Below are 144,179 nucleotides of genomic sequence, written 5' to 3'. Positions count from 1 at the left end.
AGCTTAAGTCTGAGCCTAAAGAAGCATCAGGACCTGCTGGCCTTATAATGAGCTTTGGTTATTGCCACATTCCTGAAAGTAACAGCTATTCTCCACAAAAGGACCCAATCATTTGATTTGCACCTTTATTTTGAATATGGCCACTGCTTTGTCTCTATTGTCTCTGGCTGGTGGCTTTGAGGAAACCCACATTAAAGAAAGAAGGATGCAGAGACCCTCTAGTGTTAAGTTGGGAGCATAGGCCCCTGCCCCTCACATCTATCCCAGCCCCCAGGCCTGGTCTGGACTTCAAATCCCAGCAGGCCAGGTCCTGACCCCTCCCCAGGGTATTTAAGTGATCCCCCCCCCCACAGAGAAACACGTGGTCTCCCTTTCTTCCTCCTGGGGGTGCATTTCTGGCTTCCCGGTTCCCCCTCGGGGCCACCCGAGAGCCCAGATCTCTCATTAAACCTGGTTATTTCTTAATTTGGCTTGTTTTGGTTTGGCTTGATTGGGAATTTTTGCGTCATCAGGGAGCTCGCCTTAGGAAATATTCCCAACATCTAGTTTCTGGGAAATGGCGTCAAAGTAGCGCCTAAAGCTCCTACCTACAATGGGCTTTCAGATCTGGGTTATTCAAGCAACCTCTCTCCTGTTCCCTGTGACGTTCTGGTTCTCACTACTGAAGTCAGGATCTTCAGGCTCACCCTCCACACCCCTGGAAGCTGGAATTCTTTACGTTTTCCTGAAACCTCGTGAATTTCAAGGTCTACCACACTATGGAGTATTATTCAGTCACAAGGAAGAATAAAAACACTTCATTTTCAAGAAAATGGATGTTAAGTGGAGATCAAAAAGTGGTACAAACTGAATTATGCTCAGAAAGACAAATATACAGGTTTTCTCATTTGTGGAGCCCAGATTTTTACACCAATAAACACAGTCGCGAGTGCACAGATTACCGGAAGTAGACGCAAAACTGCCTAGGGTCAGAAGGGGACCAATGGGAGGGAGGAGAGGCTGAGGAAGATGAAGTGGTCCATAGGGAGCACGGGTCAAAGCACAGTGCATCCTGTTATGGCGATGTCCCCGTGGAAGCCAGCACTGTGTACCACGAGCACACACTAGAACTCTTACACAGTGCCATTATCCTCAGCGTTAGATTGGATTTCTTTGCGCCTTCCATCTCTTCCCCACTGGTTGTCTAGGCACTCTGCAGGTGGCTCGGTTTCCCCAAATGCACAGGGCTTTCCCGCTACCACAGGGACTCTTTCCCCTGGCTTTTGAGGGGTTCCTGGGAACCCCCCCCCCAGCCTCGTTCTTCAAAGGGCACACATTCCACACCTACTTCCAAGTGCAAGCAGTGTTAGGGCCAGACCTGCATGTGTGATATGAAAGGAATCGGGTTTGCACCTGCACAACTGGGCCTTTTCGAACTTGGAAAGTTTTGGAGGTTCTGCCCAGATGGCACAGCTGGTCCGTTCCTGCTTCACCGAGCCTGTAAAGGCACTGGGAACAGGCCTGGGTGGAGGCAGACACACTCTGTCTTGGCTTTCAAAAGCAGTACAAGCTCCCATGAGACTTCAGGGTAAGAGTCAGGCCAGCCCATGGCAAGGCTTGCTAAATTTACCTAGTTCACTTGCAAATGCCACCCAGGACTGGTTCAAGGTCATTCCCCCAGGTAACAGGTGTGAAATTGGAGTCTAGCCCCAGTGGCTTTTCATTCTGAGGGCTTCCGTGAGTTCTCACCTTCCTCCTGACTGGGCAGGACCCCCTTCCTGCCTGCCAGTTGAAATACCTTTCATCCTTCCCTTAAATCTGAGGCTCCTGGCGCCGTGGAAGTCAACACTCCTTAGTGATGCTTATCCGTGTCAGCAGGTGACCTTTCATGGATCACAACAAAAGAAGAGGCTTGCTCAGGGGGAGCCTGGAATTGGCCACCCCCAGGAGCTGAATTTGAGAAGCTGCACTCCAGGGGTGCTCTAACACATTTTCATGCAGAGAGAAAGGGGGGTCTCAGAAATTCTTGGCTGAAGCAAAGAAGTGTTAGCAAGACTTGGCAAGTCTTAGTTAGCAAAGGTGTGTGGGATGGGGGGACCGATTCCGGAATGGGAGGGCAGCTGATTCAGGACTAGAGGAGAGAGGTTGCATCTTTGTACGTGTCATGTGCAGTGTATGCATGTGTGGGCGTGCCTGGGCATGTGTGTGCCTATGTGCTTGTGTGTGCACATGTGTGTGTGTGTGTGTGTGTGGTGTGTGCCTGGGCATGTATGTGAGTGTGTGTATGTGTGCCTCTTTGTGTGAGTCTGTGTATGTGTGCCTGTGTGTGAGTCTGTGTATGTGTGCACGTGTGTGTGTGTGTGTGTGTGTGTGTGGTGTGCCTGGGCATGTATGTGAGTGTGTGTATGTGTGCCTGTGTGTGAGTCTGTGTATGTGTGCACGTGTGTGTGTGTGTGTGTGTGTGGTGTGCCTGGGCATGTATGTGAGTGTGTGTATGTGTGCCTCTTTGTGTGAGTGTGTGTATGTGTGCCTGTGTGTGAGTGTGTGTATGTGTGCGTGTGTGTGTGTGTGTGTGTGTGTGTGTGTGTAGGTGCTAGTATTAGTGGCGATGGAATAGACTTTGGGCTTAAATGAGTGCCCAGTGAGTTTTCAAACCACCACTATAATTTGGACAATCTCTCAGTTTCTTTCAAGACCTATTAAGACATGAAATAAAACATTTTGTAAAATAATAAAAGCACCAAATGGAAGTGAGAGTTAGAAACTCTGGGAGGCCCAGTATTCTCCACCTTTTTTTTTTATAAAGAAATCCTAAAGTTGGGGGATGTAGCTTGCTGATAGTCCGCTTGCCCAGCCTGTGCAAAGCCTGGGCCCAATTCCTACTCTCTCTCTCTCTCTCTCTCTCTCTCTCTCTCTCTCTCTCACACACACACACACACACACACACACATTTTCTGAAAACTGCCTCACAGAATCAATAGAATGTATTTTTCAAGTACAAATCTCTATGGTATTTTTTTTTTTTTGAAAAAGCCATTTGGTAGCTACCCTGGCAGTAACTTAGGTGGAGATTATGAATGTGGGCATAAATCAGAGGGCACAGGTATGGTGAGGATCGAGACACTTACACAGTGTATAACATACTGGTTGAGGACCTTGCTGGGTGTCACCCTAACCAAGCGACCACAATGATCACTAGTCAAGAATAAGCCAACAACAAAAGCCTTAGGATGTGATATGCTGAAACCTCACCCCTGTCGGACTCTGGACAAAGTCGCCTGATTTAAATTTGATCAAGAGGAAACCTCAGATATACCCGAACTAAGACAGAGCATACAAAAAGACTGGTAGCAGTCTTAAGAAGTGTCAGGACCATGAGCAAAAAGGGCCAGCATCGTTCAGTTCAAGAGGATTTGAGAGATCAGACAATAGTCATTGTTTCACCCTGAGCTAGAAAAGGACACTTTGTAAACTGTGAATGAGGTCTGAAGGTTAGGTAACAGTCCCAAATTGATGCTATTTTCTAATTTTGCTCATTGCATCATGCTTTTGTTGTAACTCATGTTTAGAGAACCTGTAAAAGGTATATAGAGGGTCTTTGTATCATTACTGACAATTTTTTTCAAAGTCTGATTTTAAAAATTACAGTACAAGGATCTATCTTCTAACAGTCTGGCTCGAACATCATTTGGTGGCCAGTTTGCTCTGGCAGTTTGCCAGTCAGGACTGCCATCTCTAATTAATATGCAAAAGGAAATGAGGAAATGAACATTCCAGAGCTTTCACCGACTTTCCAAATCCCCAAGCCGAGGTCCTCTGGACTCCCACTGGTCCTTCCTGCAGTAGAGAGAGGAGACTGAGTGTAGTCCAGACTTTCCTCAGCGATCTTCATGATACACTATCAAAGGCTCCATAGGAACACCCAAATGCTGAGACTCAAGGATAAAACGTACTTGACTTTTCATGGTCATTTCTTAAGTTAATTTGATCATGTGACACCTCCCCCCTCCCCCAGCAAATGCTTAACCTTGAATAAGGTCTGGACACTTCACTGTGGTTTCTTGAAACCTTTCCTGTCTGACTTGCTCCGCAGCCGTTCTTCAGTTTGTGAGAGTCATTTAGACTCCATCTCTCAGCAAGGATGTGACGCTATCAGACTTGTGTTTGCGAGCGCAGGACAGCGGAGTACTGCTTCTGGCCAAGTATCTGGGTTGAACAGGTCTTGGGAAAGTCGCTCTCACAGAATCGGTTATTCACCGCAGCATCCTTCCCACCTGCTCTGCTTCCCGGAGCTGAGATCTGTGTAGTGGCTGGAGGGGTGCTGCCCCTAGACACACCTTCCCACCAGCCCAGAGGAAGCCCAGAGTCTTTTCTCACTTTGCTTCCTGGAACGGACAAGTAGCTGCTGGGAAAATACTTTACAATCAAGCCATAGCTGGGAGGGTTCGACAACTGAAAAGGCACAAACATCCTTGATCCGCAGGGTGAGGTTAGTTTCTGTTTGGGCTTGTGCTTTTGAAAGGAGGAAATAGTTTTCATAAGCATCAGATTAGATGCAGGAAATGTCCACAGGACAATGAGAAGCTGACGCGGCCGAGCAACCGGATTTTGTCGTTGGTTACTACCGCCATCTCCTGGCAGAGTTTGAGAACTACAGGGCGTTGCGGGTAAAACCAAGAAAGTTTGCTTCTCTCTCCCAGCTATCCACAAGTTCTTAAGGGCCCGAAAGGAAATGGTGAGAAATACTTTTCAGATAGAGTTTTTATCGGCATCTTTCACTTATCCTTGAGTAATAAACATAGGAATGAAGACTGAAACTACTGAAACTAGCCTGAAGTACCGAAGAATAAAAGCTCAGCAGGGCGGTTTATTCTACCTCTGCCTTAGTTGCTTTCATGACAAGATACTGACAGAAACCAAGTTACTGAAGAGGGCTTCATTTTCATTCATCTTGAGGGAATAGTACTACAAGGTAGGAAAGGCTTGATGATGAGATCGGCTTCAGCTGGAGGCAACAGGAGCTGGAGGCGATTGGTGGCCTCCTGTCTGCAGTCAGGAGGCCGACAGAGAAATGCTCAGCTGGCTCCTCCCAACTCAATTTTGTTTGTTTTTCCAGACAGGCTTTAACAGTCCTGGCTGTGCTTGAACTCACCTTGTAGACCAGGCTGGGCTGAACTCATAGAGATCGGCTTGCTTCTGCTGGAATTAAAGGCATGCACCACCATGCCCAGCCCTTTTTCCTTTTTATTCCTGCTCAGGAATTGGTGCTTCACACATTAAGGGAAGTTCTTCCCTCTTCGGTGAAACCTCTCTGGAAACCTCCACCATACTTTTGCAGTTCTATATGCTTTCAAATCCAGGAAGAGTGGTCACCACACCTGCTACTCTCCTATATTCAAGGTCAGTGATGGGACAGCCTGATGCTTTAAAAAAGTGTAGGGAAATTTAGAAGTCATGTTGGAAAAATTATTGCAAAAGTAAGGAATTGAATAAAGGCTAAAATATAAAATGGTGCATCTTTTTAGGCATACCTAAATCAAGCAATAGAAATAATGTAAGATTTGGGATTGTTAATGCTGCAGATGTGAGGAGGAAGACCACTGACCCAAATCATGGTCAAATTAATGAAATAAAACAAGTTTTATTTGTGTACACGGACTGTCTCCCCCAAAAGGTGGGATTCAAATGATCAGCACTGGACAACATTGTCATAACATGGTAGTCATAGCAACATTGTCTTAACAAGGTGGTCATAACAAGATGGTCATAACAACGTCATAACAAGGTGGTCATAACAACCTTTTGAAACAGGCGTGGTTGCCATTTCATGGGATAGGCAGTACCAAACTATTTGTAGCTAAGATTACAAATGGGGCAACAGTCCAGTCTTTGAGAAATAGATTTAAGCATAAGCAGGAATGACTTTCAAGCTCAAGGCAGAGGCAGGCTGGTTCATCAGGACCTGCTCTCTTTATCATTCGGTATTAGTTTTATACACTTGGCCATACTTACCCTCCAGGAAGGTAAATTCTGTTAGGTAAAGGTTTAGTACAGCAGACATCTCATGCACATCCTCTGGTAGACAGGAAGCAGCCTTTCCAGGTATTTAGGTCCCATTTTGGGAAAAAATTGTGTTTTCTACTTAATGATGGAAGTGTTGTAGTGCAGGGACAACTTTCTGAACCGTGTTAGGGATGTGGACACAGCTCCTTGCTCTGCCACTTTCTCACCCCCAACAAACCTCAAGTTCCCCTCACGGGCCCGCTATGGACTGGCTGACTAAGCTAGAGTTAACGTTTTTATTGCAATAGCAGCCTCTCCCAAATTGGGGGGGGAAAAAAATCAAGGTTTCATTTGGAGAGACTGAGGGTAAGTCACATCAGATGAGAAGCTGAGGGCCAGTGATGGGGCTTTACTGGTGGAGCAGCTTGCTTAGCCTGGCCTAGCACTGAAAGAGATAAGAAAAACATGCGAAAGAAAAGGGAGAGCTCAAGTGCCCAGAACAGCCACTGGGAGACAGTGTTTGCTATGCCTGTGCTACTCGGAAGGTGTGAGTCAATGCCCTCCTCTTGCTGACAGGACCCCTCCTAGCCAGACTTCAGAGGAGGCCTCGGAGGAAACAGCACCCCCCATCACACTGAGAACATTGGCCCTGAAGGTTTGAGAGAGAGGGATGAAGAGGAGAAGCAAAGAAGCTTGATGTAAGCTGTCCCTCAAAACTGGAGAAAACCAACTTTCTCTAAACTAATCCTTCATGAAGTTCTCAGAGCTTGGAAACACAATAAACACAGCCCTTGGTGCAGTTTGTCAGTAACCCAGGTTGGTGCCATTTTCTTGGCCTGTGGTCCAGGGCGGAGGATTTTCTGAAAGGATACGCTTATCCTGTGTGATGACTTTCAAAACATGAGTTTACCCATCAAAGCATTTGGCTTGAGCTGGGGGCACAAGTCAGGGGCACAGTGCTTGCCTAGAATACACCAAAGCCCTAGAAAAGCAAAATGAAATCAAGATGAAGCCCCATTTGGTTATGTTGTTCATGAAACGTTCAGCCAATGTATGTGTGTTCAGTGTGTCTCCCTGCAGGTGTCAAGCTCTTGAAGTCCGCTGATTTGTTAACTGCACTGAGAAGTGAGAAACAGCGTGAGCCAGTGGTGTGGATCTAGTCTTGTCTCTGTTGCTTCTTTTCTTCCTTCCTTCCTTCCTTCCTTCCTTCCTTCCTTCCTTCCTTCCTTCTTTCTTTCTTTCTTTCTTTCTTTCTTTCTTCCTTTTGGATGTCACCTTAGATGAGTTCTTAGTTCTGTGAGATTGTTTCCTCATCTAGAATATGGATTTTAGAATAGTCCCCAGGTTGGGCGATTACTATGAAGATTAAGTCTGAGGAGCACTCAAAGCCTTGAGTGGTCAGTAGAGTAGGCGGCAGGCTCTAAGTATGTAGCAACACTGTAAGTACGTAGTAATCATTAGCTGTGACTGGTGGTATTTATAGGAATGCTCAACCTCTAGCCATGGGCTATCCAAAGTAGTGTCAACTATTAGCTTCCTGTAGCTACTGAGGTTGAAATGAGGTTAGACCCAAGTGACACGTGCTATAAATCTAAAACACTGAATAGGTGGTCCACACCTAAGTTCTCGGCCTTTGGGAAGTGGGTCCGGGAGGGTCAGGAGTTCAAAGCCATCTTTGCCTACAAACTGAGTTGGAGGTCAGCCTGAACTACATGAGATTCTTCCACAAAACACAGCAAAAGTGTGAGAAAAAAAAATCTAAAGTATAAGCTGGCCATGAAGATGCGAGTCTTTAATCCCAGCACTTGTGAGTCAAAAGCAGGCCAAGTTCTGTGTTGGAGGCCAGCTTGCTCTACAGAGCAAGTTCCAGGTCGGCCAGAGTTACCCAGAGAGACCTGGGAATCTGTTTTTTAAACTTTTATAAAAATATTTGTTTATTTATGTTTTGTGTGCATGATTGTTTGCCTGATTGTATACATGTGCTCTCTCTCTCTCTCTCTCTCTCTCTCTCTCTCTCTCTCTCTCTCTCTCTGTGTGTGTGTGTGTGTGTGTGTGTGTTGCCAGTAGAGGCCAGAAGAGACCATCAAATTCCCTAGAAGTGAAATCACAAGCAGCTTTAGGTTGCCATGTGGGTACTGTGAACTGAATCTGGGTCCTCTGTGAGCAGCCAGTGCTCTTAAAGTGCCGAGACATCTCAGACTGTAGTTTGAAATCTTAGCACAAAAGGAAAAATGTGAAATAGCTTGCCAGTGCTTTACAAAAGTATTGATTGCATCCTGAAATGACTGTGTGCTGAGTAGCTGGGTTAAATAAAATGTACTTGACATTTGGCATGTATCTAACATTTTTGATTGACATACTAATTGTTCATGTTCATGGAGCATGTCAATACATGTGCTCAGAGTGTGATGCCCCGTCCATCACCTCAGATAGACACTATTTCTTTGGATGGAGAATGATGAGAATGTTCCAAACCCTCCAAACTACCTCCTTTGGAATATTCATTGTCTTCTCATCCATATTTAACCTACTATGCTACTCCTAATATTTATTAGTAACATTGATTCTGCCCACTTTTACTTGTAAAAGTAGCTACCAGAAAATTACGGCTTCCGTGCCTTGTGTTACCGAATTGTTGCTGGGAAAGCACTGGCCCAGGTTGATGGGTTAGAGGTAAGGGGAAGCATGGGAAGAGGGATTAGGTGAGCCAGGACAACACAGTCCTCTTTACCAGTATCTCATGGTTATCCTGGAATCAGACAAAGGAGGCAGCGGCTACTTCCGGAAAGGGTGTCATAGGCACTAAGAGAATGCAACCCCATAGGTATTGCCTGAGGTCACAGTGTGTTCACTATTTAGGGTGTGTGGCTTAATCCCAGGAGTTTAAAGACAGACTGAAGAGTTGATGGTTCAGACAGAGGTGCAGGATCCAAGGTGGGGGTCTTCTTGTTATTGTCTTATTGTAGTGGGCATATAACTAACCAAGAGCCATGGCAGACTGTTATCTGAGGAGGCCCATGTTTAGGGATAGGGCATTTGCTTCCCCCAAGCCCTGCTGGTACTCAGACTCAATTCTGTAGGTATCAATTGCCAACCTAGCATGTGCTATTAGATGCTGGAGAAAACATAGTGTCTGCTTTCACGGGGCTCACTGGCTAGTGCCAAAGGCAGGGGACTAAATAATTAGTTGCACACAGAGACCACAGGCTAGAATAGAATGTGACAGGAGCCCTGGGCAGGGAAAAGAAATCCACTGATGGGGGTGAAGAGCAGTTTCCTAGAGAAGGGCTGTCTCTCCTGAGACTTCTGGGACAGTAGCCAGGGGCAGAAGGGAAAAGCACATCCTTGGCAAGGAAGCCACTGGCGCTGGCGTTCCGAAAGTGTAGTGTTCTGGGAGGGGCTCGCGGCTCTGCGATATTGCTGGGGACAAGAGTAGCGGCCGGAAGGTGTAAAGGAAAGGAGATATGTCAAACATGGTGGTTTAGAGCCACGAGCGAGGGGGCCAGGGGTGTGACATGGCCACGTTTATGGTTCAGAAAGACCTCTCTGGTGTGATTGTCGTGTTCTGGTTGAGCTCAGTCCTGCGTCTGCTCCTGAAACGGTTAGAAAATCTGGGCAGAACTGATGTCAGTCGGCCACATGGGAATCCTGGAAAGTGAAGAGCAGCAGATGAACTGGGAAGAGATGATGTGAAATATTGGGGAGCCACCAGCATGTCTCCATTTCTTTCTCCTCGAGGACGACTTCTGGGTTTAATTAGAGCCTCAACCCAAGAGGAGCATCTGGGCAGAGACCCATCCAGCAGTGTGATGAGTGGGAAAGGTATTTCTGATATTAAAAAAAGGGTTGCAGCCTCGTCTGAAGAGGGCTGAGGGGGCAGTAGGAACAGCGTTGACAACTATGGCTTAGAGAAGCCCAAAGCCCTGAAAAACATGTGCCGGGGGAGGAGGAGCTGTGGTCCCCAGTGCAGGGGAGGAACCCTCATTGCTTTAAAAAATTCTGATATTATTTGGCCTTAGGTATGGGCTTGCAGGCAGCAAACTTGTGCTGAAATTGAGGTAATCATGGTCCCACATTTCCATCTGGAGACTGGAAACCCCAGGGGACCCCCACTGTGGCTGGGAAAGGGGGGTGGTTCTGGGAAGCAGACTCATAAGGCTGGATATCAACTCTTCATTTCCTCATGCATGGAGTTGATTCTCTCAGCCTACTGTAGACTCTGAGAAGCAAACTGTGGTGTAGACCATAGTCTGAGACCCACACTTGTTGACCGAGATTTCTGTCCTGCCCAGTCCCAAAGAATCACACAGAGGTCTACCTCAGTTATAAACTGATTGGCCCAGTGTCTCAGGCTCTTCTTATTCACTAATTCTTATAACTTATATTATCCCATAATTCTTGTCTGTGTTGGCCATGTGGCTTGGTACCTTTTTTGGTGAAGCAGTCACATCTTGCTTCCTTTGCAGCTGGGTCACAACTGGAGAATGAGCTTCCCTCTTCCCAGAATTCTCTTGTTTTCATTGCCCTGCCTCTACTTCCTGCCTGGCTACTGGCCAATCAACATTTTATTAAAAATAGTACAAGTGACAGGATAAATGACCATTGTTCCACCCAGAGCACACACTCAATGCTGGGTGCCTGGGATATGTGCAAACACCTTGACCATTGAAATCGCTTGTAAATGGTATTGACACTGAGATCACGTCTCTGGAAGGCTGGCCAGAACTTGCTGCCTAGATCCAACATGGTCAGCTGAACAGAACCGTTGGCCTGCTGTGGTGGTGTGAAAGAAAATGGCTCCCAAAGGGAATGGCACAGTTGGTAGGTGTGGCCTTGTTGAAGGAAGTGTGTCACTGTGGAGGTGGGCCTTGAGGTCTTATTATGCTCAAGCCACACTCAGTGTTTCACACCACTTCCTGCTGCCTGCAAGATGTGAGACTCTCAGTTGCTTCTCCAGCACCATGTCTGCCTGTGCCACCGTGATGATAATGGACTGAACCTCTGAAACTGTAAGCGAGCCACCCCAATGAAATACAATGAAAGAGTTGCTGTGGTCATGGCGTCTCTTCACAGCAGAAGAAACCCTAACTAAGACACCTGTCTAAGTGAAAGAATCAGTATGGTCCAAAGGGTTTAAATAGTATCTAGAGTCCTGTGCAGAGTATCCAAAATAGTGACCATCTAACATTTGTTAATGCACAGTGCATATCTTCCAATCTATGCCTTAATGCAAAGAAGATGTTCTTCTAGGCCACGTAACTTGCTGTTCTGGGTGGGAGAGGGGAAATGAGCCATTTACATTGGGAGACAAGGGACAATTCATTGGGAAGTAGGAGGCCGGACATCTTGTTGGGGGGAAGGAGGTTGCAGTTTTCCGTCTCTGCTTCAGAGGTGGAGAGCGGCACGGAGAAGAGGGTCACCACCAGCTTCCATCAGTTCCTGGCATCTGAGGGTTGAAACTTCGGAAACTTGGTGAGCTGATCATTAACATGTTGTTCTGGATTGAGCACTGTGGAATCTCTGGAGAGGCTACTCTTAGATTACCAACACAGCCATGGAGTCCGCTAAGGAGAAAACAAGACCATGTAGGGCATCAACTAAGCTGCCTATGTTTACTGCTTATAACACTGGACAAGGCGGTGTGCAAGGACTTATGCCAGGGTGGGGTGAACCAATGGGGGCGTGCCATGTGCATCAAGAATGAGCCTTCATTTTTATAAAGTGCATTATTCATTGTGTGTGTGTGTGTGTGTGTGTGTGTGTGTGTGTAGGTGCCACAGTGGGTGTGTGAAGGTCAGAGGATAACTGGTAGGAGTCATTTGTCTCCTTCAATAATGTGGGTCCCAGGAGTTGAACTCAGGATGTCAGGCTTGAAAACAAGTTTCTTAACCTTCTGAGCCATCTTGGCAGCCCGAGAATGAGTCTTTTCTTTAATTTTTAAATGTGACTTATTTTTAGGGTGTGAGAGTCTTCTTGACACTTCCAAGTTGCTCTTGTTTCTTGTGTGGCATCAATGTTGACTGGAAAAACAGAGAATCTGCCATAGAGCCAAATATGCAGTAAAATGAAGGGTCCTACTACAAAGCCTGGGCCAAGGAATAGGTAGGCACTCAAACTCTACAGACCAGCAAGAACTAAAAGAGCCTGTGGAAGCTTTTCTTTATAAAAATGTATAACACATGACCTCTCCACCCTGCCCCCAACCATTTTCAGCCCTCACTGTCCTTATTTACCAGATGAGGAAACAGAACTCTTGGATCCTTCTGGTGGCAGAGGTGGGACTTGAACTGAGGTCCATGTGTACCTTTTGCCACAGTCTCCTACCATAGTGGCCAATTTCTTAGTATTAAAGTCACACAATGAACACTAAGTTTGATTTCACAAGGGATGACTCTGTGACCTCTCACCAAGTCTCAGTCTCTGATCACCATAAAAATGGAAATCAAAATGATCGTCTCATGGATTGCTGTGGAGAGTAAGTCAAAGACATGCCTGAAACTGTTGCTGTTAGAGCCATGTTATGGATTACATTGTAAGCCACTACGTCTACAAAGAGGAAAAGAAGGCCAACAAATGATTACAGTAGGATACGGCTGCTCGGTACAGCAAAGCAAAGCAGAATGCTGTGGGAATCAAGAAGAATGGTCCAGCCTGGGCATCAGGGAAGGACAGTTTCCCGGAAGGATTGTCCACATGAGATTGAGCAGGTGCTTACAAAGAGGGGAAAAGAGAAAGACTGTTATGGGGTCAAGGGAAAGAAGATTTTTTTTTTGTTGTTATAACAGACCAACTTCAGGTCCACATAAACCTGAAGAACGATGGCAAAGAAGGTAAGGGGGGAGGTTAGAAGAGAGGCTCATGTGTTTGCCTTACTCAAGCGTTTCCTAGAGAGAAACTTTTAATTAGGATGTTTTCTTATGAAAACTTGGGTCATGATTTGGGCTTGGAGAGAGCAGTGGTAATGAGGAGCAGGAATCAAAGGCAGGACAGACTGACTTCTTGAAGGTAGACCATTTTCTTCACCTAGTCCCATCCATCAGCACATGCCATGAGATAAGAGATTTCCTGGGCAGGTGGGGAAGAGATACAGGCTGTGTAGGACTGCTTAGGACCTCTGGCCTACAGATGGCATAACGCCTGGAGTCTACCTTGGCAAGCTGTGTATCTTGGTAAACATCTTTTCTTTGACGGAAGGTACCATTTAGATGCTCAGTAATTTAGATGCCAGTGTCTCTTGGTCTGCATAGAAGGGGCACCTTTCTCTAATGTGCCACCTATGTTGGTGTATGTTACATCACAGACCTGCTAGCATTGTTTCCCCCAGAAATCAGCCCCCCACACTCTCCCTGGGACAGATTGTTGTTAAAGCGCACTATGGCCTTGCAGCCTCTCTGCCCCTTACAGCTGTGAGCAAGCACAAAGTAACCTTGAATTATGGCTTTATCTCATCAGTGCCCTGTGACTTGTAGCACATAGGATAGAGGACACAGAGTATGGAGCTGGCCCACTAGGTCTTCCCACTCCTACCCCACCTCCAGAAAACCTATAGGAGCCAGACCTCTCCATTGTCCATTCAGGACTCCGTTGTGCTGTCTAGAGTGCAATGCCCCAGCTCTCCTATTGCTTCTCTACCTCCAGGCCTCACATGACTGCCTATGACCATGAACCTGTAACTTTCCCAATGCTCTCCCAGCTCAAGGTCTTGACTGTCTATGGCCTGAGCCTTCATATAGCTTTTGACTCATGTATATAAGGCCAAGGCTATCTATCTCCTTTCTTTTTATTTTTCCCTTTTCCTTCCTTCCTTCCTCCTTCCCTCCTATCCTCCCTCCCTCTCTCCCTTCTTTTCTTCCTTCCTTCCTTCTTTCCTTCTTTTTTTAGCATAGGAAGTTTGGGGGCACAATGATTCTCTGAATAATTGGCTAACAGTGTTCATTATAAATATTGTGTACAATGTTCTCTATAAAATTTCATTCTTGGACTGGAAAGATAACTCAGTGGTTAAGAGCACTGGCTGCTCTTACAGAAGACCAGGATTTAATCCCCAGCATCCACATGGCAGCTCACAACTGTGTGTAACTCCAGTTCCAGGGCATCCAACACCATCACACCAATCAATGCATATAAAATAAAATAAATAAAAAGCTGCCAAATTCCATTCTTGTCCTATCCTTAAAAATCAAATACTTGGTAAATTACTCCAAATTTGAAATTTCTTCTTCCACCTCACAGGTTGGATTTGGAGTGAGGTAAGGGGACAGACTATAGCATCTGGGGTGCGCTCTGACTCAAAGCAGGACAAATCGTCAGGTCTGAGGCTTAATGTTAGCCGAGGGAGGAAGGGACTCTGACAGAAGTTTGTGTGCCTCAGAGCAGAGGGAAACACAGCAGTGTGGGCGTTTTAAGTGGACTTCCAGATGGCAGTAGGGGCGAGTAGGAGGAGCTGGTGGGGGCAGTGGAGCACACAGGGAGGAAATGGGATCCTCATTCTGTTGGAGATCCAAGTGGGGTGGGTGGGAATCCCGTTCATCGGGGACGCTGGGATTTCAGATGTGCTTGTAGTCTGCGGCTGCTGTCAAGATTCTTGAACAAGGGCGACCGCTGAGCTGTCGCTCATTCACCTGGATGTCATGGAACATCTTTAGGGGCTCTTCACTTCCTACCTTTGCTGTCCCTAGGAGCCTTATGTCATCGTAACAGTACTCTTCTTATTCTGCCCTTTAACATCCTCTTCCCTAGGCTGTTGTTCAAGGTCTTGAAGCTCCCTGAAGGTCAAGTCTCATTGCCGGTGTCTTTATTAGAAAGCAGCATGGCGCCCATGCTCAGGCCCAGCTTATCCCTTTTCTTCTTTGTGTGGCCCTCACCCCCAGATTCACATAACATGCGTTGCTCACCTATCAGTGGGTTCCCCACAGAATGCTGTATGTGTGTTAGCCCTTCTCCAAGTCAACTGGGAAGATCCAAGTTGATGTTCAGTCTCTTACAAGTTAGGAAAGATACAATAGCTGGGAGTGGCTCTGATGGCTGTTTGCTCACATCTGGGTAGATCAGGGAGCAAAAATAAGACAAGAAATAGGGGCAGACTATAACTTCAAGGCCCACCCACCAGTGACCTAATTCCCCCGGCTATGTTCCACTTCTTAAAAACGTCACAGACCTCCCAAAAACAGCGTTATTAGCAAGAGACCACATGTCCAAACACACAAAGCTGGGTTGATATATAAATCTTTTTCCTCAGGAGCAAAAAGACCAAGGTATTGAAATAAAGAACTTACCTACTCGTCACACAACCCATCCGATTATAAAGAGAAAAGGGTTATTTTGGACTCTGTTTTGGAGGTCTAGTCCATGATGAATGGATTGAACGGCTTTGGGCCTCTGGTGAACAGCACATAATGGTGGGAGTCCATGATAAAGTAAGCCCACTGGTTTCATCAGCTGCTAAGCAAAAGGGAGGAAGAGACGTAGAGCCCACAGACCTCCACGACATGCTCCCAGTGACCTAAAGGCCCCTTGCAAGGCTTTACCTCTTAAAGTCACCAGCAAACCTATCAAAAGCATAAAAAAGACCTGGGATCCAGACCTTTAACTCATGGACTTTTGGGGGACATGCATGTACCAAACCAAAGCAAATATTGAGAGAAAGCTACATTTGTGGGGAGGAAAAAAAATCACATAGATACGTTTGAAAGTGGTGGGAAGCTTCTTTCAGTTCCAAGCTGAACAACTGTGGCTACATGCAGACATGAGGGGAAAATAACTCCTTTTCAGCTCCCATAAGGCCCTGCCAGTGATGGAGGGGGCAGACAGAGGCACTGGCCTTGCTAATGGGAAACATCCAGTTAGTTTACATCTGAGCCACAGCTGCCCAGATGACAGGCGGTCGGTGTCATAATGAGGCTAAGAACCTTTCCCACCTCTCAGCAGCTATTTCTGGCTGTTAAGTAATTGTTAAACTGGCAGTTGCTACATTTGGTTCCTCACGTCTTCAAGGTGCATCTTTATTTGCAGGGAACAAGTTGAATTAAAATATACACACCCTTTCTTCCAAAGATCCTTTTGGCCTGGTTACGGTATTTCCATTTTTGGGGAGACTTCAGTTTATCTTTTGGGGAAAAGCATTTTCCTTAAATACTTTGGAGAGCTCATTGACCTAGCCTGTAACTCATGAAACATGTCACCACCCTTGGTCTAAGAAAGCTAGCCATAAATAAAATAGTGACACAGTTGTGTGTCAAGCTGACAAGGGGTCAGCTGTGCTGGTCAGTTTTATTTTTTATTTTTTTGTCAATTTGACATGAGCTAGAGTCATCTGGAAAGAGGGAACCTGAGTTGAGAAAATACTTCTTTCATAAAGGCTGGGCCTGAAAAGCAAGTCTGTGGGGACATTCTCTTGATTATTGATTGAAGAAGGAGGGCCCAGCACGCTGTGGGCCGTGCCAACCCCAGGCAGGTGGTCTGGATTGGGTGAAAAAGCAATTGAGTAAGCAGTGCTCCTCTGTGGTCTCTGCTGACTTCCCTCAATGATGGACTGTCATCTGGAAGTGTAAACCAATGAATCCTTCCTTTCCCAAGTTGCTTTGGGTCAGCATCGAGGACAGGCACATTTCCTGAAATATGGTTTGCATGATACAAGAAGGGCCACCTTTTATTGCTGTGGGATATTTTATCACACTGTGTGAAGATGTGTCTCTTTCCTCCCTTGCCTGCCTAAGACACCTTATATATTTTTATATAAATATGTTTATATATTATATATAATAATATATTATTATTAATTTCTTTACATCCCAGTCACAGTTCTCTCTCCCATCCCCTCCCATCTCCCCTCTCCCCTCCTCTAGCCCACTCCGCAGACATTCCTCCCAACAGATAAGGGCTTCTATGGGAAGTCAACAAAGTCTGGCACATTAAGGTGGGGCAGGACCAAGCCTCTCTCCCCTGCATTAGAGCTGAGTATGGTGCCCCCCCCCCCCGCCCCATAGGGAATGGGCTCTAATAAGCTAACTCATGCAGCAGGGATAGATCCTGGTCCTACTGCCAAGGACCCCTCAGATAGTCTAAGCTTCACCACTCTCTCCCACATATGGAGGGCATAGTTAGGTCCCATGGAGGCTCCACAGCTGTGGGTCTAGAGTTCACGAATTTTCATGAGCTTGGTTCCCCCATCTCTGTAGATTTCTCCATCACGATCTTGACCTCCCTTGCTCAGACATTCCCTCCTCCCTCTCTTTGATTGGATTCCTGGAGCTCGATCTGGTGCTCGGTTGTGGATCTCTGCACCTGGTTCCATCAGTTCCTGGATGAAGGCTCTATGATAATAATCGGAGTATTCACCAATCTAGTTACAGTTTAGGCACCCTCTCCACTATTGCTAGGAGTCTTAGCTGGTGTCATCCTTGTGGATTCTTGGGAATTTCCCTAGCACCAGGTTTCTCCCTAACCCCATGATGGCTCCCTCTATTAAGATCTCTTCCATTGCTCTCCCACTCCATCCCTTGCCCCCATACCATCCAGTTCTCTCATGTTCTCACTCGATTCCCTCCCCTTTCCTGCCCCCGCCCCTTTACCTAGCAAATCTCATCTAATTCCCCTTCCCAGGGCGATCCATGCATCTGGAAGACTCTTAGGATCTCCCTTGTTACCTAGCTTCTCTGGAGCTGTGGACTGTAGTCTGGTTATCCTTTGCTTTACATCTAATATCCACTTGTGAGTGAGTATATACCATGTTTGTCTTTCTGAGTCTGGGTTATCTCACTCAGGATGGTTTTTTTGTTGTTGTTTTTGTTCCATCCATTTGCCTGCATATTTCATGATGCCATTGTTTTTTACATCTGAGTAGTACTCCACTGTGTAAATGTACATTACCTTTATCCATTCTTTGGCTGAGGGGCATCTAGGTTGTTTCCAGGCTCTGATTATTACGAGTAGCTGCTATGAATATTGTTGAGCAAGTGTCCTTGTGGAATGATTGAGTATCCTTTAGCTATATGTCCAAGAGTAGTATTGCTGGGTCTTGAGGTAGATTGATTCCCAGTTTTCTGAGAAAACACCATACTGTTTTCCAAAGTGGCTGTACAAGTCTTCACTCCCACCAGCAATGGAGGAGTGTACCCTGACTTCACATCCTCTCCAAGCTGTCCTCGGTATTTTTGATCTTAGCCATTCTGACAGGAGTAAGATGTTATATCAGAGTCATTTGGATTTGTATTTACTTCCCTGATGGCTAAGGATGTTGAGCAGTTCCTTAAATGTCTTTTGGTCGTTTGAGATTCTTCTTCTTAGCTCTGATAATTCTCTGTTTAACTCTGTACCACGTTTTTAATTGAATTATTTTGTATTTCGATGTCTAGTTTCTTGAGTTCTTTATATATTTTATAGATCAGCCCTCTGTCAGATGTGGGTGGGTGAAGATCTTTTCCCATTTTGTAGGCTGTTGTTTTGTCTTATTTACTACATCCTTTGCCTTACAGAAGCTTTTCAGTTTCAGAAAGTCCCATTTAGTGATTGTCGCTCTCAGTGTCTGTGCTACTGGTGTTATATTTAGTAAGTGGTTTCATAGGCCAGTGTGTTCAAGGCTGCTTCCCACTTTCACGTCTGTCAGGTTCAGTGTAACTGGATTTATGTTGCGGTCCTTGACCCACTTGGACCTGAGCTTTGTGCGTAGTGATGGATACGGATCTATTTGCAATCTTCTACAAGTAAACATCCAGTTATGCTAAGGCACCTTCTGATTGGTTTAATAAAGATCTGAATGGCCAGTAGTTAGGCAGGAGAGGATAGGCAGGATTTCCAAGGAGAGAGGAACTGGGGGAGGGGGGAGAATCTGAGAGGTCAGCAAGTCGTGGAGGAAGTTGGATGTACAGTACTGAGGAGAGATAAGGAGCCATGTGGCAGAACACAGATTGATATAAACAGGTTAATTTAAGCTTTAAAAGCTAGTTGGGAATAAGCCTAAGCCAAGGCCAAGCTTTCATACTTATTAAGAAGTTTCCATGTCATTATTTGGAAGCAAAGAAAGTCTGACTACAACCTACCATCGTTTGGTGCTGTCATGGAGCCTAGGAGGGATACGATGGGAAGGTAATAGTATGTGTGATAGACATGAGGCATTACCTCCATTGGGGGGTACCAATCCTGACACAATAAAGATGTTGACTGGCATTCCAAGCACTGTTCTAAGGAGTCCATGCCCCACCCTTCGAATCTTGGATATCTTCCAAACACCCATGTGTTAAAGTCTTGGGCCCACGAACAACGCTGTTAGAAGGTACTGTCACATCATGAAGTGGAGTCTAGTGGGGGAAAGACAGGCCACCAGGGCTTTCTATCGAAGAATGTAGGGATTTGGTCCTTTCCTGCCTTCCTGCGGCTTCCCAGCCGCCGCGAGGTGAGCAACGCCTTTGGTCATGCACCTTTACTGTACAGTACACTGGGTTACCACGGAACCAGAGCTACGGGACCAAGTGACTGTGGGCTGAGCCTCCCCTCCCCTCAAGACTGTGAAGCAGACCAGTCTGTTCCTTCTTTGGTGTAGTTTCTCAGGCAGTTTGTTCTCAGCGACAGGAAGCGGCCAGCGCAACATGTTTCCCGTTCATCTAACTCTTAGCCGATCTTTACAGGACACGCATATAGCATGGCTACACTTAAGAGATACAGGTAGACTCTTAGTATGAAGACAGATCTTCTGCCCAATGAGCAGCGGAGGAAGAAGTATCCATGATTGTGTGGCTGCAATCTCATACCGTGTTCTCAATTTTCTACTTCTCCCTTTATATACTTCTAATCCCGGAGATATGTCTTGGGCGGAGGTGTGGTTTCCACTTGAACTAGCTGTGATTCAGGAGCAAGTGCTGGGACGTGGGACTTGAACTGAACCAACCAGTGCTGGCTCAAACTGATTGGCCTGAATGGTCACGTGACACAAGCCAGTGCAGTCAGAACAAAGAACAGTCTTCAAGGCAAATCAGCTCTCATTTTCTGTACTTTGGCCAGTTTGCTGTGTGAAGTGTGCAGTTTCTGAAAGGCGACACCGCCTGAGAAAGAATCCCTCGTTCAGGCAGGCTTGAAGGGAGAGAAGTAGGTAAGGGCTGACTACGGCAGACCCCGGGGACAATCAGGTCTGCCTACATTTTAGACACACAGTGAGTGACTGACTATTCTCGGAAGAGGATCACACTGACCCAGACCTGTGCCTTACAGTTTCTCCAGGACACTGAACTCCCTTAAAAGATGCTTCAATAATATTCTATGCACAGAGGTTGAAATTTCTCTCAGAATATAAAGAAGGGCTGGTAGGGACTCCAAAGAGGCCTTGGATTCTGGCGAACGCTGTAATTCTTTCCAAACTGGTTTTCTTTTCCATTTCAGAGGTTGGACAAACTCCTGGCGCTTTCCTTGGTGATTTTGGAACAGTAGCAAAGTCTTTTTGGGGGAAGGGAAGTAAACTTAAACAGGCAATCTGGGTCTCTTCCCTGGCCTCTGGCCTCATCACCTAGATTTTCTGGCTCTGAGTACCACTTACAAAGAAGCTTCTTTATTTGATTAAAATATAGCTGCACTATTTCCCCTCAGCCTCCCATTTCTCCTTTGAGGAGAGTCTTAATCTCCTCAAAATTCATGACCTCTTTCTTGTCAATTACTAATGTAATTGTTACATGTATATGCAAATAAATATATAAATGCTACCTGCCGAATCTGTTTAGTGTTGCTTGTTTGTATATATTTTTAGGACTGACCGCTTGGGATTGGATAACCACTTAGGGTGATCATCCCTGGGGAAGATTAATTTTCTCTTTCTCTCAGCAGTCTTTAATTGCTTGTAATTCTTTATCTAGGGTCCCATGAGAATTCCCCCATCACTGTTAGCATGTCGGCTGGTGTTGTCATTGTTCCGGTCTTGATTCTGCAGTTGTGACGTTGACATCTTATGGGTGTACCTTTTCTGTCCTATCTAGAAAACAATCTTGCAGCAGACTTCCTGGTCCTCTGGCTCTCACACTCTTTCTGCCCCGTGCTCTGCAAGGTCCCCTGGGCCTTAGGAGCAGGGGTTGGGTTGTAGATGTATCTGAATAAAAAAAAAAAAAACGAAAATAAAAAAGGAAAAGATATGATTGGTCCTGGGTTTTGGTAGCAGATAAATGGAAAGAAAGAAATAAAAAAGGAAAAGATATGACTGCTCCTAGGGATGGCGGAGAAGAATGTGTATTGTAGATAGAAGGGAGAGTGTAGTCAGAGGCAGGGACATCTGGGATAGTCCAGAGTGAGCATGACCAGACTGAGCTGGGCCACGTGGTGGTGGGGGAAGAGGGGAGAGCCAGATCAAGAGATCAGGGAGGTAAAGGATAGACCAAAACAAGAGGGCAGGTAACCAAAATGGCTGGATTATATAGGGAAGGGCTCCTGGGGGAAGGGCAGCCCAGCCCCTGGGCAGGAGAAGTTTAGGGTAGCAGACAGAGTATGCCAGCTCTGTACTGGCAGGGATTGAGGAATTCAGGAGATCCTGGTAACCAGCTTTACTTTGATATTTTAACAGGTACCTCAGTGGTTGCCCAGGGTTTGACACCTAACGTCATCAGTTGGGGTGGGGCACTGCAGTCAGTCCTGAGGGGTGGGGCACTGTAGTCAGTCCTGCTGGCTGGGGCACTGCAGTCAGTCCTGAGGGGTGGGGCACTGCAGTCAGTCCTGAGGGGTGGGGCACTGCAGTCAGTCCTGAGGGGTGGGGCACTGCAGTCAGTCCTGTGGGGTGGGACACTGCAGTCAGTCCTGTGGGGTGGGACACTGCAGTCAGTCCTGTGGGGTGGGACACTGCAGTCAGTTCTGAGGGGCACTGCAGTCAGTCCTGCTGGCTGGGGCACTGCAGTCAGTCCTGTGGGGTGGGGCACTGCAGTCAGTCCTGTGGGGTGGGGCACTGCAGTCAGTCCTGTGGGGTGGGACACTGCAGTCAGTCCTGTGGGGTGGGACACTGCAGTCAGTCCTGTGGGGTGGGACACTGCAGTCAGTCCTGTGGGGTGGGACACTGCAGTCAGTTCTGAGGGGCACTGCAGTCAGTCCTGCTGGCTGGGGCACTGCAGTCAGTCCTGTGGGGTGGGGCACTGCAGTTAGTCCTGTGGGGTGGGGCACTGCAGTCAGTCCTGTGGGGTGGGACACTGCAGTCAGTCCTGTGGGGTGGGACACTGCAGTCAGTCCTGTGGGGTGGGACACTGCAGTCAGTCCTGTGGGGTGGGACACTGCAGTCAGTTCTGAGGGGCACTGCAGTCAGTCCTGCTGGCTGGGGCACTGCAGTCAGTCCTGTGGGGTGGGGCACTGCAGTCAGTCCTGTGGGGTGGGACACTGCAGTCAGTCCTGTGGGGTGGGACACTGCAGTCAGTCCTGTGGGGTGGGACACTGCAGTCAGTCCTGTGGGGTGGGACACTGCAGTCAGTTCTGAGGGGCACTGCAGTCAGTCCTGCTGGCTGGGGCACTGCAGTCAGTCCTGTGGGGTGGGGCACTGCAGTCAGTCCTGTGGGGTCGGGCACTGCAGTCAGTCCTGAGGGGTGGGGCACTGCAGTCAGTCCTGAGGGGTGGGACACTGCAGTCAGTCCTGTGGGGTGGGGCACTGCAGTCAGTCCTGCTGGCTGGGGCACTGCAGTCAGTCCTGAGGGCTGGGGCACTGCAGTCAGTCCTGTGGGGTGGGACACTGCTGTCAGTCCTGTGGGGTGGGACACTGCAGTCAGTCCTGTGGGTCGGAGCACTGCAGCAGCTGTCGCTTTCTGTCAATCTCTGTGTACTTCAGAAAGATGCCTTTTTGACAAAGGCTGGGAGCTACACTTAACTGGGAACTGCTTCTTAACACCCCCTGTCTTCTGCCACACCATACATGCTACTGTTTCCCACCAGAGTGAGTCTGGCCATTTCTCCTACCAGGTCTAACTGTAGTTTGCAAGAGACTCCTAAATTCTGGATTTTTTTTTTTCTCAATGTGAAAAAAAAAATGGAACTAATGGTGAAAGCCAAGGTTTAGGATACGACATTAGAGAAATATGAGGAGACAGAGGGACATTTCCTTGCAAATCATGTTCTTAGCAAAACTGTTCTTAGCAAAAATGTATTCTCACAGACACGCCAGGGGTCAGTTCTGTAAATGACAGTCCTGATTTAACTCAAACATATGGAATCTGGATAAATGCCTGTCTCTGGTACACACACACACACACACACACACACACACACACACACACACACACACACACCTGAGGCTGTCAAGTTTAAGGACAAAGGGAAAGGGATGGCTGGGTTCCCCTCATGCCTTTGGAAGGCTGTGACAGCTATCCTGAGCTGGTGGGGACGTGTGAATGAGTACACAGAGTCTGCTGAGGGTTTTTTGTTTTTGTTTTTTAATCAGTCTCAGGAATGTACTGAGAAAAGAATGGGGCACATGCCCGGAGCGAGGGAATGGAACGGTCAGAATGGTTGTGTGATTGGAGGCTTGTTCCTAGACTTGGCATGGCTGTGTTTCTATTAGGAACCTTATAGGCCCACACAGGGACACTGCTATCATTTTTGTCTATTTTCAACTCAGAAAATTTCCATACTACTTCTAACACTGCCTTACTATGTAAGGCTGGCCATTGTAGTCAGTGTAGTGTTGACTCACCGAGTATGTCTGGCTGGCTGTTCTCAGAGATTTAATTATCTACCTACAGGAATTCAAAGCAATCAACACGCTTTTGGCTTGGAAACCTTTCCTTTTCTAATCTGATACAAAGGCACTTTTATAGACGTTAAGAATGTGCAGATGATAAGTCCACCTACCTGTAACCGGGTAGCAGGAGGCTCGGGAATACTGCTGGGAGAGGCTGGGAGGAGGAGATGGGTTAAAGCAGCTGCAGAGCCCGAGAGCCATCTGTACATGCAAGAAAGGGAACTGTGTGGCTTCTGAGAAGCCACAAGCAGGGTGGCAATGGGCTCACTTACTCAGGCACTGAAGGAGGGATGTGTGGGTGGCGTGAGTGAACGTGCCCACAACTGGACACGACTTCTAAGTAGTAATTCTGAGGAGGTAGGGGCAGGTAGGGTTGTCTTTTTTTTTTAAATATTCATTTATTTTGTATATAATATATGTCTGCAGGCCAGAAGAGGGCACCAGACCCCATTACAGATGGTTGTGAGCCACCATGTGGTTGCTGGGAATTGAACTCAGGACCTTTGGAAGAGCAGGCAAGGCTCTTAACCGCTGAGCCATCTCTCCAGCCTGGCAGTGTCTTTTTTCTGTTTTTTTTTTTTTAATTTGTTCATTTTTGAGACAAGGTTTCTCTGGTTACCCGGGAACTCACTTTGTAGACCAGGTTGGCCAAGAACTCACAGAAATACTCCTGCCTCTGCCTTCCGAGTACTGGGATTAAAGGCGTGCGCCACAATACCCGGCGTCTTTTTGTTTTTAAGTGTATCCTAAGACCATAGTACTTCATAGGTAAAGTGTTCAGCCTTACATAATTGCATGAATGAATGAGTGAATGAATGAATGAATGAATGAATGAATGAATTCAAGAATAAGTACCAAGTGCTCTAAGGGCAAGCAAAGTCAGGCTTTGGGGATGCTAAGTTTGAGTCTTGACTGTCTCAGAAAGCTGATGAGTTAACAGCTTGGCTCCTAGGGAGGTGTTATTTACAACTGATGTACCCTTGAAGAAAAGGGGCCTACTAGGAGGTTTTAGGTAATTGGAGTCATCTTGAAAGGGATTGTGGGATCCTGTCTCCCTTTACTCTGTCCCATGCCCTTGCTGTAAGGAAACACTCCGTCACAGGTTAAAGCACAAGGACCACAGTCACCAGCAGAAACTCCTGAAACTGTGAGCCAAGCATCCATTTTCCCTTTGTTAAGTTAGTTATTGGAGGGCTTTGTTACAGAGGTGGAGGGCAGACAGACACAGAAGATGAAGGGAAAGGGTATGTGGACAATTGGGGGGGGTGATGTCACTCTTGGAGGGTTCCATCAGCGTCTCCCCATCATGGTCTTGGGGCCAGGAGCAGCAAGGACACATTTTCTTAGAATCCTGAGTTTAAGCATCATCCTCTTGGCTTTCTGAAGGCCACTTGTGCCACACCAGTGGCCAACACTTTTATCTGAAGAAAATAACTTATTAACCACAGACTGTACTAACAGTCATTGGGCTAGCCACAGTGAACAGGTGCGGGTCAGTTTTTTTGTTTTTTTTTTTTAAATCCCAGGCAACTGTGAGAAAGTGTTTCCTAAGGAACAGACAAGGAGGTAAATTTGATGAGCTGTAATTACATAAGGTGAGCCGTCACAGCTGGGGCCTCGAGCCTATTTAGGGCCCTCCTATCAAAACCAGATCATTTTGGAGGCTTTATTTCATCTATGGGGTCTGGCAGCATCTGTGAGATGAGACCCACGCAGAGTTTCTTTGCAGAGCCTCTCTTGGTCATCAGTGTCCTTTATTACAGGCAGCCGAGCCTGGGGACCTCGGGGTTCCCGGAGGCTGAGCTTGCTGTGTCTTTGCTGGCAGGTCATGGTCAGGAGCAGATGACAGTAGCATTGGCACAAGCCACCATAGCATGGTTTTCATTGTACAGCTTCAGCCAAACCCGGTATTCTCCCTGCAAGGGACACAGGTAAAGCGTTAGACACATGATTCGCAATAGAATCAACCACTTAATAAATGCAGCCAGTTCCATCTCTATCCAAGGGCTGTGCCTATGTGTATGCTACTGACCGCAGAATGAAAATACGCATAAAAAGTTGTTTCTGTGCCTAACATGTTTAGACTTCTTTGTCTTTTTAAGGTCCTCTGGACAGTCCAGTATAATGATTAGTATAGAGCTTACATGGCATCAAGTCTTATCCGTCATCTAGAAATGATTAATGTGAACCCAGGGATGAGCATAGCTTGTATTGCAAAGATTATACTATTTTAAATAAGGATGTGAGCATCTTGTAATAAATGTTTTTCAATTACATTCATCTGTCTGTCTGTCTATCTATCTTAGTGTGTACATGTGTATGGGTATTGGCGTGTAAATGCCACAACGTATGGTTGTACATGTTGGGGGATGTCAAAGAACAACTTGTGGTTATTGGACCTTTTCTTCCACCATACAGGACTGAGCCCAGGATAGAACCAGTAAGCGCCTTCACTTGCTAAGCCATCTTTCTGTCAATATCTGTGGATTTGGGTGTTTGAGGGGTCTGGAACCCATCCCCCATGACTATTGAAGAACAGTTGTATTTATTGAGTAGCTTGTAGGTGTTGGGCATGGTTCCAGACTGCAGATAAACTAGAACAACACAAGCTAACCCCCTGCCCTGTCGAGCTTGTACTTCGCTGGGAGAGATGGAAAGCTCCCAGGAAGGCTGCGACTGCAGCTGTTTTGGAGAAATTCGTGCAGGAAAGGGGTGGAAAAGACAGCTGGGTTCGGTGGGATTGATGTCAGCTTGCAGCTCTAAGTAGGATGACCAAAGGGAGGCCTGGGAGAGAGAATGCCCTTTAGGCAAATACCTGAAAGAGATGCAAGAGAATGCCAGGCTACTGTGGGGCCGATGTCACCATATTTGAAAAACAGACAAGAGCCAATGGGACTTCAGGGAGAGGGAAAGAAAGGAAGATTGGAAACCCCTAGAAGGCCAGAGTCTCAGGACTTGGCAGACACGATGGGATTATTTGCTTCCAGTCTGAAAAAGACTCAGGTGTGACAGCTTTCTTGGGTATGTTAGAAAGATCTCTCTGGATGTTGTGTTTAAAAGAGGCTGTGTCATTAGCTTAAAGGAAGCTATAGCATTTGAAAGAATGGGCTCTAGATTATGAATGACAAGATACACATGCTTTTATATAAAGGGTGAACTTATTCAGGGAAGCCAGGCTTTCTGGGGACAGATGAAGGCACGGACTACAAGACAGGAGGCCAGGGTAGGGGCAATGGATGGGGGTAGTCTGTTTCTGCGGCTCAGGGGGACACTGAAAGTGAGGGCTAGATGTATCTGTGTCTTTGACAATTTATGGTTCAGGTTGTACCAAGAAAGTGTCCTCATGTTTTGGAAGACTGAAGGATCTCCCACTTTTAATTCAGAAGAGAGCAGACGCAGAAAAGTACAGGATTATATGCAGGACTTAAATTTGAGTCAAGAGGCTGTTGGGTTGAAAGGAAAATAAGCTGGTGGAGAGGGACTTATATAAATAAGCTGGGGCTATCCTTCCTCAGGACAAGGAAATGATAGCAATGGCTGTGTCAATTGCCCTGATCTGGTCAATATATATCTCCATGTATCACATTGAACTCTATAAACACACCCAATTACTATCCATCAAATACAAGATACGTTTTATGCTAGGGAGGCGGTTTAGTTGGCATAAAGTCCGATGTGCAGACATGAGAACCAGAATTCGTATCTCCAGAATCTCTGTAAAAACCCAGGGGTGGCAGTGTACCCCTGAAACCCTAAAGCTAGGGGTGGAGGGTGGAGATAGGTTGTAGGCGGACTTCTCTGTCCCACCAGGACAAGCTCAGGCTTGTTACTGACTAGCTCTTACATTTTAAATTAATTCATATTTCTTTTTTTAAATATTTTATTTATTTATTATGTATACAATATTCTTTGTATATTTACTATGTATACAATATCCTGTCTGTGTGTATGCCTAAAAGCCAGAAGAGGACACCAGATCTCATTACAGATGGTTGTGAGCCACCATGTGGTTGCTGGGAATTGAACTCAGGACCTTCGGAAGAGCAGGCAATGCTCTTAACCGCTGAGCCATCTCTCCAGCCCTTAATTCATATTTCTTATTTACATCACATGATACCTTTTTCTTTTCAATACAGCAAGTTCATCGCTTAGCGACTCCTGAGACTTCTCCCTTCTTCTCCGAGTTCTGCTTCTGTCTGCAAGTCCTGCCTAACCTCTACGTGTCCAGGTATTGGCCAGTCAGTTCTTCTGCTAACCCATGAGTGTAATACACATTTACAGTGTACAACGATTGTTCCACAGCCACAAGGGGACTCCCTGGGGATCAGTGCTCAGCCAGTTCAGGTGAACTGGTGTGTTTCAGGCTCACTGTGAGACTTTGTCTCAGGAAATAAAGGTGCAGGGACGACAAGATGGCTCAGTGGAAAAGGTGCTTGTGGCCAAGCCTGACAATCCGAGTTTGATTTTCAGGACCCACATGGCAGAAGAGCTGACTCCTGCAGGTTGTCCTTGGATCTCCACACACAGATTGTGACACGTGCATAACACACACACACACACACACACACACACTAAACAAATACATGTGAAAAATGAAGATGGGATGAGATCAAGAAAAGATACCCAGTGGGGACCTCAGGTCTCTATATACATACATATACATCCTTCATCTGCACACATATGAATACACCCACACTAACAAGTACATACCACATACACAAAGAAGTAAATAAATACATTTCCAAAAAGAGGAAAAATAACCAAGGTACTAAAAAAATAAATACTGAGTGGAAAGAATTTTGGCTAAAGAGGAACCCCTGTTAGTTCACAGTGATCTAGGTGAAGCAGGGGATGGGAATAGGCCCCTGATTAAAATGTTCTCAACTGACTGCTCGTAGGGAAGAGGAGGCTCTCTGTGTGGCAGCTGGCTATGAGCTGGAGGCCCTGGGCTCACTGTGGCTGTTGTGGACAGTGTGGCCAGCCCCTCTTGGGATCAAGGTCCCCAGCTATTGTGCTGTATAGGCCTCTGTAGAATGTGTACCAAGAGGCTATGTCCTCTGTCGGGTCTGCAGGCTGGACGTGCGTAAGGAGTCTGTCAGGTATCTGCTTCCTGGGTACAGGTCTCAGAAGAGGAGGAGCCCCAGGCTCAGAACACTTGGCCTCGAGTCTGGCTTACGCTGGATTTATGTCTTGAAGAACTGTTTATTGGCTGAAGAAGGCAGGGAAGAAGTATCCTGCAGACACTGTAGAGGAGGACAACATGGTGCCTGCTGCCAATGGCTCTGCTTCCAATGGTGGGAGATAAAAATGGACTCAGTAGGATCTATACTTTTCAGTGTGAATTTTCATTTTCATTCAGGCCTGCATCACACAGTTCAAACCTCCTTCCATTCTGAGCAGCGTCAGTGAGTCACAGTGCCCAGCCATGAGAATACATGATCAAACGGCCAGCACTCTTCTGAGAACCATGCGTGAAGCCATGATGCTCTTTCTGTAGGCTGGGTAGAGCCGATACATTTTCAACTTATGTAATTCAAACTTATGGAGAGTTTATGAGCTGTAACCCTGAGTTAAGACGAGAAGCATCTATAAATCCCTTTACGTCTGGGAGGGTAAATTTCCTGCCAAAGAGCATCTATGACTTCAAGATCCCACCCCCTTCATTTCATTGGAATTGCTAAGGGTAACTGATTTTTAAAAAGCCAGCAATACAAAATGAAATCCAATTGTTAGCAATTATTACATCAGTCTCTAGTGGGGTATTAGAAGAAGAATGAGCTAAGGAAAAGCTTTCAAGTAGCAACAGTCTGAAGGAAAGCTCCCTGGGAGAATTCAGGCTGTGCATGCTAGGAGCGAGGAGAGATTGAATTTCCCTTCCTGGCAGAAGTTGTGCATTTCACAGAAAGGCCCAAGAAGATCACTGAAGAATTCCCAAGAGGGAGGGCTAGAGACTCTAGCTGCGAGAAGGATTCCTATGGAAACCCAAGAGGGCTTGTTCAAGACTGTGTGTGACAGGAAGAAAACCAGCTCAGAACTGAAACAAAGCTGAAGGGATTTCTTACAGAAGGGACGTGGTGTCTTCTTCTGATTTTAGATGACAGAAAAGAAGCTGAAAGCAAGATGTTTGACTGGTTCCATTTTTAGGGTGTTCCATACCATTTATTCTTTTTCAGTAGCAGGAGGGAAATGCATGGCGATGTCAGAATGGCTTAAATTCACACGTTCCTGAGATTACATTATTTAGAATAAAAAGGACTTCATGGGAAATGCTAGTCTTAGCTTTGAGTCTTGCTGGTGAATGCTCGGGATAGGCCACTTTATTTACTTGGTGGCACCTTGGTGTGGCTTGACTGTCCTCATTGTAAGTCTATTGAAACTTAATCCTCAGCGTGAAGACAGAAGGATGTGGGATCCAGTGGAACCTTCAAGAGAGATCTGGCCTGGAGTGAGTGGAGTCTTTCATTCACAGACTAATAGGGTAAAGAGTCAATGGGTTTTCTCGGGAGTGGGTATATTATAAAAATCACTTTGACTCCTTTTGTGCTCTCATGCCCTGTACTGACTTAGGATGCTGCAAAGTCCTCAGCAGTAAGGAGATCCTCACCAGATGGTCCCCCTTTACCCTGGATGTTCTGTACTCTGGAGTGGTGGGCTAGGTGTACCTTTATTCTTTTGTGTACATGTTTGTGTGTGTGTGTGTGTGTATACATATACACATACGTGCACATAATTATATATACATATAATTTTATTATATATAATAATATATATTTAATTATGTATATGTAAGCATATAAACCACACACACATATAATTTTGTGTGCACATAAATGTGGAGGCCAAGGACAACCTTGGGGGTCACTTCTCATGTGTCATCCACCTTTTTCCTTTTTTTTTTTTTTTTTTGAGTAAAGCTCTCTCACTGACCTAAAACTTGCTAGACTAGCTGGCCAGCAAGTCCCAGGGGTCTGCCTGTGTCCACTTTTCCAGCCTTCAGATTATAAGCCTATGCCACCTCGTCTGGTGTTTTTAATGTGGGCTCTGGAGATCAAACTCAAGTCCCTACATTTGCAAGGTGAGCATGATCCCAGCTGAGTGATCTCCCTATCCCTGCTGTTTATACATTACACAGTAAATAGAAGCAGACTAAAATCCCAGAAGACACAGCAAGACCTTGAAGCTGTTGTGGTTTTGTAAACTGTCCTTTCTGCCAGAAGCTAGTTGCCTCCTACATATCCTAAGCAACTCTGGCCATACGGGGTCCCCACAGACACATCCCCAACTCTGGCCATTCTGGGTCCCCACAGAAATACCCCCAACTCTGGTCGTATGGGGCCCCCACAGACATACCCCAACTCTGGCCATTCTGGGTCCCCACAGACACACCCCCAACTCTGGCCATATGGGGTCCCCACAGACATACCCCAACTCTGGCCATTCTGGGTCCCCACAGACACACCCCCAACTCCGGCCATATGGGGTCCCCACAGACAGACCCCAACTCTGGCCATTCTGGGTCCCACAGACACATCCCCAACTCTGGCCATTCTGGGTCCCCACAGACACACCCCAACTCTGGTCATTCTGGGTCCCCACAGACACACCCCCAACTCCGGCCATATGGGGTCCCCACAGACAGACCCCAACTCTGGCCATTCTGGGTCCCACAGACACATCCCCAACTCTGGCCATTCTGGGTCCCCACAGACACACCCCAACTCTGGTCATTCTGGGTCCCCACAGACACACCCCCAACTCCGGCCATATGGGGTCCCCACAGACATACCCCAACTCCAGCCATATGGGGTCCCCACAGACATACCCCAACTCTGGCCATTCTGGGTCCCCACAGACACACCCCAACTCTGGCCATTCTGGGTCCCCACAGACACACCCCTAACTCTGGCCATTCAGGGTCCCCACAGACACACCCTAATTCTGTGGACGAGATGCCAGCATTTCAACACTCAACGGGGCTTGTTCAGGTTCAACCCAAAGCCTTCAACAGAACACCAATATGAAGCATCAAAAGGTCAAGGCCAGCATGCTAAGCATGTCTCCTAATTATGGCACGTGCTAATACTTTCAACTATTTAAGTAAATTGCTCCTCTTCTTTTTCTCCTCCTCTTCCTCATCTTTATCATCATCTTCCTCCTCCTCCTCTTTTTTCTCCTCCAAGAGTTGAAGATTCATTTTTTGACACAATATTACATAACAACACAAAACAGAAATCCCAAACCTTACCTGTGGAACATCAAATCCAAGATTATTGACAGGGCCGGCATAGTATATCTGCTCTGAAAATATATAAAGCATAGATAACATCGTTCATTCATTTAAATTAAACCCCCAAACAATGTGTTGATACTATTTGTGGCCACAGGGATGTAGATCAAGTCTGGGTAATAAAACAAGAGTGGCCACTGATATAAAAGATTTAATTTCCTGACTCCAAATGGATCTTCATTTATTTATGAACAACAGTCTCTGTCTGTATGCTGCTTGTTTTCCAATGCCGAGGCTGACAGCACGGAAAGATGTGAGCAGAGCGCTGCCTAGAGAAGAAAAGAGCTGAAAGGAAGCGTGAAGGTCACGGAAAGACAGACTGAGTGGTCCAGAGTCCGGCCTGGGACTGGGATGCAGGGGAAATGCAGGGCGAAACTCTGAAGCCACCTGCTCTAATGGTCTGGCCGGCCATTTGCTCTTTACACTCAATTACCTTCTTCCTAAGATGGTTCTGTCATTTAAGAACTGTGCCTGCTCCTAGGCCTGGAGGAACACAGGGCTAATGAACGCAAAGCCTGCGGTCAACTTTTGCTACATCCCGGAAGAGGGGAATGCTGAGTTTTACAGGATGGTTGGTCAGAGAGAGGTATCACCATGGTGGTGGCAACTGACTAGTTGAACAAGAAAGAGAATTTTAAAGCTACAGCATAAGGAAAAAGCACTAACGTGGAAAAGCACCCGAGAAAGCAAAAGGACAGAGGCGGAGGTGGCTTGAGCGTCTGGGAGTGCTAGTCATTAAGATAGGGAGGAGTTGGGGAGGAAAATGTGTGTTGGGGGTGAAAGGGCTTGATTTCTAAAATGACCAATGAAGGGTCTTTGAAAACAGTTGGATATACAGATCTGGAATTTGGGGAAAGAACTAGGGGTACAGCTATAAATATCTGAGTCATTGTCATGTAGCTAGCTATAAAGTCACGAGACAGGATGAAGCCCTCAAGGAAGACAGAATTAAACAGAAGGGAAGGCCAGCAGCACCCGGGAAACCCTCCGGCATCCAGAAGCTGGGAGTAGGAAAGCCGGTCAAGGGAATGACTAAATGGCAGAGGAGAAGGAATAATAGGAGTGAAGATGGGAGGGAAGGGCTTTGTCCTGGAGAGAGGCACAAACATAACCCAGAGAAGTTCAGTGTAGGCTGATTTGTAAATTGGCCAGAGAATCAAGGCAGGGTGCCTGACTGGTTTGGTTTTCTCACTGAAGGTCACAGGCTGACCGTGGAAGCCGAAGGCCGTGGGTGGTGAGAGGCACAGGAAGTTATAACAGTGTTCCAGGGAAATTCCTTGAGAGGCAGCAGGATTCCTAAGATGTGCTGATAGGGCTTTGTTTGGAGGTTTGTGGCCTTTTAGAAACTCAAAGACCCAGTCCCAGGGGGAACATCCAGTAGCTTGCTGGAGGCAGGTGTTGGATTGTAGTCACTTTCTCTTCTCTAAACAGGGTGTAACACAGTGTTTGCTGCTGCTTGCCGCTGGAGGGTTCACATGTTGTCATTTCTACTATGTCTATTAGAAATAAGTCTAGCCGCGTTCAGGAGAGGTGAATTACTGGTTGTCTTTTGAAGACAAGAGCAGCAAAGAATTCTGGCCCCTCACATAGGGGTGGTTGTCTGACTGGTCATCACACTGCGTCACTGAATTAAGAACACCAAGTATTTTCCCTGTGCTGAAAGACCCATCTTTCTTCTGACCTACTTCAGAGGCTTCCTGTCTCAGTCTCCTGAAGACCTCCTATATTAAAAAGAACCCATTTTAAAACAGGCCAGCTGTTTGTTTTCAGTCAGCATGTAAAACAATGGGTTCCACAGTGGCATTTTTTTTTCTGTTTATTTTGAGACAAGGCTGGCTTTGGGTTTACTAAGAGGCTGAGGACGACCTTGAACTTCTGGTCCCCCTGCCTCAGCCCTCTAAGTACTGTGACTGCAGGTGCACCATCCCCAGATGACATGCCCATTTTCACACATGTTGTGGGTAGGAGTTAGGTGAAGAGGGGGGTTCTGTGGACATCAAGATTAGCATGGGAAACAACAACAACCAAGACTTTAGCAGAAAGACTGGAGACCTTTCCTCGCCAGGGCTACATGGAAGAGTCAGAGCATGTGTGGGAACATACTTCCAAAAGCCGAGAAAGGTAGACGTTATGGAAACGACTGTAAAGTCAAAATCCAGGGATCTTGGGCTAAGTCCAGGGTGTCTGTCTGTCTCTGCCTCTCTCCTTCTCTTTCTCATATTAAAACCTAATTTAAAGGTGTCTTTCTGTATACACATATATGTGTGTACGTGTGTGTGCGCGTGCACTTGCATTCTAGGGTGACCACTGAGGCTGGAGTCAGTATCGGATCCTTGGAGCTGGAGTTATAGGCATTTGTAAGCTGCTCTGTGTACTGGGAACCACATTCTGTTCTTGTGATAGAAGTGCCCTTAACCACTGAGCCATCTCTCCAGCCCCAACTTTCTTGCTGATCAGTTGTCTCCATTCCGAAAGCCATTAGTGTCCCTGGTCCAGTTCTTTGCACCTTAATACACGAATCTCGAAACCTCAGCAGGTACCCTCTGGAACTGAGTGCATACCTATAACACACATTATGATACTTGTAATATTTACCCTCAAATTCCCTCCCTTCTCACCTGCCCTCCTGTTGGTCCCCTTCCACCCTCAAACAATCTGCCCCATGCTTTCTCTCTGCGTGGTTGGATTCCTGTAGCATACTTCACGCCCACTCTAAGGCTCTTGGGTGGCCCAGGGCAAATGACTCGAGCTAGGAAGCAGAGATTGGTGGAAGGCCCAGGTCTTTGGTCACTAGCAAAGTGACAGAGGGCAAACTTGCCCAACTTAGCTTCTAGACTCACAAAACAGAAATAGAAAAACGTCCTGCAGGGTTCAAGGAGGACTAGAGTCCTTGTCTGTAGCCTCACTGGGTGGAGTGTTGCCTCCGGGTAGGGTAGTGACAGTTGTTATTAGCTGATTAGTCACTTCAGAGAAGTACCGTTTGATGCATTCTGACATCTACCAGGCCCTCGGTTTTGGAAAGCCTCATGCAGAAACATCTGTTTTCCCTTTGCGCATTTTCAAAGATGGACACGTACAGCTGTGTGAAGAACGCCGCGTCGACGATACCTGCTCTTCTCGGATGCTCACTTAGTGCCCCAGGGCTTGCTAATTTGTGCTCGTCGCTCTTAACAGGTCCTTCTCTGGGAGAAGTTTTCATTAAATTGGTTTTCTATGCTTCACACTTTCAACTGGAGCCCATGAAGTTCCTGAGAATAGCTATGAGGAACTCAGGGAAGTGACTTTTTGTTGTTAACTCGACAAAACAACACCTAAAATTAAACTCTCGTTCCTTCCCTTCTCAGGCCCTCTTCGTTTCTGAGATTCCTTTAATTAACATTCTCACACTTTATACTATAAAAAGATCCCCAGGATTCTTGCACCCATTTCTTCCTTTTCCTCATTGAAATACTTATTTGTTTGTAATGTGCAGAAGATTGAAGAAATTTGCTTCCTTGACTCTGAAAATGTTTCTTAAAAACCACCTTTTTTTTCTTCCTTATTAAAGAGAGTAAATTGACTTCCGTTCAAATGCACTTAATTTGATTGTCTTTTTGTTGGGCCAAAGATTGAAATTATGCTTACTATGTAAGTGGTGAACAACTGAGCCCCACTTTTACCCCCAAAACTGACTTCTACAGCATGGACTTGAAGGTCCCACAGGGTCTGGAAGAAACAGGCTTGGTGTAAAGGCTGCTCCTTCCTTTCACCACCCCTAGGATCCATGACCAGCCCTGGTCCCAGCCTCTCAGTCCATGATGTGTCCCACTCTGGTCCTGCCTCTGCAGTTCTCTTCCCAGTAATGCCAGCATAGGGAGGAGGGGGCGGAAGCCCTTGTTGGATGAGTCCCACTGATCTCAGGGAGAACCTGGTGCACTGGGCCTAGTGCTCTCTTTCAAGTTCTTTAGCTTTAGTTGGTTCAGTCCTTGCTAGGTTCAGTTAATCGCTCTGTTCTGTTGGTGTGTGGGAGGGCCACTTCCTCAGCAGGTTCCACTGAGCTTGACCAGTTCTTCTGCCTCTTTGTTCTCGGAAACCAGGCAAAGGCTAGAGCGTAGGCGTTCCCAGAATGGAGATGCTCCAGAGTGGACATGCTCCCAGAGTGGACATGCTCCAGAGTGGACATGCTCCAGAATGGACATGCTCCAGAGTGGACATGCTCCAGAGTGGACATGCTCCAGAGTGGACATGCTCCCAGAGTGGTGAACTCTACTGGCAGCATTTACATCCTTCCTCCGGCCTTGCGGGAGCCTCATTAGAATCTCTTTCACTTTCCCAACATTTAAGCATCGTTATAGTGTTTTAACAACATGAAAATACATAGACTAACGATTATGGTGCCAAGTCTATTAGTTTACATAGAATGAGGGCTTTATTTTAAGGATTATTACTTTTATGAGCTATGTTGGGGACTGAACCTAGAGCTTTGCCCATGTTAAGCAAGTTCTCAGGCCTCATTTATTTGTTTCCTCAGTTTCTCTCTCAGGTGCTGAGACAGGAGCATTTACGTTATGGCTGACCATCCATCAAGGATGTCAAGAGGAATTAGATGTTCAATAGCTGCCCTCTAGGGTGCAGCTGTTGTTCCTGTATGGAATCCGTGTCTGGATTTATAACAGATAGTTCAACCAGTTCTGGCACTTTCTTTCCGCCTTAGCTCTTTACTCTTTCTCTGGCTTTGGCAGGGCAGCTGTTTGCCACAGGTGGGCTTCTGAACTTGCAACGGTGAGTTTTAGAAAGCTGTCTATGGATGAGTATACATCCATTGGGAAGATATCTGTGCCAGGTAGTGTTTTGTCAACACTATATACAAGCTAGAGTCCTATTGGAGGAATAAACCACATTTGAGACAACACCTCCATCAGAATGGCCTATAGGAAAGTCTGTGGCGTCATTCTCTTGAGTAATGATTGACGTGGGAGGACCTAGTCCACTGTTGGCAGTTCTGCCATTGGATAGACGGTCCCGGGGGATATAATAAAGGTAGGTGAACATGAGCCTGGGGAGCAAGCCAGTAAATAGTGCTCCTCCATGGCCTTTGCTTCAGTTCCTGCCTCCGCATTCCTGCCCTGACATCTCTCCACGATGAACTGTAAGCTGTAAGATGAAATAAACCCTTCACCCCAAGTTGCTTTTGGTACTTATGACCGTATTGGAGAGCAAAGAAGGAAAACGTGTAAACGCTCCTTTCTTTTCTTTGGAGAAGCCCACATTCGTGTGAGCTTTCTCCTTCCCGGTGCCTCTTTTTAAAATCTACAGTGTGCATTATCTCTGCTTAATGCTTACTTTTATGTGCTCTGACCTTTTCTAAAATTCTTTCTTGTGGTACAGTCAAGGACCTAGCGTTCCCTGAGTGGAGGTCCTTAAGGATATGGTATGCATGTCGGGGTCATGTGAGTCAGGCTGCGGGTATCAGTGCTGGCCTGTTGCCCTCCAACTGCTGATATTTTGAAGCAGTTTCCATCCTGCTGGGCCAGTAGGGGGAGCTGGTTCTCCCAAGCTGTAGGAAATTATTGGCAAAGTGTATATCAAAGACATTTCAGGCTAACCCATGGAATCAAACACTCCCAGTGTCAGCCCATCAATAAGAACATCTACGATCTACCCTGTCAGCAAGTTTCCAGCTAATAGCACAGGACTACGAAGTCCAGATTCCTCCCTGGGCATCAGATCTCAAGAACTGGTTGCTCTTACAGCTGAAATTGTGCCTGTGATGGTTAATGCTGTCAACTAGACAGGGTGTGGAATTGGCTAGGAGAGTGGCCTCTGGGCAGGTCTGCGAGGGAGTTTCTACGCTGAGTTAATGGAGGTGGCCACTCTAAATGTCAGTGGCACGATTCTGTGGTCCGGAATCTCTGGCCGAAGAAGAAGGTGGAAGCTGGCAGAGAGAGCACCAGCATAGCCTTTGTCTGCTTCTTGGCCATGAATGTAACGTGGCCAGATACCTCTCCTTTCCTGCCACGATAAACTGTATCTCCTAAAGAGTGAACCGAAAGAAATTCCCCTTTAAGGTTTTTCTCGTTCGACTTTTGATCACAGCGTGAGGAAATTCACTTTTGCCCCGGGACCAAGGTCATTCCTTTGTTTCTTAGGTCCTAGCTAATAACTATCTCTCCTTTGTGAGTTGATGAATTTATTTATTTTTTTTAACCTTTAGTATCTATATATAAAGGGAGCCCAACAAAAACTAAGGTAAGAAAACCACGAGAGAGATGAAGGTCAGTGGAGCACATTGCCTGTCTCTGGAGCTGGAGGTAGGGAGTGTGTTACTGCACTCTAGTGAGCAAAACCCTTCCCCTCTCCCTACCTCTGGTTATTTACTGAGCCAAACCTAGACAAAGGTTGAGCATGGCTCCTCCAACACAGCTCTTCCTGCCAGCGCTCCAGGCCCTGCCTTCTCCTCTCCTCTCCTCTCCTCTCCTCTCCTCTCCTCTCCTCTCCTCTCCTCTCCTCTCCTCGCTTCTCCTCTCCTCTCCTCTCCTCTCCTCTCCTCTCCTCTCCTCTCCTCTCCTCTCCTCTCCTCTCCTCTCCTCTCCTCTCTCTCCTCTCCGCTCCGCTCCGCTCCGCTCCTCTCCTCTCCTCTCCTCTCCTCTCCTCTCCTCTCCTCTCCTCTCCTCTCCTCTCCTCTCCTCTCCTCTCCTCTCCTCTCCTCTCCTCTCTCTCCTCTCCTCTCCTCTCCTCTCCTCTCCTCTCCTCTCCTCTCCTCTCCTCGCTTCTCCTCTCCTCTCCTCTCCTCTCCTCTCCGCTCCTCTTGTCTCCTCTTCTTCTCCTCCCCTGCCCTGCTCTGTCCTGCCATCTTTTCCCATCTGTTCCTCTTCCCTTCTTTCTTGTTCCCCTCTCCCCTCCATCCCCTTCCCTTCTCTCTCTGTTTCCTCTCTCTCTCTCTCTGTCTCTCTAACTGTTTCTCTGTCTCTCTGTGTATGTACTTATGTGTACTTATGTGTTCACACATATGTGCATGCTGGGAATTAGACCAGGGTCTTGTATGTTTCTGGGCGATTTGTCTTGTAGAGTTTCTGAGCTGTATCTGCTTCACTTTTGAGAATTTTTATTTTGCATATATGGGTATTTTACCTGGTTTGTGTAGCACTTGTGCCTAGTGTGTTGAGGCCAGACTCCGTGTGTGTGTGTGTGTGTGTGTGTGCGCGCGCGCGGGATGGGGTTGGATTCCCTGTAACTGGAATTACAGATGGTTGTGAGTCACCATATGGATGCTGGGAGTTGAATCCAGGCTCTCTGGAAGAGCAGCTTCACTCCTGAACCATCGCTCTAGCCCGTGTTCATTTTCTTTTGAAGGACACCCTGGGAGTTTCCACCGCACACCTGCTTCAAGTCTCAGACGGGCCTGCAGGGGCCTGACCGTGTGCTTGCCAAGAGTATGTGGTGAGGGAGGAGAGAAGCGGAAATCCAGAGGCGGCCGTGGCCCTCTGGTGCCATGCCAGATTAAGGGACTGCCTCCTGGGCATGGGATCCTGTGTCAGAGATGACACGGAGAGGAACTAGGAAATCGGTGATGCTAAACCCCAGAGGATGCCCTTGACCTAGGAGCCTCCTGACCTTGAGAAGGACAATCCTGAAAGACAGGCTGCATTTCCCCCAAACTGGTGATCAAAGCCATGATACAGTGAGGGCAAGCTTTTCCTCCTCCTTGAGTCCCCGCCCCCCAACCAACTCTCCCTCACTTGTGCTTAGTGTTAGGTTTCTGAGTCCCGCATTTCTGTATTTCCACAGGGAGAATCTCCAATGAGGAATACGCCCTGGTAGAAGGTACCTGTTATGCTTTGAGTACAGTTTGTCTCCCTCCAAACCCATGTGATGTCGTGGTATTGAGGGGGAGTGGGATCTTTGAGATGCATTTGGTCCTAAGGGTTATATAACATCCTCCTAAGAGATGGGTGTGCTGGCTCTGTAGGAGCTGAGCTGTTATAAGAACAGGTCTGCAGTAAAGCAGAGTGGTTCCTTTCATTACCTCTTCTTGCTCCTAAGTCACATTATGAAGCAACATGAGGCCCTCAGTGGATGTGGGCATCCTTACTTGGACTCCAGGACTATTGATCTAAACAAACTCATTCCTTTATGAAGTACCCAGGCTCAAGGACTCTGCTATAGAACCAGAAAACAGGCCACACCACTGCTCTGTTTTTCTCGTGTACACGGTCTTAGGGTTTCACTTGCTATGATGGAGCTGAAAGCGACCTGGGGAGGGATGGGTTTATTTCATCTTATACTTCTAGTTAATGATCCATCAGTGAGAGAGTCAAGACAAGAACTAAACAAGGCCAGGAACCTGGAAGCAGGAATGAATGAGAGCACACGGAATAGTGAGCACTGCTTACTGGGTTGCTCCCCATAGATGACTCAGCCTGCTTTTTGCATTCTCAAGACTACTTTCCCATGGGTGGCACAGCCCACAGTGCACTAGGCCTGGCCACATCCATCATTAGTCAAGCAGAGATCCCACAGGCTTGCCTATAGGTAGATCTTAGAGAGGCATTTTCTCAGTTGAAGTTCCTTTCTCCCACATGACTCCAGCTTGTGGAAAGTAGTCAACAAACAAACAAACAAACAAACAAACAAAAACTAGCCAGCCCACACACCAAGGCTACATTCGAGCTAGCGCTGGCCCAAGAAACTCAGCTGTTGATTCATTTGGAACTGTTTCTGCTGACAGGCCACCCAGTCTACAGATTATGTTGGAAACGACCTGGAGTTGGTTCACTGGCTTTTAAGCCAAAAACCAGAAAGGGGAATTTCCAGGTCCTGAACTGTGCCTGTGAAGTCTCTGAGCCTCAGACTTTGGGAGGAGATGGTGGCTGAGAGAGATGGACACAGAGGTGAAGGTGACATCTGAGCACAGGAGGGGATGAGTTGGGCGGTATGGAAGCAGAAACTTGAGAAACAGAATGGGGGTACCGCCAGCTCTGGGTTCTCTATTCTTTTCGAGTTTTCAGCACTGAGCAACACAACACAATATCCAACAAGTCATGAAATAGTGAGCCATCTGACAAGCTGGATTTGAAACCCATGGACAATATTTGAAACTTTTCCTGAGAGGATTATTTTCCTTAACAATAACATAAATGATCGGTCAATAATGAGAACGTATTGCCTTTTGCTTCTAAAGTCTTTTTGGTGACACTCAGATTTTAAAATTTTATTTTCTCTTTGAGACAGTGTGGTGGTTTGAAAGAAAATGGCCCCCAGGCCTGGAGAGATGGCTCAGAGGTTAAGAACACTTACTGCTCTTCCAGAGGTCCTGAGTTCAATTCCCAGCAACCGTGTGGTGGCTTGCAACCATCCGAAATGAGACACGGTGCCTTCTTCTGGTGTGCAGGCATATATGGAATGTTGTAGAACAAATAAATAGATAAATCTTTTTTTAAAAAAAAAAAAGAAAATGGCCCCCAAAGTGGTGTGGGAGATTGTCTGTATTCTGTCAATCATATTTTAATAAAACGCTGATTGGCCAGGCAGGCAGTATAGGCGGGAAAGCCAGACAGGAAGTAGGGGTGGAGCAAAGAGACTGGGAGTATTCTGGAAGCAGAAGCTCCCTCTGCCATTCCTGTGCAGACCACCGAAGAGGCAGCATGTAACCTGCCCTGCTGAGAAAGGTACGGAGCCATGTGCTAACACAGATAAGGATAATGGGGTAACATAAGTTATAAGAACTAATAAGTAGCCTCACCTAATGGGCCAATCAGCTTTATAACTTATAGGGATCTCTGTGTGATCGATTTTCTCTGGAACTTGCCGGTTGTGGGGTACTGGGTGGGAACAGATATCCCAACGAGCCGGCCCTCATGTTACAAATGGCGAGTGGCATTACTAGGAGGTGTGAGACAGCCAGTTGGGCTCCTCCTCCAGCCCCACACCTGCCTGCATGCTGCCATGCTCCCCCTGATGATAATGGACTGAACCCCTGAAACTGTAAGCGAGCCACCTCAATTAAGTGTTTTTATTTATAAGAGTTGCCATGGTCATGGTGTCTCTTCAGAGCAGTAAAAAGCCCTAACTGAGACAGACAGAGTCTTAAATACCCCAGGATGTTCTTGAACTCACTTTGTGGCTAAGAATGGCCTTGGACTCCTGATTGTCTTGTGTCCACCTCCCATGTGCTGGGGTTTTGGGTTTGTGCCACCACACCTGACTTATGTAATTCGGGGATCTATCCCAGGGTCTCATATATGTTAGGTGCGCATGCTATCAACTGAGTTACATCCCCAGCTAACATCCAGTATTTTGTCTTATCCCACTGGCTGTGTGTAGTCAGGTGTCCTGGGAATACTTATCATCTTCCTTTGTGAAACCACAATTCTACTTTAGAGCCCACAGCTGTACAGAAACCATGGTTACTTTTCCCCTATATAAATTAGTTTCATTTTGGCTTAGTAAGTTCTACTTTGATATCTTCCCCTACACATGCAGCCAAGCCTCTAACCGCCTTAAGGAATTGTACTACCTAGAGAAATAAAATGTTATTGGCAACTCCAAAACATTCACCATGAACTTGCAAGGGATCATTACCAAATTATCAAATTGTTATTCTCCAGGGTTAAATCAATCATGGCCTCCTATTCACACCTCTCAAGTGATTCAGAGACAAGCTCATCATCAATCTTTTTAGATAGCAAGCTGGTTTTGAACTAGGAATGGTTTCAACACATGAATTACATCATTGACTTAAGGCCAAATTGTTTCTCTTCTGGGTAAGGATTATTGCAAGCAGAGGTGGTTATTAAGTTGAGAAAGGATGACAATAATGCCCCAGTGAGGTAAGCTTTTGCTATGAAGCAATGATCTGGCTTCCAAACAGAAAAACTCATATCTTGCACTGGGCCTATGGGCAAGTGTGTGGTCTGGGGAGTTCTCAGTTGCTTGGTATTCACAAGTCATTTTAATCAAAGGCACATGGAACTCAGGGTTCCTTGGATTATGCATAAATACTTGAGCTCTTGACATGGCAAGCACAAGTCAGACAAAATGCTGTTTTTTCTTGGTAAGGATTGCCTGGACAGCAGTGGTTCCTTACAGATGTCCCCATCCTGGTCCCCAGAGACTGTGACTATGCCATTTCACATGGACAAAGGGACTTTGCAGAGGTAATTCAATGAGATCTTTGAGGTGGAGAGATGAGCCTAGGTTACCTGGACAGACTCAGTGCAACTAGAAGGTGGGAGGGGGAAGGGTGGGAGGAGGAAGAGATGAGGCCGAGTGGAGGAAACAGAGTGGAGAGTTGGGCTTGTGAGTCAAGGAGACTGCAATGGACAAGAGAGATGCTTACATACGCTTCCAAGGGCATACAGCTAGCTCTACCAACACTTTGGGCTTAGATTTGTGGCATCCAGATGCCAAGAGAACAAATCAGTACTATGACTTGTGTCTTCTGTGACAGCTTGCTACAGCGACAGTAGGAAGCCAATACAGTGGCGTTGGATTAAGAGTGGAGAAAGGACCCATTTGGCCAGCCTAAGACAGGGCCACAAGTGGGGGCTTCTTTGCGTTTGTGATTCCCTCAAAGGACACTTTAGAGCCATGACAGAAACATATTCTAGGCTTTGAGTACCAAGAGAAAATATGAGCGTTTTAACTGGGCCGAGGAGTAAGATTTCTAATGCAAAGTACACCAATGAATTCAGGACAGACAATTACAACCAATGCAGAGCCAAATGAAGCAGTAGGTCAGATTGGCCCAGTAGAACATTCTGCAAAAATCCCATCAAACATGGCTGCCATCAGCCTCCTATGGCCATAAGAGCTTGTACTGTGGCCAGCTCAACAAATGAGCTGACTTTTTAAATTTACTTTGAAAGAATTTAATTTACTTAAATAGAACCATTTTTGAACTGCCACATATGATTTGTGGTCATTTTTCTGGACAATGAAATTCTGGGTCAACACTAACAGAAATTCAACGTGAACCCCATGAGCTATTTAAGCTTTTCTAGTGGACGTATTCAAAAAAAGGAAAGGAAAACGTGAGATGAATGAGATATGTTGTTTAATCATGTTACTTAAAATACTACCAGTTTTAGCATGTAACCAATATAAAAATGAGGTAGTTACATTAATAATTCTTTTTTATTTTTTGCACAAAGTTTTTAAATCTACTACGTGTGCTACACTTACAATGCATCTCACTTTGGTCTGGTCACAGTTCAAGGACTTCACAGACCCAGTGGCTGACGGCTACTGCAGTGGACAGTCATGAAGGAGAGATGGAGAAGGGGATCCTGTGAGCAGTGAGACTTACTGGCAGCTTCCTCCCCCAAATCTGTTTACTTTCTGCTCAAGTTCCATGTGAGAAATACCCAACTCCTGGGAAGCACAACAAAGAGAACTCGACTGGCTCCTTATTCTCTCTCCTCTTGCTGTCCTGTTCCTGGATTTCTGTAGAGACCAAGCACCACACTCAAGTAAACCGTGCCAATTGCTGGAGCGCCTGGATTCCCAGGTAAAGAGATCTGCAGAAACCTGGGCAGGGCTGGCAAGAACATTGACGTCCTGATGGAGAAACAGCATAAGCATTGAGGAGGCCGGTGTGTCTCTGGCCTGGGTGTCCAGGGAATGTTTACTTAGTTAAAATGCAAATACCAGCAGCCTTAGGGGCAGCCTGGGGTGGATGGAGGAAGAGAGAGTCGTCCTTTTAAATTAGCTTCTTAAACGATTATTGCGTAAAAGTGTGTGAGTCACTGAATTAGATTTATGGAATCTCATAACCGGCTAAGGACTTGGAAAGAAGCTAAGTGTTGTCTTAGAAAATTAAAATTGCTTCTGGTCCTAGGCCATCGTTAGCCTTACTATATTGGGCTCAAACTAAGCAAACTGACTGATGTTGAAGGACAGTTTTAACCCACAACTGGATCGCATACAGTGGTACTTGAATTTGAGGCCGGAGACACATCACCAGAACCACACCATTCCTTAACAACTGGGGGCTCTCCTTTCATTTTGTGTAACAGAGAGGTGTCTCCTTTTGCTTAGCCATTGCTCATATCCACTCTTTTGTGACCATTATTTTTAGGTCTGTGCTCTGCTGTTCAAGAGTAAAGCCATTCTACTCATTCAATAAAAAGACTATTGCTTCTGTTGATTCTCCACGAATCTGCAGCAGTAGTGGCTGCCCAGGAAACCCAGAGCTACTTGAAGTTTACAGACAAGGAATAAAACATGAAGATAAGAAAAGGGTTCAAAGCAAGGCGACAGAAATGCAAATGGAGTTCTCCCCAGGGGTGCAGGAAGGCCTGGGAGACTTGGCTTAGCTGACCTCTGGGGAGTACTCAGCTTGGACCAAAGGCATTTTTCCTGCTCCCTGTGAGGAAAAAGAACTTCAGTTTCTAAGCCTCAAGGCCTCCAGAGCCTCTTCAGGTGCCTCGTTAAGATGCAGACTTCCACTCCAAGACTGATGATTCCCTGGGGACTTCGAGCCTGGGTTTGGGAATCCGTCATTAGCTGCTTCAAGTAGCTGCTGTAGATGCTATTTTGAATGCCTACGGTAGAAGCAAGGTTTCATACATTAACCCACATTTTCCTTTGATCATCCAATGGGGCCAGTCACATTTTCTTTATTGTACAAACGAGGAAACTGATGCTCAGAAAGCAGGTGGCTTGTTCAAGGTTACATAATTGGTAAGTAGCTAAATCTGTAGTTCTGGCTCCGGAATTCATGAGTGTCCACCAGGATAGTGGTTCTCAGGGAGTGGTCCTTAGACCAACACCATCAGTTTCTCAAAAGAGGTCCACAAAGGCATTGCTGAGTCATTCCTTGTCCTGAGATTAGCTTGTCACCCTCAATTCTGTAAGTAACCCTCCAGAACTTACTGGCTCATTAAGTTGGACTTAGGCGGTATCCTCTCTTTGGCCTGTCATGGGTTCCCTACCTGGGGTGAGTACCCTCTTTCTAGACACAGTGGTACACAAGGCTTGCACATCCTCAGAATTCTCTTCATGAGCTTGAATCTTGAGGACGGTCCATCCAACTACAGTTACACGCAGCCTCCAAGCAAAACTGATGCCTGTGCCATAATCAGAGCTGCTGGGTCGAGTCTGGCCCCGTTCTATTCTCCAGTAGTCAGACAGGGTGATGAGGCAGGGAGCAGGACTTTGTCCCAGAATGATAGCGTTTTTGGTGACATGTTGTCTGCAGTTACAAAATGACGGCAGGGAGGAGGATGGCAGGAGGAAGCAGACAATTTTTTAGGTTCATCCATGGGAAGAGGAATGAAGACATCTTGTCACCTAGGCTATTGAGAGGTTTGATGAGGGTCAGGACTCGAAGCTGGGATGAGGAGAGGTTGAGAATAACATGCGGGGACCATTGGAGCATGAAGTCCGCAGCACGAGAGTTTGCCGAAGCAGGTGGTCTCAAATGGCCCCAGAAGCCGGATCAGTGACCATGTAAAACAGGGCTGACACATTTCATAATTGAGGCTTCAAATGGAGCTGCTTAATCTCCTTCTGTTATGGCAGAACTCAGTGACCAGATTCTCCAGGCTTGCATTTGTTAAACAAGTGAAAAATGAGGCCTGTGCCGACGTGCTGTGTCTCCAGTAAGCTCCATGGAGGTTGTCAGGTTGTCAGCATAGATTAATGCTCTTCAATGTCCTGCCTGGAAGGTAGTTTCTGGCCTGCTCGTCTACTCTAGCAGCGCAGGTAGGAAGTATTTTACAGAGGGTGCTTAATGGGAATTTTTCCAAATCTAGGCGATGAACAGATTACATTCGCATTGCTCGGCCCCTCTTTCACAGACCCAGAAAAGCAGCACACTGAAATTGAAGTAATGAAGGCACGAGAGGAGCAAATGGATTCTGACCTGTGGATTTAGGTAGAAGCGTTCGGATGAATTTTGGATAGGCATAGACAGAGGCTGCGGTATCTATCTTAGAGGTTAATGGTATCCTAATGATAATCAGGAGGAAATGCTTAGTGAGAACCAGGACAGCAGAAAACACCCCCACCCCCCTCCCCACCATGGGAACCAAAGGAAAGAAAGACAAGGAGTCAGAAGGGTGCACCTCTACTTTGAACTTATTTGCATATGTAAAATCAGTAAGCACCACGGTCCAAACTCTTAGCTGCTGTCAGGGCTAATATCCGTCCCAAGGGTAATATCATGCTTATGTATGGCTCTCAGTGGATCTCCTGGATATTGAAATTCTTATAATTATGACGTATTTACCGTATTGGACAAGCAATTAAAATAGGAAAGTTGATTTATGCAGAAGGTAAGCCAGAGAGCAATTATTTTCTAAACTCAAGAACTACTCAGGGACTTGGGATTTGGCTCTGTTGATAGAGTGCTTGTGGGGCACCCATGAGGCCCCAGGCTTGATCCCCAGCACTCTATAAGATGGGCGTGGTGGCGCATGCCTGTAATCCCAGCACCCCGGGGAGAGAAGCAGGATAACAAGAAGTTCAGAGTCATCCTCAGCTACGTCTGAGAATACTTGAGAACTCACCTCAAATACAAACAAGTAACAACCAGTTAAACAAACACCTTACAAAAAACAACCAAGAGCCTACGAATTGTTTACTTTGCAAGAAATGTCACTGTAGTATTTCTTTCAACCCTAAGAGTTTAAAGTTAATGAGTTAATATTCAAACTCAGCTTTGTCCTGTAGCTTTTGTAGTGCACAAAGTGACATATATTCACATCTGTTGTATTTTGAAATAGCTTCCAGTTCAATATTTTTGATGAAATGTGTCTTGGACAGAGACAAGGCTCCACGTATCAGCAGTTCTTGTGGGTGAGCACCGTCTCCAGCACTTCTCTGGGTTTCTAACTCGAGAGTGACATTATTAAGTCCTTTCGGCATCCATTGTGTTGTGCCGTGTGTGTTAGAGATGTCCCAAAGGGCTCATGTCTATGCGTACAGATGTACCCAGTGTCTTTACATATGACTCTCACACTTGTCTTTCCTAGCTTTTAAATTTTGATTTCGTTGGTTTGGGGAATAGGTTGTTGCTTTAGCATTTAACATTTCAATCATTGTAACAAATATCCAGCTAATCCTAAGAAAGAGAAAGTATTTATCGTGGGTCAGGGTTTTAGAGCCTCAAGTCCATGATCAGATGGTTCATATATTACTTTGGGCCTGTAAAAACACAACAGGAGCATGCTCAGAGCAAATCCATTTCACTCACAGCTAGGAAACCAGAGAAAGCAGAGAAATGGGGTTCCACACCTCCAGTGACCTAAGGTCTACCCGCTAGACCCCCCACATCCGAATGGTTCTATCACATGCCAACAGCACCACCCAAAGGACAGATTCTTTAAAGTAGGAGCCCTTCGGGGACATTTAAAGCAAACTCTTATAGCTGGATACAACAGACACCCACAAATCAATTCATTAAATACTGAGTTATTTCTAAAGTCAGTTATGAACTTGGTGCTGTGAGATCAATGCCAATTTTGACTACTCTGGCTAGACTTCACAGAGATTTAGCCAGAACCAAGTCAGTGATGTGCAAATTATCAGGCGCAGAGGAATCACACACTCATGGTTTACTTCATGACCTCGGCCTGGGCCTCCGCTCAAAATTCTGTGCTCATTTCTAGCAGAGACACTTGCTGATATATGGTTCTACACAAAGGACATGCGTTGCCCTACCCCTTTGAGAAATTTCTCCCAAATTTTTATTCGAGTACAGTGTGATGTGGAGGAGGCCTCTTCATATTCTAAGCTAATTTAGTTTCATGGTCATTAAGGCCCATAATTATTTTTTGTCTCTATTTAACAAGCCACTCTCACCATCCTGAGACAGGATATTCTAGAAAACCCTACTGAGAAGAGACACGGAGAAGCACACACACACACACACACACACACACACACACACACACACACGAATCAACAAGCCAGACCTGGGGGAGATTTTCTATGAAGAAGACTAAGAGGTTGCCTTGTTGGGGCTTTCTGAAACCCTACCTCATCTGTTCAAATAAAGTTAGAAAAAACAACACGAAGTATTTTCTCTTTTTACATCCTCAAAATATTATACTCCTGGCTGCTAAATGTGTGAGATTTCCTCCCACTCCACCCACTTCCTCTGTGTCAGCTGGCATCCTACAGTTCAATTCCGCTCTGGCACTAATCAGTTAGTGCTGACCCTACAGGTTAAGGGCTCGATCCCACAAGACTTTCCCCTCCATTCAGATGCCAACCGTAAGCAGTAGGCTCTCAGAATAATCACACTTTCCTTTTGAAATTGTGACTGCAGCCAGGGCATTCATCTGAGTCCCCCTTTTTTTGTTTGATAATTTGCTAAAATGGCTCGCAGAACCCAGGAAAATACTTGCTGACATTTCTCAGTTCGCTCTGACAGGTATCACAGAGGATCTAAGTGAACACACAAAGCAGGCTATGTGGAGACCTGGGCAGAGTTTCCATGTCCACTCTTGGCACAGTGCCCTCCAGGGACCTGCACCCACAGCTTAGGGCTCTCTTTGGCCCTGCCCCCCAACTTGGACATGATTTGATATTAACTCAATCCCCTAAGTCTGATCAGAAGATAGAAGTGGGTGGGATGGGAGGTTCCTGGCTTGTAATATGACTCAGCATTTTTGATGACCAGCTGCAGAGCCAACCAAGACTGACTTCAGCAGAACAAAGACACTCGTCACCCAAGAGTTCAAGGGACTAAGTTGCTCTGTCATGAGAAACATGGAACAAAAAAAAAGGTTTTCCTAGTCCCTCTGTGACTCAGGAAGTTACAAAGGTTTTAGAAGTGCTGAAAACCAAGGACAGAGAATATATGTTGTAAGACACAGTACCATGGAAGCAGTAACAAGCCTTCTACACTCTGTGAGGTCGACAGAAGCAGTACATTGGTTAACACACATGACATTCTGGCCAGGTCCCTAGTGCAGTCAGGTGCTATGGTGCTGCTGACTGCTACCTGTGACGATTTCCTGAAGGGAACAAAATGTTTTTCAGCTATGGTGGGGATTGGATTAACCTGACTTGGTTCTGACTCCAGGGAATTTTATTTAATTGGTTTGGAGTACAATCTACGTGTTGGGATCCCCATCATTTTAAAGGGAGGTAACATAACATAATAAATATTATATAAATGTTATACTAGTTAATACATAGGATAATGCTATTCATTATAATATATAATATCATTATATACAATGTTATATAGTACAAATAAATATTTTATGAATATATTATGCATCATATTAATTCTATATTTAATATTATATTACTTTTATTATAGTTCTACTGGACAATGTTACACTATATTACTACATATAGTAATGCTATATAATGCATATTATAATGTATGTGATATAATAATAATAATATGCTTCTCTGCCCAGTAGAATTATAAAGACCATCATGTATGTATAATTTTGGTTTTGAAACTTTTTTACATTGGCTGATTGTTTGAGCATCTATATGTGTGTGGACGTGCAGAGGCCACAGCACACTTGTGGAGGTCAGAGGGACAAATTTCAGGGTCAGTTTTTGCCTTCTACTGCATGGGTTTCAGGAACCTAACAGAGGGTATCAGGCTTGACAGCAAGTACCTTTACCCACCGAGTCATCTCCCTAGCCCCTAACTGTGTTTTTGAAAAGTCACATTTGAAAAACTACAAATAGTTTTCATAACAAACTAACATATCCTTATTAATAAACACATACTGCATTGATCTATTTTACTTAACTTAGCCTAATGATTTGAGTCTTAAATGTTCCCCAAAGACCTGTGCGTTGAAGGTTCGCAGCCAGTGCCACTGCTGGGAGGCGAAGGAACTTTTAGGAGGTAGAGTCTATGAAAGGATAGTAGGTCACTAGGGGTGTGTCTCTCAGAGGATCCTGGGACTACAGCCCTTTCTTATCTTTTTGTTTCTTCATACCATGAGGTAAGCATCTTTGCTCCATCACACACTCCTGGCCCCCAAACAGTGGAACCAACCACCATGGACTGAAGCCTCAGAAACTGTGAGCCTAAATAAACCTTTTCTCTTTTTAGGTTGATTATTTCAAGTATTGTAATACAGTGATGGAAAACGACGAACGTGCCAACCATGTCTCAAACAGTATTTCAACATTGCTGTGGTTTGAATATGTCCTTCAAGTTTTACGTGCTGGGAATTAACTCATAAAGTTAGGTTATGAATAGCATTTGGATGTGGGAGTCTTTGGGAGGTCACTCGGATTGGGTGACATCGCAGAAGTGAAGCCTTCACAACACAGTTAGTGGTAGTGAAGAAAAGGAGACACCCAGGCTAGCAGCTTGCTCCGTTGTCCCATGTGATACTTTCTGCTGTGTCCTGATGTAGTAAGAAGGCTCTGGCCGAATGCTGAACTGTGGGAATTAGGTTTTCCGCCTCTAGAACCATGGGTCGAATAAACCTCCAGGTTCCCGCATCATTAAGCTGTAGAGTACTTGTGTAGCACAAGCAAGGCTCTTGGTTCCATTCCAGCAGTGCAAACAAACAGACAAACAAACAAACTTCAGTTCTTCAAAGACAACCCTGTCTCAGGCATTGTGTTATAACCACAGAAAATGAAGACAAATGTAGGTGGAGCCTGTTAGCTTATTCCTGGCCACCCAGAACCAAATAACCACACAGAAACTATATCATCTGCAACAACAGCTTGAGCATATTTTTAGTGAGCTCTTATACCCTAAACTAACCCATCTCCACTAATTTGTGCATCACCGTGAGGTCGTGGCCTACCAGCAGTTTCAGCAGGCTCCAGTGGAGGTGTCTGTCTCCTGTGGTGGCTACATGGCTTCTCCCTGACTCTGCCCACTCTCTCTCTACATCTCTGTCCTGGCTTTACTCTGCCAAGCCATTGTCCAAAAGCAGTTTTATTCATTAACCAATAAAAGCAACACACATCCAGAAGGACTTCCCACACCAGACAGACGTCTATCAATGATGGTGATATAATATACTTTTCTGTCACTGTCTTTAAAAATTGGGCCTGTACTTTCGACTTATGGCATACCGCAGCTCAGACTGGCATAAGAATACGTAATAATTACATGCGGCTTGTGATCCCTGCTCAGGGCAACAGGACTCTAACTAAAATATAGCCCAAATTAATATCTACTAAGGTAACCAAGATAAGGAATTGTGGATAAGAACAAAGCTAAGCTGCCCAATGGCAGGACATTATACCTGTGTGACAGTCCCTGAGTGTGGTGGGGACTTCTCCAGCTTGTCTCCTTAAGGTTAGTAATTAGGTATGGTCAGTAAGAGCATGTGTCCAAATCCACTTCAGTCTTAAATATTGATATTGATATTGAGCATTTGCAGCTTGTCTCAAAGCACTGAATGCAAACGAATCTATGTCACCCAGCTAGAGAGCATGTGGTATAGAAGATGCTTCACACCTTGTCTCTGTCTCCCTAAGCTCAGAGCCTGGATGAAGGGGCTCGGGGACCTTAGGAGAAGAAAGAGGAGCTGGTTTTGGATGATCCCCTGGTGGTCTATTTGCCTCTTGATTCAGAACTTTCTACAGATGTTCCTGTGAACAGCTGGTTTGACTGTAGACCACGGCATCTGGATACACATACATGTTACATTTATACTGCATCGTGATTTGCTCAATGTGCAACAGCCTACGTCTACAAAAAAGATTAACGTACTTTAGTTTAGAAATCCTTATTGCCAAAAAAGTGTGAACATACAAAGTGAGCACATGCTGTTGGAGAAATGGTGCCAAGAGACGGTCAAGGGCTGTCAAGTCTTCAATTTGTTAAACACAGTTCCTGCCAAGTGCCATGAAATGAGATAGGATAAAACGAGGTGTGTCTGTGTTCAGTTCCACACCCCACTGAATCTGAATGATGCTATGTTTCTCTTTGGATTCTCATAGATTTCTTTGGGATAGGAGAACTTGTCCCCCCAAATGCATAAACAATGGGCAGTCCTTGGAATCCTTGGGTCCAAGGGTTGTCACTTGGCCTTTTGCTCCAAAGCGCCCCTCTTGTCATAGTAGCTGAGGTAGAGCAGAAAAGATGAACAGTACATTTTATTATATTATATAGCTTTTTTTTTTTTTTGGCTTAGAGAACAGCCAGAGGAATCCAGTTGCTGAAGCATGTGTTGTAAGCACCACACAGCCCCTGACTTACAAATGGCAGCAGACTGTGCCCCCCACAGTGGATGGCAACTTTTCCTCCCTCTCTGCTAAGAAGAACTGCAAGGCCCCAGGGACTCAGTTTTGTGCCTGCCATGTAAGCAGCAGCTTGTGCTTGAGTTTGATGACTCTGGTTCTCCCTGGTGTCATTCGCTGCTTCGGATCACAGTGTTAATCACGGCAACTGCCCTTTCTGCAGTAGGTTAAAAAACACCACGACCCAAGAGACCTCTGAATTTTAAGATTCCACTTTTCTGGCTTATTTAATTTACATAATAATTTGTGCAGCACTTGTGTATCCCTTATTTGGTTGTTTAATACTAAACAAAATTTCCGGGCAATTCCCCAAATGCGAGCCCCTCTGCCTGCCTCTGCAGTCCCCATAGCAATAAGGAAAGTAAATGACTGTGGGCTGCCTGCCCAGCATTCGGATAGGTATAAGGCAAATTTTCCGAGCTGCTAAGCAGATTTAGACTCCTTAAACTGTTTGAGGGAACAATATTTCTCCTGTTTTATTAATTATATTAAAATCATGCACAGGATAAATAGTATGGTTTTCTTAATCGTGGAGGACCAAGACAATTTCCTCCATGGGAGGATCTGATGAGCTTCCCGTATCTAGTCATGCAGAACCACCCTAACACACTCTCATCTGATGTGCACAGGTGTCCTCCTATCCAGCCTGTCCTCTGCCCACCCCAAATTTAGCAAAAACACATGTTCGCTATCTCTTTATGATATAGTTCTCTCTGTCATGTCCACAGAGACAGGAAGCAGAAATAACCATGCCTTCAGGAGTAAAGTCACACACACACACACACACACACACACACACACACACACACACACACCTGAAGCTGAGATGGAGCAATAACAGAAGTAGGAACCATAAATCGTTGCCAATCGCAAAACACTCAGTAATTTTTCCTATCGAGCTGCACCCCCGTAATAGTTAATCAGCCTCTCTGCCATCTGCTACCCCACACAATTCCCTGGCTCCTGCAATGACGAAGCAGTTAATCTGGCTGGGTTTGGAGGAAGGATTCTTGGGTTAAGTTGGCATGGAAGACAAATGGGAGCAGATGTTACAGGCCAAAGGGACCCCTATTAACACACAAGCTGTGGTCAGAAAGGGGCAACCTTTGGCTGAGATGCTGAAGGTGCACATGGGGGATGGGGCAGGATGCAACGGGAGAAGCAGGGCAGTGAAGGTTATGATGCATGTTGCTCATTGTAGAGTATCGACTTTGTGATCAACCTATGTTTCCAGCAGCAGATGAATGGATAAAGAAAATATGACCCATATACAAAGGAATATTATTCAAAATTGAATATGTATAGTTGAACACCTTGTTACAGGATTCAGATAACTTTAAAGGGGTCAGGCAAGCAATTTTTTTACTCGGTTCCCTAGTTTGTTCGTGTTCTCAGAAGTGGAACACCATGGGTCTGAGCTACCTCCTAGGCTGACCTGGCATTTTGTTTATTCCTGTCAGTGTAAACACCACTTGTGGTAACTATGAACCAGTTTTATAAATCTCTTACTGTAGAAGGCCGCAACCATACTCTCCACCATAGATGGCACTGCACCGCCAGGTGAGCTAGAAAGCTCACACGTGTTGGTATTTTTCCACTACTCCCAAGGTATCACCTGGGACTGGGAGCAGTTAACCAATCCAAGAATGACACGTCCAAAGCAGGGTCTGTTTCCTATATAAGGGATGGGTTCCATCTTATCTGGGTCTCCGCCATGTGGCTTATGCTCTAGCTCCCAAGAGGATTAAAGCCATTTCTGCAGAAGGATTCTATGTGTACCGCGTGGTTCTTGCAGGCGAGACGGTAGCGCGGGACATCTGGTGCCATACCCGGGAGGAAGAAGAAGAACTTTGCACCGCCGGAGACCCCTTGGACACAAGGAGGATTCAGAACTACAGGCATGCGTGCTCAGAGAGGTACGTTCTAAAGTCCAGAGAGCATATCAGAAACTGAGCAGCAGTGGGAGGTTGTGCGCGCACCCAGATAAGTTAAAAAGGACCCCCCGGTAAAGAATGGGGGAGACAGAAAAGAAAATAAGTTAAAAAGGACCCCCCAGTGATTCTAAAAAAGTGAAAATGGGGGAGAAGGCTGATTTACAAGGTCAAAAGCTTTATGTTATGTTGTTCATATTGTCTGTTGTGTACTGGATAGGAGAAAGATATTTAAACTTAGAAACTGCTATGGATGTGATGTTTTGGGAGAGAGGTTCTGTTTTCGCCTCCACGGAGGATGGGAGCCTAAGTATGTGCTTGAGATTCACGTGGTTTGAATCACCGAGACCTCCTGAAATGTTGTAGTGTATACCCCTAAGAATGCAACGGCCCAATTTCAGCAGGAAGCAGCCAAAGAGACTAAACGACGCCCAAATTCCCTAAAAGATTAAATGAGGTCCTTTCAGTGATCGCAGATCTGCAAGCCTGCTTCTCTGAGTTCAGCTTTGCTCCATGCACTGGTTTGGGCTCGGAGTGGGTGCAGCTGGGGCTGGAGGGCGGCTGGAGCGGAGCTTTGCTCTGTGGCTATGGTGGGGAGCACGTTGCGCCGGCTCAATTGGTGCGGCTCGGTTGGTGCCTGGCCTGGAGGATGTCACAGCGGTGCCACAGGCAGCCGGGCCAGAAGGCTTACAATGTACCTAAAACTGTACTGATCTCTGAGGGTAAAATGGCTATGGTTCCATTTGGCTACGCTAAACGATGCTGACTTCAGGCAGGGCTGGTCGTATTTATCATAATAAAAGCGCAATTAAGGTTTAGACGCAGTAAACAGGCAGTACCGTATTACATCTACATAGTGCGACTTAAGTTTTTAAGAACTGCTTAGCATTTTAAGAACTCAAGTCCTCCTAAAAGATTGCTGTGTGTACGCTTGGCTTGTCTGGTGTTTCAGGATCCGCAGGGAGGTGGATGCGAAGGGCCCTTGGATTTTGGGGTGATTGGGTCGTTGGCTGAATCTGTGAGAGTTTACAGCCGCTTTTGCTGTGGCACAGGTGTTGAGAGTTGGCTAGTAGGGAAGCGGCCCTGGTCGCCGCCTCTCCCATCGGCCCCTTGAGCCGCAGCGGCTCTGGCGCGGACCTTGAGATGTTGCCGCCTGTGCCGCCTCGGTCTGAGTGTCGGCTCCCGCCACACTCCCCCACCAACACAGCCGCCGTGGAGAACTAGGCTAGCCCCGCGGGGAAGGCAGGGGCGCCTGGGGGTGGAGCCGCTACTTCCTGGCCTGGGACACGGGAATCCGCGCAGCGAGCAGGCTCAGGGCCGCACACAGCCCTTGGTTCCAGCGGGCGGGCTCTGGAACCCAAGGCCACCGTACCGGCAAGGAATACGGGAGCCAATAAATCTTAAACCTTATATCAACAAACAGGGCCTGGGTTTTTCCTAGGCGCCACTGGGACAACACGGCCTATATCATAAAAAACAAAGACCCTCAATCAGTTATCTACCACAGTGGCTACAGCCCTGGATCAGCAGACTACCATAGATACATCTATTAGAGGTGGAATAATGATTCTTAATTAAATAATTGACCTAGTACAAGAACAGGTGGATAGCTTATGACAGCTTGCCCAATTGGGCTGTAAATGGAAAACTCCAGCCTTATGTGTGACCAGTGTACCATATGAGAACTTTATAAAAGTGGCTAACTTGTCCTGAGAATTGTCTTTGTATCTTGCAGGAGAATTTTGATGATTTGCTGTCCTCCTTGAGATGGTCCATCGTGACAATCAACTCCACGCGAGTGGACATAAGCCTGGCCAAAGAATTCCAGTCCTGGATTGTGTCCTTCATCTCCTACTTCAAAGAATGGGTGGGGGTTGGAATGTTTGGAACAGTCCTATGCTATGGAATAGTGTTTCTCCTCTGGATGGTCTGCTGACTCAAATCCCAAAGCCATAGGGATAAAGTGGTTTTTGCTCAGCGCTGGCTGCCCTGGAACAGGGAGCCTCTTCTGATATGTGGTTATCTATGTTAAAGCAGTAAGGTTTAAGCCAACAAGCTCCTGCACCCCTAGGACTGTGGTCCATTGCACAGGGTGGAGTGCTTGGCTTAGCTAGCCCTGAAGGTTGTGGAGCTGAAAAGCATCGCACAGAGAATGGCCCTCTCTGAGAGATAAGTCGCTCTGCTTAAGGGTTTCCTGCCGTATATTCCCTTTCCCAGAAAATTGGCAGAGGGCAGGCCGGATAGGTTCCAGGTGTCATGAGCCTAGGGACAGATTCCGTGTAAGCCCATTTTAATGTTTTCATTTTGGGAAGTGCGACCTCTATCTTTACCTTCCTAGGGAGTTGCCTTTCTGCAAAGAAGTAAAATTAGGGGGAGATGTAGAAGGCCGCAACCATACTCTCCACCATAGATGGCGCTGCACCGCCAGGTGAGCTAGAAAGCTCACACGTGTTGGTATTTTTCCACTACTCCCAAGGTATCACCTGGGACTGGGAGCAGTTAACCAATCCAAGAATGACACGTCCAAAGCAGGGTCTGTTTCCTATATAAGGGATGGGTTCCATCTTATCTGGGTCTCCGCCATGTGGCTTATGCTCTAGCTCCCAAGAGGATTAAAGCCATTTCTGCAGAAGGATCCTATGTGTACCGCGTGGTTCTTGCAGGCGAGACGGTAGCGCGGGACATCTTACCTCAAGCCAATAATGTCCTGGAAGTCAGAAAACATCCTTCGTTCATCTTAGGTTCCCTAGAGCACTTGGCACCAAGTAAGGGACTTAATCACTGTGGAGGGGGAAGGAAGGTAGGGAGGGATGGAGCCAAAAGAAGACAGAGTAGACCACAAAAGAGAGAAAAAAAGGGAGAGGGGAGAGATGGGATTGAAGCAATAGAGGGGAGGAGTTGGCTAAGTGTGGCCGGGAAAGTTGGGGGCTAGCTAAGACAAAGGCAGGTAGAATGGATTAGATGAAAAAATTTTCAATAAAATACTTACGAACCAAATTTTAGAAAAAATAAGAAAGTTCATTTATCACAAACAAGTCAGCTTTACTTCAAGCATGCAAGGATGGTTCAACACATGTATATCAATATAACTAAACATTTTGTAAGAGGATTCGGATAATTTTAAGGCAGTTAAGATAACTAAAACGCAACACATTATATAGTGGACTCAAAGAACTAAAGGACAGAAATCACATGGATATTTCAATAGATGCAGAAAAAGCTTTTGACAAAATCCAACATCCTTTCAGGATAAAAGTCTTGGAGATACTTAAAAGAGAAGGAACATATTTCTACATGATAAAGGCTATATATGACAAACCTACAGACAACATATTAAATGGGAAGAACTCGAAGCATTCCTATTAAACTCAGGAACAAGATGCAGATATCTATTTCCCCACTTTTTAAATACAGTGTTCGGAGTCTTGGTGTGGGAGTAACTTCCGCTGCCTCAACCAATAGTCGCTGAATCTTGGCTAGAACAGTAGCACAAAAGACACCAATTAAAGATATGCAACTAAGAAAGGACAGAAGTCAAAATATCTCTATTTGCAGATGATAAGGTTCTATATATGAGATCTCAAGACTCTACCAGAAAATTCTTTTAGCTGATTAATATTATAAAGTGATATAAAATTATCATAGACATAAAATTATATAGACATAAAATTATCATAGACAAGTCTGCTGCCCTCCTGTCTACCAATGGCAAACATGCTGAAGAAGAAATGACGGAAGCCGCCCCATGTAGAACAGCCATCATAAATGTGAACTATCTGGGAATAAACCCAATGGAGGAAGAGATGACCTCTATAATGAAGACTTCAAAACACCCAAAAGCAGCCCATTTCTCAAAGAGGAAATTGAAGAAGACATTGAAAGATGGAAAAACCTCTCATGCTCGTGGGTTGGGAGAATCAATATTGTGAAAATGCCATCATACCAGAAGCAGTCTAAAGACTCAATTATACCCCCTTCAAAATGCCAACATCATTTTTCCAAGACACTGAAAAAAATTTTAAAGATTCATTTAGAAATAAAATTCTTAGATAGCCAAGGCAATCCTGAACAGAGAACAATGCTGGAAATAACCCAATTAAAAAATGGGGCACAGAACTGAACGGAGAATTTTCAATAGATGAAGCACAAAAGGCTGAGAAACACTTAAAGACATGTTCAATATCCTTAGTCACTGGGGAAATGCAAATCAAAATGACTTTGAGATTTCATCTTACCCCAGTCAGAATGGTCAAGGCCAATAAAATAAATGACAGCTCATGCTGGTGAGGATGTGGGAAAGAAAAAAACTTAGCCACTGTTGGCAGGAATGCAAGCTTGAACAGATGCTATGGAAATCAGCATGACAGTTTCTCGGGAAGCTGGGAACATATCTACCTCAAGATCCAGCTATACCACTCTTAGGCATGCACCCGAAGACTTTACATCCTACTACAGAGACACTTGCTCACTCATGTTCATTGCTGCTCTATTTGGATTGGTCAGAAATTGGAAATAGCCTAGATGTCCATCAACAGATTCATGGATAATGGAAATGTGGTACATTTACAAAATGGAATATTATATAGCTGTTAAAAAGAAACAATGTTAAAAAAGAATGACATCTTGAAATTTGCATGCAAAAAATGATAAAAAATAATGACATCTTGAAATTTGCATGCAAAAAAATGGTTCTAGAAAAAATCATATTGAGTGAGGTAACCCAGACTGAGAAAGACAAATAGAATATGTACTCACTTATAAGTGGCTTCTAGACATAAAGCAAAAAAACAAAACAAAACAAAAACCTACAGTTCACAACTCCAGACAACCTAGACAGTGAAGAGGACCCTAAGAGAGACATACATGGATCTACACAGGAAGGAGAAAAAGACAAGATCTCCTGAGTAAATTGGGAGTGTGGGGGTCATGGAGAGGGTAGAAGGGGAGGGGAGGAAAGGAGGGGAGTAGAGAAAAATGTATAGCTCAATAAAAACAATTAAAAAATGAGGCAAGAAAATGAAGCCATGAAATTCATAGATAAATGATAAAGCTAGGGAAAAAAAATCATCCTGAGTGAGATAATCCAGACCTCAAAAGACAAATACTGTGTATATTCTCTTATATGTGGATATTAGTTGGTAAATCTTTGACAAGCAGGCTACAATTTATATAACCACAGAGGTTAGTTATAGGGTAAGAGACTGGGGAGAGGGGAAGCTTTCTCCAGGAGGTGGAAATAGAGTATATCATTATGGGGAGACAGGAGGGGACTGGAAGAGTAGGGTTAAATAGGATGGGGAGGAGGAAAGGGAGTAAGAGAGGGAATACAGGGAGGAGCAGTCAACACTAAGGGCCATTTGGGGAGTCATATGGAAACCTACTACTGTCGAAGCTTCTTAAAATATATACATAGATCAAAGAAATCTAAGTGGAGTCACCAAATAATGGCGGAGACAAAGGTTCAACTAGAGAACCAAGTGAAACTACCAGTGCCATGAATGGGTTACCTCTAATTGATTTTTGGCAAAAGGGGATCTGTGGCACCCCCAAATAACTCAGGCACTTCCAAGGCTATTGGTTGCTTCCCTCCAATGGATGATAGGGTCGTATTGACAGAGACAACACATATCTCATTGAACAGGGAGAAGTCAAGCTGATGCCTACCTAGAGCCTTCATTCCTACTACTAGTGTTCATGGTACTGAAGACGCTCTGCGTGCTATCAGGGGAGAAGAGTAAACACCAACCCGCTACAAACCCTGAAATCTACAACGTTAACCTGCCAGCATGATAGACAGGTGCTATAGTGGCACAAAGACAGGAGTAACCAAGCACTACCTGATTAGATCTAAAGCCCTCTCCATGCAATGGAACCCATTTGAATGGAGCCCTGACACTGCTCAGGCAGTCAAGAACCTGAAACTAAATAGGTCATGGGCCTAAGGGGATAAATAAACACTATCGTTCTGCTAAAGGAACAGGACAATAACAATGACTCCTAATGACATTCTGCTGTACTCACAGATCAGCATCTTGCTAGGATATCTCCCGAGATGTTTCCACTTGCAGTAAATGGGAACTGATACAGGGACACTGGATAATGTGTAGAGAATGAGAGACTTTGGAACACTCAGTCCTAAATGGGATGCCTCCATCGAACCCCTCCCCTCAGGCTTCAAGGAACTGTGTGGAAGAGGAAGTGGAGAAGTTGTAAAAGCCAGAGAAGACAGAGGACACCAAGGAAACAGTGTCATTCAAACACAACAGGATGGGCACAACCATGGACTCCCAGAGTCTGCGGCAACAGTCACAGGGCCGGCACAGATTCAAGTCAGATGAGGTCCCAGGACTAAGAGAAGAAAGTGGATTTGAGCTCACATTTCTAACCAAGAATCTATCTCTAACTGACATCTGCTTGCAAAAATTTAGTTCTTTCCAATGGAGTCTCACTGGGTGTACTAACCAGGTTTAAGGGAGGCCCATGCCTGAAGTAGAGGATTAACACAGGACGAACTCAAGGATATTCTTGGAGGTTCTTTCATCTTCTATTGCTTTGTTTGGGTAATTTTTATCTTACTGGTCTCTTGCTTGTATGTTATGGTTTCCAATTTTGTGTTTTTTGGGTTTCTGTGTGTGTCTGTGTTTCTTGTGCATTTTCTGTTTTTTTCTTGCCTGTTTGTTTTTTAGAAAAAGAGGAGGGGTATGTAGTTGGATGGGTAGGAAGAGGAGCTAGGAAAGTTGGGGAGAAGAAATCATGGTTAGAGTATGTTATATGGAAAAATTATTTTCAAAAAAGAAAAAAGAAAATGAATGGGAGGTCTTTTCTATTCATATGTATGATAGAGGATTAGTATCTAAAATGGGCAAAGGGATAAAAACATTAAACAATTAGGAAATAACCCAATTTAAAATATGGCTGAGGAGCTATACAAGTGCTCAAAAGAAGAAATAAAAATGATCAATAAGATATTTACAAAAATGCTCAACATCCCTATCTGGGAAATATCAACTAAGTCTATTCTGAGATTTCACCTCACCCCTGTCAGAATGATTGTCACCAGGACAACAAATGACAACTAATACTGGTGAGGATGGGGGGACAATGGGCATTATTCCCTGCCGGTAGGAATACAGTGAGGTGCTACCATCATGTATTTCAGTGGAGGACATTTCTCTAATAATCTAGAAATAGAACGTCCATAGAACCCAGCCATACTACCCATGGGCATCTATTCAGAAGATTTTGCCTTCTACTGAAGAGACAACTTGCTCTCTTCACAATAGCAAGAAAATGGGAATGATCTGAGATGTTCTTCAACAGGTGAATGAATCATAAGAACAGAGCACATACACACAGTGAAATTTTATTTAACCATAAAGAAATTGGGATTATGCAATTCTCAGGAAAATGGAAAGAATTAGAAGATATTATCTTAAGGAGGTAGCCCAGGCTTAGAAAGACAAACACCATATGTTCTCTCTTATACACTTCTCAGCTTCTATATTTTATACATGTGTATCTCCATAGGTTCAAGGGAAGGCAGATGCCAGGAGACTAGAAAGGGGTCTGTGTCAGGGTCATACTTCCTCTAAGCTTTCTAGGCTGTATTTAGAACTACTGTAGGATCCCAGGTTTCCCCCTTGGTCCTTGAGGCACAAATTGCAAGGACTGTTTATATTAGCCAGCCAAGCTTCTTGCTAATTTCTGTGCTAGCTCCGCTTTTAGCCTGGTGATCTAGCTTTGTTAAACCTTTGGAATGGTAATTTCCCACCTGTCCAGAGGAGTTCCCACGGTGCCTAATCCCCTCTCAACTTTCTGTCGCTGCCCTCCGCCCACCACCCCCTGCCTGGGAGAAATTTCTCACACAGTGTCAGGTTCTTCACTCCTGGCTTCCCTGTCTGGCAGGGAGGGGATCTCTTTTACTGGGGCAAAAGTATATTAACCTTGCAGAAAGCTAAATAAAATTGGCATTCGGCTCTTGACGAATGACCCAGGTCTCTTTGTGTGTGTGTCTTTTGTTTAATCCCCAGGCCTTCGCCCTAACTCGTGGTAGGTACAGAAGACGCGCAAACCTTATCGGGAGAGGGAGGCGCAGATTCAGGTGGAACAAACTACCAGAGTCCTGAGAGTTTAGATTAGCATCTGATTATGTGTGAGAAATTTTACAGTTCTAATTCTGCTGTAGGAGTTGCTGTTCACATTCACTTCCTGATGTCGTTCCTCTTCTGACTGCTGATGCTCCTACAGATTGGGCCATCCTGGCTTTATCCATTTTTCCACATTAAAAAATAATTACAGAAATAAAAAGAGATTGAATCTACATGTTCATCATGCTGAGGAAACACATGGTTGTACCCAACCCTTCAAAAATGTCCAGGGCATTACAATGCCCTAAGTGGCATTCACGTGTTGGTAGCGACTAAGAGCTGTCTAATTGGGCTGAAGGCCCATCCAACAGGAGACAAATCACACCTGGTTCTAGAAACCCAGCCAGCTTCTCAGGGCTAGTGAGGTCATGACTCCTAGAGGAGTCTACTATCAGTGCTTCGCTAGACCAGGATAATTCCTTATTCCATTCTCAGTCTTATCCTTACACCCACAGATAAGTCTAGCTACCACCCCCATCAGAGAACCTTGTCTTTACAACAAGCGGAGACAATCACAGAAAACCACAGCTGGACACAATTCCATGATCAACAGGCCAATGGGAACCCAGCCTCAGCTGTTTTATCTACATCACTGCTCCCGCATCTCTGGCGCAGGAAACATCAAGGAAGAGGGGCAGAAAGACTGTGAGAGTTGGAAGGTCAGAAAGTCTGCTAGGAAAGAGCCTGTCGGGGAAACAGTTGTGCAAACAAGCCCGGAACATGCTAACATAGAGGGGGGAAATTTCATGGGGTCCCACCCCTAGATAAAGAATTATAGGCAACTAATGACTGCTGGGAGTAGGAGAATTGGCCTTTCCCAGGGTTGAGCCTCTTTACTGAAGAACAGTCAACCTTAAGAAACCATATACACACCACCAACAAATGGACTTTGCAGGTCATATTTATATTTATTCAAGCATACATACGTGCACATACAAACATGGATGTAACAGTGATAGTCAAAGAAGAAGAGGAAACATGGAAATACGCTGACCCCTTGTGGGGTTTGAAAAGTATTGGCCCTCTCTGCTGCCCATCATTTGAGTAAGATGCTGTTATATATGTGGGAAAAGCCTCCATTAGAACCATCTCCTATGTACCTTTTCTATCAATGCTCACATCTGTCTAAGGGAGGCCCTCTGCACAGAATTAGCTGGCATTTGTATGCAATGGGTGCTGATGGGTTGGGAGTGGGTTGCCCTTTTCCGACTTTCCTGGTAGAGCTAGGGCGCTGTCCACCCGGACCTTGGTGTCAGGACCAAGCAGCCAGCAAAGCAGGTGGCTTACCTCCTTTTCTTCTTCCGCAGAAAGAGAACTTGGGCAGATCCTCCTCACAGATGGGATAGGAGAAGTTCAGAACAGAAGAGCCTCCCGAGACAAGAGCCATGTCCAGAAACAGCTTGCTGATGTCCTCTCCTATAGACAAGCACAACTTCAGCGCTGTTTGTCTGCTCTGCAAGGTCGCTCAAGGCTCAACAGCACTGTCTCAATGACCTTCGGAGCCTGCAGCCTGAAGCAAGCAAGGAATGAGGGGCGCATCTCTTCTCGACAGAGCAGCATTTCTACCTTAAGTTTTACTTAAGGTGGCTCATTGGCTACACTCCCTTCCTGTTGCTCAGTGCTCTGTCCATCAGTGGAATGTCTGTAAGTTTGGCTTTTAGAGTTCCTTAGTTCCATAGTGTTATTAGCTTCCATGCTAGCAGGGCAGGGTTGAGTCTGCATATTCCCACTACTGTTGCCTGGTAGATGCTGCTCATGGCTTCCTAGAGAATGTCAGGGAGCTCCATTGGCAGTTTTCATTTCTTTCTGGTCCCCTTTCCCACTCGTTTCTTTTGTCTTTTACTCATTTCCCCCCCTCTTGGTTTCCCTGCCCATAGCATTTCTCCACATGCTATGAGACCCAAGATTGCATAGAGTTCTAGAAAGATTCAGTCACGTGAGAATTCTTGGTCTTTGAGAATGATCCTAGATTCTTGGTTACTGAATGCTTCTGCTCTGTTTTGAGAAAACTGGTCTTATAAAAGCAGGGATACTTTAGTAACTGTGGCAAACATACTGGTTTACTCTAATGGCGTGGCCAAGCAAGAAATGACCAGGAAGTGTGTGCTCTCACAGTCTAGGGTAGGAAGAAAGACCCCCCCCTTTTAAGTTTTTGCCAAATTGTAAAAACTTCCATTATTGTTTGGGAAGCAAAATCATGTGAGTGACAAATCATGCTGCTATGGGGTGGAGCAGGTCTGTTTGTGGCAGAAGTAATATGGGAACCTTCTGTCTGTGTAGCCACAAGACAATCGCTTCTTTGCTGTTTATGGTGACCAGGGACTGACAGTGTTGAAATGAGCACCAAGAGTCTCTTTAATACCACAGCACAGCATTCCACGACCCTGAGGATTAACTAGAGAGGGGATGTGAGAGATGAAGGCGGGATAATGGTGCAGCCTGCTGTGCTATCAACGTCAATCATTGTGTGTGCAGGGGAGGAGGCTCTGCTATGCTTAGTGTTGAGGTCTACTTACTCAGAATGATGCCAAATCGAATGTTGAGGGATGGTTGGACATGCCTGGAACACTGGTCAATGGAAAGGCCAAAATCCTGTAAGGGATCTGCCAAAGAGAACACCAAGAGATTAGTCATGAGCTCACTGCAAACTCATCAGCGAATCTGCACTAATGATTTTCACAGGACTCACTGGAGCGTCCCACACTTAAAAATGCCTGTAACATTTCAGCAGCTCCCCCCAGCCTGTCCACAGTCACTGTTATGTTCATGCTGATGACATGTGTCAGTCCACAGATGACTAGTTGATTACTTACATTTTTCATCATTGCTTAAGTTCTTTCATTCCCTGACCTTCATCTTGCTGACAGAAGATGTATGTAGGTACTCACTTAAGATGTACCTTTACAATTCTGCTTTATCTTAGGCTATCCCATCCCATCCAACAGAACCCCTCCCCTCAATGTTCTGCTCTGTACAAGGCATTATGCTAAACAGTCAGGAGCTAAAGATAATGTATTTTACATATAACTTTTGCTTATTTAAACAGCTCTTTATGAACCAGAATAAGGAGAAAAAAGAGCCTACTGCCCCCCACCCAAGCCACACTTTACATCTTGAGGCCTTTTGTGGACTTGAGGCCAGGTGGCAACACATACACACACACACACACACACACACACACACACACACACACACACATGCATATATAGTACAAATCTCTAGCCCTCTGATTTGCTTGTATACTTTCACTCATTTCAAAAGCATCTTGCTAATTCTCACTTTTTGCGAAGGCTTCCTCATTGTCTTGAAAATTGCCTTTTGCTTTTCTGAATTCCTAAACCCTGTTGTGTCTGACAAACTCTTTAAGCTGTGTAAATATGTCTAGTCATCCTTCATTATCTATTCCAGGACTGCCCCTCCCCCTGGAGTCTATGGATACCAAAATCAATAGACGCTAAAGTTCTTGATATAAGTCATCATATTTTCATAGGACCTATGGAATCCTCCTGTGTATATATTCATTGTTTTCTTAAAGTGTGTGCGTGAGTGCCTACACGTATGCATGTGTAACACATACGTACCCGTGGAGGTTACGAAAAGGAGTTGGATCCTCTGGAACTGGAGTTTTCAGGCAGTTGTGAGCTGCCATGTGGGTGCGGGAAACCAAAGGCAGGTTCTGTGCAAACCCCTTTAACTAATGAGTCAGTCATGTCTTCAGTCACCCCCCTGCCCACCAGATATTTTAAATCATTCCTAGGGGACTTACAATAGTTGTAAGTGTGATGCAATCGTGTGGCACAAGGCAAAGGCGGTGTGACGCATTGTTCTCCTGCTTAGCTGGAGAAGCACAGGAAGTACTTTGTACACGCTCAGTGTACTCATATTTATATACATTAGATCTGGGTTTGGCTGAATCTGAGGCTATGGTAACTGTACAATAGGAACCCAACTTGGTGATTTGCTCTGTGCCTTGACCCTACAGCCCTTAATGTAAACTCGACCCCTGTAAGGCAGGAACTATTTCTGTGGTCGTTTACTTTTCACTTGCTTTCCCACTCTGCTTCTCACTGTGACTAAGGGAGGAAAGCCACCTTGAGCTGAGAACTTCTTAGGAAATTTCAGTCTATGTTTCCAGCCTCTCCATTACTCCGCTCATCTGGCAGATAGGTACCCAACAAATGCACATAATACAAACGAGTATGGGTCATCTCTTCAGTTATCCACACCCCAGCTCCAGATCCAGCCTTTGTACTTTGCCTTGTGAGGCTCCCCTCTGCCATCACCCCTTTGTTTGTTGTGTGCAGTCAGGGCACCAGAGCGAAATGGAGGCTGCAGCCAGGGGCTGGCCTTGCTTTTCATCAGGTTTCAGTGGTACTTGGTTCCAATATATGCTTCTCTGGCACCTTCTGAAGCCAGCCAGGCTCAGTCCTGTGTGTTCCCAGACCGCTGGAAAATAGTGTCTCAGAAACGGTTACCCTTTCCCCCGACTCAGGCCACAAGGTCTGAGCGCCCAAGTTTTCATCCCACTACCTTTTGCCCTTTGCTTCTCCAGTCTTCAAGGAGGCAACTCCTCTTCACCCTCATTTTGCTGTTTTGGTCTGTCTAATTTTTCAATTCAATTAGTGAATTCCCTACATTAAATTATTTATATTACATTGAATTGATTGGTTATTACCTTCTCTATAGGATCCAGACTGGTAGAATAAGAAACAATCTGAGAAGTGAGTGTGGCTTTTCACCTTCCACAGATTGCAGCATATAGACTCAGAAATGTTCTACCCGCTTAACTAGGTCCCGACATAGAAAGCGTTGAGTCAAGAGGTAAACTCAGCGTTAACAGAAGCACAAACAAACCCACGTTGCTGCGTGGTAAGTATTGTGCATTGCACTCAATAAGTCAATCCGAGGAAATGTATGTTAATTTCATTCTTAGAGTTGCCTGGGATATGTTCTATGCAGGTACATGGCGTTGGGTAATCCAACCGCATACCTGCTTCCACTGTGGGTTTCTGGGTGATGATGCAGACAGTGCTGTTACCATCCACACACTGACCTGAGAATAGCATCGTTGTCTGTGATGCTCGTGATGGAAATGGGCCTATGCGATCCCAGCCTGGCAGAGCTAACGCAGGCACCCTCTCATCAAACTCTTTTTGGTTTGCTTTCTAATTCTCTGAGGGGAAAATGCCCCTCTTTTCTCATGCTTACTTGACTTCTTCCTCAACATTTTCTTTTTTTTAATTTTTTTTTATGATTTATTTATCTTTATTTTATGTGCATTGGTATGAAGGTGTCAGATCCCCTGGGACTGGATTTTCAGACAGTTGTGAGCTGCCATGTGGGTGCTGAGAATTGAACCCGGGTCCTCTGGAAGAGCCGTCAGTGCTCTTAACCATTGAGCCATTTCTCCAGCCCCTTCCTCAACATTTTCATGCCGTCTCAGGACTTTTTTTCAGATTGGAAAATGGTGGGGAGGGAAGAACCAATTGCTCTGGCTACACACTTCACACTCAGTATGGGAGACAACAGAGGTTGTCTAAACAACAGACGTTTAGGAAAGCGCACCCTGAAATTGTGTGTTAATTTAAATTGCCATCCAAGGCACAATGAAAAAGAGGCATATGTATTGTTCAGTTCGCAGTTACAGAATTCCAGGGAGAGCTTATCAATATTTTAAAGATATGCGTAGGATAACTGAAAGGAGGAGAAAGAAATAAAGCCTTTTCCTGGAATTAGAAAAATAATTTTAATAAGACACAAAGTAACAAAGGGATCAGCAGGTTGCTTGTCTCCTCTCTCTATGGAAATGTATAGGGAAACAAAGATTATTTTAAAAGTACTTAGGGATTTTCTGAGCATTCCTGGCAATTTTCTCAAGTTTATATGCAAGAGTGATGTCTTTGGATATAAGTACGCAGTCTACAAACCTCTAGGAAAAGGTGACGTCACTTCCTTCAGTCCCACTCTGCGTTAATACCCTGTACATTCTTATGGAAACATTTGGGCACGGAGCATGCTCTGTGTTGCGTATACTGCACACCCTGCCATCCCTCTACCAGACATGGGCTCCCAGAACTGGGGGTGCCACGTCATATGATACTAGCACCTATTGGAAGAAGGGATATTGAAGGTTATTTGGAATGCCATTGACAACCTTAAAGCCTAGCCTCATGATTCTTGACATTTAGTCTTACATAATCTTTTGTGTACCACAGGATGGCAGTCAGCATCTCCAGTTGCTCTCCATGTGAAAAAGCATCCCTGTGACAACTCACAATGTGACAGAAACTGCTGAACCCCCGCTCCCATCCCACCCCACCCCACCCCACAAGGTACTAACTTACCCCTAGTGAAGTAGTACTGACTAAAAGAATTACTTTCTTCTAAAAAGGGGCCTTTGTGGGGTAAGTGAAGGGAGTGGGGATAGGAGATTATAGATGAAGCGGAGGACGTGAGGTGGAGTCCTAGGGGCCAGAAGATTTAAGCAGGTAGTATGGGGGAAACCTAGGTGAAAGGGAGGACTAACCCTAAGGAAGGGGTGTGAAAAGCCATGGAGAAGCCTACTGTCTCACAACTCAACTTAAAAAGATTAAGTGGACAGAGAGTGGAACACATATGCAAAGAAAGAAGAGGGGAAATGCTGAGGGTTAAGGCATTAAACGGGGATGGAGGAGATGGTGAGAAAGAGGAGGGAGAATAGGTGGGTTAATCAAAAATAAAGCAAAAAACAAGACAAAACCAAAACGACAACAACAACAACAACCCCTCAAAACAAAGCTAAGGATGTATGAAAAATCCCCACAGAAACCACTAGTTAGGAAGATAATTTCAAAGTACAACTTAACACTGCAAGTTCAAGCAGAACTACTCTGCCCTGGTGGACAATGCTCCTCTAGAGAAGTGTAGATTTCAGTGTAAGGCATGGAAAAACCTCCTTAGAAATGGTTGATTAGGGAAACCGCAGAGGCCTCCCAGACAACACAGGCCGATGCCCTTGCTTACCCATCTTATCCACCTGGTAGGACCCCGACTGCTGCTGATATCACACACTTGTTGCAAGTCATAGAGAAATCAGCCCCAAACTGACCAGGAAACGCCCTTCCCGCTGGCTAGCTTTTGTAGTCCTGGAGAGTACCAGAGAGGCTGATGGAGAGAAAAGACATTGGTGTCTTACCTATTGCTGGAGTCCACTCTGCAATACTGACCTGTCAGGTAAGCTGTGCTTACTGGGTTAAGAGCGACATGACTGTAATGGGGGAACTAACCACTTTCTGATTGGCCCACCGGGAAGAATTTCAGGCTTGGTCCTGTATTCCTTGTCAAAAACCTGTGGCTGAGGAGATCATAGACCATGGTGCAGATCCAATTCTTAGTATTTCCCACCCCAAAACCTAGGCTGCTCTCAACCCGGAGAGCTTTGTTCTGCAGTGACACTGCACTGTTAGGTTTCCCGTGCTCCAGTGGATGGCCCACACAGCATCTATCTGACTCATGAAGGCCAATGGTATCATATTCTTCATTCTATGAATGAACTATGAATGACTATGATATCATGTCTTCATTTTGGCATGTTTGTGGATCAGAGTTACAGAAACCAGTGGGGCTTAGAGAGAGCAAGATCTCAATGAGCCTTTCTCATGCCGTATACTCTCTTAGTTGCCTGGCATCTCCTGAGCTGAATTGACTAGGTGGTGGCCCAGAAGCCAACATCCTTGCCTTAATACTTTCTGGGGTTGTGGCCCAGAAGCTGACATCCTTGGTACTTCCTGGCTAGTGTGTGTTTGGGAGAGATGGGGTTTTCGACTGGAATTGGTGGGAAGAAGTAAGAAAGCCTCTGGAGATGCAGTTCTTAGCCGATGATGGTGGTATGGAGGCATCCCTTTGGGCTTCTGGTTGGCTCTGTCTCAGGCAGTCCAGCGGATGTGTGTCATCAGGTCCTGGATTCCGTGACATTCCTGAAGCCTCTGTGTTTCCTGCTGGGTAGCTCAAGTCCCCAGAACTCACTCAAAGGTCTCCAGTGTGCTAGTTTCCTCCTGACGCTGTGGTAAAGACTCTGACCAAAAGCAGGTGCAGGAGAGAAAAGGGGTTCATTTGGCTTTCGGTTCCAGATTTCAGTCCATCACTGAGGGGAAGTCAAGGCAGAGACTCAGCAGTTTGCCACAGCTCATCCAGAACAAAGTGGATCCTCACTTGCTTACTTCCTGCAAACCTGGCTTTCTTAACTCTGATATAATTCAAGGTTTGGCTCATGAAATTGTGCCACCCACAGTGGGATGAGTCAACTGACAACTGTCTCAGTTAGGGTTACTATGGCTGTGACGAAACACCATGGCCAGAGCAATGCGGGGAGGAAAGTTTATTCGGCTGACACTTTCACATCGCTGTTCATCAGCAAAGGAAGTCAGAACAGGGACTCAAACAGAGCAAGAACCTGGAGGCAGGAGCTGATGCAGAGGCCGTGGAGAGGTGCTGCTTACCGACTTGCTCCCCATGGCTTACTCAACCTGCTTTCTTATGGAACCCAGGAGCACCTGCCCAAGGACAGCCTCACCCACAATGGGCTGGGCCCTCTCCCATAAATCACTAATTTAAAAAATGGTCTGTGCCTGCCGATAGACCGATCTTATTGGAACATTTTCTCAGTTAAGGCTCCCTTCGTCTCCAGCGACTCGAACTAATGTCAAGCTGACATAAATTTAGTCAACACAGAAACTAAGGCAATCTCTCACAGACATGGCCACAGGCTAGCCTAATCTAGACTGTCCCTAAATAGAGACTTATTCCCTAGGTGATTCTAAGTTGTGTGTGTGTGTGTGTGTGTGTGTGTTGGTGTGACCGGCCCTTACCTCTAGTTCTATTGCTTGGATTTAAAGCCTGTGGGAAAGTGGCCATTTTTTCCCTCACTGGGAAGAAATTCTTTTTAAAAAGTCACAAAGAAACTATGTCTTGAGGGGGAGAAAGTCATCATGAGAAGGGTAGCACCCTTCTACCTCACCTCCATCACCTTTCCCCATGCTGTTTCTAAAGCCAGCTTCAATTCTGTATTACCTGCTCTGGGAAAACAATTGTTCACCCCCTTTCTCCTCTTCTCCCTTCCTTTCTTTTCCTACTCTGCTCCCTGCCCCCTTCAATCTCCCTTTCTCTTCTTCTTTTTCCTTTCCTCCTACACGCCCACTCCAGGGCTTCTGTTTGACTGCACTCTGAGGCCTGAAACACCAACTTTCCCCCTAATGGACTGAATCTTCCTGTTCGTGCTCACCTTACCTTAAGATCTGGTTTTGCTTCCTGCCTGCACTGTTAGCAGAAAACAGGCTGACCCAGGAGAATGCTAATGCGAAGGCCAAGGATGCTAATGTGCTTGGCTAATTTCCAATAAATAAATTTGTGAAAGGTTTATGTCCTACATAGGTATACTTCAATTATCTCTCCTGTGGTCTACACCTTCATACCTGGCTCAGCCACACCTCTCCAGGATGCTCTCAGAGTCCCTACTTTGTCCTTCCTCTGACTTCCCACAGCCTGTAGTATCTTCCTCATACCTTTATCATCCTTGATCACTATAGAAGTTAAGGCTCCATTGCTTTTCCTCTTGACCCAGGATAGATAGCTAAGGAAGCGGCTCAGTAAATACTCATACACTTATTTAAGCACTGTGGGAGTTTTTGGTGAATTTTTTTGTAACTCAACTGCGCCATTCTCAAACCTGAATTTTGTTGCGATGTCCAAAAGTTGGACACACCTGCTTCCAGGGTATAAGCTGTGACAGGTAAGGAACTGTATTTTATTTATTCGTATTCAGAGAGCCATTGTCTATGTCAGTGGGCATGCTCAAGGATAGCAGTTGGTTAGATATGTAAATGGAAAGGCAAGAAAGTCAAGCAATTTGATGAGAGCAGAAAGTGTTAGACAATGGAGTTCTATTCGCAGCCTTGACTTCGATAGGTGCTAGCGATTACAAGAGAGGCCTGGCTGTGACGCCTGTGATCGACATCTCTATTGCCAGTTTGTCTATTCAGGAAGTTTTGAGGGAATTAACTTTTCTTGAGAACAATGGGAATATTGGCTTTGGTGCTTGAGAGGGAGTGTCTGGGTGTGCTTGAACAGCCGGTAGTCCAAGGACAGATGTAGCAAACTTGCCTCTGCATCTTTGAGTTTTCTTTCCCCAGATAATAACAGACCTTGTTTAGACTTTGTCCTCCTGGCTGGCTGGTTACCAATTCTGCAAACTTGTGTTTCTGTTTATGATTAGAATCTAGTGTGTGTTGAAAGTTTCCTTTCTTGTGTGGTGGTTTTGATCCCGGGGTTAATTCTCTTGTATCCTTTCCCAAGATATCATTTGAGGGTCACTGTAGGTCCATCCGTGGCAATGATGCCTCCATAGCGACTCAAAGTCAACTGTCATCTTTTCTATTTGGAAAGTTGCTGCCTTGTCTGCACTCCCCTCTTTCTACCCCCTTCAATTCACTATAGTATAAAAAGTAGCTATAGTGTGGGTGGACGCATTCTACCTGTGTTTTCCTGATCTCTTCCTTTTCCCCCTTGTCAAATATCATTATTAGAGACTAGCACAGCAGGGCCCCAGTGGCTCACTTCCAAATAATAGTTCTATTCCCATTCAAATCTCTTCTCCCAGTGTTTCATAGGGAATTTACTCATTCGAAGTTGTACAACCAATGCAGTTGCTTGTGTTTTCAACTGAGATCTGGAGATGCTTAGATGAGAGTCTTTGTATCAAATGTAATAAAAACAGCCTTAGCATCATCAGAGTGTGCTGTAAGTGAATCAAGGGCTTATGGACCCCAGTGCTGTCCAGGCTGTTGGGTAATGCTGGTCAGTGTGCTTTTGAGTGTCAAGGTGCGTTTGCGTTAATAGAAAATTAGTAGAAAATTCTGGAACCTTTGCTAGTTTCCTTTCAATTGCAAAATGAAATGAAATTGGTTAGTAATAACCTTTTAATGACAAAAAAGGGGAAGAATACATACAGCTTTTTTGGCCTTAGAACCCATTTCCTCAAAATAACTGAAGTTTGACTTCTCCCAGCAGGGGAGAGAATGGTTGTATTATAATATAGGGGTCCCTCCTTTCCTGTAGTGTTGATTTCAATGGTTGTCATTGCTTAGGATTAATTACTGTTCAAAATTATTGAATAATAAATGTCCAAAGTGAACAATAGGTAATTTTCAAATTGGTGCCATCATGAGTTCTGTGGTGGAATCTCAAAGCATTCCTTTTGGGAAGCGAATTGGCTCTTCGGTGTATCCACACTGGCTACACCACTTAGCAACTCTCTTGGTTCTAAAAACTACTGTCTCAGGACTGTAGTCTGTTCAAGTAACCCTTATGTGACTTAATAATGATCTCAAAGCACAAGAGCAATAGTGCTAAAAATTCAGGCATGCCACAGAGAAGCTGCAGAGTAGTTCATGTGAAAAGATGAACAATCTTCATGCAGAAAAGAAATCACATACTGAGGTGACTAGCATTCATGTAGGAATGAAACGTGTACACAGGATCAGCATTCTCCATTGCTTCACACCCACTGGAGGATTCTAGAACATACTCCCTAATAAGAGGAAGCTAAAGAGGACTGCACTGGGCATGATTTTGGCTCAGAATGTTCTCTTCTACCAATGACGCCTACCAAGTGAGCATCACTGTTTAAGCATGCCGATGTCTGAGTCCTATTCAGCCAGTCTGACTCACCGTGTCTGGGTGCTGCCTCAGCACTAAGATTTTTAGCAGTCCCCAGGTGATCCAACTACCTATTTCATTTGCAAGCCACTGTTTTAAGTGACACAGGGCTTTTTGCTAATTTCCTTGGTGTACAATTATGTAGACAAGTCTTAAGATAGAACATGGTTCACTGCAGGTTCAAAATTTAACCCTGGAATAGATCCTAATGTGTCTCTTTGCAAACTGTATGCTATGATTTGTAGAATTTATGAAGATTTGAGGAGCTTCATATGGGGAATTCCTGCCACCCAGACCCAGCTCCCCCTCTCCCTCTCTGTTTATCTCACTGATTTTTGTCTCTAGAGAAACAGTATTTTCTCTAATCTCAGTGTCTGGGAGCTCAGGCTAGACACAAGCCACTGGGTTCCCAGCAATTACCCAGACGGCCTCTCCAGAATTTTTCGAAGAAAGGCGCAGCTCTGCCTAAGTGAAATTCTTGTAAAAATTCTCTTTCTACTTCCTGGGCATCCGTTCTCTAGTAGTGTCTTACCAGCCATAGAAAGGCCCAACGTGAGCGTGAGCGCTCCAGGAAGGGTGAATTAGAGAAATAATGAGAGTCGAGGGAGGGTGGTGAGTAATGCAGCATGGGATGCATCTGTAAGAACTTCCTGGTGCAGAGAAGGCGGAGCAGCCGTGGGGTTTCAGGCAAAGGGCAGTGTGAGGCTTGGGGGCTGGCAGAGCCAACCTGGAGAGGCCTAGGTCATCTTCAAGTGTCCTTGGCTTTTTTTTTACATCTCGTCAGGGCCTCTGAGTCCAGAGCAGCAGCTTGTAGGTATTGTCTGCTTGGACACTGTATCAGTCAGGGTCCTCTGGAGTAATAGAACGTATAGAATGCACCTCTTTCTTTCTCTCTCTGTATATAAAAGGGATTTATTGGAATGACTTACAGGCTGCAGTCCAGCAAATGCATCATTGGCTGGCTGTGAACGGAAAGTTCAAGAATCTAGCTAGATGTCTCTGCTGGTTTTCAGTATGTGCTGGAATCCCGAAGAAGTGGGTTCTAAAGCCAGTGAGAGAATGGGTGTGTTAGCAAGGTGAGTACAATCAGGCCAAGAGAAGTTTCCTTTTTTTATATCCTTCCAGCAGAAGGTATGGTCCAGATTCAAGGTGTGTCTTCCTGCCTCAGGAGCCAGATCAAAGGTGTGTGTCTTCTACTTCAAAGGACTGGACTAGAAGTGAATTCTTCCACTTCAAATCAAGGAAAAAACAAAGCAAAGCAAAACAAAACAAAACAAGAAAACAACTCTCACAGGTGTGTTCTCCATTTCTGAATTGCAGTTCATTCCAGAAGCAGTCAAGTTGACAGTCGATAACCGCCACCACAAACACTCACTGTCGTGTGAACTTAGGCAACGTAGGGCCCTGATGACATACCACTTGAGTGATTTCACCCCAGCTCATCTTGATGAACCAATTAGTTTATTGAGCTTACATGCAGAGCATGTGACCCTTATTTACAGGGTTCCTTATAGGAGCCCAGGTGACCCCCAAAGCAACCAAGACATTTGACCCCTTGTCTATTACCAATACATCTATCATCCACTCACATACTGGTTTTTATATCGTGGTTTTCATTTCTCTGGAATAAATGCCCAAGAGTGGGATTTCTGAGTCATCAGGCAAATATGTATTTACTCGCCTTAGAAATGGCCCAGCTACTTTCCACAGTGGCAGTGCATCTGAAACCCCCTTTCCAGCGGGCTCCCACAGGCAAGGTCCACTTAAAAGAAACCCTTGCTAGAGAAGTGGGCTCCCAAGGGAGTCTTGTAGTCCAAGGTAGGCTTGCAAACTTCTATGCCCACTCAGCTCTTCAAGAACCAGCCACAAGGCTGCCTCTAAAAAGCCACTGGTGCCACAGGAGGGGAGCTGTTACCACTGCAGGGCACAGAAGAAGCATGCCCATGGTAGCAGGCAGCCATCTTCCTGTGGCTCTCTTCAGGGCTCTGACACGCGTTTGGCCTCACTCTGAGGAGGTCTAAACCCTGAGTGCAAATTGTTGTGTTTCCAAAATGCTTCCGATCATGGGTCAAGCCTGATGTGTTTTCTGTTCTTTCTGTATGTCTGGCAGTGAATTATCCACTGCCGCCTCCAGTCCCCCTGCTGACCCATAGGAGTAAAAAGATCAATTTACACCTTTTCCTGTTGATGGGGATGACTCATAGTGAGAGGCTCCTTTTCCCGTGTTAGCGTGTCTCAGAGGCCCAGTGAGGACGCTGCTTGTGAACATGGCTGCCTCTGATTTAAGAAACCCTGGATTCAAGGAAAACCATACCAGCAGACATAGCTGATAAAAGCCCAGGATCTCCCAAGTGTAGACTCCAAGGCTTCCTACAGCTACGGTGCAACTTTCCAGAGGAGTTAAAGATGTCCACTGGGAACGCCTCTCAGGATATTGTGAACTGAAATCAGGGGAAATGAATTCTTCCTGCATCTCTTATCTCAATACAAACAAGTCAGACTGAATCCACCAGATACCTGGCTCAGCCAGAGAGCTATCTTCCTTCCAGGGAGGAAAGATGCTTCCCTGGGAAACTAGCCTTTCTGATTGCATCTTACCATTGGGGTAGCAAAGTGCATGGAGAACAAGGTCCCAGGGGCAGGACTTCTACAGGATTACAAGCTCCTGCAAGTCTGTGCTGGAGACAGAAAAGAACAGTTGCTGGAGGCTGTGCTTCTCCGCCAGCCAAACAAAATTCTTACCAAGTAGAAGACTTATTTCTCGGTCTCTCCCACCAACAAGCCCCATCATTATTCGTTCTATTCCTCTTTACAGGATTAAAAAAAAATGGTTCTGCTAAAAATATACATGAAAGATTACATGGAAAGATAGAAAGTTTCCACAGAAAAGAAGCTGGGGAACTGAGTTTCAGATAAACCAAGGAGAACTCTGCCCCACTGAATGACTGCAGACTCCAGCCCCACCTTTTTGGCTACCCTACCCAGGTAAATCACACCATAGGAGTTGGAGATGGATTTGCCTTCACAGTTAAGTTGCAAGAAGCCGGACAACATTCTGCTGTTTCCTTAACATCATTTCTGTGACCGTTTGGATATTGTTCAGCCTTCCCTTGCCATCTGTTCATATGTTCTCAGGGCATAACGTAGAAGCTGTTAGGATGTGTAGAACATCACTAGACAAGTCTTATGTCATCTTAGCTAAACACCTTTGTCTCACCTTCTGCTTCCAAGAAACAGAGAGAGCAAATCCCTGGGTCAGGAAGTATTTTTCTAATATAACAGACATAAATAGCTTGTTCACACCAAGCACGAGCCACAGAGACAGGACAAAGGACCATGAGTTTGAAGAAAGCCCGGGCTACATGGAAAGTTCCAGCCAGATCTGGACCATACAAGACCCTGTCTCAACTAAAACAATTTGAAAAAACAAAGCAAAACACACCATTGATGTTCACAGCAGTTTATATGAACACCAGCTTGGGCAGTATAAATGTGCAATCAAGAGAAGAAGGATCAATCAGTTGTAGCCTGTACACGTAACGGCATTTTCTACAGCTGAGAAGGAATTACCTTAGGTGGCACATGCTAGGTGCCCCCTGTAATACGTCAGACTCCAGAGCGACCATCCATTCAGCTCCCATTCTCTGCAGTGATTTGTTAGCTAGATTTTTCCATGTGGACAGTCATATTGGAGGCACATTATAAAATTTCTATATGCTCTATTTTCCTCTCAAACCCATAAACATATTTCATCTGACTGTTTTGGTAGGGTCCTTCAGTGGAATGTTGGATAGAAGTGATGGACATTTTGCCTTGTTTTTTCTTATCTTAAAAAAAAAGCTGTCTGTGTTCTGTCAAACATAATGCCCACTGCAGGGTGGTGGCTTAGATAGATTTCTTTAGAAGACAAATAGATAACTTTAGCAAGGCAATCTAGTATTCTTGGGTATTTTTTCAAAAATCGGATTAATTTGGTCAAGTTTTATTTATCATGATGCATCTTTCCCTCAGAACTGACTTCTAGGGTCATTGCTGGGGATGCACTCTGGATTTTGTTTGTCCAAAAGATCTTCAATTCTCTCTCATTACCGATGGACATTTGAACTATGTATACAATTCTAGGCTGGAGGTTCTTTTCTTTCTTCTCCTGGGATGCTGCTAATACTATTTATAAGGCTGATCTCAGCCTAATTGTAATTTATGGTCAGGTAACTTGTTTCTCTTCGGCAGGCTGTGGCGTCCCTCTTGTGAATCTACGTGGGAATCGCTGTGTGTGCTGAACCAGAAAATGCATACCTTTCAGTATTCTAGAAAGGAAACCAAGTTTCTGCCCAGCGATTGCCTTTTCCTTAGTTCCTTTCGTAGTCGCTCATATTTTCCATCTCTCTGTTCCTCCATGATGTATGTCCAGTACATCATGCTTCTGCACACCTCCCATCTAGTAACGTAACATCTATCCAGCTGTTTTCAAAACTGCATTTTAGCTTAGCTATTATTCTTTATTCCAGCAATTAAATAGCCCATGCTAAAGGGCTTTATTTTGTCAAATCTTCCTGATATTTATTGGTTTTGTACTTTTCGTCTCTCGTATTCTGAAAGTCCCACTTTTAATTCTTTAAACAATTATAATATTATTTATATTACATGTCTATATTTCCAAATTCTAATACCTCTCAGGATAGGTTTCTTGCATTTGAGCTTTCTGCCAACTGTAATTTGTTTCCTTCTGTTTTTAGATTTTGGACTCTGAGCTCATGGAATCCTTCGCACGCCAGTGAAACATAAACTGAGGGTGTTTGTCTCTCTGCCAATGCACTCCAGATGTTCCCAGTCAAGAACCACTTTAACTTCTGGGCCTGGGATTTCCTGAAGCAGAAAGATAATACATTCACATTTGGGCCCAAGCCTGTGTGGAATCATATCTGAAACGACTCACCCTCGCAGACACACTTCCTGAGTGGACCCAGAAGAATAAGACATATTTCCTTGTCTAGTAGTACTTTGTTTTTACTCATTTTTAAAAACAAGTTTTTGGCTACTGTTCTTAGAAGGCTGCGTGTTCACAAAGGGTCAGCTTTCTGTCTTACGCACTGCAGGGTCGCTGTTGGAAACTACTGCAGTCATTCACCTCGGCTCTAGTCCATGGAAGGCGCCCAATTCTTGGAGGGGACTCAGAGCGCCAATATCCTCTCTTAGCTCTGCTTTTTAAGTTTTTTTTTTTATTATTTTGCAATTCGTTTTGACTTTATATTAGGCTTTGCTACTGAAGAAGCCCTCTCTTCATCCTTTCAATACAAACTCAGCTCTGCATTGAAAATGATTTGTTCTCCATGGCATCTCTTGTATCCAGGTATTATCCAGCAAGACAGACTTCTATGCTAGCTTTCAGAAACTGCACATTCCACACAGTTTCCCTGTGGGTAGATCATCTTTTTAGGTGAATGATGCAATCTCTCTTTCACAAGTGTCCTGCTCATCAACATATATATTCATGTGTATTCAGTAGTTCAGTGTGCAATTCAGATATTCAAGGGCATTGTAGCAGAGTGCTGTAGTCTAAATGCTAACCTTCAAGGCAGTGGTACTGGAAGTGGAGGACGCTAGGGGGTTGTTAGTCCTCCTATGAGTGAGATTGGTTAGCATTTTATGAAAGACGCCCGAAGAAACTTGTATGCCCCTTCCACCTTCCACAGTGAGGCCAATATCAGAAGGTAGCATCTATGAAACTGAGCCCAAATGCTCAAGAGATGTTAAGTTTATTTTTACCTTGGATTCTGAGCCATCATATCTATCTAACCAATGTAATTCAATAAAATAAACACATGCCAGTTGGTACAGTAGTAGAGTAGCTGTGATGGGGGTAACCAGTTGATTTCTGATTAGATTTGCTGCCCATTCCATAGAAAGGAGTTCATGCCCAACTGAATAAGTTATAACCAAGCATTAAAGTCCTATTGCCATAAATTACCCAATCTAAGGTATTTTGTTTAAGTAGCTTGAGTGACCTAAAGCACATAGCATTTAATGCCACCAAGGATTTCTTCTGCAAACTCTTTGAACTTTCTGTTTCATGTAGGAGTAAGCCTGTCTCATTAACATAGTTAATGTGGCAGTGCAGAGAGCAAAGGCTTCTGGGAATAGCTCTTTGGAGTTGCCAGATCAATACCCCCGCTCTTCCAGTTTGGATGTGGCATTTTGAGGTGCCATCCACAGGGTCTTCCTGAGGTCCTCAGTAGGACTGCGATTTGTTTACCACAGTGGTCACTTGGATCGCCCTCGTTTTCTCTCGTACCTCACTTCTTCATTCTCATCGTGGAGTTTCCTAGGGACCATTTCTCAAACAAGTCGGTACTCAGCACCTTCTTTTAGCGGTCATGACCAGAGAAACCTTTAACGCCAGCAATATTCAAGTCAATCCTTCTAGTGTATATTGAGTACAGGCTGTGCATTTTGTTCTAAAATAAATCAGATATGGTTCATCTCTAGCATAATTTATGATGCTTTCTTATTTTTTATTCTTTTAAATATGTGTGTGTGTGTGTGTGTGTGTGTGTGTGTGTGTGTGTGTGTGCATTTTCCAGGCAAGATGTGCCCATTGGTGCAATAGCGGCATGATTATGGAGTAAACCAACTGATTTCTGATTTATTCAGAGGTCCCCTCCACAGGAAAGAATTCCTGCCTGGTACTGGAAACCTCTACTCAAAGGCCAATGCCTGGGGATGTCATGGTACTAGGGGTAAACATACTAATTTTGTTTTGCTAAATGGAAATGCTGTCCTATGAGAATGTCAACATTCTGACCATTTATGAACTCAAAACTGGAGTTGCCTACGCCAGGTCTGCACAAAACTGAGCCTTCAAACATTCAGCCATAGTTGGTAGGTGGACTCAGGGGACAGAGCCCCACGCAGGGGAGCAATAAGCAGTTATAGACTACTGGAAAAGGAAGTCATTGTCTTTAGTAATGGTAGCTACTGATGGATTAATCACTGCTACAGTGGTTAGCTTCACAGCTGTGTCTACGAGAAAGTCTGTGGTTAAACCTGGTGAGTTATGAAGTAAAACAGAAAACTGTGAAAATGGTATATGGGGACTTAGTGGCAGGAGGGAGAGTTGGTGTGTTTTGGCAGGGGTAAAAGAAGGTGGCTGAGTGCGACCAGAGTGTATTATAAACATGCATGAAATTGCCAAAGAATAAATTAATTTTAAAAATAAAAGGAAAGAAAGAATATTTAATGATATTTGTAACCATCAAGAAGCTTTCTAATCTATTTGTGCTAAAATTAGTACTAAATTTAACTAGTAATTCCAGGTATCCGGGTGGTACAGAACTAGACAGACTTTAACACTGGGCTGTTGGGCTGGTGAGACTCTTGCTGACTGAACAAGGGGATACATAACTATTTTATGTTTAGACCCCTTATGTGGAGGCCTGCTTGATACAAAGAATGGTGTGATGATCAAACTGACTTCAAGGGACTCTTGGAGATGTTGAACAGACCTCAGAGATGGGAGAGTCGCAGGGAGGGAGTGGTGCAGAAGGGCATGGCCCTGCTGAACCCCTTCTCTACTAGAGGCTGCAAATGGTGGCACCCAGTGTTGTTTGTGAGTGACTTTTGGATGCATTTTGTTAATTCTAATTATCCTCAAAACCAGGCTGGTTTCCATTTATGTAAATTAGGGTACTGCATCTGTGGGTTGGGGCTTCGTTTCTTTTGAAAAAAATTAGGAAGTAGGGCACCCCGAACCTCACTGCTACACACAGCTCTTATCTGCAGCCGAACGTCAGAGTCCCATTAGGGATGAGGTGAGTGCCTGAAATTTCACATTGGATATCACAATTAGCCTTCCCCATTAGTTATAGGTAAACCCCCTTTTATAATAGGGCCACAGTCTTACAAACTCATCAGAAGTTGAATATGCATGGAATACCCCCAGTCTATCAGTACCCTGGCTTAGCAACAGAGTGTACCGTACATTATCATTCTCCATGTACCTGTGGTTTGACTGGCAATTCACTGCCACCCCCGTTCATCTGGAAAAGGGTATCACACTACATTATCTCTAGATCAGGAAAAGAGAGAATTCATGTTTTTTTTTTTTCCATAACATTGTCAAGCTGAGGAGACTTAGGTTTCAAACCTTTAGCTCCACCTCCTTTGACAGAGGTCTTCACCTATGACACCTGTGGCTTAGAGGGAGAGCAGCTACGGCTGCCTAGCTCTCCCCGTGCTCTGGCCATCCTCCGTGGCTTACTGCCCCAAGAAGGACGTCCCCTGAAAGCTTGCCATCAGGTAATACACATAGGTGCCACCCGCTCCCTCAGCTTACTGGTTCTGAAATCTCAATCACAATTTTGGTAGGACCCTTGATCCTTGCCTGCCAGCTGTGTTCTGTTCAACCACTGGATCAAATATACAAGGAGTGACTGGCAGTCGTCTCTTCAGGCATGTTCTGAAAACATGAACCCTATTTATCCACGGATACCCTTTTAATAGTCAAAATTTAATCCACAAGTCAGGTGGAAAAGCCACTGTGGTCACTGGAAAATGATCTGACTGCCCCTACTACTCCGCTTGGATTCCAAACAGCTCAGTGTGGGTCCGGCTGGAAGTTAGTCTCCCTTTTTTAACATCTTCCACTGGTGATTCAGATGGAAGGCTGATGAGCCCAGGAGAGGGGGCAGTGGTGGGAGAAGCATTGGCTTCAGAAGTCTGATGGCTGAGGTTGGTTGTCGGGAGCTAGCTCTTCCATATATGGAGAGAAGAACGGAAGATGCAGGCTCTGGTGTCAACACTTTCAGGCTCCAGGGGTCCAAGCCACTGTAATAGCTTCCACAGATCTCCTCTGACACAGTGTATGCTTATGTTGTTAGGTCCACAACGAGGTTTCTGTCACAGAAGGGGCAGCCCTGACTCTAAACAAGCGTCTTCCCTCCTGATGCTCGATGAAAAATACAGTAACTCTTTGCCATCTGTAGTTTTCTGTTTCATAATTTGTCACCGTCATGAACCAAAATAATATTAAAGCAGAAAATTCCAGAAATGAACCGTTTCTAAACTGTAAATTGTCATTGTTCTGAGCAGCACAGTGAACTCTCATGCTACCTGGCTCGGTCCCACCTGAGTCCAGCATATCCACCCTGTAGTATATGGGACTCACACATCGGCCACTCAGTAGCTATTCAGCTATCTGACTGGTTGTCATGGAGTCCGAGTGTTCTGTGTTCAAATGACTGTCATCCTCCTGTGTAATGGCCTTAAAGTGCAAGCATAGAACTGCTGGCAATTTTATTAGAGTATGCTATTAAAATTATTTTATTATTAGTTGCCCATTGTCACTTTTACTGGGACTATTTATAAATTAAACTTTGTCATGGATACACGTGTACAGAAAAAGTCAAGTATACATGAGGTCACAATTCTATGACTTTAACCACCTACTTGGGGGTCTCAGAATGTGTCCTTCACAGATAAAGGGGAAAATAACACATTTATTTCCATGTAAAGTCCACGGTTATAGTGCTCTCAACTAGAACCGAGTCCATGGATCATTTGCAGTTATAAAAATTCATGTTTTCTAGGGTCTTAAGCAGGAAGGGACCTGGATAAATTGTTTTATAAGATGAGCTGCTTGGAAAGAAGACATTTTGCTGTTTGGAGACCTGGCTCTGGTCTTGGTTTGTGTGGTATCTCCGATCTGAAACCGGGCAAGCTCTCTTGGTGCTTTTCTGTTTGAAGGGGAAGCTGAGCTTGCGCAGTAGCGTCCTGTTGGGTTCTTCTACTGATTGGCTTGGTGAGCACAGTTCAAAAATACTGCCGTCTGGCTGAGAGGTTCCTCTTTAAAACAAGGGCAGGTTTAGATTGAATCCCCAAGGCTCTAAAAGGCCCGGCCTTATTCTAGTCCCTAAGAGACTGCTTGGTTTGACTACCAGAGAGCCTGGCAGAAGACTAAGCCTTCCTGACGAATCCCAGACTTTGGGGGAAATTAATCATCAAGCGACAACTTTCCCACACTTCAGTGTTTTTCCCGCAGCCACAGACAGATTGCCAAAACCAACAGCTTTGCCTCTGAAGACACTGAGTTGATCCCCCAAAGCTGCTCAGGCCCCTCATTCCATGAGGGGGCATGTTTCCCTCTCTTCCTCCCCACTGCCGTGGTGATGGAATAGACCAATGTCCTGCATATCTGCGCTTCAGGTGGTCTAGCATGGCCTGCGATGCCCGTCAGAAACAGAGAACGCCAGTCAGAAAAAACTGGGCAGGGTTTTCTCCTCTGTTGATCCTGGCCAGTGGCGTGAAGGAGATAAGAAGTTGCTGGTGCTCAGTGAAATATGACACGGCTGTTCTGATGTCTCTGCGATCTTGCCTCTCATGGTTTTGTCTCTAAGAATTGCTTAGCAAACATGTTGGAGTGACGACAAAGACGGGAAGGAAACTGGGTCACATCCGAAGTGCTTCATGTGCCTTGAAGCCCTGTTCTCAGTTATTTGGAATTCAGAATATCTTTTACCCATATGGGCAGACCAGAGAGAACTACAAAGTTTTCTCTATCTTTGTACATGAGTAGGAGTGAGGACAAAGAGTTGTGAATGAGCCAGACAGCCTTGGAAAAAAATAGAAGGATGGATCGGCGCAAGTGGTCCCATCTAAACATCCAGAAGACAAGCTGAGGGTAATGCTTCTGGCAGAGTGCTTGCCTGACACACACAAGGCTCTGGGTTCCTTCCCCAGTGCACACTTCCCCAAAGTCAACAGAAAGCTGAACTGTCACCGGCAGTCACGGAATATACAAGTAGAAAGACAGCTTAATGCTAATCACAAGTCAGCTCTGTTTTATAAAGACGAGGCTTAATCGTGCAGAGAAACTCTGTTCTCTCCTCTAAATGACCTCCCGTCTTTTTTTTTTTATTTTTTTCTTATTGTTGTTGAGATGTCCACAGTAGGCAGAAGCTTCTAGGTAAAGGATAATGGCAGGGTACTGCATCACCAAACAATGACCCAGCAAACCTCACTGTGCTTTTTAAAGAGAAAGTGGCCAAGTGGAAGGAGCTGTGTGAGACGAAGGGTCTTCAGGGAGTGGCAGGAAGCATCAGGAGAACTCGACCTGATGACTGGCCATCACGCCCCAAATCAACCGGTTGGTAAGTCAAAAACATGTATTCTGTGAGCTGGAACATGCTAGATACACATATGTTCAAGCACATACCTCTATAACTGCAGGAAAGTATAAGCCTTATACACAAGAGTAACTATGTCGGTGCCGTACTCTATATCCACACAATGCCAGTTACTCAGAAAGCTGAGGCAGGAGGATCAAGAGATTGTGGTCACCCCCAGGGAAGCAGTAATGAGCCTTCGTATCAAATTTTAAAAAGAAAAAGAAGAAAATGAATAGTTGCGACTACAAATATTGAAAAAAAAAAACTAGGCTCATAGAACCCATGCTTTGAAACAAACTTCAGAACACAGGACTGAAATTACTTTGTGAAAGTGCTACACACTTCTTCTGCTCTTCAATGTCCTAAAGCAATCAGGAAAAATAGGTTGTATCCTGCCAAACACTTGAGGAAATTCTACTTGATAAATTTGTGGGTAGTGTGCACATCTGTAAAAACTCATTAAGCGAGCAAAATGTTAGCCTAGCAGTTGAGCAAGTAATACTCGCATGTTTAATGAGACATTTTAAAAACACAGTGAAAGGACTAAATTGTCACTAGAATGCAGAGAAGCCTTTTGGATAAGAAAGGCCTCAGCTATTGGGAAAGGAGACAATACTCTTGGCCATCCTACGAAGGAGTCTCTGGGCGCTTATCCTCATGGTTAAGAGGCCAAGGGACTCCTGCTACCTGCTAATTTGCACGTTGTTCTCTGTGCATTGCTCACTCATCAGCCTCATACAAATGTGCAGACACTTGCTTCCTGGTCAGTTGCAGCACACTTCTGGCACCTGCTTGGTATTTCCAGTCCCCTAGCACCAAGCTACCGTGTATAGATCCAGAATCTGACCTTAGGAGGAGTCTACGGGAGGCATAGCACCAACCCAGAGTGCATGAAATCATGAAGCAGTACATCTTTCTCTTCCCAAACAGAGCCCTGCCTTGTTGCTTGGGTCTTAAGGAGGTACCCGTTGCTCAATCTCCCAGACGACGCTGTCTATAGAGTCCAGACAACCTCTGACAGTTGCGTGTTCCTTCATCACTGCGCAGATGGAGCTTGCAAAGGGGTTTTCATTGAAGGCTGCTTTCTCAGACCCTGGTCTCCCATGCCCTGCACACCTGCCCCAGGACTGAACGGAAACCATGCCCAAGCCTCCATGCTGCCGTGGTGTCCATGCTGGGGGATAGAATTGCTGACTGTGAACACCAGCTGCTGAGCTGGGGCGTGGCCTTTCCCATCTCAGCCTCTCCCAAGAGTTTCCTTCCCAAACAAGAACAGAGCCAGGCGTCTATGGGTACTTCATACGGCTGGAAAGGGCAGTGGCTAGCCCTTAGAACACTCATTTCCTGCCCGCTGAAGAGGCCTCTTTAGAACCGCAGACTTGGCTTTCTTCCCCTCTGTTCGCTGAGTGACTTAGTATCTCCTTTTTAATGTGCTCAGGAGAATTCGCACCGCCCTGCAGGCTTGGCTTCTAAGTGGTTTCCATGAAATGAAACCACTCCACTCCAGGGTCCCAGTGGTGAGCTCCCAGGAACTATCTATTGGGATTGCTTCCCTTCCAGCATCTGTTCTGACTAGCTAAAAAAAAAAAAAAAAAAAAAAAGCAGCTGCATCTTATCTCATTACCTCTTGTATTTTCTAAGTCAACTTCCTGTTTGAAACTTTGATAGAAAAGTCAGCACCCTGTTCTAGGTAGTGTGCTGTCCGGTCTGCATCCTGCATGCCCAGACTTATCACCAGGGATTCATATTCTCTCTCTCTATCCCCTTTCTCTTTATCTCTCAATATCGTCCTTAATTGCACATAGCATAAGCTAAGAGATGACTTTCTGTGCAGGGTTTGAAAGCATTGCTGAATGATTACACGGATTCTTTCGGGTGTTTGATATAATCATGTTGTTTGTTTGGTATTGGTTTTGTTACTCTCTTCCTTCAGAATCACCAGGTTCTAAGGAAAGCGCCTCCCCCCCCTTCCTTGCCAGAAGCCTGCCTCCCAGAGCACCTTAAAACTTTTTGATGAACATTTTATCCCTCTGCCTTGTTCATTGAGTTCTGGGGTAGGTCATTCGTAGTTTGCCCTCTGTTCAGTGGGGGATTTTGCCAGCATTGTTCTGCATTCTTAAAGCCTGATTAATCGCCCTGTTTGACTACCTTGATGGATTATGCAGGTGCATGTGCGTGATTGGATTTAGATTTTCATAATTAGGGGACATTTTGGAGGTCAGGTAAACTGCCACCCCAAAGCAAACTTCAACAGCTTATAAATGCTATTTAGACAGATGTGAATGAGGCTGGTTGTCTCCGAGCGGTGGTTCTCACCCTGTGGGCTGTGACCCCCTTTCACAGGGGCTGCATATCAGATATCCTGCATATCAGAGATTTACATTATGATTCTTAATGGTAGCAAAATTACTGTTATGAAGTAGCAACAGAATAATTTCCTGGTTGGGGTCGCTACAGCATGAGGAATTGTATTAATGGGTTACAGCGTGAGGAGGGTTGAGAACCACTGCCCTGGAGGACAGGAGGGTAGATGTTGACTGAGAATCTGAATCTTGAGAAGCAGATCCAGCACTAACCTGAGACCCTGAAGACTCTCAGGAGCTGGCTGGATCCCAGGGGATCATCCACGACATACTGCCCATGATAGAGCATCCTCCTTTCTTCGCTGACTACTCCACGGAGGAACTTTGGTTGTGTGTGGGGGGAATAGGCTTCTTTATAATGTAACCATGCCAACTGCACAGGAGGGCCCTGACCGGCAAACACACCACTCGTACTGACAAAAAAAATTCCCTATTGGCTTCTTCTTCTTCTTTTTTTTATTTGGGGAACACCATTTCTGTATTCAGTCTTGCAACTTGAGACATGTTGTTGCAAGGGCTGGTATGGGAGTCCTTCTCTATAGAAACTGAAGGTCCCTAATGGCTGTTGGAGAAGAGAAAAATTGAGCCAATTCTGAAGATGTAAAGACACAGCGAGGGTGGGGATAGGGGTCAGGGAGAGAGGGAAAACTGTTCTCTAATCAGAAGATATTTCCCTCCTCCTCTTCGTCCTCCTAGCTGTTTGCCTATTAGAATGCCAGGAGAGGGGGAGTTGGAACTCTTAGGTTTGTGTTAAGCTCAGTTATATTATCTTGTTTAGTCACTATATATGTGGCCCAGTTTCTACACCTGGAAGTAGAGATCCGCATCCAACCTCCCTCTAGGATTTTCTAATGAGGGTTACATGAGGCATTCTAAGCGACTATTAGTTTTAAAATAACATGCTTAACGCAGCTGCATCACTAAAAGTCCACACCAACTTGAGTTAGACTCCCAAAAACTGGAACTCTAGATACTTAAGAGGGAGATTATTATAACAATGATGATTACCTGAAAGGAAGCCTATTGATTTCTTACTAACACAGTAGTTTTAAGGTTCCTTTGTTCATACAGCCATTCTACACCTAGAAGTTCCAGAACTTGATGATCTGATCTAGTGACATTCTTGAGAGATTCTTTCCCACCTTTGGTCAACCATGTCTATAAAGATGGTTAGTATTTAAGGCTGTGTGCTGCACATGGTCAAGGTCACACCAGTCAACACTGCTGTTATGGCCGACGAATAGCCATCAATAATACATATAAGGATGAATGAAGCTGCATGCCAGTAAAACTTTACTTACGGACATACATGTAATTTTCATGCAGTCTTCACGTACCAAAGTGCTTTAGTTTGGATCTTAAATGTCTCCCAATGTCCTATGTGCCAATGGTTGGTTCACTAATGTGGAGTTAGTGGTAGGTGGTAGAACATTTAAGAGGTGGGGCTTGTAGGAATTTGTATAGCAATTTCTTATAATTGGCTCAGTTGTGGAAGGAAGCTCATCAAGACTCAGAAAGATCTAAAGGGAAGCTCCTTAAGACTCAAGGTGAAGCAACTCAAAGAATCTCAGAAAGTGTCTGAAATTTACCAGATGTACAAGATAGCCCCACCCCCTAGGTTATGTAAGCAGTAAGAATCCCGAGGAGATGAGCCTCTGACCTACCAGATTGCCTCCAAGTGGTGCAGGCAGATCCAGGGTACCAGCTTTTGTGAGTCTCACTTGAGTTGGTATGGGCTTTTGGTGAAAACTACCTTTAAGTGACCCTGGCTTCTATAAGTCACCCCTCACCCACACACCTATGAGTAATCCCAACACACTCATTAAGTCTCCAAACTGGACTTTGGTGGTGTGGTTACTTTAGTCTGTCATCAGTTCCCTTTCCGTGGTGTTGTTCATCTCCCCAGGAAGACTGTCCATAGAAGTCCATGGGTGGCCGTGGGCGGCCCTCAGAGGGAACTGAGAAATCTGGTCTGTTCTTTCACCCTTTCACTTCCCGCATGTGAGGTGGTCTGTTTTCTTCAGTCCTGATAGGAAGAACATCTCACCAAAGACCCAAAGCAACAGGCACAAACATTCCCAGACCGATACCTCAACCCAAGGAGCCAAGATAAACTTTCCTTTATAAGGCTGACCATGTCATGTGTTTTCCAGAGTACCAGAAGCATTATCCTTATTTTGAATTCTTTAATCATTTAAAAATGTAGAAGTAACTTCTAGCTCCCAGGCTATGTGTGAGATTTGGCCTGTAGGCCTCAGTTGGCAGTCCCCTGATGCAGACGATTTCCAAGGACACCTTCCATGGCCAAGTTGTCTGCCAGTATTAGATATAACCAAAGGGAGCATGGAGAATTCAGGCCCAGGACACAGAGCCTCTCATCGCCTCTGCCTTCTTGTTGAAAAAGTCCTTGAGTAGCGTGTGAAGCAGCAAGGTTGGAGTCTATTCTTAAGCTTCGCCAGCCAGGTAGCATCACTGAGACCCCTGCAATTTGACTCCTATGAAGAACTTTCTAGCAAACTCCACAGCAGCCTCATCAGCAAAAGTTACGGAGAATTTCTTGGGGTGTGAATGGCTCATTTGTTTCCATGACAACTGAACTTTTGAAATGAGCCGGCCCCTCTGAATGCTGCATCCAGGGAAGGAGATTCTACAATGGCTCTTTACGGTATGTCCTGATTCTAGGCCTTTATCTACACAAAGGGACAGTGGCATTGCTTAGACATGTCATCCAGAAAGCTAGCTATCTGGGGGAAAGTTTCTCTTGTGGGTTATACCTCAGAATCCAGCAGAGTTGTTAAACTTCTTGAAAACTGGTTAATTTCTGAAATGTCACTTCCTGGTTTGATTTCCCTTTAATTAAGCCTATAGTCAGAGATGCTTCGATTGCAGTGGTTCTCAACCTGTGGGTAGCAACCCCTGTCAGGGTCACATATCAGATATCCTGCGTATCAGATATGTACATTATGATTCATAACAGTAGCAAAATAATAGTTGTGAAGTAGCAGCGAAATAATTTTTATTGTTGGGGTCACCACAATATGAGGAACTGTATCAAAGGGTCAGTGCATTAGGAAGGCTGAGAGCCACTGTTCTATTGGCTGGATCATACCATATAAAGTCACCAACAGCAAAGATTTATTAAACATGTAGGATATGCAAAGAACTAACTTTTCCTATAGTCCTTCTCACTGAATCCATCCAAGGCTGTATGAGGTAAAATATTGTCTCTCAAAGTAGGCTGAAATGGTCACTGAAAACATCTATGTCCTCATTTTTGGAACCTGTGAATACTACTACCGTATATGGTCAGAGACATGGCCATCTCAGTTAGGAATCTCGTGTTTGGGAGGTCATCCTCATACAAACATCTCATAAGAAGGAGGTAGAGATCTTTGCCACAGCTTAGGAAGGCAAGGTGATGACTGAAACGGGAAGCTACAGGGCTGCCTCTGAAGACGGGGGGGAGGGGGACAGCCTTGAACTGAGAAACAGGCTGCACACTGGAAAATGTGGTTATTTTCTCCCTTAGCCCTTCCAAGGGGTGAGGCTTGGGTAGCACTGTGACCCAGAGAAACTTACTTTACATTTCTGTTCCTTGGAACCCTGAAGTGATCAATGTGTGCTTTCAAAACACACATATGTTCGTGTGTATGCATATATGTATATATATTTCTTATTTGCTTTTGTGTGTATGTGTTGTTGTGTTTTTGTGTTTTTTGTTCATGTGTGTGCTTATATGTAGAGGTCAGAGGTCAACTTCAGGTGCTGCTCTTCAGGTGTTGGCCACCTTAATTTCTGAGACAGAGTCTTTCATCTGACCTGACTCACGACTGAGCTAGGCTGGTTTTCCAGTGAGCTCCAGGGAGACATCACCTCTTCGGCCCCAGTGCTAGAATTCGGAGCACACACTACCACGCCTGGCACATTTACGTGAGTTCTGGGTCACTGTGACAAGTTACTTAGACAGAATGACTTGAACAACCAGATTTCTCAAGTTTTCACAAGTTTGAGATCAGGGGGGCCAGCAGGACTGGGTTCTTGGCATGGGCCTCTGACTCTAGAGGGTCTCTTTTGTAAAAGAAAAATCCATTTCTGTGGGTGCTGCTTTTATGATCTAATGCCTTACGGAAGTCCTACCTCCTAATACCATCATCTTAGAAATAGGATATAGCATACACATTAAAATTTTATTACTATTGTGTGAGTGTGTGTGCGACTGATTGATGTGTAGACAGGAGCGTGGGCACACCCCTGATAGTGTGTGAGGTCACAGGACAGGGGTGTGGCATCAGCTTCCTTCTAGCTCAAGACTGCGGGAACCAGCTCAGGTGACCAGGCTTGCAGACGTCTCATTGGTTCTTAGTGCATGGATTGTTTCAGTGGAGGCACAAGTAATCCATCCATAACACTGGCTCCTACTCTTCCGCTCACCCTATTTCTCCCACCGCTATTGATTTCTCTCCTCACATGACAATAAATATTTTTGTAATTTATATTGTTTGTGTTAATGAGGGCTGCATATGAGTAAATACACTAGTAGGCATTGGTGTCACATAACTAGGTTTTTAAAAATATTATTTTATGAATTAATGTAGGAAGATTCCCACATAGTCTTGCATTTAGATTTAACAATATTGGCTTCTTCTTCTTTTTTCTTTTTTTGCAGTTCTCTTATTTGAACAAGTTAGGACTTCTGCTTTTCCAAAAAAAAAGTGCTCACTTCCTGTTTAGATATTTTTATTTTTAATTACTTATTATTATTATTGTATTGTATTATTATGTATAGCCATGCTGACCTCAAAGTCACTACGAAGTCAAGGAGGACCTTGAACTTTCACACCCTCTAGCCTCCACCTCCCAAGTGTTAGGATTCGAGGCACGAACCACCATATCTAGCTTCCTAGTTTGTACCTAACATTCAAAAATCGCTTCTGATGGTCCCTCTAGAAAGTGAACTTGAAGAATTTTGTTTTTAATGATTCAGAAAACAATTTCTATCTTAAGTTCTCTCCCCTTGGAACTAAAATTACAAAAAGAGACAAATGAAGCATGGCCCTAAAATATCACAGCAACTACGTTTCCGGCCTCACAGTTGGATCCCAGAAGCCCCTGAGGTGCTAACACCATCCCAAAACCTTGCTGACCAGAGTGTAATTCCAGGCAGTCTTTGAGTGAGGCTGCTGCCCTACAAACCCAGGAGCGAAGTGGAAGACTCTCTGTATTCAGGAGTGTACAGACGGGCAACCCCCAAAAGCTCCTGTCCTTTCAGAATACAGAATCAGGACCACCCCCTGCAGGAGCTCCTAGGGTTCAACTTGCCTTTCTGCTGAGCCCAGAGTGCACCCATGATCCCTTCAGTCTAAGGACCATTGAGTGATTTTCACATGGTCATGGCTTTCTTCCTGACCTGTCATGACTCCCAGCTATAAACCCTGCTTTCAGTCACAAACAGGCTCCACGGCAATACCCACATCCCTAGTAACCACTCAAGGCAAGGGATCTTTCCAAAGTAGAGGCTCCTCAAAGCCAAAGACAGGCAACTCCTCTTGTCTGGGGCTCTGTCTCCATCTCGCTCTTCATTTTCTCAGCTCCCTGAACTCTGCCTGGTCATGCCACGGCTACTTTTGCCTTTATACACACAATTCTCTCTGTGAACTATCCTCCACGCTCCTCTATGCGATTATACACAGCAACAAAATTCTACACACCAGGGTTAATTAAGAGCATGGCTTTTGGATTTAGAGAGGCCAGTGCTGGATGTGCTTTAATTCCACAAATATTTACTCAATGTTTTGTCTTCTCTGTCACCCAGAAGCACACTTTCTACATTATTTGCTGGAGAGCCTTTGCAAAGTTAGCTAGCATCTCTGGCCCCATGTTTATACTCACAAAGCAAAGCTCATGCCAATGAAGCACTAGGCCTGGTCCTTGTCACACACAGGCAGACTCTTCAAAGTTTTGTCCAGCTACCTTTATCCTTCTTCAAGTTTAAGTTTGTGTTAGGCGATCCAAAACTTACTCTCTTCCAATCACACGTCCCCTGGAACCTGACCACTGCCTCTGAGACATCCCTTCCAAAAAAGCATCTATCCTTAGATTTCTATTGGCTGATTCGCCCACTATTCCTGGACGAAAACTCTTTGTGTTTCCTTTCCTTTGTTCCAAGTGCCCAGGGTTTATCCTGAGATTTAATTACTCTGCCGAGAAGGTCCACCTCCAGATAGATGCTCCATCCCAGCAGTGAGGCAGCCCTCATGCCCCCGTTTTCCCCCCAGCAGACCCAGTGTTCCTGCCTCTTCTCCAGGTGAGTGGAAGGACACAGGAGGCCTGGCTGCAGTCTGAGGGGCATCTCTCTCTCTGTCTTAGTTATTTTCAGCAGGCTGTCCTGCTCTTCCTCTTCCTTCCTTTCCCACAGCTCCCAAGAGTTGCCCATGGCCTTTAAAGGCTCACTGCAGCTGGACAGAGCCCCGGGCTGCTGATCACCTTGTCCCTCACCCATACCTACTTCATACTCATGTTGTCCACACCACAAGGCCTTAATTTCCCCGTAAACTCAAACGAACGTTTCACAAGATCTTACCGCAACTCTGATAGAGTACTTCCAAACCCCCACTGCTGCAGGCCGTGTGTGTGGGCCAAGCATCCCCTCTGCCGTGGCCACTGCTGCTGGGAGAGGTCAGAGTCCACACAAGGAGAGCAGCCGCCGCCACACTGTTCATGGTGAAGGGTTGTGTGTGACCAATGCTAAATAAGCCCAATGAAAAGGCCTCCAAGGTTTTTTCTCCCCCCTCATGAAAAGGGTGGCATGTTCAGTTTCACTTCTCAAATACTAGGCTCTGGGGAATCGAAGGTGAGAGGCCAAAGGCAGAGAGCAGAGAGGGGCATTTGAATACTGTTCCAGAGGGTCTTTTCTCATTTGAAATAGTAGGTGTGTGTGGGTGCGGCTTAGGTTGAAAGCTGACTTCCTGCTTTTGCAGGAAGAGGTGTACCGTGACTCCTCAGAAGAGCCCTCCTTAGGGTCCTACTCCCCCAGTGGAGCCATAAACTCAGGCCACCATGTGTTTTCCATCAGCGTGCACAGCCTTGAAGGCTCCTGAAGGGAGACAGAGCTGGATAAAGCCAGCAGACACATTTGGCATTTGGAGGGTTGTATATAGCATTCGGGATCTGGAAAGAGGCTTTTGCTCCCTCTGTACTGGCTCCTCTCTGGCTTTGGCTTTGGCTTTGGGGTTAGGAGTCAGCAGTACATTGTTCAGCAGGAGAACAGGACCTTGCCCTTGGAGCCTTGCAGAGTGTCTCTGAGCATGTTGGCTCTCTGTGCGGATGTGTGTGCCCCTAGGTGGAGGTCAGCAGACAACTTCTGGGATTCAGTTCTTTCTTTTCACCGTGGGTTCTGGGGATGGAACCCAGGTCTCCAGGCTGATGAGGCAAGTGCTTTTACCTACTCAGTCATCTCATTGACCCGCGGCCTCCATTACTGCTAGTTCTACTGTTGGTCTCTGGTGGGATCATTGATCCCACTTCTCAAAGCCAAGAAGGTTCTTTCTTCTGCAGACTCCTGTTGTTCTACTTCAGAACGGCGAGTTTTCTTAATCTCAGCCCCACCCCCACTCTACATAGTTCACCAGATTCATGGCCAAGGCCAGCAGTGCTTCAGAGTAATAGGGAACACTGTTTCTCATGGCAGGAGGAGATGAATGTATATCCCATTGAGAATGTACAAAATATTTTTAGAAGATTTCTCAAAAAATGTTATCTTCTTGCATGACAGATGGCATTTTTTTTCCTTATAGGAAAAAAAGAGAGAGCCTTCAAGGAGTTACATGTCCTTGCTTTGAGCACTGAGAAGCAGGACTTGACCCTGACCGCTGATGGTGACTCATCTGTTTCAGAACGCAATCCCTAATGACGTAATCTTGAGTTCTGTTATGGTTTGGATATTAACTGTCTCCTGGAGTCCCACATGCTAAGTGCTTGGGCTCCAGCCTTAGCAGTGGGGTTTCACAGTCTTGGCACTGCTGAGAGGTAGCAGAACCCTTACATTAGGTCATCAAGGATTGGCCCTCAAAGTGGATATTGGGACTCTTAATCCTTCTTCTTCCTCTCTCTGGTTTGTTTCCAAGCTGCCACTAGACAACCAGGTTTCTTCCACCTGCAACCTCACCCTAACATGCTCCACTGCAACCCCCACAACAATCAAGTCAAATGCCCTTGCCTTGAAACCTCTGAAGCTAGGAAGCAAAATGCTCTTGTCCTCCTTTTGTTTTTCTCAGGTGCTCTGTCGTAGTGATGGACAGCTGACTAATACAAGCATGGTGGTTTGAAGAAGAGTGGCCCCAGTAGGCTCATGTATTTCAATGCTTAGGCCCCAGGGAATGGAGCTGCTTGAAGAGATTAGAAGGGTTAGGAGGTGTGGCCTTGTTGGGGGAAGTGTGTCACTGGGGGTGGGCTTTGAGGTTTCAAAAGCCCATGCCAGGCATAGTGTTTCTCTCTCTCCCCATGGATCAGGATGTGTCTCTCAGCTGCTTCTCCAGTGCCATACCTGCTTGCCATGATGACAATGGACTAAACCTCTGAAACTATAAGCAAGTCCCCTAATTAAATGCTTTTTTTTTTTATGAGTTGCCTTGGTCATGGCATCTCTTCCCAGCAATAGAACAGTGACGAAGACAAGTTTTTAATGAGAAACTTTATAAAGACAACAAAAATTCTTTTGAGAATGTCCTGTTCCTTACTATAGAATAAGATTCGAATCATCTTATGATAGCTATTTAAAATATGGTTATGTATATGTAAATGGTAACCGAACAGGCTGCCAGGCTCTGGTATCATCTTCCCCTTTAGCAAGTGGTGGCTAAAAAGGCTGTGTCTCTGTTCTTGTCTGCATTCCTCCTCTGCTTTTTGACAGCCCTCTTCCTCTGTCTCCCACTATGCTCCTTTCATAGTGGTCATATTGGGAGGGATGCCCTCCTTTTCCTGCAGGGTGCAAAGAAGAGTGTCTAAAGATGGAGAGGGAAACAGCAATGCGTGGAAGGAGAAAGGGAGGCAAGGTGAGCTGGGAAAGGGAGGCTGCTGAGTGGGCTGAAGCATCCTGTCTATGGGCGGGATGAGCCAAAGATATCTAAGAACAGAGTCTCCACCCTTAAGAGCCTGATGTAGGAGCATTATGACTTTGAGGCCAGCTTGAGCTACATGAGATCCTTTCTCAAAACAATAACTGCCCCCTAACAAAACAATAACAAAATATGCTCTCTTTCTTTCTTTTCTTTTCTTTTCTTTTCTTTTCTTTTCTTTTCTTTTCTTTTCTTTTTTTTTTGTTGTGCAGTGTGAGAGCCCCCTCTAGATCAACTTCCATATCCCTCCTCTCTGTATGTTTGTTTAAGGGAAGAGGTTCACTGTTGCATCAATTTCCTGTGAAATTAGAGGCTAATGTCATGGGAATCCAGCCCCCCTGAGGAAGTGATTCAGTTTCAGTGTGGATATTGTAGTTCCTTAGGACAAGGAAGGTGACTTGGATCAGTTTTATCTCCCTCTGACGTGTTGCTCTGAACACTAAGACTAATTTCAACACCAGCAGCTCCTTCATTTTTCTTTCTATTCAACAGTGCCTGTCCACCTCTAACTGGCCTAGGAAGCTTATTACAGTCCAGAACTGTGTGACCATGTATGGCTCGACAACTGATCAGATACTTATTACAGTCCAGAACTGCATAGTCATGTATGGGTCAAGAGTTGACCAGACATACAAAGGTGGCCAGCAGTACATCTTGTGTTTATCACACCGCCTGGCTTGCATTGTTTTTTGTTTTTTTGTTTTTTTCTGTGCTAATTTAATCTTAAGTTGTCTTGCTTACTGTGACCCTGACAGAATCCACCGCTAATGTTGCCAGGAAGAGATCACATGAAGCAACTGACCTAGAAAGCAAAGTCAAAGTGTTTAAGAGCTATAGAGATAGAAACTCAGTGGTCATTGCTTGCTTCTTTGTCAGGTGCCATTGCACCGTGGGTGTGAGCTTGAAGAATAAAATCAAAGGAGGCCATTGAAAGACTGCTTTACTAAAGCAATGAGAGTCACAGAAATTTAAAGAGGGTCTACATTAGATATGGAGAAACATCCAGAGATTGGAATGGAAGACCAGATGTGTATCTATTCTATCACTATGACAGTCATGGTCAAAACCAGAAGTTTGTTTTCAGTGTTGCAGGAAAAGCCTGGACTCAATTTTTTAAAATTTACTATTGTTTCTGAGTGGCTTAAAAAGATTGGAAGACCTTTGCCCGGTGAGCAGAGTCTGGAGGGCCAATGTTAAGGCATTTTGGAAGGAGTTTTGGAAATGGTCAATCATTTACATGGTGAAGCCAATCCTCAGCGCCATCCAGATCTGTGTCACGTTCTCTGTGATGGTCACACAATAGCCCAATGTTCCCTGTGTCATGTTTCTCAGAGCATGTCCCATTGTTAAGTGTCCATGACTGCCTATCAAGTGGAATGTTTATCTTTCTCTGAGCCTGGCACCTTTTCCCTGTGTCCTGTCTCTTGGTTTTTGTCACACTATGGTGGGAGGAGGCAGGTTTTTCAGACTTCTAGATTGAATGAAAATTGTAAATTGCTCTTAAGTCCTGGGATTACAGGCATGAGTTGCCATTCCTAGCTGAGAAAGAGATCTGAAGACTGAAGAGTAAGATTCTCTGACCGAACTTCCGAAATACTTCATGTATCTCTGCTGCTGCATATATACAATAAACTACAACATTTTCCAAGCCTAGTAGCTCATTAAGTTTTTCCCATTAACCATTTTCTCTAATGGATTAACCATAGCAGGCTTCTATGAAATGCCAGTGTCTCCTCATTTTGTCATTGTTGCCACATTTGTTATCATTATTAATGTCTAATTACTCCGGGAACATAGTATGTAAAGTATTTTGTTTCTAAATGAATCTATAAATTCTATAGCAAACTCTAAGCAGAAATGAATTTTGGTTGAGGAATACATTTGCTATTCAACGGAAGAGGTAAGCACTATATATCAGCTAGATCAATTTCCCAGTGATTTAAAGGGCAACACGTTGCAGCATCTGATTAAAATAGAAGAAATTACTCAGATGTGCAGGGCATGGAGGTCTCATTTGAAAAGACTGATAATTATTATACTCTATAGCATGGGATAAATTAGCAACTTGTAGCCAAAACTCTGCCCCACCAATTGAGAATGCTTTCAAGGTTTCATCCTGGTGAGACTGAAGGAATTTCAGTAAGTTCAAGGAGAGACCCTGTGGAAAATTAAAAGCATCGTAAAGAATGAGGAGATGGCTGATACATGGCAGGTAGTGGGGAGATGGTTCTTACATGGCAGGTATTGCAGCTAGAACCTGGGCCTTTGGCTTCTGTGTATGCCTCCAACTCTGGCTGGCTTCAGATACCACTATAAGATGTGTGTTTGGTACATTTAACTTAACTCTCTGCACTGCCTATGGTGCTGGACAGAAAGATGGTAGCTGGGATAAAATAACTTCCTATTCCAACATTAGGCATGGAAGCCCTCTTTCTAGTAGTTTGTCAGGGTTGTCCAAGGGTCTTTCCAAACATTATAAGCTATTGTTATTGCCCTTGGCTGCCTCACAATGGTAAGTTTCTATTGCCGAAAACATCACTTCAGACACAGGGTACAGCTAAACTGAAAGACTCCTCCTTGAGGACTATTTTTCATGGTACCAGAAGTTTCCATTAAAGCATCTAAAGGAGAGACGAAACAATGAACTACAACAATGGACAACATGCTACTATAAATCTAAGCTGTAGTAGTGGCACAAATACCTTGACAGTAACCAACAACTCTCTACTTGAACTTAAGACCTGTTGGACAAGGGGGAAGCCTGTCACTGAGAAGTCAGGGCAGGAACCCAAGGCAGGAACTTGGAGGCAGGAACTGAAGCAGAGGCCATGGAGGAATACTGATACTGGTTTGTTCTCCAGGCTCATGTTCAGCTACCTTTCTTATCTCCCATGGCCACCTGTCTAGACGTAACACTGCTCACAGTGGCCTGGGCTTTCCCACTCTGTTAATCAATAGATGCCTCCAGATTTGTCTAGAGGCCAATGTGAAGAAGGCATTTTCTCAACTGAGGTTCCTTTTTCTCAGATGATCCTAGTTCATGTCAAGTTGACAGGAAAAACCGAACCAGCACAGAATCTTTACTCTTTCATACTTTCTGCTATTTTCTGTTTCTCCTTCTCGTTATTGTGTGCTCACTGCCTACAGTTCAATAAGTAGTTAATCACATTTTTAGATTGAATGGATGAGATTCCAAGGTAGTGTGGCCCAACAAGCTTGTCTTTTGGGCAAGGCTGCTGGACTTCCAGACTCTATTGGCAATCACAAAAAAAGGCAAGACAAGTGACTTCTCCTCTTCGAAGAGTCTGTAACACCCCAAGAAATTAGCAAAGTGTAGCGTCATCTTTTTCTAAAAGTAGGCCAGTTTCCTTTTCCTCTTTTTGTTTCTCATGCATTTTAACTGAAGAACGTCTCAACCAGGGAGGCTAAAGGAAGGGGGAAAGGAAACACCAATAACCTCAACATCCAGCCATCTCCACTGTTGAGATGTGGAAAAATTAATTTGAATATGCATGCACACACATAATTATCCTACAGTGCTTACATCAGCTCTCTGCCTCTTCCATCAGAGAATCTCAATGACTGCGTGTTCTGCTGTTGTACAACTGCATCTGTTTATACTTTGGATGCTCAGCTAGTTGTCAATAGCAAAAATAACAGAAGCCAATGCTGAGGGGGATGTCTTTGCTATGTTTGAATTTAGCCATGATTAGTTCTTCAGAGTAAATTACTCAAAGTGAAATTTTTGGTGAAAAGAGTTAGCAGATATTTTAAGGCTTTTGACACATATGATCATATTTTCACCCAAGAACCCTGAGCAATTTAACAGTCTCCTCAGCGGTTGTGTATTATTGTTGATTTCTTTTGGCCATTTTAGTAGACAAACATTAGCATCTCCTTATGCCTATTTACATTTCTTTCAGCAATAATACAAGTGAACATCTTTTCACTGTGCCGCGCTGGTCATTGGTAAGTTCTTGTACATTGCCATTGACTCCTTTTCTCTCTTATGTTAAGTTCAAATAGAAAAAATGAAAACTAGGAATTTAGAGTGTCATGAGAACCCCATTAATAAGCATTATCACCCCTTCATCCTGCACAGTGCTTCTCATCCCTTGATAAACTGCTATGGTCTGGTGTGAGCACAGAAAATCTGAGGTTTCCTTAAGACTTAAGTTTACTGTTAGCAAACACACAGTGCTTACCATATATATATATATATGTATTATATATAGCATATATAATACATAATATGTGTCTATAATATATATGTGTTATATATAATGTAATATATATATGTGTGTGTATATATAGCTATGTATCTGTATAGCTACTATATATATGATATGAAGAATTCTGGAAGTAAGATGCTGTGTTTTCTTGGATCACCCTCTCTATTTTAACATGATTAACTGAGAAGCTGTATGGGAAAAGTTGACCTCTTCAGCGACATTGCTCCAGCTGCTACTCTTGTCAGTGAGCACAATTTTGATGACTAGAAAACACTTGCTTAGCAGCTTGCAGTGCCTGGTCTCTCCCTAACCTCTGGACAATTGTTAAGAGCCGCATGAGGCACATGACCAACTTGTTACTCTTGAACAAATGCTAACACTATTGCTCAGTAATTGTTTTTCTCCCCACACAAAAGAAGCCTCAAGAAGAAGGACAGATGCTTCTAAGGAAGAGGTTGCAAAGGTGGTGGACCGAGACCTGTGTGGCTTCAGGCCCCACAGCTGACTGCTGTGTGACCTGGGCAAGGCTCTGACATTTCTCTGCAACATGAAACTTCGCTGTATAGCTTCCAGGTTTGAGCCAAGTGTGTATGGAGAGTATTTGTTTGCTATTTGGCACGAAAACCCTGGTAGCCCTTTGTTCCTGAAAAAGGGTCTCACTCTGCAGCACAGGCTGAATTGGAACTCACGTACGAAGCCCAGACTGGCTTAAAATTTGCATCAGTCCATCCACTCAGCCTCCCAAGTGCTGGGCTTGTAGATTCCAAGGTGTGCCCTTACCACAGAGCTCTCTTTTTCCAAGTGAATAAACAGGTAGATGGGCTACGTGGAAAGGAGTAAATGCAGGGGACGAATATTAGATTCTCTCCCACAGAACTGGCTACTCCAGACTTAGTGTCAAGTTTTTTTACCTACGCCTGTTCCTGCTAGAGATGATGAAAGACCAGTGAACCACACCCAGACATCTATTTCTCCTGTCTAGTCTCTACTTGTTTTTCTTTCCTGCCTGCTGTATTTACATTTTATTTCTGAAGTATTTCATTTTCATCCCTGTCCTAGTTTCTTGTCTTCTTGCTGTGATTTAAAAAAAAAAATCCTGGTAAAAGCAGCCTGAGAGGGAAGGGATCCATTTCAGCTCCCAGTTCAGGATGATTGTCCATATGTCCGCCGGAAAGTCAGGGCAGCAGGGGCCAGGAACAGCTGGCCATATTGCACCTACGGTTAGGAACAGAGAGTAGTGAATGAATGCAGGCCAGTGATCAGTTCCCTTTCTCCGTTTGGAAAGTCTAGAGTCCTAGTCAGTGCCTCTCCCAGTGGGAAGTCTTCCCACTCAATGAACATAACCAGGATAATCTCCAATGGCAAGCTCTGAGTCGATCTCCCCAGTGATTCCAGATGTTGCGAAGTTGGCAGTTAATACCCCGTTGTTGTCTTATCCTCTTAGCTATACCCGCTGGCTGGCATTTTCAGCGGTTGTTATCTTACCAATGGGATAGCCATAAATTACATTAGAAACTGAAAAGTCACCAAAAGGAACTGAGATGGGGTGACCGACGGTTTAACCACACCACAACGTCTAAAGAATTTATCTGAACAGAATCTAAAACGTTTCAGTAGTGATTTTTTTCTTCCATTTGGATTATGTGCTGAAATGACAACATCTTGAACACACTGGGCTAAGTCAAATATTATGCTATAATTATTTTCAGCTATTTCTTTCATGCTTTCAACATGACTGCCAGAAAATGTGAAGTCCTGAATAACTTGGATTCGTGGCTGACCTTGCATTTTTATTGGATCCTGTTTCCTTAGGGATGATAGTAGGCATTCACAAGAAAGACTTGAAATATTACATTTCTACATATACTTGGGTTCTTTATTCAACTGCGCATATTATAGTTTTCAGGACCACCAGCCCAGTGGAGGCCTTGCCCATAGTGAGCTGGGTCCTCCCATATGAGTCATCAATGAAGAAAATTCACTACAAGCCAATCTGGCAGGGGTCAATCTGGTGAGGGCCAATATGGTGGGGCCAATCATTTGGTGGGGGGTCAATATGGTAGGGACCAATCATCTGGTGGGGGCCAATCTAGTGGAAGCATTTTATCTCCTGAGGTTCCCTCTTCCAATATGACTCCAGCTTTGTCAAGATGACATAAAAGTAGCCAGTATACCTTGAATAGGCGAATGAGAACAGAAATTAGAACCATGGCTACTAGAGGCTTTAAAGGAATGGAGACTTGTTTAATGGTCACATTAACATTAACCTTTTATTTGAGGTAAGAAAAATTTTTTTTGGAAAGGTCTTAGTCATTGTTACTAAATTATACACCTAAAATTGTTGAAAAAAAAAGTTTTTAAAAAATGACATTGAACCAAAAGCTACAGAGAAACCCTGTCACAAACAAACAAACAAACAAAAAGACATTGGGAAGGAAAATCCAAACTACTAAACTACTACGATTGGTTTTGGTTTTTAAAACAGGGTTTCTCCGTGTTGCCATGACTGTCCTGAAACTCACTCTTGTAGACCAGGTTCTGCCTCCCGAGTGAGTGTTGGGATGAAAGGCATTTGCTATCACTACTCAAATGTGACTGTACTTGTGATGACAGAAAAGAGATTTAAGAATCTCAAGAGAAAGTGGTGGCACACGCCTTTAATACCAGCACTTGGGAGGCGGAGGTAGAGGCAGGCGATCTCTGTGAGTTCGAGGCCAGCCTGGTCTACAAGAGTTAGCTAGTTCCAGGACAGGCTCCAAAGCTACAGAGAAACCCTCTCTCAAAACAAAACAAAAGAATATCAAGGGAAGAATGATGTTTTCTCAGTATGCTCAACATACGTGTATACTCAAGCATCCATGTTGCTTTTATTTTTCTTCCCTGCTCAGGTCTGATAATCGTGTTTCCTGAACATCTTTATGTCTAGAGGCAGAATTTTCAGACCCACTACTAATCGTCTCAAAAAGGTATTGACCGGAGTGATGGCACCAGGGCCAGTTCATGGGAGCACAGAGCCAAAAGTGACGCCAGGCAGTATGGTTGATTTTTTATATTATCCATGGACTATGTGCATAATGCATATATTTTATGCTATTTCTCATCTATCTATCAATGTATCTGTCTTCTATCTATCTATCTATCTATCTATCCATCCATCATCCATCTATCTATCCATCTATCTATCTATCTATCTATCTATCTATCTATCTATCTATCTATCATCTATCTATCTCTACCTACCTACTATATGTCATCTGTCTATGTTCTTTACAATCTCATATTCTGTGACATGCAGTGAAAGGAGCACATGTGTTAGTTCCTTTTTTTCTTGGCTGTGACCAATCCCTGACAAAGCAGTTTAAGGACAGAAAGGTTTATTTTTGCTTCACAGTTTGAAGAAACCCAGTGCATCCTGGAGGGGAAGACTTAACAGCAGGGGCCTGGGGTGGTTGGTTATATTATGTCTTCAATCAGGAAGCAGGGAGACATGGACACTAGTGCTTAGCTCACTTTTTTCTGTTTGTTTAGCCTAGGGTACCAGCCCATGGGACAGTGCTGACCATGCTCATGATGGGTCTTCCCTCCTCGGATAAGCATTTCTAGAAATACCCTGACTGACATGCCCTGAGGTGCATCTCCCTGATGATCCCATATCCAGTCCAGCCCACAGTACAGAGTAACCACCACAGGGCACTCAGTATCTGCATCTTTCACAGTTATCCAGTTAGCGATTGCGCAATTGGAAAAGAAAATCCCAAAATAGAACTCAGCTTGGCACCAAGTAGAGATTGCTACTTTCATTTCAAATGCTACTTCCTCAAACCTTAAATAACATCCCCAGGAGCTTCAAAAGTCAGCTTCCTGTTTCAATATCATCCTTTCTGATTTGTCTTTAACACTTCCCATGCAGAGAGGAAAACACGGCGGCCAGTTTTCTTTGACTTTGTAGAAGGATGCTGATGCTTCCCAGCTGTGGCTAGTTGTCTTCAACAGATGGAAGACGCTAAAACCGCCACATCAGAAAACACTGAAATAAACTCACATGGAAGCTAAAATGTAAGATGTGGAAGCTAAAGCATATTTTCTCCTTAGAATAAAAGGGCCTCTGTGCTGTGCATAACCAGGGTTTGAACCTTCTGCAAAGATGGTAGTCCAGGCTCTTGGAGGAAGTGGACGACACATCCAGGAGAAATTACCTGTACATTAATAGTTTAACACTGGAGGTGGCCATGACAGTCATTTGGAGAAAAAGGCAGAAGCCAGTTCTTTGTGGGAGTTCAAATATGAGCCTGTCACCTTTTAACAGCTGGGCATTATATCTCATGGATGTGCCCTCCCCAGAGGCAGCGGAAAGTCTGTTTCTATTGAGTATTTTTGCCTGGAAAATCAGTTGCAATAAGGAATGAAAAGCTGAGATAAACAGTTTCCCATAACCTTTATGGAATAGCCTTCACATCTAAGAACTAAAGACATCACTTTGTCCAAACTGGAAACAGATTTCAAAATGTCACAGGCAGCTGGGGAGTGATTCCTTCAAAACCCTGGTCCTCAAATTACTTGTCAGCCCGGGGAGAACAAGGAGGAAGAACCGGGACTCCAGCTCTCGAAGGAGAAATGTTGCCTCCGAAAGATTCCCTTAAAAGGGGTCATTCCTCTTCCTGCCTACGATGTTGTGAAATAGATAGCTGGTCCCTGTCCCTGTTTCTTTATACACAGCTCCTAAAATCTTAGGAACCTTAAGGGCAGTGGATGTGATTTCTATGAAACTGAAGACTGGACACCTCTGGGTATTTTCAGGATGGCTGCTGAATGGTTTAGCTTATTTTACCAGCAAGACCAACACAGGAATAAGATGGGCACTTTTAGTCCCAACTTTTCACTCCAGAGAAAGAAAAAAACCTGAAGGAAGCTGGATCACCAATGGCCAATGAGATCATCAAAGGTCAAGGCCATATTCGAAGGTGGCATCCTCTGGACAGCTGATCTTGTGAAAGTTTCTGGAGGGTGGCACCCAAAAGGAACAGGCATGGAGACACTGTGCCCCTGATGCATACACTGCCTATGCATCTCTTGTATCTGATTGCTCATCTGTAGACTTTCCATCATCGTCCAGAACAACTGGGTAAATATGTCTCCCTGAGTTCCTTGAGCTGCACAGTAACAGAGCTCAAAATGGGGATTGTGAGCTCTCTGATTTAGAGCCACTGGGTCAGAAGGACAGTACTCAATGAGGGCTTTGTGGGGGACACTGGGAGGAGGAGGAAAAGGTCTTTGAGGCTAAGGTCCCAACCTGGGGACTGTCTCCAGCTGAGACAGTCTGGTGTTCACTGGGCACTTGCTTAGTTGACGCATGGAGGAAGCCCCACCTGTCTGCCGTGAGAAGTGCTGTGTTGAGTGAGTGCTGGAAGACAGCCGTAGGAGCAGAGCGGTTTGCTTTTGAATTCTTCCACTGCAGCTCTGGAGGGCCTCTCTTTGTTGTTTACTTAACTCTGATCATGTATTCAGTGTATTGTGTGGAAAGGGAAAGGAACTGGGAAGATAGGCTTGTGGAGAACCCCCGAAGGAAGCCTAGTACCCAGAGGTGGACATCTTTGCTTCTCAAAGGCTAGTGTCTAAGTGTGTGACGAAGATGAGCGCCTTCATTTTCCAGTGTTGTCTGAAAGTGACCCGAAGTAGTCCTTGAGAAATTGTGTACTTTCAGACTCAGAATGTTAGAACACACACACACACACACACACACACACACCACAGCCACCACCACCACCATCACCACCGCCACCACCACGGCCACCACCACCCTGGTCTTCTGGCTCCAACCATTTTGTGTTCTACATGCCTTCTTTTCAGTCCTGGGCTGTGTGGCTTTGCATCTGAGCTAGCAAATAATTCGCTTCCAGTCTAGTCTCTCTGCCTAGTTTTGTGGTTCTCAATTTTCCTAATGCTGTGACCCTTTAATACAGTTCCTTACATTGTGGTGACCCCCAACCATAAAATTATTTTTCATTGTTATTTTATAGCTTCAATTTTGCTACTGTTACTAACTGTAATGTAAGCATCTGTGTTTTCTGACAGTCTTAGGCAACTCCTGAGACAGGGCCATCCCCCCCCCAAGGGGTTGCAACCCATGGATTGAGAACAACTGGTCTAGTGTTTCTCTTTTAAAGTTGTCTTCTGAGCCACAAGGACAAGGTGCTCTGCACGCCACTACATATTGTCTCTGAGTTTCGCTTTCTCTCCATTCCCTCTGAGTGTTTTCCTCTACTCAGGGGGCTGCTGTACTTCTTGTTCCGGCTCTCACAGCTTAGAGCTGCTTGCTCCAGAGTGGCACATCCGGGTCACCCTGCCCTTGGTGTGTGGTGTGCATCCACTTCCCCTTTCACAGCAGGGCATGTGAGCGGCTGCCCCGCATCCCGGCTGTTCTTCTTCCTCTTTTTCTCTTCTCTGCTGCAGTTTCTGTGAACCCTTCCTGTAGCACCTGCGCTACAGGACGGTATGCGAGCCGGGAACTAAGCTGGAGACTTAAAAAGACACACACACACAGACGGGGACACGGGTCACCCTTGATACAAGAGTGCCAAGTTTATTGCGCTCCAGGGAAGTTTATATAGGAGTCCTTAACTGATAGCCACGTCCCAGCTCTCGGGATCTTTCAGCTGCAGGCCTCATCAGGACCCACTGCCTTTGCCATCAAGGTCTCGTGCTCAGAGCAGCTGCAGCACAGGTGTTTTGCTCAGTTCACTCCAGCAGGCAAAGGGTCTGAGGCAGGCAAAGGAAGTCAAGGAGCCAGGGGTCTCCAGCTCCCAACAGCTCCCCATTTTCTATATAATTAGACCAGGCCTGTCTTGGGTTGCAGAAGCGCATATTCACATCTTACCCATCATAAAGAACACTTGCCTCAGCATGCGAGGCCTCTGTCTTAGGTTGACTGTGGCAGGCTCCTGTCTTACCTGTCTCTGACTCACTGGTTCTTCTGTGACCTGCTAGCCCATACTGCTCTCGGAGGAAGCCCACTTTCTTGGGCAAATAATGATTTTACATCTCTGTTGCCGCTGCTGACAGCTGTTGAAGAGGCTGAGCAACAGAAAACTCCAGCCACAGGAGTTCCTAAGGCAAGCCTAGGCTGCATGGGCGTGGCTGGACTGGCATGGGCGTGGCACAAATATAATGAAAGGAAAGGGAGCAGCCAACTGCAGGCTCTGACTGTTCTTATAAAAGGAGGTCGATAAGTCAAACCGAAAAATGCCCCAGCGAAAATTATGTAGGGAATTCTGGATCTCTAAGGCAGTGGCAACCTGTCTGGCGAGGGGATCAACAGCGCCAGCCACAGCAGTTGTCCGACTCGTGGCAATTCTGGTTGTCTTGGAGGCCGCAGCGGTGACAACAGCCACCTGCCGTGATCCCGAAGCCTTGGCTTGGTCAGTTCAGCACCAGTTGACTCGCTGGAATAGGAACCAAGCCCGGAACCTGGCCCACAGTGTCAGTCATCTCATTAGCCAAACAGCTATTCAAAAGACACAAAACCTGAGAACAGTTAAAGGCAGAACCATTCAAGGTATAATTAGGCACAGACAGCCGCATGAGAAGTCCTATTTTGGCTCTGGTTTTCCATCTCGCTGTGCTATTAAACAAGGTAGAATCCTGCACAGCCAAAGGTCCAAAATTTAAACAGGCACAACGTCCACAGAGATACCACCCCGAGAAGATAGACACTATACCACACTGGGCTGGATTCCGGGAACAAAACTCCTGAGAATCCTTGCTAGTAGTGTCGTAAAGTGACCATGGTCCCCATCACCATAATGAATAATGTGCTCTGGCCATAAACCATAGTACCAGGCCAACATTTAGCACAAGAAGAAGGGAAATTCAGCAAAAGTAAAACACAAACTGCCAGATAGTTTCCACATACCAATAACATTATTTGTCTCCAATCCACGGAAGTGGCTGACTGTTCCGTAGCCCAATCAATGGAAAGGAAACACAACCACCTACCAGCATCAGATTCCTGACCAGGGCCCATGTACCTGTTGACTGTAGCTGATGGTCAGGAGAACCATCCATAGGACGTACACCATTCAGGAATCCAAATGGGGCTTTCAATATCCTGCAGAAACACACACTTCCACGCCCCCAAATGAGGACTGGATCAGGCCCCTTCCCTGCTCCAGTCAACTCATCCATCCACTGTACCATCAGATGAGTAGAGCCACGGGGCTGCCAGTGCCTCTGAGAGGCCGATGTTTGAGTATGTGATTCAATTGTTAGAAAATCTAATATATAGAGACCATTAGAAAGGCTATCCTGGGGAGCACTATACCTTCCCGAGTGGCACCATGCGTGGTGCTCCCTCTCCTCTGTGGTGCCAGCCTCACGGCTCAGTGCTTAATAAAAATTGAGTTCTGTGTCATGGGCATTCTTCCCCATCTCTGGGTTAGAACTCATTGAAAGACTGTCCCCTTTGGCTCGAGACTTCAGCATCATTAGAGTGCTCCCAGGATCAACACATTTGGGTTAATTAGGAGAGATAAAATGGGGTGTGGGAGGATAGTGCTCTCCCAGATCCACACCCCCCCAACTCTCCCCTGATGCTTGTAGCTCAGCTTGGATAATTGCTTGATACTATTTGAGTATGGGATTTGCTGGCCATTTATTCTGTAATGAGTTTTTATTGAACCCATGTGTGTGTTGGGCACTGAGGCGCCGTAGTGAATAAAGAATCTCTTAAGTTCATTTTGTTTGTAGAAGCTTTATTTCAATTTGCTGCACAACCACTTGAGGATGGGCAAGGCAACCCCATGCTCGGTGGAGCCTAGAACGTTACAACGTCTGAGCTTTCTTGGGTAAAATAAAGTACAAAAATACAAATACAATAAATATTTAAACTGACAGGAAATTATCATTAACCTTAAAATAATTATACTCAAAACACCAACAAGACCTAGTAATATTGCAAAATACGTAACATTCGTATCTCATTCATTCATCAATCTGGTTTTGCTGCTTTTGTCTCACCTGGGTCCCTTTTTGGCCTCCTACTCATCAGTTACCAGCCTTGTAGCATATGCCCAGGTAAGGATTAGGAAGACAATTCAGTTTCTAATAGTGCAATTGATCTAGTTGAACTGTTATTATTGATGGCTTACCAAAAGTATATTTTGGTTTCCCAATTAGTTCTTAAAGTTTTCGATTCTGGTGAAACTCAAGCCTATATCTGTTGAGTATTTTTTTTTCAATAAGGACAGTAAGAGTTTGTAAATTTCCTTTTATGGCTATCAGTGTTTGAAATGCCTTGGAGCTGGTAACACTGAGCAGCTGTTCCGTCGCCGAAACCCTCATTAAGTGGTTTCTCAGGTATTAGCTAGGTTATCACCACTGCTGTCACTGCTTGGTGCCAGGTCCTCACCATCATTCTTTCCCCGATTTGTTCGTGGGGCGCAGCCTTCATTAACTGAAGTATCATGCATCCCCCAAAGACTGGTCTTTATTTCCCTCCAAATGTTTTATTTTGCTTAGCTACTTACCACTTTTGGATATTTTCTTTTAAGTTTTGTTTTTTTTTGATATAACTTTATTCTCAATTCCTAAATGTTTTTTATTGATCAAATGGCACACTTACGACTTCTGACTAACTATATTCAGTTAATTTTAAGTTCTATTTTTCCCTTAGCTTTTTTAAAAAATAAATTATTTAATAGTGACTGCAATAGATAATTTGTCTGCATTCAAATTGAGATTTGGTAATTTTTCATTTGTTTTATTAAGTCCAAATTTTCAAGTTGCAGTTAAAGTGGCATTATATATATATATATATATGTATATGTATATATACACACACACAAGAAAAGAATTTCCCTGCAGTTGTGTTTCTTGAATCATCAGGTATATTTCAGATAGTCTTCCTAGGTGCCTGTAAGAACTATCCCCCACTTACAATGATGAACGTCTGCTCTCTGGAATACTCCCCACAGCTCCTGTTCAAGCTTCACTTACCCTCTGTGCACATGCTGCTGAAGTCTGGTGAGGTGGAGATCTGTGAGACAATCCTAGCTCTAAACTTTCTAGTCAGCGTCAAAAGGTCAACAGTGGGTGGGTGGTAGCATCCTTGGAACCAGGACCAGTTCCTGTATCAGAACTATAGACAGAGTGACCCTATAGACCAAAGTGTATCCCACTTACACAAGAGAATTGACTCTCAGTTCAACTTTCCATAGTTTCCTTGGCTTTGTCACATCCCACACAGGTCTTATCAGGGAGCTTTGGCTTGGGGATCTGAAGGGACAACAATGAAAGTCCATCTATGGCAAAAGGCACCTGTCAGCCCCACGCTGACCAATGGCCCTATTTCTCTAAGTGAGATTTGTGGAGCAGTACCACCAGCATCACCTGGAGCTTACCAGGATGCCAAATCTGGGGCTTTGTCCTCCACCTATGAATCAGAACCAGGGAGGTCTTTAGAACTGTGTAGCCCAAAGCAGAGCAGTTCCGCCACTAAAGCAAATGAAAGGGAAATGCTATTAGCAGTGTCCAGTCCTTTTTGATCATGTGGCCTTCAAGTGCAGTACAAGTCTTACTATTTCCATCCCTGGAGAATGATGCTGCAGAATCCACGTCTCCCTGGTGGACCCCCATCAGCAACTCTTTTCATCCAGCACCCAGTTGTTCATCTCCACCAGGGCTTCTTGTGCTGTGTCAACATTATATGTTTATGTGTGTATCTATCCATCCATGAACTGTGTGAATTCTGGGCTCCTTTATTATTTGTACTTGTATCCACAGAGCCACATGTGAGTCCACAGCATGCCAGTTGTCAGGTGAATAAGATAAAACAATCATACAAGTGAAATTCACAAAGACAAGACCCTCCTATTGCCTTTTATTTTTGGTTTTAATCATAGGATCTCATGTAGTCCAGGCTGGCCTTGAACTTCTATGTAGCTGTAGCTTACCTTGAACTCTTGATACCCCAGTCTCTGCCTCCCACGTGCTCAGATTACATGCACGACCCTCCATATCCAGCTTAAGATAAACTATTTTTACCAAGGGCTATAGAAATCTATATTGTGTTTCTTTTGAAATTCTAATTTGCATGCCCATCCTGTCTCATGTAAAATACTGTAAATGTATGGTGAATCTCTGATTGAGGGCAGTAAATCTGTTTTCATTTGCTGTGGGTCTGTGTCCTTTTCCGAAGGGTGAATATGAGACCTTCTGTTTATTGAAATAACTGTGTTGGAAACATATTTACTGAAATTATCTTTGTCTCTCTGTCCTGGTGTCTTTCTGTGCACAAACACCACAGTGTGCTTGAAATAAGCATCACAGGCAGCAAAAAACATTGATGATAATGCTAGCTCGCCCAATAACACCAAGATAAGAGCCAAATTATTCCACCTACTTAAGTCATTTTTATCCAGTGCATGGAAGAAGGATAATTTAATTTCAGGAGATTGGAAGCATTGATTGAGCTGTGAGTCCCTAAGGCATTTATTAGACAAATGAGACCAATGAAAAAGAAATGTATTTTTTCATCTTTAATTTCCATAAAAGATTTATAGCCAAGCTTGGAAGAACTGAGTTTTAAAATGCCACATTTCTTCCAAAAGTTGACACCCACGGAACATTTTAGGCAAAGACACAAGAGAGGAACTGACCGGAGGTGGCCTTGGGTTTGAGCTATGTAGTTGCTCCTCGGACCTGCATTTTTTTATTGAGGAGCTGAGACTGCAGAGTTGAAGACAGCCGAGCCACATTGCATCCATCCTGCTTGGAGACTGCAGAAAGGAGGGTAGCTGGACCGTACCGCACCCCTGCACGGAGACTGCAGAGAGGAGGGCAGCCCAGCTGCACTGCACCTACCCTGCACGGAGACTGCAGGGATGAGGGTAGCCTAGCCACACCACATCTACCCTGCTCAGACACTGCAGAGAGGAGGGCAGCCGAGTCACACTGCACCTACCCTGCTCGGAGACTGCAGAGATGGGGGCAGCTGAGCTACACCACATCTACCTTGCTCGGACACTGCAGAGAGGAGGGCAGCTGAGCTATACTGCATCCAACCTTCTCGGACCTTTCAATGTTAGTTAGAGCCAGCAGTATAGGGTGACTTTTTTTCCATCAAGATGAAATCTTTAAAAAAAATTTAAATTTAGTTTTAATAAATGTCTCAGTTTTGGCTTAGTGGAGATGAGAATTGAAAGAGAATTTGTCTCCATGTGTCAAACTTTTCCTAGTGTCTAACAGCAAGGAACACACTAGGCCTTCCCCTCACACTTCTCCAGGCCCCGCTTATGATGCTTCATTGACTTCTGAGACTGTCAACTCATGCAACATTCCCCCAAGCCCAAGCTCACTCAATTCTCCTGCTTACACTAAAGGTAGGGCCACCTTTCTGAGAGTGAGAAGAGAAGCTCCTGATGCTGGGGCAAGTCTAGAAGTGTGGGTGCCATACGCAGACAGGGAGAAGATAGGGCATGTCCTCAGTCCCCCCTTCCAGAGCAGGAAAGGGCTGTCCTCCACTCTGATTCTAGGTCGGCTTCTTCAATGCTTCCCAAAGTCGATCAAGGAAGAAGATCCTGAAAGTGAGATCCCAGGCATCTTACCCGTGCCCTCAGTAAGTGCGCCCACCTCTAGTGGATCTCAAAGACAGTATGGGTCTGTTCACAAGAGCCGAGGAGATGCCAATGGAGAAGAATGGGCGTCAAAGCCAAGCTCTGCACCTTAGAGGCTATAACTTGTCTCAGTGGCCTCTCTTTCCTTGTTTGGAGATGGCAAATAGTACAGATAGAGCTGTTAAAGTTCATAATTCTATGAACATGGCATCTTCCCTGTCCTATTCTGCTAAAATTCATTCACTGTTTCCTTCTAGATCTATTATTGTAACTAACCAATTAATGGCTTTTTGGCCACTAGATCACTTTTAATCATTTTCTTTGTCCAACTGTCTTTGATTCAAGTATGGGCACAACTGCTCATACCACAAATATGTGACTCTTCAGACCCACAGATCTGATGGGGAGAGTGTGACAGATGAGACCTAGAGGCATCTCTTTCATGATGCTGAAGATTTGTGTGCTTCTAGAGAACATGGGTGATATTTTATTCAGATGAGATGATGTAGAACCATTTTATTTTTCTTCTTCATCTCTGAAACAGAGCCATAGACTGGAAACACCACAAGGATACACTGAAAGAAAGCAGAGGGATTTAGAAGTCCTGGGGGAGGGGCAACACAGGCAAAGGAATTTCAGGTTGCCTCCCAACCAATATCCTGGCATTTCTCAAACCTCAGTCCAGCAAGAGGAGGTAGCCAAGGGAGGCTCATTGCTCCCTGAAGTTGAACCAGAGATGCTTTGACTTTGTATCACAAAGGAGAGCAAGGAGGAGAGGAGTCCTAACAACAATAGGCCACCAGGGGGAGTGTTTGGTCAACAGGGGATAGACAGAGTTACCATGTGGCCAGGATAATAGGAACCACCCAGTACTGATCACAGGGAGAAGACAAGAACAGAGATTAAAGAGTGAGTGTGTTTGAGTGGGTAGGTGGGGGATCTGTAGAACAAGAAGCAAAGAGTAACAGTTGCATCACTAAATACAAGAAGAGAAATAGTGTGGTCAAAAAGAGGATTTGAAGAAATAATGATTGAAAAACTCCCTAAATATACTAAGTCATAGATCCAAGACAAAGAGAAAACCTCAAACAGTAAAAGAAATCTATGCCATACTGTTTGGAACTTTAATATTTATTATCACATCTTGATAGAATACTAAAATTGGTTTTATTATGACACTTCCATACATATACATAATGTATGTTGATCATTATACCCCCTCTATTACCCTCTTAAAACGTTGAAAACTAAAGACAGAGAGCGAAAACTCTCTAAAGCCACCAGACACGCTCATCCTTCCCAGTGGGGCCTACAGTTTTAATGGCACCTTGGTAAAAATCAGCAGGGCAATGTTTTAATAGAAATGGATTATTATAAAATTGAATCAGAGAGAGCAGTCCCTAAGATAAGTGAAACAACCTTGACAAATGTGAATAAAGGGGGTCTCTTGTCTACTGGCCAATATTACCATGTAGTAGGTAATCAAACCCAGGGTGATTCTGGTGGAAGGGCACACCTACAGATCAATGCAACTGAGGGAAGACCCTGCAGACAGAGTCACACAAATCTGCCTGAGAGTCTCTCAACAATGGTGTTGGGGAAACTGGACATCAATCATCAAAATAGTGAAATTTAACCTAAAATTATTAAAAATGTTAAACTTCTGTCAAAAGTTTTATGTAATTAATTGTTGGAGTCTAGGGGTAGACAAGCAATTGTTAGATTTGCTATCCGAAGCACAACTCTTCAAAGAAAAATTGGCACACTGCCCATCATCAAAACAAAGACTTAACTTGTGAATGTCTGGGTGGCGAAGACAAGAATATCAGCTACATGCCCAGGAAAACACTTGCGAGCCACGTATCTAAAGATGAATTAGTATCCAAACGCGGTAAAGAAGTCTCAAAACCCAGCATTCAAAAACTGTTAGAACCTGGGTACAGGCTGTGAAGAACAAGCCTGCCATGTGGAACCCAGAGCTAGCAAGGCAGTGTAGGTAGAATGTCCTCAGCCATTGGCTCTAAAAGTATTAGTCACTCAGATGCTCATGACAAGTTAATAGTCCTCCAATCATCCTCGATGTACTTTAGCGGGTGGATAGTTAAACATTCTGAGGTGGTACACAGGAACCGAAATACCAGTGGAAACCCCAAAGCATGCACTACTGATGCTTGCAGAGCCTTGTAGGAAGCTGTACAATAATAATATAAATAAACATTCTTGATGCCGGCAACAACAGCAGAGCCAGTCATGGATGTAACAGAACACTTATATGATGTTTATATAACATTTGTAGAACATTTGCACATTCATTTATGTAGTGTGGCAAAATTTCAGGAGTGGAGTAGCGTGGCTGCCACTCTTGTCTTGGGTTGGGGAGGGGATGAGAAGAGGAGGGTAAAGCAAGGGGAACAGGAGGGAGCATATAGTGTTGGGGGAATGTTCAGTATTTTAACTGTTAAGGTGGAGACAGGAATATATGGGTTGCTAAAATATATGGAAAAGCCACCCCTACATATTACACTCACACCCAGAGAACAGTAAGTAAAACTGAAGAAATCTAAAGAAGATAAAGAAACTGTATACTGGCTATCACATTGCACTATAGTTTTGAAAAATGTAGCCTTGGAGGAATTAGGTAAAATATTATTAAAATTAAAATTTAATTATTCTTACTTTTATTCTATATATTATATATAAGTATATAATAAAATATATAAGATAAATATTTAATAAGAATAAATACATATATAATAAAGATATTATAAAGATATAAAAATTATATATTTCTTATATAACTATTCTTAAAATTCTTGGTTAGTAATTAATTATTGATAGAGTAATTACTGGTTAGTAACACTAATCTCTATATTGATCATTGTTAATTTGTGCATCTGAATCTGCAATTATCTCAGCAGCATTTTCATTCTGAAAACAAAGCGTCTACCCCCATGAAATGCTTTATTTGGGGGCTTCGACAAGACTCCTGTTCTGCAAGGGCAGAGTGCCCTGCCTCTTCCATTTGTCACTTCTAAGAGTCATTCTAGAAGCTTTCTTGGGATGACTTTCCCAGGAAGGCTTAGAGATTGCCAGGCCGTATACTCCTGTGGCCAATATTAACTTCTATTCTTACCAAAAGTAAAAGAAAGAAAATTTCCTCCTCACTTGGCGACATTGTCATTTAATCTCTACCTTTCTCCAAAAGCACAAAGCAGGCATTGTAGTAATCTGTGGAATATTTCAGAAAGCATCAGGGATGGTAGCCCCTCTGCAGTGTCAGTAGGGAGCCTCCTAGTGACAGTTGGGCTGCTCTGTAGAGTCCCACAATGGAAGTCAGTATTCTTTAGGGGTACAGATAGGTCAACCATGCTCCAGTGGGAGGCCACTGACCCTAAAGTATATGGGCAGCACAAACTGTATTAATAGGGTTTTTAAAAAAAGAAGGCAGAGTTGGGTGGGTAGGGATGGGGGATGGAGACGGAATTGTGGGGAGGAGGGTGAATATGATCAAATTATATTGTGTGAAATTCTTTGAAAAGTAATAAAAAATGAGAAAAAAAGGCTCAATTTTAAGAACACCATTGGAGAATCAGGTAAGGAATAGTGTAGAAACCTCTTTGACACAGTACAGATATAGATGAGGCATGATGGGATGATGTGGGATTCCCCTCTGTATGCTGTGAATACCATTGGTTAATAAAGAAGCTGCTTTGGGCCTATTGCAGCACAGAATAGGGCAAGGCAGAAATTCCAAGCAGACTGAGGAGGAAAGAGTAGGTGGAGTCAGAGAGAAGCCATGTAGCTGCAGCAGGAGACAGACGCTGGACAGATGGAACCTGACTGGTAGACCGCAACTATGTGGCAATACACAGATTGATAGAAATGGGCAAATTTAAGATATAAGTAGCCAATAGGAAGTGTGAGCTAACAGGCAAGCAGTGTTGTAATAACACAGTTTCTGTGTGATTATTTTGGGTCTGGGCAGCGGGGAAATGAATGAGCAGTCTCCATGTATATTGGGGCAACCACAGTTAATCAGGGGTAGGGATTCGTTGACCAAGGCTGTCCATAGCACTAGAGTTTTGTGTGAGCTGTGACATCAATTGAATGGGCACAGAGAAACCCTGGTGACCCAACATAGCTTCTACTGTGGGAACAAAGTTGCACCTATAGTCCATGGAGTGTACTGCAGCGCAGATGGGAGGAACCCTTCATCCAGCTGCACTCAGCAGCCATCTGAATTTGGAGCAGGGCAGCTAAGGAGCACAATGAGGTTCTTGAGCAATGGAGACAAGGTGTAGTTCACAGGTGCTGGCAATCTTGTGATGAGAAAGACCTAACAGTCAGCAGATGGATGGAGTGGAGCCTGTTTTAGTCCAAAGGTCAAAGAAAGAATTATAATACAGAAAAGAGTATTTTTTCTGTTATGGAAAGCTATCAGCATTCTCAATAGTTTTTTGGTACATTTAATGACAACCATCTCAGGATGCTATTTTGACCCTAGGAAACCAGATGGGCCTGGTGAAAGGCAGAGGGGTGGGGGTGTTAAAAGGGATTCTATGAATCATTCATTCCCCAAGCAATGACTTTACCCCGGAAGCATTAGGAGAGATTCAGTATAGGAAGCCCCTGGAATTAGTTTTTTCTTAACAGTTCTTGCAGTAGCTGGCTGCATCTGGGGCTGTGAAGGTGGGCTAGAGTTTGTTGTCATTATGCTCTATGAATCATAATTAGTATACTGTATGCTGGAAGCTGAGACCAAGTAGTTCATGAACTTTTATGCAAAAGTCTCTGGGATTACATTCTGAAAGAAAAGCAGTCGATTGAAACCATGCTCTACCAAGTGTAAGAATTCTGTGGAAGTCTTTTCAAAATGTGTCAGCTGTAGTCCCTGTCATCAGAATTTAACATGTACTTGAGACGAGGCATCATCCACAGAAGCAGAACTAACTAAAGAAGTGAGAGGTAGAGAACCTACTCATATGTTGGTTCCAGTGGATACTGCAGTAGACACAAGGGGTCCTCACATGTCCTCACCCAGAGTGGCCATGGAGGAGACATGGTCTGCGGCATGGAAGAAGAGAATGATGGATTTGAGAAGAGGGAACCAAATGGAGATGTCCAGATGGGTAACTCTTTGAGCATATTTGCAAAGGCAAGGGAGCAGCCAGGAATTTCGTTGGCTACAAGCGACAGATGCTAACATGATGGTTTACACTGAATATGGTATTATTTTTTTCTATTGCAACTTGACATCTTAAGATATGTCATCAGGGTCCCAGTAGCTATCTTTCTGCTTATCCCTCCTGAGTTCATGGCTTTGGTTCTAAAGGTCTTAACTAATGGTCCCCAGTGGGCCAGTCACTCCACTTAGAATGGGAACAATGGAGTAGAGGGCAAAGATGTGCAGCCCTGGAGTCTGTCCCCTCAGGGAGTTTTTGTAGATGTCCTGTACAGAGACTTCTACATCCTCCCAGAAACGTGCATAGTGACCCCACTTGCACTAACCAGACATACAATGTCACCAAGGGCAAAACAGAAGATGAACTGCCAAAGACAAGGATACTTGAGGGATGTGGGACAGGCAGGGACATGCAAAGCATATTGGGAAGCTGAAATTTGAATGGGACTGAAGTCTGCTACGGTTTTAGAATGTTGTTTGTTAATTCATTAAATTTTTATATCATTTTATTTGTTTTTATGTGTTGCAAGTGTGTGTGTGTGTGTGTGTGTGTGTGTGTGTATGTACCACAGTGTGCATGTCAGAGAAGCATGAGAGTCAGTTCTTTCTTCCACCATGTGGGTCCCAGAAGATGAACTTGGCCATCAGCTCATCAACAGGCACCTTTACCTTCTGGACCATCTTGTCAGCCATTATTGGCTGAATTCTTGCCAGAAGATTATTCATCAATTCTTCACAGATTTATTCTTTTGTTATGGCAAGGAGAGATACTGGATACAATGAATTGCTCAGAGCTGTGAATGGCTACCACCCCTTTCCACTTATGGCTGGAGAGCTGCCTGGAGGATGTGCGGTTTGAATCAGCTCTTGTCACTGCCCTTCAGCTGCAGGAACTGTGGATAAAGGTTCTTTCGTGTCTCCCAGAACTGGATACAGCCAAGATTTAATTGATACTTAGATCTCTTCAGGAGCTTTGATGGGCATGGAGACTTGTACATGACTTCACAAATAAGCATATTTCCTGTGTTTCTGATCATGTACTGGGTTGTAACTTTCCTGTTGTGCTTCCACGTGGCCAGCCCCTTGTTCCCAACCCTGCTCTGCTGGGGACAGTGGCTTCTGTCTGCACAAGGACCAGTCTCACCCTTGAGTCATCAGGGCGGCATGTGTGTTATACTCCCTACTTCCCTTGATTACGGTGGTAATTAGCTACTTCTGTCTTCCACCCAGGCAGACTCTGTCCCACCAGCTGCTTGAACTGTCTATACTTAATAACTAACTGTCAATACTTAAACTGTCTATCCCGAGCCATCACTTCTATTGAATGGCCACAGAAGTTACTATGACCTTGGTTCTGGTAAATGTGTCTCCTTTCTCATGATAGCCTTTACTCTCCCCAAGATCCTTTAGTGATTCTGGAATATGGACTCCAACTCTTGCATTGTGTAATGGCAGGTTTTCCAGCATGTAGGCCTCTCTGGTATATGGGAAAGTGTAGAAGGAGCAGCGGGCTGCGTTCCCGATGCCCAGCTAGCTTATACCTGAAATAATTACATGGAAACTATATTCTTTTAAACACTGCCTGTCCCATTAGTTTTAGCCTATTATTGGCTAATTCTCACATCTTGCTTTAACCCATATTTAGTAATCTGTGTAGCACCACGAGGTGGTGGCTTACCAGGAAGGATCTTAACATGCGTCCATCTTGGAGAGGAGAGCTGTAGCGTCTGCCTCACTGCCTTCTTCCTCCCAGCATTCTGTTCTGTCTTCCCCGCTTACCTATATTCTGACCTATCAGGCCAGGCAGTTTTCTTTATTAATTAACCAATGAAAGCAACACCTACATCAGGAAAAGACAAAGAGCTTTTAATTAACCTATTATCTCACCCCACCAGCCTTCTTTGATTGGTACCAGGTGCTAGTTCTTGTATTAGAGCCGCAGGGGTTGCTGAGTGAGTAACCATTACTACTGGGCTCAGAAAGCTAGTAGATTAGGACTCTACCCTCTTTGCCTGGTCTGCCATACCATTCAGTCTAATTGCTAACCTTTCTGGAATTCTAGAGCAAACCACTGTAGGATCTAGATGCTCCTGATTCATCCCAAAGTACACATCTATTGATTTTGGCCAACTTCGAAAGCTTTGGGCCAGTCAGATCTGCCCTGATGTCTTTCACCCACGCATTTACCCCCATCTACAAATACTTTTGAATTTTTCTTTTGGACTTCTTGTGTTCCAAATCCCAAACCATCACTCCAATTCAAATTTCCTAGCTCTCTTATTGCATCAAATCCTTGTTAGTCTTCTTTCCCTATCCCCATGATCTCTCTCTTTTTAAAAGATTTATTTTCTATAAAATGCCTGAAGCAGTTTTCCTTAAATGATTTTCAACAGTGATCCTTAAAAACCTTGCAGCCTCAACCCCAGCTTTCTTTCTTTATTTGACTAATTTATTTTGCTTCAAAGTTGTTTGTTTTTATTTTATTTATTTTATTTGGTGCTAGAGATTGAACCCCCAGGTCCTACCAAGCTCATTCCCTCACACTGACATCACTGCCAGCCAATGTCTTCGTTTGTCTCCCCCCGGAAGCTCTTGTCACATTCTGTCTGTGTGTTGCTTGCTCTTTCTTATGTACCAGGCTTTTTTTAACCAGGCATATTCGTTATTCAGTGGTCTATTTCAATTCAGTTAATCCAGAAAGAGCATGTCAGAGAATTCTCTCAATGAGAGACATCTCTAGTTTCTTTTTAGCTTGGCCTCACACATGTGTGGCTTTGGGAGAATAAGCATTTGTTGATATATGATTGTGCAGGTCTGTTAACTTTGCTTCTGCAGTGGCTGTCCTTTGCTATGCTGAGGAAATTAGAAGCATTGTCCCTTTTCCTCCAGTCTCATGTTGTACTTGGCTCAACACACTGGACATTCAGTCTTCAAATCAATGTTGTGAATGGATGCTTGCAACGTTCGACTCGTACCGTCTACAGCAGTGGTTCTCAACCTTCCTAATGGTGTGACCCTTTAATACAGTTCCTCATGTGGTGGTGACCCCCAACCATAAAACTATTTCCGTTGCTACATCATAACTGTAATTTTGCTACTGTCATGAATTATAATGTAAATATGTGTTTTCTGATGGTCTTAGGTGACCTCTGTGAAAGGGATGGTTTATTCCCAAGTGGGTCGTGAGCCATAGGTTGTGAACCCCCAGTCTAGCTGTCTCTACCCACATATCATTCTGCTTCCTCTGTGAATCATTTCGATGGTGTTTGGTTGTGGGTTCAGTTCTCTGAAAGGTCAATTAACTTCACACAGAGAAAAGATCCCTAATGTGACCATCTACCTCATCTCCTCCATTATGGATTCAATATATCTTCATAAATTTATGTGCTAGAATCTTCACTCTTCCTAAAGAATTTCCCTTCCTAGAGGGAGGCCCTTTAGGAAATGATACAGAGAATGGAGTCCTCTGTGGATAGTGTTCTTACTAAACAGACCCAATAGAGTATTTTGCGTAGCAGAAAAGAGTCCTCATTTGAACTCAGCCACACTTATATATATGCAAGCACTAAGAGAAGGAAATTTCTGTTGTACACGGCATGATATTGGTTACTTTTTGCTATCCTGAATGCCTGGAGGAATTAGCATGATTTGGGACTTTGGTGAGCATAGCATCGCAGTGAGAAGGTACGGCAGTGTTTGTTCGTGGCTCAGTCTATGAGGCATGGGCTTCTCCACATGGTTTAGACCAGGAGGCAGTGGCTAGCTGATGGAGGAGGGTTATCTGTCTATTGTGTTATTTTCATTGATCAATAAAGAGACTGCCTTGGCCCCTTGATAGGACAGAAAATTAGGTAGGCGGAGTAAACAGAACAAAATGCTGGGAAGAGGGCTATGAGCCAGACGCCATGGAGCCAGCCACCAGGTCAGACATGCTGAATCTTTTCCGGTAAGCCACCACCTCATGGTGCTACAGATTATTAGAAATGGGTTAATATCAAGATATGAGAGTTAGTCAGTAACTAACTCTCTAGAGATAATGGGCCAGGCAGTGCTTAAATGAATACAATTTGTGTGTTGTTATTTCTGGGACTAAGCTAGCCGTGCAGGAGCCGGGTGAGGCGAAAAGCAGGCCTGCCCGCAGCTCCTTTCTACAGCTAGCTGTCAAGACCTCCCACCCAATGTTCCTTTGCAGTTAGCTCCCTTGTCCCAAAGGTTTGACAACCACCCCAACAGAGCCACCTCTTGGGACCAGCTATTCAAACACATGAGACTGTGGGGGATATTTCAGATTCAAATCCGGTAGGAACTCAGTTTGTGGTACTTTGTTATTGAGTCCAAAGTAGCTGAGTACTCTCCTATCAAGCTGAAAGTAAAATGTCTTAGTATCCTGTGCAATAGAACTTGCCCAGGAGCCCAGCATCAACCCATTATCAGTTTAGATACACCTGGCTATGAATTTGTGGTGGTAGATTAGTAAAATAACTTTCGTTAGCAGCTCATATTAAAATACGAGCCAAAAAAAAAAGACAAAAGGTGTCGTGCCAAGGTAGATCCATTGTACTTCAGTGACACACATACCAACATCTCAAAGGTCAAAGGCAACCACTCCGTGTCTCCGGAATGATGTGTAATTCTAGGAGTCGAGCATTGCCAGTGGTAATTCAGCAACCTAAGATATTGCTGCTGTGAAGTACTCTCTTCTCAGCCATCCTCAAAGCTGGGACCGAAGGGCTCAACTCCTAAGTGCTTTGGCTCAGAAGGGACATTTACCACTTCCATTCATACTCTGTTGCTTTGGACAAGTCGCAGAGCCTTGCTGAACTCTAAGAGGGTGGATGTTTAGCAGATAGTATCTTTTCCCAGAACCAGCTTTGCTCCAGTGGGTTGATGGAGATTTCAGGGCTATCCAACAGTCTCAGCAAGGTTGATGATCTGAAGCAACGTGCTCCAGACAGCCTTCTAGAAAGTGTCTGGGCTCTCAGTTGCCCAACCCCCCAAATAACTGCCCTTATATGGTTTTGTGGTAGAGAATAATGCCTAATTCTAGATGTGGTCATGCACAGCTGTAATCCCAGGATTCCGGAGATGAAAGCAGAAGGACAGGAGTTTGAGGCCAGACTGGGTTAGAGAGCAAGAACTTGTCTCAAAAAAAATGCTAGGTAAATAGAATCATAATTGATTGTTGCTCAATCAGCTTTATTCTCCACGAATAAATCATGTTGCTCAGTACTGTCATCCACTGCTTTGCACTGACAGCGAAGACACCGTCACTTCATCATTACCATTAGTTTCTGTACCTAATGGATGTTCCACGAGAAAGAGGGCCCTGGTGGAGGTCTCTCCCTACTTGTGATGACAAAGTTTCTTATTGAGTTTCATGTGTAACAACATAAGAATTGTATATGTGATTGACAATATTGGACTTTATATATAAGATGACAGACAGGGATGAATCCATCATTAAGAAAAAGTTGTGTAATTCCCTGTAACTTACAACTCCAAATTACATTGTTTCTGCTCTGTTTCCATATTCTACTTCCTATTTTAACTAGTAAGCTATTTCTTTGAGGACGTACTTTAAAACATATGAATAACTACTCACATTGCTACTTCTCATTTCTCTTTTTAAAATTATTTATTTATTTTTGTTTAATGTGTATTTTGCCAGCATGTATGCCTGTGTGAGGGTGTCAGATCTTGGAGTTACAGACAATTATTAGCTGCCATGTGGGTGCTGGGAATTGAATCTGGTCCTCTGGAAGAGCCGTCAGTGCTCTTAACTGTCGAGCCCCTACTTCCCATTTCTTAATTGCTTCTTTGTTAATGTTTGCGCTGATGTATTCAGTTTCTATTGTGGGAAATGAAGAGTTAAACCCCAAACCCACCAATCTTTCTTATGTCAATTCTCCTAACTGCTCCACCAATGCAATAAAATTTCTCACAATTTTTTAAAGTTAATATTCAACTTTTATATCATTATAACAATAGGAACATTTTTCAGAGAAAAGCCAAGCAGTGTACTATGATGATGTTTGCTTTATTGTATACCTTTTGTTTTCCCCGGAGTTTATTATTGAGTTAGCCTTGAATTTGTGTTGCTTCTCTAGCTTTCCTTATCACCATTAGTAATTCATTCCTATAGAGCCAGACACTATTGTTCCAGTGCAAGTACATTTGCTCATTTCACTTCTGTCTTCCAGGGAAGAGCCTGCAGAAGATCCTATATCTCATTCTTCTGGATTCTCTTTTGACCAGCAGGCCTGGAATTGTCTCCTGTATTCTACAGAGCACTTGACAACTGCATTCTCTTTAGGTGTTCCAGTTGCAGGCATTCACAGGCTTTTCTTTTTAGAAGTCACACTTCCTTTGAAATTATTAGAAAAGATTTATTTATTTTATTGTATGCATATGCATGTTCGTTCTGGCCACCTGTCTCTGTATGCATCATGTACATGTCTTGTCATAAGCTGGTTATCAGAGAACATCAAATCTCCTAGAACCAGAGTTACAGATGATTGTGAGCCATGATGGGCCTGCTGGGAATTAAACCCATGTCCTCTGCAGGAACACAAAGTTCTCTTAATCACGAAGTCACTTCTCCAGCCTTAATAGGATTTTCAAATTTGGAATCATAGACCATTATCTTTCTGGCAGGGCCTCTCCAAATAAGTGTCATGGTTTTCTGCTCAGTGGCTCTGCGAATCGTGCCCACAGTGCTCTGAGCAGCACTGAGCTCCTGTGGGCTGTAGCCAGCCCGAACCTGTGAACTCTTGGAGCTCCTCAGCAATAGTGGAGAGTCACAGGAATGGCCTCCCACAAGCACTGGCTCCTGAAACGGGGGTGGGGGGTGGGGATGGGCGGCTTTCTGCAGATTAAGATTTCTAGAAACACGCCTTTTCATTTTGTTTTTTCTGTTACAGGAGGTCCCATTTATTAGTTGTTTCTCTCAGTGTCTGTGCTACTGAGGTTATATTTAGGAAGTGATCTCTTGTGTCAATGTGTTCAAGTGTACTTCCCACTTTCTCTCCACTGAGGTTCAGTGTGGTTGGTTTTATGCTGAGGTCTTTGATCCATTTGGACTTGAGTTTTGTGCTTGGTGATAGATATGGATCTATTTTCATTCCTCTGCATGTTGATATCCAGCTATGCCAGCACCATTTGTTAAATATGCTTTCTTTTTTTCCATTTTATTTTATATTTTTTGCTTCTTTGCCCAAAATCAGGTGTTTGTAGGTGTGTAGATTGATAGCTGGGTCTTTAACTCAATTCCATTGGTCCTTCTGTCTATTTTTATGCCAATATCAGGCTGTTTTTAGTACTGTAGCTCTTTAGTAGAGTTTGAAGTCAGGGATGGTGATGCCTTCAGAAATTCCTTTATTGTATAGGATTGTTTTGGCTATCCTGGGTTTTTTGCTTTTCCATATGAAGTTGAGTACCATTCTTTCAAGGCCTATGAAGAACTTTTCTAGAATTTTGATGGATATTGCATTGAATTTGTAGATTGCTTTTGGTAAGATTGCTATGTTAATTCTACCTACCCAAGAGCATGGGAGATCTTTCCATTTTCTGGTGTCTTCTTCAATTTCTTTCTTGAAAGACTTAAAGTTCTTGTCATATAGGCCTTTCATTTGTTTGGTTAGAGTTACCCCAAAATATCTTATGCTATTTGTGGCTATTGTGAAGGATGATGTTTCTCTGATTTTTTTCTCAGCCCATTTATCATCTGTATAAAGGAGGGCTACTGATTTTTTTTGAGTTAATCTTGTATCCTGTTACGTTAATGAAGGTGTTTATGAGTTGTAAGAATTTCCTGTTAAAAATATGGGGTCAGTTATGTACACTACCATATCTTGGAACAACTTGGTAGCCCAGGCTAAATCTCCTTCCCTTTGAAAAAGCTAGGATGATTTCTGTTCTCATGGTTGCTAATTCAACAGCCATGGTTTTCAGTTTGAATGAGGAGAATTCCCCCTCTATGGGATCCTGAAATCCAGGAGCTGCGAACGAGAGGGTTCAAGGAGCTGCTGTGTCCGGTTGACTGGCCCCACCCCTGGTTTAAGCTCTACTCTTGTCCCTTTGAATTAAGAAAGACTTTTGTTTTGGAGACGGTTTTGCTGTGTAGCTTAGGCTGATTCGAGTGCTGGGGTTACAGGTGTGTACCAACACACCAACCTTCCCAAAGACTTCACAATAAAGGACCCCACTTGAGCGCTCTCCTTTCATCTAGATGCCCTCAAGCTGTGCAGCTGATTTTGCTTCATGGGTTGATATTGTTTTCTTTCCCCTTTGTTAAAAGTTGCCCATCTTCTGCCTTTTTATTACATTTTCTGGGAAACGTATGTGAATTTTTATTCTTTTTTCAATCTTTCATTGTTACTATCATTAAAAATTTTCTATGCCTCCCATCTCCTGAATATTCCCTTTCATGTGCATATACACTTCTAAATGCATATTTCGTTTCTTTATCCGTTTTCTGAGAATGTTAGTGGCAGTTCCTCTGCGCTTCCTTGTGTTGTCTTAGGAGTCTCTTCTCCCCACCCATGGTTTGCTTTCAACCAATAGTTTATATTGCAGGTAAAAGCAGATGCCCTGGGTTTGTAAAAGACAAAAGGTTTTTTTTTTTTTTTTCTTTTTCCTCCTCTGAAGTAGAAGGAGCAGAAAGCTAGGGGAATGACACGAATACTGGAAGGTAGAAGAGGCAACGCTGAGGAAGCAGGGATGTCTGGAAAGTGGGAGGATTTGCTGCTGAAATGACCTAGTTTTGTACAGGCAAAAGCTAATGCAGAGAAGGAAACTGAACCCTGCAATGCAGGAATCAACACAGGCTCACAGTACCACGCTGCAGTGCAGCCTCACCTGAAGCCTAAATGTGTGCCCAGCCCGCTCAGCCTTAGCTCACCTTTTCTACTTAGTCTTGGGTGGGGTGAGGAGCAGGACAGAACCGTGCTTGCTGCCAGATGTTGCTAGGGGTAAGATGAGGGGCAACGGGTAGAGAGACGCTGTGGAAGAAGCATGCGGGAGCTGGGAGATGGACTTCCTATCCAGATCTGGTAAGAAAAGGAACAGAAGAGTGTCTGAGGGAGCCGGGGAGACCTTCCTGAGAATGGGTCCCTGCGCTTACAGGCAGTGTGAAGTTTGTTTTCAGTCTTGGAGCTTATACGAATGCGAGAGCACACCGAACACAAAACCAATTCTGCAACTGAATTTGGGAGGGAGAAACACTTGGGGGACGGGCTGCCAAATGACCAACTTGAGTGGACCCAGGGCAGATCACTAAAGGAGTCCTGCTTCAAGGCTGTCAAAGCCATTGACTCTTCCTTTTAAACTCAATTCTACAATGGAGTACAACGTAAAGCGTTGGTTCTAGAAAGAACCCTCGCCTACCTGGTGATTCACCTGTGACTATGAAACTGCAAACCCAAGGAAAAAAAGCACAGGGCAACGCCAGTTCCATAGAGAGCCACCCCTCCCATCCAAGAAAAATTGCGGACCATGACATCATTCCTTCTGGTCTCCCCGCATCAGCTCGCGCCTGTCGGTCATGCCACCAGATGGCGGTGTTGGCCTAAGATCTAGCACATTCTCCAGTCCTGGGAAAGCCTGACCTGAATATAAAACTTCCCTAATCACCACATTTGATTCCCCCGCAGAACAGCACAAAAAAACGCTGCGGATCCCAAAGAGGCCAACATGGCATCCCACCACATCGCGGAGCCTGCAGGCCAAACATCGGCTCTTATTAAAGTTTGATTGCAAGAAAACAACTTCAAAATGCAGAGTTCAGGAGTGTTTCTCCCCATCCCCCCATTCCGATCTAGTAATCTCGGACCTGGTGCTTTTCTCCAGCCGCAGCGGTATGGCTGGCAGCGTGGCGCGGAGGTGGCAAGCTCCAGGGACCCACGCAGCGTCTGTCTGTGCGGTGCCCAGATGGCAGGGGCTGGAAAGGCCTCCAGAATCCTGCGACTCAGTAGCATTCCCCCAACTCTGGTTCCTGTCACCCTTCCTGCCCACCCCACTTCGGTAGGTAGCTGTGGCTTCTATGGGCTCTACCCATTATGGAACTTCGAGGGGCAGCTTGGGGCTATGGAAGATGGGAGACGGTGGCATGAAAGTAAGGCCTGGTTAGGAGGACTAGTCAACAGGGTTAGACTGTGGATAGCTTACAGGATCCTAGGTGCCCACCCAATTGGTATTGCTGAGAATAGCAGATCCTGCCTTGTCAAAGGCAGTGCGTGCACACTTCAGTACGATGAAAAAGGTTGGACAGCAGGCGCCTGCCTGAGAGGGACCCTCTGGGTCACAGGAACTTGCATTAAAAGGTCGGAGAAGGCCTGTCTTCGGTCTCCAGCAGTCAAACCTCGGTGGTCTTTTCTAGGTCCCCGCAGGCATGTGTTCATGGTGCACACTGCCCAGCGGTGCAGTGCTCCCCGCGGGTCTGTGCTGGGCCTCCTTGAAGCGGCCAGACGGTGCCTCACAGTGGGCTTGCTCCCGCCGAGGTCATCTGCTAGGCGCAGCTGGGCGGCGGAAAGGAAGAGGCTGATGAATTTTTCATTGCGATTCCCTTGGCTGTCGATCTGAAGGAGTTTCTGGGGCAGGAGCCATTAAGGACCTGTCTGTGCCAAGGATAGACCCTCCCCCCACCGCTCTAATTACAGATGGACTGGAGACGAGGGTTCCTGATCCCCTACTCCCCGCAGGGCGTGTCTTGGTCCCCTTGGCTTTGTTTCACTTCCAAGCATTGGGCAAGTGGGGAAGGCAGGATGAGGAAAAGCGCCTGTCTAGTTTAATAGCACGTGTAGCCAGACTGCCTGGGCTCTGCCCGGAAAAGCCACACGAAGGTGCTCATGCCCCGCCCTCTGGGAGCTTGTGGGCCTCTGGAGAGTCAGACTCACAAAATGGAGATGAAACAGTCAAATGTGGGCTAAGGGCCAGCTTCGTGGGGCTGTCTGTGAATGGAACTGGGGCTCAAGGAGAGACATGAGAGAAGATAGGAGGAGCTGAAAGGGAAAGAGTCCAACAGCTGGGCACAGGATGAGGCAGAGTGAGGCAGAGTCTGAGTTCTGGAGAGGAACACAGGCTGATGGGTGCAAGGTGCATGCCTGGAACTCCTCAGCAGATAGGTAGACCTGCCTTAGGTCTGAAGCTGGCCTTTTCTTAGGGCCCTCTTCTGTAAAAATATGATAAAGATATGTCAGGAGAAATCACTTATCAGACTGAGGACCTTTTTCCCCTGAGTAAGGTGGGTGGGGGAGGGCAGTGTGTCAGCCGGGTCTTTTGTCACATGGATTGTTTTTTTTTTGCATAGCTGTAAGTTAAAAATTTACACAAACATACACACTGTTGTGTATGGAGGTAATTTAAAAATACAATTTTTCATTTAAAAAGGCAATGCACGTGTTTGTAAATTTGGAGGAAATAAAGAAACTTGAAAAATTCACCGAGAGTTACAATATTGGTATATTTTCTTCTTTTTCTGTACATACTTAATTTCACTGAGACATATTTTTGTAAACATAGCCGTCCAATAAACATCGATAAATAGGTCATAATAGGCAAATTTCCTTAATCACCACATGGAACGGGGCACATGGGTGAAATTCCTGCACCTGGGAGGTGGAGGGTGGAGAATGAGGAGCTAAGGGCAGTGTTCTAGGCAGGGCTGAGCTATAGAAGTTAAAGGTGGAGTTCTGGACCTGTATGTGATTCTGCTTGAAGAAAAGGAAAAGGTGGAAGCGTCTTGTGATGTCTGCCTTGGCCCTTCATCTCACCTCCCGGTGCTTGAAGGGAGAAAGACGGGAAGGTGTGGGATTCAGTATTCCAAGCATCTCTGTCCCCCAGAACCCTCCTCCCACATCACCCACCTCCAATCACCCTCTTTTCCTTGGGATCCGTGGCTGGGGTTCCAGGACTGTGGAATTCCTTTCTACGTTCTGCTCTGCAAACCTGGGCCGAGCCTGGTAGCTTATCTCATGCTTTTCTGTTGTCTTGCTCAGAGGTTTAACTGAATTAATTTTAGCACCTGTTATACCTGCTACAAAGAACAAAAAATGAGCCTACATTAGAGTTCCCCTCTGAAACATTAAGTGGACAAATTAAAGATGGAGCAACAGCTACAGGATTTTTAAAGAAGAGGTGTTATTTGTGAACTGCGAATGTTTGCTGTTTGTTAAATTAGCTTTCACATTTAAAGCCACCAGAAAGACATTTTTATCAAATAAGAGAATGTGCCACCTGGTGTATTTCTTGGGGGTGGGGGGAAGGAGGAGGAGTTCCATTTTTGGCTCTGAATGAGTAGCGCAGAATAAGCCTCATACTAAGGAACCAAAGGCCGAATTAAAAGGAAAAAAACCTAAAAGGATGAGCTAGTAGCCTGAGAACATCAAAGAGCTATCAAAGATGCAGGACTGGAGGGACCAGGCTGGCATAGGAGCAATGTGTCTGAGTGAGTCCTTCATAGCTCCTCTTGTGCCCTGGGGGCATTTGCTGAGTCATGTATTGTCTCTGGGGTGCGGAATCAAAACAGAAAGTGACAGATCATTGCTCGCCTCCATCAAAAAATTTGGCGTTCAGGAGACCAGGTTGCCAGGACTTGATGGACCATGAACACAGAGAGAAGGGAACCAAAGAAAATGGAGTCTGTATGCAATTTCTCTCCAAACCATTTCTCAGTCTCTAAGCTATGCATGCGAAGAGTGAGACGCCAAGAAGCCAAATAAAAGCAGCTGTCAAGAGGCTTAAAAGCTAAGCCAAGATTCTGGCAAGCTTGTAGTTCTGGGTAGACATAACTTGCAGATCTGGTTGCCAAGGGGGAGGAGCCTTATGAAGTCCTCATTGTCAGCTGAGTCCTGAAAACCAATCCACAGGAACAAGCAAATGTAGGACAACCACCCTTATACCATATGGGATGTGGGTTGTAAGAGTCTTCAGTTTGGCTAGGACACACACACACACACACACACACACACACACACACACACACACCCCTATCTGTTGGCATTATATATCCCCCTGTAATCACCTACAACTTTCCTGGAGGAAGATGACATATTTTAATGCCACAGAAGGTACTATTTAGTCCATGGTATTTAATACCAGACAAGTAATCCGGAGGAATGGAGGTGCTGGCTGGAGAGGTGGAACAGGTCTAGTTTCTGCCTTGTCAGAAAAGGAGCGGTGCTTCCACGGAGAATCATAGGATCTACCCCTTGAAACTGATGTAGTCCAAATGGGAGGGAGAGCTGGACAGATAGGTCAAAGTTGAGGGGATGGTGGAGTTTATCCATGTGACTTAGGAACTTGCCCATACTAGAGGCTGAGGGAAACTCTGTCAAAAGGCTACCACTGCTTTGGAAGATGGGGTGGTAATTGCTCACAAAACCTAGCATGTTTTCACCAATCTAATAGTCAAATTTTCTGGTAGGTTTGGACACAAGGAAGGTAAAACCTTAATTTCATACCAAAACCACACACCAGGCTATTGATATTATTGGCAAATTTATTCTTACTTGCTCAAACTTGGCAGCAGCTATGATGTCCATCAAGAGGTGAATGGAGCTGGGTGGTGGCATACATCTTTAATCCCAGCCCTCTGGAGGAAGATGCAGGTGGATCTCTGTGAGTTCAAGGCCAGATTGGTCTACAGAGCAAGTTCCAGGACAGGCTCCAAAGCTACCCAGAGATAACCTGTCTCAGAAAACAAAACAAAACAAAAAGGGGCGAATAAATAAAATGTGGTAATTAAAGGCAATGGTGAGGGGAGGTGCGCTAAGAAACTATGTGAGGACATAAAAGTAAATGCATATTACTGAGTGAAAGAAGTCGCTCTTCAATCCCAATTCATACTACATGATTCTAAATGTGATACTCTAGACAAGGCACAAGTACAGAGAAAAGCACAGAGGTAACCAGGGGTTAAAAGAGAGTGAGGGGTGAACTTGTAGAGCACAGAGAATTATTCTGGGCACTGCAATTTATTCTGTGGTGTGGTGCTGGTTCTGGGTCATGTCAAAAACTATAGAAGGCATTCCACTAAGAGTCAGAGTCTGTGGGCCCTTTGCTGTTCCACTCTGGTGGGTCTGATGAGCAAGAAGATAGACATAGAGGAAACACTTCTTTGGCTTCTTGAATTGAACAAAATGTCTAAGCCTTCCTTTCAAATTTCATGTCAATCTAAAACTGCTCTTTTTTTTTTAAAAAAATTCCTGTTTATAGCTCATCAGTTGGAAAAACCCAACCAAAACCTTTCCAGAAGAATCTATGAAGTACACAGGGAATGCCTACGAGAGGAGGAAGGGCCCAGCAATATTTCTGGCACAGAGGGAGTCTTGCTGCTTGGGCGACTCTTTCCCCCACTCTCCTCTTCCCGCTCTAATCCGGGAGGGGTCAAAGGCAGTAGTGGGAAGGAAATGAGTGGAGGAAGAGGAACAACCAAGTGTGATTGTGTTTGTAAGCAAACATGACAGAAGGACCTGGCAGCGAGCTGAGGAATCATGACAAGTGTTTGTGTAAGGCCCCCAGGAACCCCACAAAAACAGATATAACACTCAGCTCAGAGGACCACTCTGCAAGTCCCTCAGATCCACATGGCAGAATTTCAATTACATATAAATCCAAAATTAATGTGTGAATGCTCAAAAAAGTAGGCCATAGCTGGTGAGCTTACACCAGAAATAGTTTTTCATAACTAGATCCTTTAGGCAGAAAGCAGGAAATAGCCATGGAACCTCGTGGTACCTGCCTGCAATCCTAGCAGTGAGGAAGCTGTGGTGAGAAGATTGCTGGAAATTCCAAGTCAGCCTAGACTACAGAGGAAGTAGTCCTCTTACAAAATACGACAAAATGAAAGATACAACATTTCACATTCCTAAAAAAAAAAAAAAAAGAAAATCACCAAGATGAATGAGAAAACAAAAGGCTCTTAGCAATGACTAAACAAGACTTCAAAATTTGCAAATGCAAATAAAACTTCTGGAAAAGTATGTATCATTGAACAGGAATTGAATGAATGTTCTCAATGCTCTATTTCTTACAAATTCTAAAGAGACTCCATGGACTAGGGAGAAGCCTGGAGGGTTGTCATCCACATCCAGTCAAGAGTTAGAAAATCACAGGAGACAGGTACGCAGACGTTGAAGATGAAACATAAAGGTTAACGCATGCCTAATCCGAGTTCAGATGAGAGACTAGACAGGACAGGGCAGAAATGCCAGGCTGGGTCCATAAAGTATATGTCATTGCAGTATTTTATTGATCACTGTAGTATGAAACAAAGAGATAATCTTGAAGGCATTAAAAAAAGATCATCTCCAAAACATGAGGGAGTAATTAATATTAAATTAATCCAATTAAATTAAAACTAGTGGAAAACAAGGGACAATAGAGCAGAAAATATGAGCATTAAAAACAGACAAGCACCAGATTCTAACCACAAGAAGACTGCAGAAACGGGCAGAATAAAACCCCTGTTGTTTCCAAGCAAGCATGCATAGTCAAAGCTTACTGCTAAGAGGTGTGCACTAAATGAAACTCTGAACTTCTATTTTAGAATAAAGGAAAGAGCCCTAGAAGAAGACCCATAACAGGATTCTTTTAAAAGCAGCATCATCAGTATTTCTGGATTAGTAGGGTTTTGAAAAATTAGATGAAACCATGATAATGGCATCTAAGTTGGAAGGGAAGCAATGAATTGCAGTTTTGTACTTCTGAGGGGAATAACAATTGAATTAAATTTGGCACAATGTTTATATGATAAAATTTACTTCCTCTTCTGACCAAAGAGGGTGCCTGTGGGTGCACCCACATGTATTTAAACAAAACTATACAAAGTGTGTGTCAGGGGTCACCATTGTCAAATTAGGAGAAAATTGACATGAAGGGAGGAAGTAGGGAGTGGGGTAATAGAGGGAAGGAGAGGGCAGATGAAGAGAAAGAGAAAGAAGCTCAGTCCAGAAGCCGTTAAAGAAAATGCACAATTGTTATGAAGAATTAGGAAGCACAGGTACTATGATCAAAATAGAGTGAATTTATTTAAATATTCGACATTCACAATAAGCACAGGGGAACCAAACGTGTCAACCTAAAGGCAGAACTTTATCAGGTTGAATAAAAACACCAAACTATTTGTTCTTTAGAGACAAAAAACCAGTTTACTCTTTAGACAACAATAAACTTATAAGCAAGACATTGCTTAAAAATAAAGGATAAACCAGACAAATGAAACAAGCAAAAAGTCCATGACAAGTGGGATGCTAATATAGATATCAAGCAAGAGACAAGACAGTCTAACAAAGAGGGTAACTAGGAAATGTTAAATGATTCTTTTCCCCAGCAGTTTGTAGCAATTATAAATTTATATACACCTAGCAAGATAGATACAAACACAGAAAACCAAACACAGCAAAAGGTCAAAGAGAAACAAATCGTCCGTTAAATTATCTATTTCATATTGGATTGGTTAGAAAGACATAAATAAAGGTAGAGAAGGCTTGAAGATAGTTAACAATCCAACTTAATGGGTACCATTGAGGCCCAAATATGAACTTTAAGGAGAACTCTGAAGTGTTTATCCAACTTTGTATATATATGCCGCTAAATGAACCAATACGTGAAAATTTCAGATTGGCACTCAGAGAGACAGTACCAAATCAAATGAAAATGCTAATTAATCAAACCCAGGAATTAAACTAAAGAGAAAAGTTGAGGAGAATCTAAGTGCTCATATGGAAAAAGAAAAATACTTAGAATTAATGAACTAAAGAGAACTTAAGTTTCTGGGTAAATGGGGGAGGCAGGAACTCAAGGAAGCTCGAGGAAATAGAAGGAAAAATAAGAAGAGAAACGAACAAAAATACCAGGGATACCTGCAATGCCAAAGGTTGGTTCTTTGAAAATACAGAAAACACTCAATAAACTTGTGCTATTAAAATGAGAGGCGGCCCAAATAGGCAATTGGTAATAAAAAAGAATATGATCACAGAGAAAGGAGATGTGGTTGAAGAAGAATCCTATGATGAAGTACATGCTGGTAATCAGAAAATTAGGATAAAAAACATTTCTTTAGAATGTCTAACCAAAATTAACAAAGGAAAATAGCATCCTATAGTCATTATCAAAAAGTAAAATTGGCAGCTTAAAATCTCCCCATTAAAAAAACTAAGCCTGTGAGATCATCTATTGTCTGTGGTTTTGTGGATGTAGTTAACTTCCTTGGGTTGGAATTTTCCTTCTAATACTTTGTGTAGGGCTGGGTTTGTGGCTAGGTATTGGTTAAATCTGGTTCTTTCACGGAATATCTTGTTTTGTCCATCTATGGTGATTGAAGGTTTTGCTGGTTATAATAGTCTGGGCTGGCATCTGTGATCTCTTAATGTCTGCATAATACTTGACCAGGACCTTCTGGCTTTCATTGTTTCCATTGAGAAGTCAGGTGTAATTCTAATAGGTCAAAAACAATACAAAGAATCAATGAGACAGAGAGTTGCTTTTTCGAGAAAATCAACAAAATAGAAAAAAATTTATCCAAACTAACCATAAAGTAGAGAGAGAATATCCAAATTAACAAAATTAGAAATGAAAAGGGGAACATAACAACAGACATGGAAGAAATTCAGATAATCATCAGATCATATTTTGAAAACCTGTACTCCACAAAATTGGAAAACTTAAAGGAAACTGACAATTTTCTTGATAAATATCACTTACCAAAATTAAATCAAGACCAGACAAGCAAATTTAATACACCTATAACTGCTAAAAAGAGAGGGAGAGGAGAGAGAGAGAGAGAGAGAGAGAGAGAGAGAGAGAGAGAGAGAGAGAGAAACAGATATCAAAATTCCCGCCCCCAAAAGCCCAGGACCAGATTGTTTCAGCGCAGAATTCTACAAGATTTTCAAAGAAGAACAAACACTAACTCTCCTCAAATTGTTCCACACAATAGAAACAGAAGGAACATTGCCAAGCTCCTTTTAAAAGGCTAAAATTACCCTAATACCTAAGCCTAAAGCACATAAAGACATTACCAAGAAAGAGAATTACAGACCAATCTCACTCATGAACATTATTGCAAAAATATTTAATAAAATACTGGAAAACTGAATCCAAGAACATATCAGAGAAATCTTCCACCATGACTAAGTAGACTTGATCCTAGAGATGCAGGGATGGTTCCCCATATGAAAATCTGTCAATGTAATCCACCATATAAACCATCTGAAAAAAAACCCACATGATCATCTCACTAGATGCTGAAAAAGCCTTCAACAAAATACAAAGTCCCTTCATGATAAAGGTCTTGGAGAGAGCAGGGATACAAAGAACATACCTAAACATAGTAAAGGCAGTATACAGCAAGCCAACATCAAACTAAATGGAGAGAAACTCAAAGTGATCCCACTAAAATCAGGAACAGGACAAGATTGTCCACTCTCTCCATATCTATTCAATATAGTACCTGATGTTCTAGCTAGAGCAATGAGACAGCAAAAGGAAATCAAGGGACTACAAATCCAAAGAGAAGAAGTGAAACTCTCAGTATTTGCTAATGATATGATAGTTTACATAAGTGATTCCAAAAATTCTACTAAAGAACTTATACAACTCATAAACACTTTCAGTAATGTAACGGGATAAAAGATTAATTCAAAATCAGTAGCCCTCCTTTACACAGATGATAAATAGACAGAGAAAGAAAACAGAGAAACATCACCCTTCACAATAGCCACAAATAACATAAAATGTCTTAGAGTAATTCTAACCAAACAAGTGGAAGACCTATATGACAAAACCTTTAAATCTTTGAAAAAAGAACTTGAAGAAGACACCAGAAAATGGAAAGATCCCATTCTATTGAGTAGGTAGAATTAACATAGTAAAAATGGCAATCTTACCAAAAGCGATCTACAGATTCAATGCAATGTTCATCAAAATTCCAGCAAAATTCTTCACAGACCTCAGAAGAACAATACTCAGCTTCATATGGAAAAGCAAAGCACCCAAGAATAGCTAAAATAATCCTGTACAAGAAAGGAACTTCTGGAAGCATTACAATCCCTGACTTCAAACTCTCCTACAGAGCTATAGTACTGAAAACAGCTTGGTATTGGCATAAAAGCAGACAAGAAAACCAATGAAATTGAATCAAAGCCATGGCTATCAATCCACACACCTACGAACACCTGATTTTTGACAAAGAAGCAAAAAATATAAAATGGAAGAAAAGAAAGCATATTCAACAAATGGTGGTGGATATCAACATGTAGAGGAATGAAAATAGATCCATATCTATCGTCACGCACAAAATTCAAGTCCAAACGGATCAAAGACCTCAACATAAAAACAACCACACTGAACTTCACATAAAAAAAGTGGGAAGTAGCCTTCAATGCGTGGGCACAGGAGACCCTTTCTAAATATAACTCCAATAGCACAGACACTGAGAACAACAATTAACAAATGGGACCTCCTGAAACTGAGACGCTTTTGTAAAGCAAAAGACATGCTCAACAAGACAAAACGGTGGCCTACAGAATAGGAAAAGATCTTCACTCACCCCACATCAGAGAGAGGGCTGGTCTCTAAAATATACAAAGAACTCAAGATATTGGTCATCAAAAGGACAAATAATCCAATAAAAGAATGGGGGTACAGACCTAAACAGAGAACTCTCAACAGAGAAATCTAAAATAGTTGAAAGGCACTTAAGGAAATGCCTAACATCCTTAGCCATCAGAGAAATACATATCAAAACAACCTTGAGATTCCATCTTACACCTCTAAGAATGGTCAAGATAAAAAAACACTGATGACAACTTATGCTGGAGAGGATGTGGAATAGAGAGAACATTTCTCCATTGTGGTGGGAGTGCAAACTGGTGCAGCTTCTTTGGAAATCAGTATGGTGATTTTCTCAGAAAATTAGGAAATAACCTACCTATTTAGCAACACCACTTTGGGTTATATACCCAAAAGATGCTCAATCATGCCACAAGGACATGTGCTCACCTATGTTCATAGCAGCATTATTTGTCATAGCCAAAACCTGGAAACAACCTAAATGCCCCTTGACCAAAGAATGGGTAAAGAAGATGTAGTACATTTGCACAATATATTACTTCATAGCAGGAAAAATAATGACATCTCAAAATTTGAAGGTAAATGGATGGATCTAGAAAACATCATATTGAGTGAGGTAACCTAGACCCAGAAAGATAATGGCATATGTACTCACTCATAAGTGGCTTTTAGCCATAAAGCAAAGAAAAACCAGCCCACAATTCACAATTCCAGAGAACCTAGACAACAATGAGGACCCTAAGAGAGACATACATGGATCTAGTTTACATGGGAAGTAGAAAAAGACGAGATCTTTTGGGTAAATTAGGAGTGTGGGGATCATGGGAGAGGGTAGGATGGGATGGAGGGAGGAAAGAAGGAGAGTGGTAAAAAGTATATAGCTCAATATAAACAATTGGAAAAACTAAGCATGACTCATTTCATAGATTGCACTGATGTTTTGCAAAAAGAAAATAAATACATTGTAGAAATTCTTCCTAAAAGTGGAAGAAGAGCTTTATTCCATTTGGTTAGTGCTATCTTGTTTCCAGAACTGGATGAAGATTGTATGAATTCATTTATGAACACTGGTGTAGTCAATTTTTTATGCCTGTAATCAGACAGATATAAAAACATAGAAAGCAAAATGCCACCAAAGGTCAAGCAGACATAGATAAATCTTCTAATAAGCTATCTCCCCAAAACTGAATTGGTTAGAAGACACAAATAAAGGTAAATACCAGTAAATCAAACCTAGCTGTGTAAACAAACATAATCACACTGGAGCGTAACAACTGATTTAAGGATTTTTAAACATTTTTTTAAACATTTTTAAACATTTTTTTGGTAATTTTTCATTTTCAATTAAAAGTGAAAAGCATTAAGATTGCCTCAATAGGTAAGACAATATGTTTGGTAACATCAATATCGATTCATAGTTAACTTTGTTAGGCAACTGGCAATCATGTTGCATTAGCCTTTGGGAAATCTTACAAATAATGCTACAACACATAAATACATCGATAAATACATAATGAATAAACAAAAATTTAAACATCTGTTTTGCTAATCAGCCAACAAATTGACTCGGTGACTAAGACATTTTGATGTTCCAGGGTAGGCTGAGGTGAGGGTGAACGTTCCTAAATTTGAAGAGTCATGGGTGAATAGAAGTTACTGATAGTCCTAAGTTAGGGAAGGCATTTTAGAGTCACGATGCAAAGAGGCTAGTGGTCAGACAAGGCATTTACCTAACGTGGAATATTTGTGTGCTCAAAAGTACTTGATGATTGAAAATTTCTAAGAGTGTTCAATAGCTGCATTATTTTTCCTCAACACAATCAACAAAGTAAATAATTTTCCCCTTGGTTATTTGTTTTAGTATTCGCATTATTAATAGAAAAATGCATCACTCCTCTACGCCTGTCTCACTAAGATCGGATCAAACAGCATCAAGGGACGGCAAACAGATCTTTAGCTAACTTTGCCACTGCTAACATGATACCTTTGAGCTGCTCACTCCCCTCCCTTCATCCCTCACTTCCAGTTCAGCCTTCCAGCTTCTCTCTTGTTAAGACTGAACCGTAGAACCGGGGTGATGGCTCCGTGGCAAAAGGACTGACCGCTACAAGCCCGTTGACAGGGTTCCATCCCTGGACCTTCTAAAGGTGGGAGAGAGAACCTGCTCTGTAGCACTGTCCTCTGACCTCCAAACAGGGGCTGTGGCACACTGGCTCACGCAGATAGATCACACACACACACACACACACACACACACACACACACACACACACACACACACGATCAGCTAATTATAAAATGTTGTTCTATCTTCTAAGAGTTCATGATTCAGACAGAAGTGGCATGAATGTAGCTTTATAATAGCTACATTCTTGTTACCAGAACTTGCTCCATTTTGTTTTATTTTTAAATCATAGATCACATGGGGCTAAGAGGAGAAAAACAACAGAGTGCTAAATACTCTACCCTGAAATTTCACATCCTTTAGAGAAAAGGTAGAGAAGCAGAAGAAAGACAGACAGATGCCAGCAGCCAGCAGTGACGGCAGCGAGGTGACCAAAGGGGTTTTGGTCCTTGTGTAGTTTGTATCCTTGTATCCTGTAGTTTACGTTGATGTCACAAACGTCCTAGCATTTCCCAGTGTCCAGATGAAATCTGCTAGGCAGAGCGCTAGTGTGCGCACGGGTTTCACTGTTCGGTTTCTGGGTTTAGTGTTTTCCTGATGATGAGGGAACGCTTTTATTTTCCCATCTGAATTGATCTGGTATAGAACTGAAGCAGCTTGGAGGAGAACCGATGTGATCCAGGGTGACAGCTAACTAGGAACTGCTGCTTGCTCAGGTTCCCGCGAGAATATGAGTTTCCACTGGGAAGCGGCCCACATCCCGGGATGGCATCAAACAGCTCACAAATCTTGGTGGGCATTCTCAAGTCGAAGGCACGAAGAGAGGCGGTAACCCTCAGCTCTTACCAGCTGTTTATAAATCAAACTTGCCTCTTTGAGGGTGAACGTGAGTATTCTGTCAGCTCCTCCCGTAATACTTGTGAAACTGTCAGAGTCAAAATGGGTGTCTTTGTGCCAAATTGGAGCTAAAACAAAACGCAAAACCCAGGAGGCTGCAAAGGAGGGCCCTGAGCCCATGGTAAGGACATAAAGACTGCTAGAAGGGTCCCCAGGCACATGTTTGTGTTTCCTGCCAAGAGCTCCCAAGCTACAGCTCACTAGTTGAGGACTAGCCAGCTGATGTACAAGAACCGTATTCCAGTGTATACCCTGTTACCGCTTAGAGATTAAGCTCAGTTGTGGCCAGGATCCCTGAAGTTGATGTTCTCTATGCTTCAAAATGAAACATACAGACTACTCTTTGTACCATTGAAAACCCCTACGTCCTCTTGCCTCTCCGAAGGTGCCCATGGCTCCTGGTGTTAACCAAGTCGACATACTACTCCTGAGAGAGAGAGAGAGAGAGAGAGAGAGAGAGAGAGAGAGAGAGAGAGAGAGAGAGAGAGAGAGACTCAGTGACATGCCTGTGGCCATGGCTAACTTCTTTGCCTCGTGTTGTTGAAGACAATTCCATCTATGTATTTTTCTGTGTCTACTTGATATTTATATATAAACCGATTCTTAACTCTTTACCTGGCCATTTATGATTTTGAGCTTTCTTTTAATGGGAACTTGTGAAAAATTGTGAGAGTTTCAAGCCTCGGTTTGTATTCACAAATGAGCCCAAGGTTGCAAGAAGATGTTTTCAAAAATAGAAAAAGCAATCCAAGGTATTTATTATTCCTCTCTTCACATTTCAAGGAAGTTGTCAGTGTGAAAAAGAGAAAAAGGTTTCAATTTGATTTGAAAAAGTACCTGAGATTGACATTTGTTGCTTTGAAATTTTCTCTTGGTAATTACACCTACCACCCAATTATTCTAAAATGAATTGAAAAAGTAATACCAATAATTAACTTTAAATTTTTCATTTCATTTAACAATTTTCATCAGGTGCCAGCAAGATTCCAGGCTCCGCCCATCTTCACATCTCAAGGCTGGGGCTATAGATGTTCACTCTGCCTGGGTTTTTAATGTGCGTGCTGGGGATTTGAACCCCAGCCCTCACGCTTGCACAACAAGTACTCTCAGCCACTGAGTCATCTCCCTAGCTCCAACTTTTGAATATTTTCTTGAAAACACTTCTCCTCTAAGTGATACAAAGATAAAACTAGACTTTCGAGTACCTTCTATCTATGTATTCTGCAGTGCAGTAACTGATGAAGAAGAGTAAACATTAGTCAGAGATGGCAAGTCAGTTGCTGGTTACTGAGCAGTTGGCTGTGCTGGAAGAATGGATCTCTAGGGACCAGAGGTGAACTGCAGGGCACATACAGGAAGCTGGAGAGTAGACAATGCCTGGAGAGGAGTTGGTACACAGCTAGTTCCTAAAAACAGTTAAGGTGCATTTTAACCAACAATATTAACCAATATCCTCCTTTTCTCCACCACCTCTTTTTGAGACAGGATTATCAGGTTGTGAGGGTTGCCCTCTCATTAGCTAAGACTGGCCTTGAATTCTTCCTTATATTCCCCAACACCAATATCCATTATTATGTAACTTTTTAATCCTGCTAATGAGATTACAGATGTGGAGCCCGGAGCCCTGGATGCTCATGATAGCGTTCCAGCTTGGCTATACATCCCCAGAGAGCTGAGAGCAACACATCTTTGCTCTTTAACTTCCTTACCTTCAAGACTGGACAAACTCTGCTCATGCTGCACAAGCCATTACAGGAGCTATGAACAAGAGAGTCTACAGGGACTGGAACACTACAAACAGCATACAATTATTACTGGAAAAGTTCTAGAGATGTCTGTTGGGTATTTAGCTAGTCTCCCCACTTCTAAATTATTGTTATTATTACTATTATTATTACTGTGTGTGTGCATGTGTTAGATGTATGGGGGAGTCAGAGGACAGCTTTATGAAGTCAGCTCTCTCTCTCTCTATCTCTTTGTGGGTTCTGGGGTTTGAACTTAGACCATCAATCTAGCACAACACACATCTTCAC

General features: G+C 44.4%; 1 protein-coding gene and 1 long non-coding RNA gene across 3 annotated transcripts; one reads left to right on the top strand and one right to left on the bottom strand.

Annotated features, from left to right (window-relative positions):
- The first annotated feature begins 4,012 nt into the window (after window positions 1-4,012).
- Window positions 4,013-6,793, top strand: LOC125398030 (uncharacterized). Its single transcript, XR_007231264.3, has 2 exons — window positions 4,013-5,379; window positions 6,559-6,793. It is a non-coding gene; the product is annotated as an uncharacterized LOC125398030 (long non-coding RNA).
- Window positions 6,794-24,811: 18,018 nt separating this feature from the next.
- Ly86 (lymphocyte antigen 86) lies at window positions 24,812-95,290 on the bottom strand. 2 transcript variants are annotated; one of them, XM_048426725.3, is made up of 5 exons: window positions 95,001-95,268; window positions 65,721-65,807; window positions 64,492-64,620; window positions 31,911-31,963; window positions 24,812-25,581 (listed from the first exon to the last, which is right to left on the bottom strand). In XM_048426725.3, exons 1-5 carry the CDS (start codon window positions 95,137-95,139, stop codon window positions 25,498-25,500), a joined length of 492 nt encoding a protein of 163 aa, XP_048282682.3. In that variant the 5' UTR covers window positions 95,140-95,268; the 3' UTR covers window positions 24,812-25,497. The 2 variants fall into 2 exon arrangements, with proteins under 2 accessions (XP_048282682.3, XP_048282611.3); XM_048426654.3 differs by lacking the exons at window positions 24,812-25,581; window positions 31,911-31,963 and adding an exon at window positions 58,079-58,533 and having other exon boundaries at window positions 95,001-95,290.
- Between the last annotated feature and the right edge of the window lie 48,889 nt (window positions 95,291-144,179).

The sequence above is a fragment of the Myodes glareolus genome, chromosome 14 (genome assembly GCF_982192425.1).
Source record: "Myodes glareolus chromosome 14, mMyoGla1.1, whole genome shotgun sequence".
NCBI classification, from domain to species: domain Eukaryota; kingdom Metazoa; phylum Chordata; class Mammalia; order Rodentia; family Cricetidae; genus Myodes; species Myodes glareolus.
This window is presented reverse-complemented; position numbering and strand designations above follow the sequence as displayed.

Coding starts and splice junctions, on each gene's coding strand:
- Ly86 (XM_048426654.3), bottom strand. CDS start 95,139: ATGAACAGTGTGGCGGCGGCTGCTCTCCTTGTGTGGACTCTGACCTCT. Junction 65,808..95,000: donor AGTACTCTATCAGAGTTGCG/GTAAGATCTTGT, acceptor TCTCTTTGGCAG/ATCCCTTACAGGATTTTGGC. Junction 58,534..64,491: donor CTGCGGAAGAAGAAAAGGAG/GTAAGCCACCTG, acceptor CTACTGTTCTAG/CCAAGATTCAGCGACTATTG.